The sequence below is a fragment of the Lissotriton helveticus genome, chromosome 12 (assembly GCF_964261635.1).
Source record: "Lissotriton helveticus chromosome 12, aLisHel1.1, whole genome shotgun sequence".
In the NCBI taxonomy this organism is placed as follows: Eukaryota; Metazoa; Chordata; class Amphibia; order Caudata; family Salamandridae; genus Lissotriton; species Lissotriton helveticus.
The window spans coordinates 896,904,933-897,032,313 of record NC_136073.1 but is presented as its reverse complement, the minus strand read 5'-3'; the positions used below and the strand labels follow the sequence as shown (position 1 = coordinate 897,032,313).

General features: G+C 44.8%; 1 protein-coding gene across 1 annotated transcript; it reads right to left on the bottom strand.

Moving 5' to 3' along the window:
• Positions 1-18,730: 18,730 nt before the first annotated feature.
• On the bottom strand, positions 18,731-92,841 carry FBXO24 (F-box protein 24). The gene is made up of 9 exons (XM_078669187.1): positions 92,750-92,841; positions 78,793-78,976; positions 73,684-73,922; positions 70,740-70,983; positions 62,198-62,407; positions 61,036-61,157; positions 53,608-53,739; positions 48,440-48,610; positions 18,731-19,323 (listed from the first exon to the last, which is right to left on the bottom strand). The coding sequence occupies exons 1-9, from the start codon at positions 92,819-92,821 to the stop codon at positions 19,000-19,002; spliced, it is 1,698 nt and encodes a 565-aa protein (XP_078525313.1). The 5' UTR covers positions 92,822-92,841; the 3' UTR covers positions 18,731-18,999.
• Between the last annotated feature and the right edge of the window lie 34,540 nt (positions 92,842-127,381).

The window sequence follows — 127,381 nt, the reverse complement described above, 5'->3', positions numbered from 1 at the left end:
GTAACGTGTTTTATGTTATGATATTTGAGATATTCTTCCATGCCTGTTGAATTAAGTTGGACACCATTGTCTGTCACTATGAGTGAGGGACACCCATCCCTTGCAAAAATGTCTTTAAAAAAATCGAAAACCCTATCAGTGGTAGAAACTGAAACAAACTTGATCTCTGGCCATTTTGAATGGTAATTGATTAAAACTAAAGCATACCGTGAATCAGATGGAAGATTTATAAATGGACCTGAAATATCGAAAGCCAATTTCTTCCAAAGATCTTCTGGCCACTCTGTGCTCTTAAGAGAAGGCACATTGAGTTTAAGCATTTTTTCACTGAAAATACATACATCACATTCTCTTACTGTGCGATCCACCATGCGATCCATCCCTGGCCACCAGAAGTAAGATCTTACTAACCGCTTCATAGCAGACATTCCTGGATGAGAATTGTGAGCCAATTTGAGAATTAAATCATGTACACCAAAGGAAAACAATATCTCCTTCTAATTCTAACTCTTATGCAACACTAAACATGGGTATAAGTTCTTCACTGATATCCCTTTTCTTGGGTAAACCCTCTAAAATGTAACTCTTAACAGTTTGCCATGAAATATCTTCCTCTTCACTGGATTTCCATTTCTCCTCTGCAATTTCTGCAAACGCTCCAACAATGACATCCTGAATAGTAGTAACAATTTCTGAATCACAACCCTTTTCATCCTGATGTACTTCACATGGATGACGTGACATAACATCTGCTGTAACATTTTTTTTTGCTTGGATTGAACTCAGTTTTAAAACAGTATTCTTGTAACCTTGAAGTTAATCTAGCAATTCTCGCAGTGGAATTCCATCCACCCCCAGGCGACAGTATATTGACTAGAGGTGTGTGATCCGTCCTTAATGTAAATTTGCTTCCCCATACATAATTTCTGTAGTGTTCAATTGCCCACACACATGCAAGTAACTCCTTTTCAATGACGGCATACTTCTTCTCTGTTTCATTTAAGGTTCTTGAAGCAAAACACACATTCCATTCCTCATTACCACATTTCTGTGACAAAACACCCCCTGTGCCATATAAACTGGCATCCACAGTTATAATACAGTGTTTGTTAAATACAAAACGGCCTTGAAGTGGGAGCATTCAGAATCTCTTCTTTGATGATTTTAAATGCCTCTTGCTGCTTTATGTCTTAAAAGTTTTCTTAACAGCTCAATTTTTGTGGCAACATTAGTTACAAATTTGCTATAATACTCACACATGCCTGTAAAGGACAACAAGTGTTCCTTGTTACTTGGAGAAGGAGCATTTAAAATGCCATCGACATTTGACTTTTTTGGTACTACCCCATCTCCTGTAAGAGAGTGACCCAAAAACTCAACACTTTTCTTAAACATTTTGCATTTATGTGCCTTAAGTGTCAAAACATTCTGTTTTAATCTAAAATAAACCTCTGTCAGATGCTTAAGATGTTCCTTCTCATTGGCTGAAAAAATAAAATATCATCTTGAAAACACTTGACGAAAGTATCTACATCCCTGAAAATATTGAACATGACTCTGTGAAACACAGAGGCCGCTGAAGCCAGCCCAAAAGGCATTCTGGTATATCGGTGTTGGACCCGGCCTCGTGGCGTGGTCCTACCCCTCCCGCATGGCGGGCCCCGGACGACATCGGCCCTCCATCCAGCCCGGGTCGCCCTCGGGCACACCTCTGCACGCCCTCCAAACCACCAGATCCGCCACCCGGCGGCCCACGACCACCGACACGGCCCCCTCGGGCCACCCCAGCAATACCGGTCCGGTGCCCACCCCGGACCCTCATTCCAGGCCCGACGCCATCTTGGGCCCATCACGTCACAGACACGTGGTCCCGGACCAGCCGTGGCCACGGCCCCAGCGAGCCCGCCATCGAGGCACCAAGAACCCTCCGGGTGGTAGAGTGGCCACTCCACCAGAGACAAGGAGAGGGGAGTTTCGATGGCTCTCCAACCATCCCCGGATGCCTGGTTTCGATCACCCTCCGGCCTCCCTGGGCTCCGGCTCCACCCCCTGCTGGGTGTCTGGACACCATCATCCCGGCCCCTCTGACCCCCAGGCGAGAGGGTCCGGACATCAAAGGACTCCAGACCTATATCTGGGCCAGCCCCGGAGTAGGACGGCAGTTGTATCCCGGAGTCGAGAAGCCCTGCTGACGCTGTCGCGGCTGACCCTGAGACGAACTCCCCTTGCTGCTCTACCTGGAACCTGCTGGCGCTGCCGCGGTCCATCTTCGCCGTAACCACCTTGGAGCCTGCTGGCGCTGCCGCGGTCCACACTCGCTGAACCATCTCGGAACCTGCTGGCGCTGCCGCGGTCCACACTGCCTGAACCATCTCGGAAACTGCTGGCGCTGCCGCGGTCCACACTCGCTGAACCATCTCGGAACCTGCTGGCGCTGCCGCGGTCCACACTCGCTGAACCATCTCGGAACCTGCTGGCGCTGCCGCGGTCCACACTCGCTGAGCCATCTTGGAACCTGCTGGCGCTGCAGCGGTCCACACTCGCTGAACCATCTCGGAACCTGCTGGCGCTGCCGCGGTCCACACTCGCTGAGCTATCTTGGGACCTGCTGGCGCTGCCGCGGTCCACACTCGCTGAACCATCTCGGAACCTGCTGGCGCTGCCGCGGTCCACACTCGCTGAACCATCTTGGAACCTGCTGGCGCTGCCGCGGTCCACACTCGCTGAACCATCTTGGAACCTGCTGGCGCTGCCGCGGTCCACGCTCGCTGAACCATCTGGGAACCTGCTGGCGCTGCCGCGGCCCAACCTTCCGAAACCCCCCAGCTCGAGGATTGAGAGCTGTGCGTAGGGTCTCATTGCAACCGACCATCTATAAGACTGTCCCGATACCTTGCCCCTTGCCACGAGACTTTCCAGATCTCTGGATCTGCTGTATATATTGAACCGATACTTATTGCCCGATAAAGATTAAAAACTCTATCTACGTGTGGTGTATATTTGTAGTGGTGTGGTTACTCTGCTGTACGATCCTAGGAGAGGGCCCTCCCGTCGGAGGCCTCTCGACATCGCTCGGTCCCTTCTCGGAAAGAGGGGTAGACCTAGGGGTGGTCAGTCAGACACCTTCTGCCTCCCCCGGGTTCGCCTTTCTAACATTGGTGGCAGGCGCTGCGATCCGAGCCAACGCAAAATCGTACAGAGAGTGATCTACCTGCTACGACGGAAAAACACACAGAGACCATGACGACCCAAGGAACCAACCTACCTGCCGAATTCCAGAAAGAGAAGATAGGAGAATACAGCCACAAAGAACTGAAACAATTCTGTAAAGACATGGGTATCGCTACCACTGGCCTGAGCACAAAAGAGGACTTCAAATCAGCTCTACAAGCCTGGGTGGAAACCCGAGACAGACCACCCCAAGAGGAGAATGGCCCAAACGGGCAACAGGAAACCAGCGCACCCCCGACGGGGTAAAGAACCGCAACACTAAACGCGGACCTCATCTATGAAGACGCTCGAGAACGAGCGCAACCGGCTACACGAAGTGGAACTTGCACGACTCCGGCTAGACGGAGAACTCCAGCTAGCGGAGAAAAAGATAGCCCTCGAGCAACTACGGCTGGAGGGGGATCTAGAAGAGAAACGGAGACAACGTGACCTCGAAGAAAAACGGCTAGCCTATGAACACGAACGAGGCCTGAGAGAACTAGAAATCAAGGCCAAGATCAACGAAGATAGCGCGGCCGGGGCCAAGACCGCGGCCCCTCCCGTGGACACCAAGGTTCACCTACCAAAAGATGTAGTCAAAGAATACTACAAGGACGATGATATCCAACAATGGTTCAAAGCCTACGAGGTGGCCATGACCGCCCATCGGGTACCCCTGAAGGATTGGGGCGCCGGCCTGTGGGGAAAGTTCGTCAACGAAGGGAGGGACGCCCTGCTGGAACTCCCTGACACCGAAATGACCTGCTATGAACACATGAAAACGGCCCTACTCACGTGCTACGGACTCACCCCCGAAATGTACCGGCAGAGGTTCTGAGACTGTAAAAAAATCCCCGGTACCACTTGGGTAGAATATGTGAACTTTTTTAGCAGAGCCTTCGAGGGGTGGATCAAAGGCAGTCAGGTCACTACCTACCAGCAGTTGGTCGACCTGATGTTATGGGAGCACCTCTCCAACAACTGCTTCATTGAACTACGACAGCACCTCCTCGACAGCAAGTTGACCGAGCCGCGGAAGCTAGCGGTCGAAGCAGATCGGTGGGCGAGCAACCGCGTCCACCGGAACACCACAGGAGAATACGGACGAGGGTCCCCGGGGAACCACCGGCCACGAGGCGGCTGGTCTGGCACCAGCCGAGGTCGAGACCTCCCGCCGGGGTCTTCGCCCGCCTCCGCTACACCGGCCTCCAGCCCGAGGGGGGCCCATCCAGCCCGACCGGGGCCACGCCCCAACGTGACGTGCCACAGATGCCAGCGGCTGGGTCACTATGCCAATGATCCTCTCTGCCCCATGTACCAGCGGCCCGGCACCACCGGGCCCCCCGGTCGTCAAATCACCGCAGCGGCTCTGAGCGCAGAAAAGGACGAAGAAGAAGAGGTCCCTATGGAACCAGAAGAATGGGAGTCCGCGGCCATGTGCCTCACCTCCCTGGGTGACAAAGACATGATCCCCCGAGACCAGATTCCGATCAACATCCAGAAGTACCGCCAGTGGGTCACCATCAATGGACGCCGGGCCGAGGCTCTCCGTGACACGGGGGCCAGCATAACAGCCGTCCGCTGCCATCTGGTGACCCCAGAACAAATCTTGCCCCAAGTCCTGTGCCCTGTCCGGTCAGCGGACAATTCCGAGAGCCTGTGCCAGATGGCCCGCATCCCCTTCGAGTGGGGAGGAGTGTCCGGCCTGCTGAAAGTCACCGTCCGAGACGATGCCCCGGTGGACTGCCTCCTAGGGAACGACCTGGAAAGTTCCCCCTGGGCACAGATCGAGCGAAGAGAGCATCTGGGGATGCTAGGCCTTCCTGAATGGGTTTGCGTAATGACCCGATCCATGTCCACTCAGGACGCCGTCCCAACTGAAGACAAACTGCCCGAAGAACCTGAATGGCCGGCACCTCCGCCCCCCGCCACTGCCACGGCCGAACCCGAACTGGGGCTGCAGGGCCCCAGCCATAAAGAACTTCCCGAGCTCGGGCCCCTTCCCGAACTAGCCCAGTGGCGCCAAGAAGGGGGCCCCACCCGTGAGCAGTTCCGTCGAGAACAAAAGACATGTCCTTCCCTTGAGGGACTCCGACAACAAGCCGCCACGCAAGCCACAGGGGACTCCTCGGGGTCCCACTGGGTCTATTGGGACCAGGACCTCCTGTACAGTGAACAAAAGATCGCCGAGCTGGGGGCCGGCCGAGTGCTAGTCGTCCCCCTCCACTTCAGAGACTTTCTCTTAAACCTGGCACATGATGTGCCCCTCGCCGGGCACCTGGGGCAGGACAAAACATACAGCCGCCTGGTGACCCACTTTTATTGGCCGAAGATGCGCCGCGATGTGTGCAACCACTGCCGAACCTGTCCGACCTGCCAAGCCAGCGGAAAGAGTGGGGGGAAAATCAAGGACCCACTCCAACCGTTTCCCATGGTGACCACTCCCTTCGAGCGAGTAGGGATCGACATCGTGGGGCCCCTGGACCCTCCAACCTCCCAGGGGCACCGCTTCATCCTCGTCCTGGTGGACCATGCCACCCGCTACCCAGAAGCTATCCCCCTCCGGACTATCACAGCCCCCGTATTGGGTCGGGCGCTAATGGGGATCTTCTCCCGAGTCGGCTTCCCCTGAGAGGTTGTCAGTGATCGGGGCACAAACTTTATATCGAAATATATGCGGTCCCTGTGGCAACAGTGCGGGGTCGCGTATAAGTTCACCACCCCGTATCACCCTCAAGGGAATGGACTAGTGGAGCGATTTAATAGGACCCTGAAAGGAATGATCAAGGGCCTAGAAGAGCCCCTCCGGCACAAATGGGACGTTCTGCTGCCATGCCTCCTGTTCGCCTACCGGGAGGTACCCCAGAAGTCCCTGGGGTTCAGCCCCTTTGAACTGTTATATGGACACCCGGTGCGAGGCCCCCTCAGCCTGGTCAAGGAAGGCTGGGAGCTGGCCGCCTCCGATACTCCGCCCGATGTTTTCCGATACCTCTTGACTCTCCGCAACCAGACTCGGAAGTTCCGGGAACTGGCCGAAACCAACCTGAAGGCCAGTCAAGAGGAGATGAAGCGCTGGTATGATGAAAATGCCTCGTCCATTGAATTCAAGTCGGGCCAGCAGGTCTGGGTCATGTCCCCGGTCGACCCCGGCGCCCTCCAGGACAGATGGACGGGGCCCTTCAAAGTGGTGGAGCGCAAGAGCCCCGTCACCTACCTAGTGGACATGGAGTCCCCTCGGAACCCCCTCCGGGTCCTACACGCCAACCGGCTCAAGCCCCACTTTGTCCGCACCGAACTGAGCCTGTTGTTGGCTACCGATGACGGAGCAGAGGACGACTCCGAGCCTCTACCAGACCTCCTGAGCACCTCTGAGAAAGATGGCTCCGTCAAGGGAGTCTCCCTCTCTCCCGTGCTGACACCCAAACAGCGCCAGGACTGTCAAGAACTGCTGGGTCAATTTGCGAACTTATTTTCCCTCACCCCCGGAGTCACCCAGTGGTGTGTTCACGACGTCGACACTGGGGACAGTCCACCCGTGCGGCACCGAGCCTACCGAGTCCCCGACCGAGTCCGGCCCTGCATCCAAGCCGAAGTTTCCAAGATGCTAGCCCTAGGGGTAGTCGAACCTTCAGACAGTCCATGGGCCAGTCCCGTCGTCCTGGTCCCTAAGGCCGCCGCCCCTGGGGTGCCCCCGGAGCTGCGGTTCTGTGTCGACTACCGGGGACTGAATGCCGTCACCAGGACCGACGCCCATCCCATTCCCCGAGCGGATGAACTGATCGATCGCCTGGGAGCCGCCAGGTACCTCAGCACCTTCGACCTCACGGCCGGATACTGGCAAATCGGCCTCACGCCCGGGGCACAAGAACGATCCGCTTTCTCGACCCCCGATGGCCACTTCCACTTCAACGTGATGCCCTTCGGCATGAAGAATGCTCCGGCCACCTTCCAGAGACTAGTGAATCGGGTGCTAGCAGGGCTGGAAGAGTTCAGTGCCGCCTAGCTGGACGATATTGCGGTGTACAGCCTCTGTTGGGACGAGCACCTGACCCACCTCTGGAAGGTCCTGACGGCCCTCCAACGGGCCGGACTAACAATCAAAGCCAGCAAGTGTCAGATCGGTCAAGGGTCCGTGACCTATCTGGGACACCAAGTGGGGAGCGGCCAAGTGGCTCCCCTTCAACCCAAGATCGACGCCATCCAGGCCTGGGAGCCCCCCGTCACCCAGACCGCCGTCCGAGCCTTCCTGGGGCTCACTGGATACTATCGGCGGTTCATAAAGGACTATGGGAGCATTGTGGGGCCCCTCACAGAACTAACCTCCAAGAGACTACCCCCGAAGGTGCACTGGACCCCCGAGTGCCAAGTAGCCTTTGAGACACTAAAGACTGCCATGTGCACCGCCCGGTGCTCCAGGCCCCCGACTACAGCCGAGAGTTCATCGTCCAAACTGACGCCTCGGAACACCGCATTGGGGCCGTACTGTCCCAAATGAACTCTGACGGAGTTGACCTTCCTGTGGCCTTCATCAGCCGGCGCCTGCTGGCCCGAGAACAACGATGGAGCACCATCGAGAGGGAAGCATTCGCCGTCGTATGGGCCCTAAAGAAGCTCCGGCCCTACCTCTTCGGCACCCACTTCCGAGTACAGACCGACCACCGGCCCCTGCGGTGGTTGATGCAGATGCGGGGCGAGAACCCGAAGTTGCTACGTTGGTCCATCTCCCTCGAAGGGATGAACTTCACCGTGGAACATCGCCCTGGCAACGACCACGCCAACGCTGACGGCCTCTCCAGATTCTTCCGCCTTGGCGAGGAGAATCCCCAAGAAGATGGGTGACTCTCCCCTGCCTTCAGCTGGGGGGGACGCGTGTTGGACCCGGCCTCGTGGCGTGGTCCTACCCCTCCCGCATGGCAGGCCCCGGACGACATCGGCCCTCCATCCAGCCCGGGTCGCCCTCGGGCACACCTCTGCACGCCCTCCAAACCACCAGATCCGCCACCCGGCGGCCCACGACCACCGACACGGCCCCCTCGGGCCGCCCCAGCAATACCGGTCCGGTGCCCACCCCGGACCCTCATTCCAGGCTGGACGCCATCTTGGGCCCATCATGTCACAGACACGTGGTCCCGGACCAGCCGCGGCCACAGCCCCAGCGAGCCCGCCATCGAGGCACCAAGAACCCTCCGGGTGGTAGAGTGGCCACTCCACCAGAGACAAGGAGAGGGGAGTTTCGATGGCTCTCCAACCATCCCCGGATGCCTGGTTTCGATCACCCTCCGGCCTCCCTGGGCTCCGGCTCCACCCCCCTGCTGGGTGTCTGGACACCATCACTGGACGACCCAGGCGAGAGGGTCCGGATATCAAAGGACTCCAGACCTATATCTGGGCCAGCCCCGGAGTAGGACGGCAGTTGTATCCCGGAGTCGAGAAGCCCTGCTGACGCTGTCGCGGCTGACCCTGAGACGAACTCCCCTTGCTGCTCTACCTGGAACCTGCTGGCGCTGCCGCGGTCCATCTTCGCCGTAACCACCTTGGAGCCTGCTGGCGCTGCCGCGGTCCACACTCGCTGAACCATCTCGGAACCTGCTGGCGCTGCCGCGGTCCACACTCGCTGAACAATCTCGGAACCTGCTGGCGCTGCCGCGGTCCACACTCGCTGAACCATCTCGGAACCTGCTGGCGCTGCCGCGGTCCACACTCGCTGAGCCATCGTGGAACCTGCTGGCGCTGCCGCTGTCCACACTCGCTGAACCATCTCGGAACCTGCTGGCGCTGCCGCGGTCCACACTCGCTGAGCCATCTTGGAAACTGCTGGCGCTGCCGCGGTCCACTCTCGCTGAACCATCTCGGAACCTGCTGGCGCTGCCGCGGTCCACACTCGCTGAACCATCTCGGAACCTGCTGGCGCTGCCGCGGTCCACACTCGCTGAACCATCTTGGAACCTGCTGGCACTGCCGCGGTCCACGCTCGCTGAACCATCTGGGAACCTGCTGGCGCTGCCGCGGCCCAACCTTCCGAAACCCCCCAGCTCGAGGATTGAGAGCTGTGCGTAGGGTCCCATTGCAACCGACCATCTATAAGACTGTCCCGATACCTTGCCCCTTGCCACGAGACTTTCCAGATCTCTGGATCTGCTGTATATATTGAACCGATAGTTATTGCCCGATAAAGATTGAAAACTCTATCTACGTGTGGTGTATATTTGTAGTGGTGTGGTTACTCTGCTGTACGATCCAAGGAGAGGGCCCTCCCGTCTGAGGCCTCTCGACATCGCTCGGTCCCTTCTCGGAAGGAGGGGTAGACCTAGGGGTGGTCAGTCAGACACCTTCTGCCTCCCCCGGCTTCGCCTTTCTAACAATTGGTATAAACCCTGTGGAGTAAAAAAAGCAGTTAACATTTTTGATTCTTCGGTAAGAGGAACTTGATGGTACGCTAACCTCAAATCAAAAGTTTAAAATACCTTGGCACGCTTTAACATGGAAACTACCTGATTAATGTTGGGCAGCGGATGGCAATCCACAACAATTCCTGAATTAAGTGCTCTCAAGTCAACACACAATCTCAATTTGTTGTCAGATTTGCGAACTAGATCAATGGGTGAAACTCATTCAGAGGAGTCAATCGGTTCAATGAACCCCTCTGAAACAAGTTCAGCTAACATGTTCCTTAACTCCTCCCTAATATTAATAGGTACTGGTCTAATCTTTTGCCTGACAGGAGTAACATTACTCTTGAGTTTAATATGATGCGAGTACTCCTTGAGTTTTCCTAAAGAATCAGAAAAAACGTCTCTGTAACTGTCTTTTATGAAACTCTCCATGTCTTGACAACCTGTAATTGAAATGTTATTAAAACGTACTGTTTCATCCAATATGACTGGTTCTTTTAACCTAAGATTTAACATTATTCCAAGTTTCATTGGTCCCTCCAACCAAGTACATTTATCCCTTTTACCGAGATATATAATTTTATATTTGCTTCTCTGCATTTGAACCGTAGCTCAGTGTTAAAATATCCTACCATATCAATTCTTGACCCATCATAGCTTTCTGGTGTAATATCAGGTGGAACTATCTTATTTAGATCAAAAACCGAGTTAAGTTTTTCAAGAAAATATGCCTTAGAAATAATAGTCCATGGAGAACCAGAATCAGCCATGAGACTTAATTCAACTTTTGATAGCTCAACTTCACACATGGGAGGACTCCTAACAGGCATCTCTTCACTGTCTTTAACATTTGCTACACTTTCCACTAATGATACAACAAAGCCCTTGTTTTGGAAAGAACTAAAAGCCTCCAATTTGTGTGTCACATCTCCAGATCCCTCTAATGTACAAGAAAATGCTGCTCCTTTTTTGAGGAGTAAACCTTCTTTGATCTCTACACATATTGGAAAAGTGTCCTAACCTCCCACACTTCCTACATTCTCTGTTGATAGCTGGGCACCCTCCAAATAAAGCCATATGAGATTTACTGCCACACCTATAACAAACAAAATTCTTGTCATTTTTATAAAATCTCCTAAAATTATAATAATTAGGGTTGTGAGAAGCATTAACATTTGAGTTAGAAGTGTCATTCTTAACATCATCCTGATGTTTGACTGCACAGACTTCTTCAGACTTGTCAGACTTATTATTCACATTCCGTACAGTATTCATCCATATTTCTGACTGTTCGAAAGCTTTGGCAGTGGAAATAGCTTCTGATAGTTTAGGATCGCCCATTACCCATAACTGTTCTTGAGTTTTTTTACACTTTACATGGACGATAATTTGGTCCCTAAACATTTCGTCACAAATGTTTCCGAAGTTACATTGTACACTTAAAGTGCGCAAAGATATTAAAAGGTCATCAAATGATTCATTTTCTTCTTGTATCTTCGTATAAAATTTTAATCTATTCAAAGCTATATTGCTTGTGGGTTTACACTTTATTTCCACCCTGAGTAAGGACTCATTGTAAACATTAGTTGCTTCTCCACTTTCTGTAATATCAATTTGAGGTAATGCCCTGAATATCATTTGCCCCTCTGAGCCTAAGCAATGCAAAAACATTTTTTCTTTTCTTTCCGCACCCATTCTTTCACCGTCAATACCCTTCATATAATTAATGAATTCCTCCTTCCATCTTGACCATGTCACTGGAGGATCACCTTTAGTTTGTAGAAATTTTGCTGGAGGTTCAAATTGCATATTTGTAGTAAAAATAATAATCCTAGTAAAAGTGTAAATGTACTTTCTCTTCTCTCTAAAAATGTATATAGTCTTATTCCTCCAAAGTATTCTCTCACTCTCCTGTAATTCAAATAATTTCCACTTACTTAAAATACAACTGCGATGCAGGTACTTGCTAATTAACTTTAAACTCAGTGTTGTTGACAAATCAATATATTTCCTTTTTTTAACTCGGTACGTACTGGTAGCTATGCACGTTGTCAAGTACACTTAGCTATGAATGACTTGGCGCATACTGGTTGCTATGCGCGTTGTCAAGGAGTCTTAAGATGGCCACCACGTTGCGTGTATCACGTCTCTTCGTCGCACGTTCCTTGTTAGTGACGTTGCGTGAACACATACTTGCGACAGCAAAGCACTCCGGTGACAATGCCAGACCAGCGTGCTTCCATGCAATCCCAATGCTCGCGACTGTAAGACTCAGCGCGCCCGCACCAGGTGATTATTTTTTAAATATGCGCTCGCACACCAGCAAAATGCTTACCCAGTCTCGAAATCGCCAAACCTTCCAAAAATCGCCAGAGCAAAGCAGTTTGGCACACACTGATGCGATCTTCCTTTTTGTTGAATAAAGAGCTTCCTCTTTCAATTCGTAGTGGAAACTCCTTGTAAATCTTTAAATACTTATTTTTGGGTTCAGGAACACAGCGTTTCTGTGCTGCAGCTCCTTGTTGAGTGAAGTGTTCCTCGTCGCCAATTATTGAAAGTATTAAATCCAGGTTGAATTATTAATATATTAAAGTAAATTGCAGCACAGCAACACTGAGCGGTCTGATCATCTTTAAGGCTCAGTGCAACTGACCTTTCAGATAAAAACAGTTCTTAACAAGAATTCTAAGTAGAATCAGAATGTGAAACATACAATAACATGTTATGCAGGTTACAGGGAAAAGATGGAATGTAACAGTATCCCTGTCCCCATGGAAGGGAGCAATAAACAGAAATATGGATATCACCCCATAAACATCACAGGCAATATCATTCTGTGCCTCCAAGCACCCCTTTCATAATGCACCCAAACACCCCTTTTAACAGTGCTCCCCCAAATGTGATCACCTCGCACAACCCAGAGAGTGAGGTGGCAGTGGAAAAAGATGGGGGTCCCCACCAGGATCCCATCCTATGTAATAACCCCATCTGTGTGCTGGGGCGGGCACAGTTTGACCACCAGTATTTGGCCCCACTATGCTCCTCCTATGACCCCCCACTTTCCACCCACTCCTGCTCTCTCCCCAATACTCCCTCTACCACTGTGACCCCTTCTCCTCTAACTCCCTGGCCCCTCTTTACCTATGTGACACCAACCAAGCTATCCTCCTAGGCTCCTCCTACCTACAACCTCTCTCTGTCTGCCATTCTAGCTCGCCCAAACCTCACTCAACACTCTGTGCCCCCTAACTAAAAGTGACTAACAGCACAAAGCACAATAAAAGTTGTCAGATACATCAAAGGCCCAATGGAAGAGAGGGATGAGAGAAACAACCGAGAACCATGCCCATGAAAGATATTTTGTTAAAGACAACCTTAAACTGGGATTTTTTTAGCAATTTGTAGGTCGAGCCTGGGCAGCGCATGCACTGTTCTGCAAGGCATGCTGTATTCAAGTATGGAGTTGAAGCTCCGCCCACTCTCCACCCATGTTTTTCATTGGCTTGTGTCATTGTCCTTCATAAATGCTGGCTTCTGATTTGTTAATAGGCTTGTTAGTCCCTCCTAATACTGCCTGGTCTTCATTTGTAACCTCCCATGAGGACTGGCCCTTTAAGTTCTGCTTTTTATACTGCAAGCATGGCATTCTTTCCTGCAACATCTAGTGCACAATGCTCACTTTCACTTTCCAAGCAGCCGGGACAGTGGCGGTTGCTTCTTTGAATTGAAATAGGTCTCGCATTTACAAGAGTTTTTACCTATTGGCATTGTAAATGACAATGTATTTTATTTATGTGTTAATTATCAAAACAGATAAATAAAAGGCATTGTCATTTACAATGCCAATAGGTTAAACTCTTGCAAATGCAACACCTATTGCATTGCAAATGCTTGTTGTAACAGAATCTTCACAGGTATTTCTCTCCCAGAGAGGGGCTGGCGTGGGCTTCCTCACATGAATGTTAAATGGTGCCAAGTGGTGGGGTGGGGGGAGGGGTAATTACAAAGGCGTGATATTTAAATGTGTTTGTCTTTAGGGAGGCCTTATAGGAGCAGCAGAGAACTGTTCTCCACATGGTTTAAGTGAAGTGAATATTTTGGCCCATTCAGCCCCGAATGCTGCTGTTCACATTGCTGTCCCTTTCGATGCTGTTTAATTCCAACTGAGTAACTGGGGTCATATTACCAAGGCAGGAGATATGAGATTATCGCCGCTTTAGCTGTCGTTTTTGGCCGCTAAGCTGCGATAATTTTATCGCCCTAATAGCAAGCGGTCGCTAACAGCAGTTAGCGACAGCTTGTAGGCGATAGCGAGCGGTTTGGGGCCCGCTTTGCATGTCAGCGATATTTATCGCTAATGACATGCAAAGTGGGAGTACCCAACCTGTTAGCGACTGAAAGCAGTCGCTAACATCGCTATCACCTATTATGAACGCAGGCGTAGCGATGGAAATATTCGTGCTAAGCGCGAATATCTCCAAAACCTAACGCCTGCTCAGACCACTTCTTAGCCTGTATATCCAATGGGAGGTGGATATTCAGGCTAAGTCCCTATTAGCGATAATGCCTGAATATCGCTGAATTTCCAGCGATATTCACGTATTTCGCCGCTATCACCAGAAATTTGATCGCTGTAGAGATAAACGTTGCTAATAGCACGTTATCTCTGCGATAAAATCCGGCGATGCGCGCCGATAAAAAAAATTCGCTAAGCTTATTTAGCGATAAATATCGCTAGTTGTTGATAATATGCCCCCAGGTTCTCCCCTATGTACCAAATGTAGTGACAGGGAGACACCAAGCTGCCGCTTTATTCAAATCCAGTTTGTCAAATAATGTATTGCTTATGGCCCAGGATAAGGGTTCTATACAAACTGTTAAAAAAATATCTTGTTTGCTTTTGGTTCTTTATTGTCAAGTTTTATGTATGCGTTTGTCAGGCACAGGGTTGTTTCACATCCAACAGACCCCATTCTTAGTACATTGTCACGGCCTCATGTGAAGTTTTCTTACACATGTTTCTCCGGCCACTGCCCTTTTAGATGTCCCTATCTTTTCCACTCCACTGGTAGCTCTGACATACCATAATATGCCATTTTGGTAACATTCCCAAAACATTTACTCTTCCTAACATGTCACCTATCGCGCTCCAATTTCGTTTCAACATGGCGTCTGCGCTCTTCGCTAACATCAAATACTGCGGAGACTGGCGACATTGTGAGGTGTTTTTTGTCTCTTCCTTCTTGGCTCCAGTTGGCGTTAAGATCTACTCCTAGTAAAGCAATTTATCACATTAAATGTCCTTCAGAATTTGTACTCATAAATGTGTCTACAGTTAAGCATACACCTCTAAACAACTTTCAATTCTTACACCACAACTCTTGCTAGGGTTCATGAAATTCCTATTTCTTTGATTAAGTTTTTATAAGTTTGGCTTTTTTTGTCTGACATATTGTTTGTGCAATTTCATTGACCGGGTGTCTTATGACTTTACGAAATGATCTTTAGTTATTGTTTGCTTACTACAGTAACTGAGAACATAAGTAGATAAATTGTGATTGTTTCATAATTAAAAAGCTTAGTGGTTGAAACAGGTCAGCTGAATTAATGATAATTTAGCAATACTGATAAAATATTTATGGAAAGTTTGATAACGAACACCAGATTCGTAAATATTTGTTTTATTATATTATTTAGCTATTCTAAGTTGTTTTGCAGGTGTGCTTCCTTTGCTTTGAACGATTATATTTAGTTTTTAGTGATATTGTGAAAGTCCGGGTGTGTCGCCTCGCTTCCTTCAGCCACATGGGCGGGTTCTACTTTCTAACCCTATCACGGCTCGTCATAGACAACAGGTGGGGCAAGAGGTGCACTCACCCACATAACCCTCTCTGAAGCTTCCCCACAGACACCCTTTCTCTGTTTCTCCACAAACGTCATGAAGTTTGCTTTAAAAAATTGCAAGAATTAGCAAGAAAGCAATTTCACCAAAGTAGGTTTTGTTGCAACACTTCTCAGGAAGAAGTTACTTTTGGGTGAGAGTTCTAAGGCAACAAATGCTTTTGAAAGAAAATAATTCATTGAGCCAAGTTCATAAAACTTTATTACCTTTACTACGCTCCATTCTTTCCTTATTGGGTGGTTTTGCGGAGGGAGACATGGGGTATTTTAATCTGGTCTGGGACACCTCTCTAGACACTACCCACTCTCAAAGGTCACAAGCGGCATTTTTCCTAATGTGATAAAATCCGCTGTTCATCGATTGGAGTTATTGGACACATGGAGAATGCTCAACCCTACTACACAAGACTATACCTTCTTCTCACACTCGCGTAGATCCTACTCAAGGATAGATTATATGTTTTTAAGTCAACGACTACTCTACACTTTACAGAAGGCAGAGATCCCTTCCCTAGTCATCTCGGATCATGTCCCATTGGAGAGTGTTTGTGATTGGCCAGAACCAGCCCCCAACATTCGTAGATGGTTCTTCCCTAATGCACTCTCACGAGACAGGCTCTTTCTGGATGAACTACTGAAAACGATAAAAGAGTTTTTTTAAGTTAAATGATCACAGTAATACTTCCCACTCTAACACCTGGGATGCCTTTAAGGCAGTTATACGAGGCAAATTTATCTCGCTCATTTCCACTCACAGAAAACAAAAAGCAGTAGAACGACAGGCCCTGGAAGGCAGAGGTGACACATAAGGCCAACCCTGTTCTTATTCTACAGAGGAAGGTAGCAGCGCTGAAAGGGAAGACCCAGGCGATCTATACTAATAGTGCTGAAACCACAATCTTACACCTAAAGGCGTTGGCTTATAAGTGTGGCAATACGATAGGCCCCATGCTTGCAAACAGATGAGACTTAAACAGCAAAACAACTATATTAAATAAATTAAGGAGGGGGTAGGACTGAGACATATGACTGAGAAAGGGAAAGCCCAGGTGTTTCAAGACTTTTATAAACATATATATTCTGCCGACTCCTTGGCTCCGAGAGCCCACTTGACATTTTTGGATGCTGCTGCACTGCCACGAACACCCCCAGGAATTAACAAATAGTTAAATAGTCCTATCACAAGAGAAGAAGTGCTGCCTGCCATAGAATCCCTTAAACTTCATAAAGCTCCAGGTCTTGATGGTCTCAACACTCATTTTTATAAAATTGTTTAGTTCAGACCTTTCTCCTCATTTGACTGACCTTTTCAATCAAATAGCCGTATCTCAGAAAGTACCCCAGTCGATGAGTAAAGCAATGATCATGGTCATTCCTAAACCGGGGAGAGACACATAGTTTTGCTCTTCGTATAGCCCAATGGGATTGGTCAACCTGGATGCTAAATTATATACTAAGATACAGGCCACGGGACTGGATGAAGTACACCTTGAATTGATACATCACGACCAGTCAGGATTTATTACGGGTCTTCAGATGACACTTTAAGACTCGTGACTCACCTAATAGACAAAGTAAACAAGAAGCGGATCCCCTCGGTCTTGTTGGCATTAGATGTCGAGAAGGTTTTCAACTGCGTAGATTGATCTTTTTTGATGAACACGCTTCATCAGTTTGGATTAGGGGACAGGTTTATAAACATCGTGAAGCCTAAATATCTCGAGTCTTAGTTAATGGCACAGTATCTGAGTTTTTTGGACCTGACAAAGGGGACGAGACAGGGGTGTCCCCTATCCCCCATTCTTTTCGCCCTCTGTAGAACCTCTAGCAGCAAGGATATGAGCGAATTGCAATATCCGGGGAATCCCATTTGATCCAGATGAACATAAAATATTGCTATTCGTGGATGGAATGCTCCTTCCCGTTACCTCTCTTCGCACTTCCCTACCGGCCTTACAGCAGGAACTCCAAGCTTTCGAAAGAGTCTCCAGATTCTGAGTTAATCTTTCCAAATTCTTTCTTTTAAATTTGACAATTCTCCCAAGACCTTGCAGCTATTTTCCCATTTTAGTGGGCTAGGAAGGAAATACTTGGGGGTCAAGATTACATCTAAAACCAATGATTTATATAGAGCAATCTTCCTGCCTATACTATGCTATGCCTATGCTACCCCAACTTAAGGTAGATTTTGAAAGATGGGCCTCATCATATTTTACTTGGATAGGCTGCCTAAATGTAATCAAGATGATGGTCATCCCTCCCATACTTATTCCAGGGACTACCCATTGAGGTTTCTAGGGATTTTTTTCCTGAACTACGCATAATGTTTACTAACTTTGTTTGGAGTGGCCGACGAGCTAGAATTTCTTACAAAGTCCTAACTCAGCCAAAAGAGATGGTGAGATGGAGTTCCTCCCTCTCTCTGATGTGTTAACCTACTCTAGAGCTGCACAACTCATGGTTATGACCGAGTGGTCCCTTAGAGGCTCAGATAAGCATTAGTTCTTTACGGACAGCTATAGTGGGAAGATCTATTTGGGATGTTCTATGGAAGCCTAAACCAGATTACCCCAAAACACGTATTTGAGCATACCCACATCCACCATGCTCAAAGTGTGAGATACTGTAGTTAAATCCCATGAGCTGACGACTTTTCCATCCCCATATACCCCTATCCATTATAATCCAGCATTCCCTCCTACACTGTCTCCAGGTCCCTTTGACAAATGGCGCGAAGGGGGATGTCTAACCATTTCCGACCTATTCCATGGTGAGAATGTTCTTACCTTTGAGCATTGTTGCCGTGACTTTCTATTGCCTCCCTCTGAAAGATTCCATTATATCCAATTGAACCATTAGGTCCCACAGCCCCATTCAAAAATGGCTGCCACCAGGGACCTTCTCCCTATAGAGCGACTTGTGCGGAGCACGGGGACAACCCGGGGTTGTACATCCTATTTGGTTAAGCTATTAATGACTACCAAACACACACCCTCTCCTCGCCATGTTCTATTTTGGGAAAATACTTTAGGTTCCATGTGTACTTCAAGACCACCCTTGCTTCTGATGTGTCTGATGAAAGTCAACATGAGGTTCAAATCACAGACCCCTCACAATTTCCCCTCTTTGCAGAGTTTCTCAGGTGAGACCTGGTCTTCAGAAACCACATTCCTTGCATGCACCCTTCAAAATACTCTGCCAAAAGTCTGTCACTTTTTATGGGTTCATTTATTTGCTTTATTTTTTTTTCCAGTTATATAATTGGTGGGCGGTAGTAAACAAGATTTTTCTCCATTCTTAATCAGTAATAGCATGATCAGGTCTTCGTGCAGCGTGCAGGCCGGGCACCGCCTCCCAGCCTCCGGATTCAGGAGATGAAGACATCCAAAGTCGGTGATGTCTCCATATCCTCCACTGGTTCCCTTGTTCCCCCATAATGTGTTTCTAATATCCCTGGTCCTCCTCTTTCTCATCCTTCTGTCTCTGTAGCGCCAAGCTAGTTGAGGACCTGTTTTTGCTGGGCTTGGCGCTGCATCATGCTCAGGGCTTCCCAGAAGAAGTCCTTCTGGAAGCCGAAGAGTGACATGTGTCCCACGATCTCGCGCATCTTGGCCATCTGCTCTTCCAGGCTGGCACACTTGTGGAGCTGGCCGAGGTACTCCTCGCAGGCCCGGGCAGCCTCGGCTTCCAGGTCGGTGCCCTGGCACCGGGCCTTGCCGGCGGGCAGCTCGCGGTAGCAGGACAGCTCCTCCACGTCATAGCTGGAGAACATGTAGAGACACTCGCGGGTGGAGCAGAGCTGCTTGGTGCAGAGCGGCACCTGTGGGACGAGAAGAGGGCATGGCGTTAGACAGAAGACCCTGAGAGCAGCAGACACCACTCAGGGGAGCAGGGGGCTTTGGGGCAGGAGGAGAAGGATGGGTGACTACTAGGATCATTGGAGCTCATGGGATTCAAGTCCTGGTAATTTGGGTTCAAGTGCAGATTAATGATCTGGCCAGTGACGTGGACATTCCATTTCAAAAATAAGAATCCAAAATCACAATGCATGAAAACCTGAACAGTTTTATTTAGAATTGTTGGCCACCCCACTGGTAGCAGAAACTAGAAATAAAATTGCTATAGTAATGATCTGTATAAATGTCATCATCTGTCTGTCTATCCCTATCACCTGTCTGTCTGACTCTATTATTTTTTCACAGTTTTATGTTGGGTAATGTAGACCCACCATAGCATTTTACATAAACAATGAACGTACTGAGGTGGAGCCATAGAAAAAGATATACAGTCAGTCAAATTTGCTTTATTCGAGATAAAAAAACTCATAAAAGCATGATTAATAAAAACATTCATTTGGTACTACAAGGTATTTGCAATTTCCAGTATTTGACATTTTTTATAGTACATTTAAACAAAGTACATTTATCAAAGATAATAATAAAAAAAGTATTTTGACATCACTATTAAAAAGAAGATAAACAGGGAAAGGCAATCAGAATTCATGTATTCATGGGATAATACTAATGGACGCCCTATAAAAGCAATCCCAGCAGACATTTTTTTCTAATTGCCCACGTCCACCCCGGGTATCTGGCAACCGCAACTGTAATAACCGGCAAAGTGCTGGTGCAGATTAATCTTAATGCTACCTTGCTATCCCTAGTGCCTAACAATTTGCACATTGCCTTTAACGAAATACGCCTGGGGGTTATATGAGCCCTACAAACAAAGAGAAGATGGGCGGTGGTCTCTTTATCATTTTTACAAGCCGGGCACGTATTAGAACCACCATCAGCCCATCTACCGGTTAGTGATCTTATAGGGAGTGACCCTGCTCTAAGCTGAAAGTAGAGCTTCCTGTCTCCGGGTTTTGTGATATCATCCCAATAGGGCTCTAAACAGGGCAAAGATTTGACTTCCAAAAAACGACCCTCCATAGTAGCGGGATCAGCGCCATTCCATGTCTGGTATGCGACCATTTCCCGGTACTTTTCTTTTAGGGTGTTTTTGGATGGAAACAGAGCTACCTCAGGGTTCTCCCACAACCCCTGCATGCCCATACCCACCAAGGCTTTGCAGAGCTCCTTCAACCAAATTGTCTTGTGGAAATCATCACTTTTGATTACGTCCAGGAATCCCTGGGCGTAGTGGGCGAGTTCAGGAGTGACCTAGATACGACGCCAGTATAGTACAGGGCGTAATCTAGCCATATCCACTAGGGCCTTCCTACCTAGATCATATCGCAATGGTTTCATTGGTGTACTCTTAGGGAGACCAACAAGATTGCGCAAAAATTTGTTTTCGGCAAGTATTAGTGATATTAAATTGTCATAGCCCCATATCTCAGCACCGTAAAGTGCCGATCTAAGGGCTTTCGCCTCATACACTTGAAGTGCTGGCTGGATTGGCTTTGTCAGGGATTTTTTGTGCTCTATACTTATCGCTCCCGCATTTTGGCGCAATTTTAGAGCCGCCATTTCTATATGTTTCTTCCACTTAACACCTTTTATCACATGAATGCCCAGATAGGTCAAATGCGACACCATTTCCACCTTTTGCCTGTTCATGAAGAAATTCCCTTTGAAACTTCGGTGTGGGTTGAACGCCATGAGCTTTGTTTTTGCTACATTAACTTCCAGTCCACGATCTTCACAAAATTCCTCAAAAATCTTCAGGGCTCGTTGAAGGCCACTAAGGGTTTTGGATATTATAAGCATATCATCGGCGAATAATAAAATAGGAGTTTTCACTCCAGCCAAAGTAGGAGCATCTACACATCCCAGAAGCATACGTTCTACTACACCGTTGATATACAAAGAAAAAAGCGTGGGGGCCATAGCGCAGCCTTGGCGCACCCCACGCTCTACTGGGAATTCAGGAGTAACTTGCCCATGTCCCCCCCACTGGATTTATGCGTAATTAGACTCATGCAGCCTCATCACTAGCGTTAAAATTTCTGGTGGCGTGCCCATCTTCCTTAACACGCTCCACAGCTGAAACCGTGGGACCAGGTCAAATGCTGCACGTAAATCAATAAAAGCAGCGTAGATGCAGCCTTTTCCTAATACTACAGTCTTCCAATGAAGAAGGGTAAAACGGAATATCTGGTCAGTGGTGCTAGTTAATTTGCGAAAACCAGCCTGGAAGGGGGAAAGAATGTTTTCACCTTCGACCCAATCTGATATTTTCTCTAGGGTCATTTTTCCAATCACCTTTTGTACTGTGTCGATCAGGCTAATAGGCCTGTAATTTCCAGGCTGTGTTTTATCGCCTTTCTTTTGTATAGGGATTATTACGGCCCCTTGCCACGGCTTTGGTACTGGCGCCCCTAAAGCAACGGCATTGGCCAGCTTCATTATGTACAAGACCCAGCGTGTTTTAATGTGTAGAAAGACGTCCGCTGGAACCCCGTCAGGTCCTGGAGCTTTTCCCCTTGCGACAGATTTAAGGGCCACTGCTACATCATTGATATTAAAGGGTGGGATATACAGTAATTGTAATTGTATTTAGGTGGCACTTTCTACCCCTGATGAGGTGTTGAAGCACTTTTTGGAGAGAAGCACACTAGCTACTCTGGAACCAACAAATGATGAGTGGTGGATTAGTATCAGGAAATATGAGTTAATTCAAGCAGTGGACATGCAAGTCTGTTAGTTGGATTAAATAGGATAATGGAGGGATAGAAGAGGGAATAGTCTAGAAGGTGTTATTTGGGAGATCATAGACGTAAGATGAGACTTGGTATGAGGAGGAAAGCAGCTTAGTGCCTCAATCATGAGTTCTGACACAGAGGTGTTTGGAATTTATTGGGTGCAAACATTTTCATCTATCCGGAGTTTTTTCCCTGAAAATGGAGATGAACAAATGGATGTTGATGCTTTTTGCACCCAAATCGTATGTCTCAGTATTTTCTTGTTCTTTCTCACTCTCTAAATTCTTGGAGCTTTGACACAACAAAATTTAACAAGGGTTGAAGACTGTGTCACCTCTGTTAATTTCTGGGTGTGATAAACTTTGCACTGCTTATAATTGCGATCCTTGAGTAAACAGATGTTTTCAGGCCACTTTTAATCAAGCCCTTAGAGTCTTGTGCTAAGAAGAGGTTCATAGGGAATGTTTCCTAGAGATCTGAGGCTCACACTTATGGGGTAAAATCAGTATGTTTAAACTTAGGTCCCAGCCAGCCCACCAGGAAACTGAGATCCGGATCCCTCGCTCTAGCTGCCACCCATCACATTCGCCTGACAACCAGTGGAGGATGCTCCTTCTCCCATCTGGCGGCCAAGACCTGGAACAAACTCCCCCTACACCTCGGAGCCTCACCATCACTCCAGCAATTCAGGAAAAACCTCAGAGACTTGGATGTTCAACCAATAAGAGAACAGGCAAAACTATCTAACAGCACTTTGAGACCCTCACGGGTGAAGCAGCCGCGCTCTACAAATTCTGATTGATTGAGTCTGAAAGTTTTTACAAGATCTTCCAAAACATGACCTCATTTTGGTGGCTGGTTTGTGGCAGGACATTGCTGTAAGCCACGCTATAAAAGCATGACTTTAAGCTCCTTCTTGAAAATGTGAGTTCTTTCTCGATAATCACATACGAGGGGGGTGATTCTTAAAGCCAGGGAGAATGGAGTTCCAAACTTTGGGAATCCTCCCTGAGAAGGTTTGTTTTAGGGTTCTTGGACTCTTGAAGGATGGAGTTTCAAGATGTTAAAAGTACTTTGAAGTGAAGACAGAGGTTTAGATACTCTAATCTCACCATTCAGCAATGGGGCCAGTCTACCTAGCAAGCTGGCAACCATAACAGAGAAAGAATGTATACCCTCCCATACAGACGGATCAACCAGAACTGTTAGGAACATGATTTTCTTCGTACAATGGAGACCCCCCTTATGAATGAGGCCGTCTCTGATGTGTTACCGATGAGGTGAGCTTGCCCTGAAGCGGGAGTTATGTTATGTTATGATGGTGGTTTATATAGCGCACGGCTACTCGGGCAGAGTGTCCTGGCGCTGTACAGATCTGTAGAGGCAGTCAGAACACACCAGAACACACTAAAGGCCAAAAAGCCAGGTCTTAAGGCTTTTCCTGAATGACAGGAGATTGTCTGTTCTTCTCAATAAAAGGGGGAGTTTGTTCCAAAGCTGCGGAGCACGAGCCCTGTAAGAGCGACCTCCAATACGTGCATGCTTTACAGCTGGGACGACAGCCAGGGCTTGTGTGGCCGAGCGTAGAGATCTAGAAGGATGATAGAACTGAACATGCTTCCTAAGGTAGACTGCACCAGTACCATGCAAGGATTTGAAAGTCATGGTCAGGGTCTTAAATATGATACGCTTCCTCACCGGGAGCCAGTGGAGTGATTCAAGGAGGGTCGAAGAATGGGACCTGCGGCTCAGGCCAAAAATGGCCCTCGCGGCAGAGTTCTGTACGGTCTGTAGGCGGGCCAGGAGGTACTCTGGGAGACCTAAATAGAGCACATTGGCGTAATCGAGTCTGGATCCGATCATTGCTTGCACAGTGATTCTCCTATGACAGTGCAACAGTAGTGGAAGAAATTTCCTGAGTGTGCGTAGTAGACCAAAACATTGGCCGACTAAAGTAAGGATCTGGGGTTTGAAGGTAAGACCATTGTCAATTTTGACACCCAGATTCTTGGCGACCGCAGTAGGTGACGAAGGAGGATGCATATCTGCCGGCCACCAGGATTTCCATTGAGTATCAGGAGAGCAGCCAAAAAATAGAATTTCAGACTTGTCTGAATTACATTTGAGCTGGTTCTGCTGAAACCAGGAGAAGACCGCATCCAGGCAGCTTTTGATGGAATCACCTGCAAAATCGGAATACTTATCGCAGGTGAAAAGCAGCTGCGTCTCCACTAGTTCAGCCAAAGGGGAAAGATAAACATTAAATAAGGTAGGGCTTAAAACTGATCCCTGTGGCACTCCCACATCCAGTGATGGAACGGTAGCTGAAAAAGGTGGTGACCAGATCATTTGTTGACGCTCGGAGAGGAAGGACTCAAGCCAATTGAACACCGTCCCTCTGATTCCGATCTCATGGAGTCTTGAAAGGAGTCGGTTGTGAGGGACGATGTCAAATGCCGCTGAGAGATCCAGTAATACCAGCATAGCCTTCCCACCGCGATCTGTCACTTCCTTTATGGACTCAGTTACCTCCAACAGTGCAGTTTCTGTACTAAGGTTGGATCGAAACCCTGACTGTGTCTGATGCAGAATGTCATGAGCTTCTAAGAAGTTAGACAAGATGGAATGCACATGTTTTTCTGCAAGTTTGGCAAGAGCAGGAAGCAGAGATATAGGCCTATAATTGGAGTGCTCTAAGGGATTCAAATTAGGTTTTTTATGAGAAGGATGACACAAGCCTTTTTCCAAGCCTTCGGAACCTCGCCAGAGGAAAAGGAGGCATTGAGAAGAGGGTTGATCAGAGGATTAAGAACATGGGCCATTTTGGAAAGGATTTTAGCGGGGCACGGATCGGAAGGAGAACCAGATTTCAATTTTTGTAACAAATTAAGCGAGGCCTGAAAGGACAGGGGTGGAAAATCTGTGAGAATATCAGTGTCTTGAGAGATGTTCATTGCAGATGTAAGGGTACCTAGATCTATGGTAGAGGCAATGGGCGGAAAAGACGCCTGGATGTTAAGAATTTTATTGAAGAAAAAGCTGGCCAGCTGATTGACCCAAGATTCTGAGGGAGAGAATTTAGGGCTTGAAGCAGGGGGAGAAGTGAATTCCCTGACGATTTTGAAAATTTCCTTGCTGATGTTACAGGCCGATTCAATTCTTTTAGCAAAGAAAGCCTTCTTCGCCATTATAATTGCTTTATGATAGATCTTAGTAAGATGTTTTAACCTTATTTTCAGGGGGGCTTCATAGTTTTTTCGCCACATTCGTTCAGCTTTCTTGCAGTTTTTCCTAATCCCGTGGAGTTCGGTGGTAAACCAAGGGGCTGAGGTACGTTGGGATATTTTAGATCTGGCAGGAATGGGTGCTAATTCGTCGAAGCGTTGAACGAGCCAGGACTGAAAGCTAGATAAATCCTGCTCAAGATTGCCGGTCAGTGGATAAGGGTGGGATGCAAGGGACTGCTCCAGCATGATGGTAGTAACACGGTGGAAGGGACGAAAAACCATAGGTTGAGGGCCATTCTCAGTACTAGAGGGTTTAGACGGACCCAGGATATCAAAGTTTAGCAGGCAATGGTCTGACCAGACCACGGGAAGTGGAGGATAGGATTGAATAGGCATAGAAGAGAAGACTTGATCTAACAAATGACCTTTATTATGGGTTGCTGCGGAGAAATAAGGAAGGAGATCAAACGTACTGGTAACATCACTTAATTTAACAGAGCCAACTGACACAGGTTCGTCCATATGGATGTTAAAATCTCCAAGAAGTAAGAGATGCTTATATTTCATTGCGAGAGGAGACAAGGCCTGATGGAGTTTGTCACAAAAAGGGCCCAGATGGCCAGGTGGTCGATAGACCAATAAGCCGGCACAAGAGTGATGTGGAGAAACAGACAAGCAGAAGCCAAGTAATTCAGCCCCAGGAATAGTGTCAATTTCAAGAACTGAGCAGGTATATCGCTTATCCACCACTATGGCCACTCCTCCTCCTCTTCCTAACTCTCGGTCCTTCCTCACAATGTAATAGTTAGGGGGGAGGGCAGTGGAAATATCAGGACTGGAGGAGTCACATAGCCAGGTCTCCGTAAGAAAGAGACATGACGGCTTTTGCTCTGAGAGTAGATTGAAGAGGTCAAGGGCATGCTTATTAAATGACCGAGTGTTTATAAGCATGCAAGGATGATCGTGGGCCTTCGCGGAGGTCACCCCAGCAGTAATGATTGAGCCGGAGGTGTCTTGTATTAGAGACGTAGTAGTAGACGACCATCCACAAACCTCACAGATATGACCGACATTAGCGGGGTCACATAGATGTTTAACACACCCACGGCTAGTAATAGTCCTAAGCCTGAAAAGAGTGGCGCGGTCGTAGTTAATTGCCCTCTCTGCAGCACGACCTAAGTGGACCAGGTCTACTGCAGGGCCGGGTGCCTCCGGGACGCGGACGGGCGCAGACGCGCCCGCTGCACTCGTCCGCTGCACGTCCTCGGAGGCATGCTGGTCATATAGGGCAGAGGCAGGTCACCTGACGCCAAACACTAGCGTGCCAACCTACTTCCCCCAATATGGCGGCCGCGCTAGAAGCAGCGTCCAAAATCCAGCGTGGAGTCAGGTAAGGCAAACAATTACTCACACACGCTGTAAGATCTCCTTTTGACACACGCTGTGGTAACAGTGCCCAAAGTCGGCTGAGGCAAGAGCATAAACACACAAGCCCCCAAGTTAAAAATGCAATAGTAGTTGTAAATCACACTGATTGCAGACATACAAGATTTCGAGCATAAGTTTTAAAAAGTTTAAAAAGATATGTGCGTGTGTGCAAGTTCCCGGCTGAGCCTCAGGAGTTGACCAACACTGAAATCTAAATAGACGCAACATCACAAATTTTGTGAAGCTCTTTATGTTGTTGTGAAATGTGATTCATGTTGCACGTCTGTCACTATTTATGTCACCATTTCTGTTTGTCTAAAAACGCTTTCTCAATATTTTCTGTTTTGAATTTGATTGTATTGGGATTGTAATGGGATTTTGGTCTACCGTCCGCCCGGGCCAAGAGCAGACTTTAGCCTAAAACTGCTTCAACTCTTGGAGCCCTATTTTGGTCGGAAGAATCTTACGATTCTGGGTGACTTCAATTTTCACCTTGAGCTATTGGAATCACATGATACTTCCGTGCTGCTGGAAGCACTGTCAGCATGTGGACTCACCCAATTGGTGAAAGGACCCACCCACCGAGCTGGACACACGCTCGATGGGATTTTCTCTAACGACCAGAGACTCTTAGTTACTGACCCCTTCTCCCTCTCCTGGTCAGACCACCTGGCAGTTCCTTTTAACATGTCTTTCCCTAGCCAAGAAATTCTTAGGAAAGTTCCGAGTACTTTTGAAGTACGCAGGAATCTCAAAAACATCGGGGAACACTCTTTTGACCCATGGATTCCTAGTCTGTCTCCTATTTGGGAGATGGATCCTGCTTTGGCGGTCCCGCATTATGACAATACTCTCACAGAGGCCTTGGACGAATTGGCGCCGGCTCGGACCTGCCATTCAGCCAGGAAAAGACCATCAGCTCCCTGGTTTTCGGAACACCTTAGAGTCCTGAGGCAGGAAGTCAGGAGGCAGGAACGGCGATGGCATGCAAGCTGGGATTTCAAAGACAGGGAAGCTCATAAAGCCCTGCTCAAGAGATACAAGTCGGAAGTCATTGGGACCAAACAAGACTACTTTGTGACCCTGACTTCCTCCCTTTCATCTCCCAAAGAGCTCTTCAGGATCGTGGACTCCCTTACATCTTTTCAGGTCCCCGATCCTGTTATTCCATCTCAGGAGCTCTGCAATGACGTTGCCCTCTTCTTCCAGTCCAAAATATCGGACATCTATACTTCTCTGGAGTCACAGAGACTCTTAACGGCTGAGCCTCCGGCCATTGTAGTCCCGGATGTTTCCGTGGCGGAGCCCCCCGTGGCCGACTTCTTGGAATCTTTTCCTCCGCTCTCCCTACAAGACCTTGACATGCTGCTTGAGAAAACTAAGTCAGGGTCCCCATTAGATGCCTGCCCTCTTAAGATCATGAAGCAGTGTAGAGGATCTCTTTTACCCCCGTTACTTGAGATCATGAATGGGGTTATGAGGGAGGGTGTTTTTCCACAGCAGTGGAAAAATGCTGTGGTAAAACCTCTCCTTAAGAAACCCTCCCTAGATCCCGGGGTATTAAAAAACTTTCACCCCATCTCATTGCTCCCGGCCCCTGCAAAGATGCTTGAGTCCCATTTAAATGGGCATCTAGCTGCCTTTGTGGAGATGTCGGGCTGTTTGGACCCTTCCCAGCATGGTTTCAGGAGGGAACACAGCACCGAGTCCGCCCTCACTTTGGTCCTCGACTCTATCCGTATGAGTGTGGACGAGGGTCGGACATCCCTCCTGATCCTCCTGGACCTCACGGCTGCCTTCGATACCCTATCTCCCCGGGTTTTAACATCTCGTCTGGGTGAGATTGGGGTCCGGGGGGCAGCCCTGGGTCTGCTCTCCTCCTTTTTACATCATAGGGAGCAGAGAGTAATGCTGGGAAAATTTCTATCTCCATCCCTGTCTGTGCATTGTGGGGTCCCTCAAGGGTCGGCGCTTAGTCCCACCCTTTTTAACATCTATGTGACCCCCCTTGCCAGACTTATTAGATCCTTTGGGATGGAGGTAGTCTCCTACGCGGACGACACTCAGATCCTCGTGTCTCTCTCCCAGTCAACAGAGCTGACGGCCTCCAGATTTAGATCTTGCATGGAGGCCGTCGGCCAGTGGATGATTTACAACTCACTGAAGTTGAATGGGGAGAAGACCGAGGTGATGGTGTTCGGCGGAAGGGAAGACATCTGGTCCACGGAGTGGTGGCCTGACTCGTTCGGTTCCTGCCCTAAGCCCACCTCCTCGGCTAGAAATCTCGGGGTGATGATTGACCCTATGCTTGATATGCGTCTACAGGTCAGCAGGACGGTATCTACCTGCTGGGGTATAATCCATGTTCTCAGGAAAATCAGGAACTACCTTTCCCTGCAGGCAAGAAGGCAACTGGCTGTCGCCCTTTTGGGGTCCCGTCTGGACTACTGCAATGCGTTGTATGCTGGACTGAATAAGAGTCAGCTGCAGCGCTTGCAGGTGGTCCAGAACGCGGCAGCCAGATTTGTTCTTGACCTTCCCCTACGCTCTTCGGCAACGAAAGCAGCTCCACTGGCTGCCGATAAAGGAGCGGATTGTCTTTAAGTCCATGTGCATGGTCTATAAGGCCTTGGCAAAAAGTAGCCCTACAGGCATTAGATCCATCTTGACCTACCATAACCCTGGCAGGAACCTTCGCTCCTCCAACCATTTTCTTCTTCATATCCCTCGCATTCGGAAAGCCAGATAGGGTGGTAGGGCTTTCTCCATCTTGGCTCCAAAATGGTGGAATGACCTCCCTTTGGAGCTCAGGTCCCTCCCCTCCCTGCAAACTTTTAGAGCCGCTCTCAAAACTCGCCTCTTTGTCCAAGCGTACGATTTAAGCGCATGAGTGCCAGCCTTATGACTTTTTTGTTAGGCGCCTTGACACCTTCGGGTTTTAGTTTGCGCGGTACAAGATGCAAAATAAATAAATAAATAAATAAATAAATATTGCAGCCATATTTATGATAATATGTTCATATCATATATACATGTTTTTATAAGTATACCGTGTGGTGTATCTTGGATTCATTTTCCCTACTGAAATTGAATATGAATTACTATTGTTACAAAGCAATTATGAGACCCAACAGAACCAATTGTAGCATGCATCCAGGCAGGTTCAGCATTTCTAGCATTCACTGTTGGGTCCCAGTCAGACCACAATGTATTCTGGCACATGCAGTGGTTCACATCTGCTTTAGCCTCTTCCTATGATTTCCATTGTGTGCCCTGTTGACAGCATCACAACAGCAGTGAGAGGTGTAAACAGTCCAAACTCAAGATGGGAAATGGTGCACATCAGGTGGGAAGATGGCTGGCGTTCTTCTATTCTCTGGTTAGAACCCTTCCTGACCTAGGGCCGGAGGCGTGTCCCCACTGATGTACCCACCTGCGAGAGACTGACACAGGGGCATCTCCTCACTGGTCAGGAAATGGAAAAGGCTCTCATGAGCAGCTGCCAACTGCCCGCTTGTGAGATTCCCATTTGATTGTGAGATGCCACATCTGCCCTTCTGCCGGTGGGGATGATCTATCCACAAATCTGATACCTAGTGAAGCCTTCATTTGGGTTCCCAAGCTCCCTGAGCTCTTCTTCTTGCCCACATATAGGTGTAAACCACAAGGGATGGCAAATGAAAGCTATTGTGCTTATTCAATAGATATTTGTTACAGCTAAGGTAACCGTGAGATCCTCGTATTCAAGCCAATGGCGTTGCTTCTCACCAGTACTTTGGAAAGACTAGGGTGCAGAGAAGGAGTAATGACTGAGCGGGTGCTCGCTAAGGGAGGAGACTACTTTGGTACTTTCTTAGGAGCCTCTAAGTGCAGTTGTTATACTACTTGCTGTATGTACTATGCAGCTCATCACTAGTCTTGTCCATTTCATCCTTATCTCCTTCTTCCTTCTCATTTTCCCTGTTGGCTTACTCTCTCCCTAAGGTTTCTATCTCAAATTCATTTAGGTGAAGAGGAACTTGGCTATCTCGAGAAGGTGGGAACAAGACACTGGCAATTACTAGGGGAAGATACTGGGTGAGGAACCTAGTCTGTAGGTCTAGAGGTGAGGGGATACTAGTATGCGGCACTGAAACACAAAGGTGATGGGTGGGATGCTCGCAAAATTTACTGCTAATAGCAGTTGCCTCGAACAACATTCCAGTCACTGTTTTTTGCAGATTTCCCAGCTCCACACAGTAACCTGCCATATACAAATCAGAACTGGCACGGCTCCAGTAGGTAGAGTCCAGCTCATGGCTACTGCTGAAGTACCCTTCTCCTCATGCTGGAGAGCTAGGTGTAGTCGTTCAGTGGCATAATCACCTTTTCTTGCACAACTGGCAGGCTATAACTTCACACCAACAGGTGCTGCAGCTCGTTCAACAAGGTCACATCCTCCCCTTCCAGTTGCCCTGTTTTCCACCTGGTTTTTTTTAATCAGACTTCAATGTTATGTTATGTTATTCGGACTTATATAGCGCACAGCTGCCCCAGCAAAGGGGCGTCCCGGTGCTACCAGCATCAGAAAACGGACCTTAACACCAGGAAAGTAACACGCCAAAGAATAGAAAAGGGGGCCAAGACGACTAAATAGATCATGCTTCCATCCTTGTGCAGGAAGATTGATCACTATTGGCCAAATGAGCATAGAGAGGATTCCAGAGATGGAGAAGGGCAGAGTGTGGTACTCCCATTATTTTTGGTCCCTCAAAAAGATGGAGGACTCATGTCGATTCTGGACCTTTGACTTCTGAACAACTCCTGAGGAAGGACAAGATCAGAATGTTGACCTCGGCCCAGGTTGCTTCCACCTTCAATCCAGGGAAGTGGGTGGTGTCCTAGGGATGCTTCTTGCCATTCTGTGGTGGGGTCAGAGCACTTCCAGTTTGCTGTTCTACCCTTCAGCATCACATCTGCCCCTCATGTTTTTACAGAGGTGATGGTCGCATCTCATTTTTGCAGGTTAGAGTTACACTGGCTACTGAAATCAGTTATTCGGGGACCTCCTGTAGACAGTGGTCACCTTTCAGTCAGCCGACGTCGCCCTCATCAAAATCAAATGGCTGGACCTTCAAGGGATCTTCCTAATGTTTTGAGGACCATTGGGCCCATTTCAACTGAGTCAAGGGTGCAGCAACAGTGTTGGCAAGAGGAGTTCTGGTGTTGTACATCTGCCAGGCTGCTACCTGGGTGCCGAAACATACTTTTATCAGGCATTACTTTCTAGACAATCAAGTCCACAGGGAAGGCCATTTAGGCCGCTCGGTCCTGCAGGACTTTCTGAATGTCCACTTCTTAGACCCTCTACCATTGGGGGAACGTGCTTTGGTATCTATTCAAAAGGTGAGGAATCTACAGTTAGAAGTATCCAACAGAACAGGTTATACACCGTTGATACCTTTCTGATGATGGGGGTTCTCTGTAACTACAGATTCCTCACCACCCTCCTTCCTTCCTTTTTTGTACCAGGGACTATCAGGGTTCTATAAAGGTTTCAAGTTACATTTCACACATTGTTATTCTTCCCATGTGACACAGGTAAAAAATGAACAAGGCTTCACAGAAATTAGTATCTTGAGTTCTCAGTTATTGTTTGAGCTGCAAGCTATATTTCACAGAATAACTCGAAGAAAGCATAGGTGTGGTTCATTATTAATTGTTTATTTTGAAAATGTTCAATCAGAGTATATAAACTGGAATGAAGCATTATTAAATATAGAAGAACTTCAATCCAAGTACTAGAGAGGAACCTGTATCCAGGGACAGGAGGCTGAGGGCCATCCAATACACATGAACAATTTTCCTTTTTGAAACAATTGAAAAAGCACCTGCCCCCACATTCATCATTGAGACATTTTGCACTTCTTAATTTGCGAAAAATAAGGAATCGCAAATTAAGAAGTGCAAAATGGTATGCATCATTATTTTCGGTATTCATTTGTGATTCGGTAAAAATCGCAATTTTTACCGAATCCCAAATAAATACCGAATTCTTAAGTTAATGTTCGCAATTCCCATTGATTCCTATGGGCCAAAAGGCCCATAGGAGTCAATGGGAAGGCATTAGCAAATTGCGAGTGGCACTTTGAAAATTTCATGGGTGCAGGGGGGGGTCCAAAGGACCCCCCCCTGCACCCCTGAAATGTATTTTTCGCATCATGTTTCACACACACATGTCCTAAGGACATGTGTGTGTGAAACATGAATGTTGAAAAAAAAACATTTTCAGCATTTGAAACACTTTTTGCCAAATTTACCGAGTGGTTCAACCACTCGGTAAATTTGGCACCCTAATTGCGAATTTACACTTTGAAAAGTAATGATGCATTGCTTTTAAGAAATCGCACATCTGCGACTTCTTAAAAGCACCCGCAATTTTAGAACTCGCAAAAATGTTACGAATTCTAAAATTGCTTCATGCATCCCAAAAAGCACTTTTGCAATCGCAAACGGACGATTTTAAGGAATCGCACCGTTTGCGACTACAAAAATGCTTGATGCATGTGGGGGATAGAGTCCTCGTAGCTTCTTATCTGCAAGTTCGACAACAACATAACCACTTAGACAAGAACTGAAGCTGTTGTTACTTTATTGAACATTGCTTCTATTGTTCAGAAAAGGTGTGTGGGTGCAGACCATCTATGAAACTCAAGAAGGCCCCTTTTTAGTGCTAGGTTTAGCTTAGTCTAGGGATAGGAGGGTTTCAGGTTGTTGAGGTAAAGAAGTCCTGAAAACACCATCATAACATTACAAAAGTTTTCTTTTTCCACTGTCTGATCAATATCATTGTGACTATGTTTCTTTTTTATAATTGTTACTATTCATATGGTGTGCACCGGGGTAGGATTTTAATTTTAATCACTCTTGAACAAATATTCCTAGTTTCCTAGTGTTCTTGAGTGTGTCTATTCATGATGAAAGAGGGTCTGGTTTCCATGAACAATGCCCGTGAAGTCTTACAGTACCTAAAACACACCTTACTAGTATTGCTCAGTGGCTTATGGGAGGTTGTAGTCCACCGGGTTTTCTGCATCATATCCTTATATTGACTAAGTCCTTGTGCCAAAGGTTTAGAAAACTAATCCCTGTGCCATTTTCTGGAGAGAAGTCCTGAAAATGAATCATACCTTGTTCATCCAGTCAGTGGTGTTGGAAAAAATGGAATGTAACACAGAACTTGAAAAGTGTAGCTGTTAAAAATGGTCCCAGCAGAAAAGCCATTAGATTCACTGCTAGATTCATCAAAGAGCCGTTTTGCGAGTCTTTAATAGTGATTCATAAGGAATCGCTATTAAGGACTTGCAAAACGGGATTCATGTAGGAATTGCAAAAAATATTGCGATTCCTACATGTTCCTTATTTGTGATTAGCAAATTGCTAATCGCAAATAAGGATGCGATTTCAAGGGTGCAGGGGTGTCCAAAGGACACCCTGTAGCACCCCTGAAATGTGAATTTACACTGATGTTGTGCACACACATGTCCAAAGGACATGTGTGTGTGTAACATGCAACTTAGAAAAATGCATTAAAATGCATTTTTCTAAGTTTTCGCTATTTACCACGAGGTTTGACTTCGTGGTAAATAGCGGTCCTAAATTGCGAATTGGCAATTTTTAAATGTTTCATGAATGGCATTTAAGGAATCTCTAATAGAGATTCCTTAAATGCTAATCCGTGCATATTAGCGAATTCTTTATTAGCGATTTTTGCATTTGGGATGATGAATCCCAAATGCAAAAATTGCACTCGCAAAGGGCCAGATTCTCAGAATCTGGCCCTTTTGCGAGCGCATTTCGCTTGATGAATCTGGCTGATAGTCTTTTGTGCCGCTGAGATATGACTCCACAAAGGATTGCATCTCTTACAAAACTAAAGCAGCAGTAATGAGTTCATCTTTTGGGAAATGTATGATATATGTGTTATGGGTTATTTAGCATGGATTCCACCCTAACTGGTTTCAGAGTGCTGATGACTAATCAAGGATAGACTAATGCCAGTCTACCAGTAATAATAACAGTAAAGCAACAAGAATCTAAAGATACAGTGAGGCGGGTGAACAGGTTCAGCAGTCTTAGATGAACAACTGCACTAAGATTATTGCAGAAAGGTAAAATAAGAAATAGAAAACTGAACAGGGAATGATACTTTAATAAGAGGTAATGTTGGGATGGGCATAATAAGACACTAATATAGTTTCATTGGTGAGCATTCAGACAAGATGGGTTACCAGTGCTAGACAGTAAATATAACAAATTGCTGAAAGGAAATATTACATATGTGTCTGGGGGCAGAAATCTAGGAATACTATGTAAAGACAACAGCAGGGAGTAAAGCCTATAGTGTGACAAAGCAAAAATCACAGCCTAGGACTGTAGTGGGGCAAAGCAGTGCAGAGAAACTTAGGAACAGAAAAAAAGAGAGCTATGTCCTATTGAGGGAAAGAGAACATCTCAAACTGATGGTTTAAGGGGGCATAGATGTTAGAAAAGTACTGGAGGTACACTTGAAACACATTTTTTATCCACTGGCAGAGAATTCACTACTTTCTCGACAAATCAGAAGCTCTTCTTTTGAGGTTCCGTGATTTCTGGACCCATGTCATAAACATCATCGTATCGCGACGATTTTGGTATTAGCAGACCGAAAATGGCGAGTATAATATATACGAGTGTTTTCGTCATGTTCGAGTGACGTGATCACCATGAAATCAGAGATTCCGTTCTGAACCCTTGGATTCCATTTTGTGCACGGCAGCCATTTTATGGTTGCCCTCACATAGGCCGATGAGTAAGGCCGAACGAGTCTTAGGGACACGTTCACTTTCTGCTGACTTCTGTGTGACCTGGGCATGCTGACTCCACTGCACGAAGCCAAACCTGTTCGGCCGGTTCCTTTCCCAGTGGCCGATCGAGATTAGGGATCAAGGCACAGCATACCATAAACCCTTCATTGCACCCAACTATGTCTAATCTTACACACACCTGTCTCTGATCCGTTCTTTATGACCTGTTTTACGATGAGGAGGTGCCCGTTTTTATTAGGGGTCCAGCCGATTTATCTGATGAAGATTGTTGGGTCTTGCCGGGTAATCGATAGTGGGCTGGACGATGAAATGTGGGTTTGTCATACAATGCTTTTATTGTACACATGGGATTGGTTTACTGTAAATAAGGAATGTTTGCCTGAAGCATAATATTTTGTATAAAAAGGGTTGACTGACTTTGTAAGATTAAGCAGTCTCCTGAGAATATACACAGTGTTGTACCTCTAGGATACCTGTTACTGGCTGCAGCCAATAAATTTGGTCTTTGACGTCACCAAGAAGTCTCTGCGTTTCTGTAGTCTGAGACAGGAGAATCCGAAGTCTTTGGGTGTGTCCCCTGGCACCGCCGGGTTCTAAATAACCCGGTACTTCATTTGGCGCCCAACGTAGGGCGATTTCAGCGGTACCGGTCCAAGCCTGAGGTTCGTGAGGAGCTTCGTGTGAAATTCTGGAGGAAGGCCAACCACTTCATCGACCCCTGTATGTCGGCGTGGTCCGAAAGTCTTTGCTGCGAGGTTCCCCGCTTTCCGACGGCTACGAAGGACTGCTGCCCTGACTATCGCCCTGTCTTGGACCCTTTGATGATTTGTAGAGCGAGACGATAGACAAGTATTCTGGTGATGCCATCGATACCTCAGTTAAGTATGAGTGGAGCGTCTCCCAGTCCTTAGTTTTTGGGTATCCCCTTGGGATCTTTGATTTGGAACTTGCAAGTACCAAAGCCGAGGGACTCGTGTATTCACGAGACTATCGTTTTTGATAATCCTATGAAGTTTGAAGCTAGACTAGTGAGCGAAGATGCCTGGTCTTAGCAGACTTGGAAATTTGTTTTGTTGTGGTCGAAATAGGGATTCCCGATTGGAGGACTCGTGTCCGGTTCCTCCGATTGGAACTCCAACCTATGAGCTCTATGTGAAGCATGGCGTGGGCCCTATCACGTATAATGAAGTATGGGTTAGGTACACTAGGAAGGATGGTGTTCTAAAGTGGCCCCAATATTGCAGTTTTGACACGGAAATCTTAGATAATCTGGAGGTTAGACTTTTTAAGAAAAAAGCCCGGCCGGCGATGTTTGACTCTTTCCGCCTATGGCGAAAGGAAGCCAAACAGAAAGAAATTAAATTAGCAAAGAGAAATAAAAGAGAAAAGGGTATCTCGATAATGCAAGCTGCTATACAGTTTAAAGATAACGAGGAAGAACAAGCGAGTGAGCAGTTGCACAGGCAACGTAAAATGGCGATTGATAAATGCTATCCAGTTTTGCCGCCTCTCCAGCAAGATGCAGCAAAGGAACTCGAGAAAGATCCTTTAATGTCACATTTGTTGAGTTCGCCACCCCCCTATGCGCAGAGTGCTACAGCACCTCCGCAACCTTTAGTTGTGCAACCTCCGGTTGTTTTGCCTCAGGTTCTTCCACAGCCGCCAGCCCCTCTTCAGTTGGCTCCTACTGCTATGGCGCAGCCTCCTCAAGGGCCGCCGACTTTGCTACCTACTCCGCCTTTACTTCCTACAACTTTGCCTCCTGCATTGACTACCTTTTAAGATATTCCTTCTGATACTGCCTCTGCGTCTGCTTTGTCTCATTCTGTTTTTCCTCCTGTTCTTTTGTCGACTTCTCCTTCTGTTCGACAGAGAAAGACTGATACTGTTGCTAGTCTTCTATCTCCTTTCTTTGGGCCATCAAGTATGACCCTTGTTTCAACGCGTAAACAGTTGCGTAGTCAGTTGCCTGATTCTAGAGAGCGGGAAATATTGGATCATTTGGCGCATAAATGGGTCACTGACCCCACAAGATATGAGTTAGAGTCTGTTATGGATGTCTTCCGTCAATGGGAAGCACCGAAGCAGAGATATGTTTTTGACAAAATGTGTGCTTTTCTTTGTGAAGAATTGGAGGATAATGATTTGGAATCCAATCCGCCTGAGTTGTGCCGTGTACGGTTTGAGTTTGCGAAGGGCACGATTGTGTGTTCCGATGTTGAGAGAGCAGTTGCGACACTGTTGTCATTTAGGAGTGAGGTTATTTCTCAGTCGTTGTTTGAGCCTGACCCTTCTGTTAGGAGGAAGGTGAGACAGTACCCAATGAGAGAAGTCCCTCCTGTATGGAAGGAAGCAGTTCAGGCTGATGCCGCTCATAACATCAATGCTGTACCGAATAATTTTCAACGTGTTTGGGTACATGTTCCGTGGAAACGTGTTGAAGTTTTGGCTCTTAAACAGACTTTGCCTGACCCTCGTAAAAATCCTGCAGGGTACTATAAGGAGTTATCACAGACCGCAGACTCATGTATTATGAATTTAGCTGATATAGACATGTTGTTTGGGAATGTTGTTCCGCAGCCTTTATGGGGTTTGATTCGTCACACGGATCATGCGCAAGAGTTAGGCGACACATGGGCTAATATTAGTGTTGCGAATGACAGACAAGTAGGCGGTGCTAAACCTGAGCCTTTAGTAGCAGAACTCCCTGGTAAGATCGTTACTTACATGAAGACTTTAATGCCTGCGATGCGTGTAAATTGGGATAAATTGTCTGCATGTAAGCAGAAGAAAGAGGAAACCGTATCTGACTTCTTCACTAGGTTTGAAGAGACGTTTATCGACCACAGTGGTCAAGACATGAGTACTGAAGGAGGTCAACGGTTGTTCGTTGACAAGTTTGTGCACAATTTGCTTCCCGAGTTGTGTAAGAAGTTGAAAGATTCAGAGAGTTCTTGGGCTGTTTCCTCTTCAGCACAAATATTGGCTACTGCACTGTACTACGAAAATAGAGATAAGGACGAGAAGGATAGAGCAGACAGGAAAACTAAAGAATTGAAGACGAAGGTTCTTTTACAGCAGGCGTTATCCGCCTCGTAGTGGTCAGCGTGATTACCAGCAACCCCAGCAGTTTCAGAGGAACTCGCAAAGGTTCGAGTTTTCTCAACCACGTTTTCCTGTAGGTCCTAATCAGTGTGCATATTGCAAAGAAGAGGGTCATTTTAAAAGTAGCTGCCCTGTTTTGTTACAGCGTATGAATGGTGTTTCTAGCGCATGAGGTCGAGGTGTTCCACAAGCTCCTAGAGGTAAGGACGTGGAAATTTCCCCCAGAACGCACGTTCCTTTCCTCCTCAAAATTCAATGAATAGTTTTGATCAACAGAATAACACGTCTGGTAGGACGACTCAGTACTATGCTGATGACTACTATGCAGAAGGTGAGAATATGGAAGGTGATGATTGCTAGGACAGGCATAGACAAAGAGAGGGAGTTGTTTCAGTTCCAGTAGATCAGAGTGGACCTTATGTTGAGGTGATTACATCAGGTGTGTCAGAGCCTTTTCTGTTGGATACTGGTGCTACGAAGAGTTCTATTATACACTCTAAACTCCCTGGCGCACCTTTGTCTGGCGAGATGAATGTTTCAGTAGGTTTTTCTGGCGCCCCGGTTAGGAACCCGATTTCTAGTTCTATGTCCCTTTCTGTTGGACCTTGTGAATTCGAAGCACCCCTTATTCTGACGACAGGTTGTGGTGAGAACTTGTTGGGATTGGATCTGTTGAAAAGATTGCATGCAACATTGTATTGTTCTCCTTCGGGAGTACAACTTACACTGGGTAAGAAAGTGGTCTCCTCAATGTATTTGTCGAAGGATAAACTTCCAACAGAATTGTCATCTCTTACTTATTCTATTTGGGCTACTGGTCCTAATGACGTGGGTCTTTTGGAAATACCGCCATATGCCGTGAAAGCGAATGTTAAAATGCCGCGCATTCCCCAATACAAGATCTCTAATGAAGGTGAAAAGGCATTGTTAGCGATCATTTATGATTTGATTGAAAAGGATGTGATTGAAGAAACAAGAGGTAATGTTTGCAATAGCCCTGTTTTGCCTGTCTTAAAACGAACTGACTCTTCTCAGCCACCCGTTTACAGGTTTGTGATCGATCTTAGAGAGGTGAATAAAATCGTTGTGCCACAATTTCCTGTTGTTCCTGATATCACTGCCTTACTAACTATGATTCCAGCTTCAGCCACTTGGTTCTCGGTGATTGACTTGAAGAATGCTTTCTTCAGCATCCCGATTGCCGAGGAGAGCAGGGATATTTTCGGCTTCTGTGTAGGAGGTTGAAGCTTCCGGTTCAAACGCGCTCCTCAAGGCTATTGTGAGAGTCCATCAATATATAGTCAAGCTTTGAAAACACAGCTTGATACGATTGTTTTACCTGATGGTGCTGCACTTATTCAGTACGTCGACGATTTGCTAGTCGCTGCAGATACTGAGGAGATTTGTAAAGAAACCACCTTGTCATTGTTGCGTCATTTGTCTGATTTGCATCACAAAGTGTCTCTCTCGAAATTGCATAATTGTCGACAAGAAGTGACCTACTTAGGTCATCTCTTATCGAAGGAGGGAAGAAGACTGACCCCAGAAAGAATTCGGGCAATTGCAAAATTGAGTGTGCCAATTCCACAGAGAGAAGTGCGTGCTTTCTTGGGTATCACGTCATATTGCAGACAATGGATACTGAATTTTTCCCTACTGGCCAAACCTTTGGTGGAATTAACTTGTAAAGATACACCAAATCCCCTCCCGTGGTCCGATGATTGTCAGAAACGTTTTTTGGAATTGCGTGATGCATTGTGCTCGGCTCCTGTGTTGGGTACCCCCGACTACAGTAAGCCCTTTACACTGTATGTCCATGAGAAAGAAGGTTGTGCGTTGTCAGTGCTGACACAGTCTTTTGGGGACAAGCAGCGTCCATGTGCGTATTTTTCGTCAACTTTGGATCCAGTGGCTAGAGCGTTGCCGAGTTGCTTGAGAGCGGCGGCGGCAGCAGCTGTTTCTATTCAACAGTCTGCTGGTTTGGTGATGAATAATACATTGATTGTAATGGTTCCACATGCAGTGGACACTTTGCTAAACAGGACCAAGACACAGCACTTAACTAGTGCTCGATTGTCAGGTTATGAACTGACACTTTTAGCAAGTCATGTGCACATAAAGAGATGCAATACGTTGAATCCAGCTACATGGCTGCCGATTTCAGTGGAGACAGATGCTTCTGAACAGCATGATTGCCTTTTTAGTACAGTAGAAGAAACGAAAGGGAGAGTAGACCTTAGGGACACTCCTCTTGTGAAATGTGATGGTACCCTATGGGTGGATGGTTCATGCTTCAAGCTTCCGAATGGTGATACGACTGCAGCATATGCTGTTACGACTTTGCATACGATTGTTGAAGCTGCACGCATCCCACATAATTCAGCTCAAGCAGCAGAGTTGATTGCACTTACGAGAGCGTGTGTATTATCAAAAGGAATGAAAGTGACCATATATACTGACAGCCAGTATGCGTTTGGTGTGGCTCATAGTTTTGGACGATTGTGGAAAGAGCGTGGGTTTCTGACTTCACATGGAGCCAAGATACAGCATGGACAGTTGGTGAATGAGCTTCTTGAGTCACTTACTTTGCCGTTGCAAGTCGCGATTGTGAAATGCAGTGCACATAAGAAGGTTACTGGCGACGTTGGTCGCGGTAATGCGCTTGCTGATGAAGTTGCAAAAGAAACGGCAAGAGATGTCATGAATCGAATGCATGACGCGGGCCCTGCAAGATGGATTGGTGACGTTGGAATGTGTGAAGATACGATACAGAGTGTGAAGTCTATTCAAGCTGAAGCGATTCATAAAAGGGGGTGGTGATGGACAGAGTATCTGAATTAAGCAGAACACTCCTACCCATGTCAAAAGATCAGGGCTTGATCCATCACCGTTTTTTAGCTCACTGCACCATCCCAGCTCAGAACCTGGCTACATGCAAATTAATCTGACCCTGGCCCAGTGCATCATGGGAACAGGGCAGACCAAACTACCAAGCCAATTCTTTACTGGAAAGGAAACAAGCTTCCGGGGACCGGTTTCTGGCATTGCAGCCGTCTTCGGCCCGGCTTGCTTGAATCCTGATGGTGCAGTGAGCAAGGGACTCACATCTGAGTATACCCTACCACACTTATGGTGGCCAAAAACGATTCATAAAAGGGGGTGGTGATGGACAGAGTATCTGAATTAAGCAGAACACTCCTACCCATGTCAAAAGATCAGGGCTTGATCCATCACCGTTTTTTAGCTCACTGCACCATCCCAGCTCAGAACCTGGCTACATGCAAATTAGTCTGACCCTGGCCCAGTGCATCATGGGAACAGGGCAGACCAACCTACCAAGCCAATTCTTTACTAGAAAGGAAACAAGCTTCCGGGGACCGGTTTCTGGCATTGCAGCCGTCTTCGGCCCGGCCAGGTTCTGAACTGGGATGATGCAGTGAGCTAAAAAACGGTGATGGATCAAGCCCCGATCTTTTGACTGGGTATGAGTGTTCTGTTTAACTCAGATGCTCTGTCCATCACCACCCCCTTTTCTGAATCGTTTTGGCCACTATAGGAGTGGCAGGGTATGCTCAGACATGAGTCCCTTGCTCACTGCACCATCAGGATTCAAGCAAGCCGGGCCGAAGACGGCTGCAATGCCAGAAACCGGTCCCCGGAAGCTTGTTTCCTTTCCAGTAAAGAATTGGCTTGGTAGTTTGGTCTGCCCTGTTCCCATGATGCACTGGGCCAGGGACAGACTAATTTGCATGTAGCCAGGTTCTGAACTGGGATGGTGCAGTGAGCTAAAAAACGGTGATGGATCAAGCCCTGATCTTTTGACTGGGTATGAGTGTTCTGTTTAACTCAGATGCTCTGTCCATCACCACCCCCTTTTCTGAATTATTCAAGCTGAAGCTACAGAGAAAGAGTTGAGTGTGTGGAGAGAGAGTACGGGTAAATTAGACTCGAATGGTTGTTGGGTTGAATTGTCAGAGCATCAGCGATCGTTGCTACCCGATGCATACGTGCTTGCAGTGGTTACAATGGCGCATGGAATGGCTCACATCAGTGTGAAAGGGATCTGTAAGTTGTTGGCCCCAGTATGGCAAAATGCTGGAATTCCTAAGTGTGCAGAGAATATGGTCAAGAATTGTATAGTTTGTCTGAAATACAACCCTGGTAGGGGAACTCCAACTCCAGCTGGTCATTTTGCACCTCCAACGTATCCGTTCGAGGTTTTGCAGCTAGATTTCATCCACATGGAGAGGTGCAACAACTTGAAATACGTACTTGTTGTAGTTTGTGCCTTTTCGAGATGGGTAGAAGCATATCCCCTGAAAGATAATACTGCCTTATCCACAGCTAAAGCCCTTGTCAAAGAATTTTTTCCCAGGTTTGGTTTGCCGAGAATGGTCTGGAGTGATAATGGGAGTGAATTTGTGGGTCGAGTGATGAAGAGAGTATGTGAAGGGCTAGGTATACGCCAAAAGTTTCACGCTGCAAATCACCCCCAATCAGCTGGACTAGTAGAGTGCTACAATGGCACTCTAAAACTTAAACTTGCCAAGATACAAGCGAGCTCTGGTCTTAAATGGCCTGATGCATTGCCATTAGCACTTTTATCGACAAGAATGACTGTGCATTCACGAGTGGGACTTAGTCCGTATGAAATCGTGTTTGGTCGCCCGGCCAACATATGGGGTGTGCCAAAACTGACAAAATTCAGCGAGATTGAACACCTTGTACTGCTTGATTACTTATATGATTTGACGGCTAAATTGTTTTACACCAACAGGTTCACGATACCTTGCCTCAGGTTTCTGAAGATCCAGGACACGTCATCGATCCTGGATCGTGGGTCCTAATTAAGAATTTCCAGCGGACAAAGAATGATCAACCCCGTTGGATCGGCCCCTAATTAGTCCTTTTATCAACGAGATCCGCAGTACGAGTACAAGGAAAGAAGAACTGGATCCACGGCGTACACTGTAAGAGGGTCCCTTTGCCTCTGCCGTACGACCCGTGGGTCCAGGAGGGTTTTGAAGATTCGGAAACTGAGACTGTGCCTCGTTTTCTGCCTTTTAGCGATGCACGTTTAATTGGAACAAATTCTGAACGCGAAAGCGACGATCTTCTGCAAGAAGCCATGCCATCTTCAGTTCGACTGGACACTACTGAGCCTGACCTATTGTTTCGTGATCAGACATTACCAGGGAAAAGCCGTTATAATCTAAGGCCGAGAACTATGGACAAATAAAATTCCTTTTCTTTGCTATTTTTGAAAGTGCAGCTCTCTCATCTGAGAAACTTTTTTGATTTTTGTTTTTCGAACCACCATCCGGGTTCAGCTGTAGGGTCGCGGCGTCAAGTCTTTGGAGTGCAAGCCGAAGACACAAGGTCGACGGTTCTGGTTGGTGCTTGGGAGTTCCCTGGGCTGACAGGCGCATTCCTTAGCACGGAACACCCTACCCCCGCAAGCAGCAAGGTTAGAGGATGGAGTTTTTCGAGATGGAGAGACCTGCCAAAGAGATGAACTTTAAAACCAAAATGTGTATGATGATGGGTAGAAAACGTTTTCTGATATTATGCATTTTCATGTTGCTCAGTGTAATGATGTTTTTAATAGGATATGTTTTATTTTATTTTCGAGTGACATTTGCACCCACTACACAGCCCATACCTCCTTCTACTGTTTCCTCGCATTCTTTTCACCCTCTACCTGAACATGAGTCCGTTAGAAGATTAGAGTTTGTCAATAACTCCTTCGTTCAGCTTTTGCACCAACACCAATTAGTAGTGAACACAACTAACTGTTGGGTGTGTGGTCTTATGCCTCATACTACTGATAAAGGTATCCCTTATCTGGTCCTACCATTCAGCTACAATGGTTCTATATGGGCATACAGAACAATGTTCATCTATGCCCGTGAAGTCCACAACCCTACGTTCTGTGAAAGACAACCCAAAGAATAGTGCTCTAGTCAAGGGAATAGTCGATATGATTAAGGGAGCCAGTTCTTACGAGACTATCCCGAAAGATGAGACACTATCGTATATTGGATGGAACGTGACTGGATAAAGAGCGAGTCTGAGTGAGAACCAGCGAGCAAAAAGATCCACTCCGATTTGGATTGTACCCCATCAGGGTCATCTATGTCTGCAAGGTAATGGCAAGAATCCCAGAGCTCAGTTAGGGAAGAGTACCTGCACTGAGACGTATGTGTTTGCGTCCCAGACTTCCCCATCGTTCCTAGCAGCTAAGGGTACCTATTTCATCTGTTATGATAGAGCATACACATGGTTGCCCCCTGATTTCTCGGGCAAATGTTTTGTTTCGTTCCTGTTGCCTCCCACCTACACAGCTGCGGCAGATTACCACAAGACAAGGGTAGTTAGAGGTGTCTTCAGTAAGGAAGACACTGCAGGACAAGAATTGGGAGACTTCTTGAAGGGTTTTCTGCCGTTTTGGGGACCTATGGTTAACAGCAGGAACATAAGGCAATTAACGAGGGTGGTTGAGTCCACCGTAGTTGAAACTGCCGGTGCCCTTAGTAACTTGACTGCTGAGCTCCAGTCGGATCGTCTTATGACTCTTCAAAATAGAGTTGCGTTAGATGTCATACTTGCAGACCGAGGTGGGGTATGTAAAGTGATCCAATCCAGTTGCTGTGTTTTCATTCCAGATAATGCTCCGACAGTGTACCAGAAAACACAGTTGATGGACAGAATGTAGAACAATGTCATACATTCATCCCAGTACAAGGATCTGGGCCTAAATCCATCGTGGAAGCAAGCTAGCCGGGCTGATGAGAGGTGTTACCTCGAAACCGGGCCGGTCCTCGGATGCTTGTTTCCGTTCTGGGAAGGACATGGCTTTTGTAGTTCGGACTGGACTGTTCCCATGGGGCACAGGGTCAGCGCTGATTTGCATATCGCCATTGTCTAACCCAGGGTGGTGTGGAGTGGAAAAACGATGGATTTGGGCCCAGATCTTTTGACTGGGGTGAATGTGTGACATTGATCCACATTCTGTCCATCATTGTTGTTTTTGCAGTAACCGCTCTAAGTGTACTGGGGATGCTCAGACGTGAGTCCCAGGCACTCCACACCACTGGAAGCAAGCTAGCCGGGCTGATGAGAGGTGTTACCTCGAAACCGGGCCGGTCCTCGGATGCTTGTTTCCGTTCTGGGAAGGACATGGCTTTTGTAGTTCGGACTGGACTGTTCCCATGGGGCACAGGGTCAGCGCTGATTTGCATATCGCCATTGTCTAACCCAGGGTGGTGTGGAGTGGAAAAACGATGGATTTGGGCCCAGATCTTTTGACTGGGGTGAATGTGTGACATTGATCCACATTCTGTCCATCATTGTTGTTTTTGCAGTAACCGCTCTAAGTGTACTGGGGATGCTCAGACGTGAGTCCCAGGCACTCCACACCACTGGAAGCAAGCTAGCCGGGCTGATGAGAGGTGTTACCTCGAAACCGGGCCGGTCCTCGGATGCTTGTTTCCGTTCTGGGAAGGACATGGCTTTTGTAGTTCGGACTGGACTGTTCCCATGGGGCACAGGGTCAGCGCTGATTTGCATATCGCCATTGTCTAACCCAGGGTGGTTTGGAGTGGAAAAACGATGGATTTGGGCCCAGATCTTTTGACTGGGGTGAATGTGTGACATTGATCCACATTCTGTCCATCATTGTTGTTTTTGCAGTAACCGCTCTAAGTGTACTGGGGATGCTCAGACGTGAGTCCCAGGCACTCCACACCACTGGAAGCAAGCTAGCCGGGCTGATGAGAGGTGTTACCTCGAAACCGGGCCGGTCCTCGGATGCTTTGTTCCGGTCTGGGAAGGACATGGCTTTTGTAGTTCGGACTGGACTGTTCCCATGGGGCACAGGGTCAGCGCTGATTTGCATATCGCCATTGTCTAACCCAGGGTGGTGTGGAGTGGAAAAACGATGGATTTGGGCCCAGATCTTTTGACTGGGGTGAATGTGTGACATTGATCCACATTCTGTCCATCATTGTTGTTTTTGCAGTAACCGCTCTAAGTGTACTGGGGATGCTCAGACGTGAGTCCCAGGCACTCCACACCACTGGAAGCAAGCTAGCCGGGCTGATGAGAGGTGTTACCTCGAAACCGGGCCGGTCCTTGGATGCTTGTTTCCGTTCTGGGAAGGACATGGCTTTTGTAGTTCGGACTGGACTGTTCCCATGGGGCACAAGGTCAGCGCTGATTTGCATATCGCCATTGTCTAACCCAGGGTGGTGTGGAGTGAAAAAACGATGGATTTGGGCCCAGATCTTTTGACTGGGGTGAATGTGTGACATTGATCCACATTCTGTCCATCATTGTTGTTTTTGCAGTAACCGACAGTGTACCAGGTCATTTCCAAACTGCACAAAATCTCCGAGTCTATACATGTGGACAAAGGAGATTGGTCGTTGATGGGATGGTTTTGGGAACTGATATCCGCCTGGGGATGGAAAATTCTGATGGTCATTGGGATGATCTTAGCCATTCTTTTCCTGTTTTGTCTTGGTGTACAGTGTGCTCGAGCTATATGTGGCCTCTGTGCTACATCATGTGTAAGGAAACCTGTATCGAGAGACAAGCTAAGTAATAGGATGATGCTACAGCAACATCTCAATGACTTTATGAATATAGACCTAGACTCAGATTAGCGTGAGTGTAGGTTATTGCCTATGTAAGGGCAAAAGGAGGTCTGAGGTTCCGTGAATTCTGGACCCATGTCATAAACATCATCGTATCACGGCGATTTTGGTTTCAGCAGACCGAAAATGGCGAGTATAATATATACGAGTGTTTTCGTCATGTTCGAGTGACGTGATCACCATGAAATCAGAGATTCCGTTCTGAACCCTCGGATTCCATTTTGTGCACGGCAGCCATTTTATGGTTGCCCTCACATAGGCCGATGACTAAGGCCGAACGAGTCTCAGGGACATGTTCACTTTCTGCTGACTTCTGTGTGACCTGGGCAAGCTGACTCCACTGCCCGAAGCCAAACCTGTTCGGCCGGTTCCTTTCCCAGTGGCCGATCGAGATTAGGGATCAAGGCACAGCATACCATAAACCCTTCATTGCACACAACTATGTCTAATCTTACACACACCTGTCTCCGATCCGTTCTTTATGACCTGTTTTACGATGAGGAGGTGCCCGTTTTTATTAGGGGTCCAGCCAATTTATCTGATGAAGAGTGTTGGGTCTTGCCGGGTAATCGATAGTGGGCTGGACGATGAAATGTGGGTTTGTCATACAATGCTTTTATTGTACACATGGGATTGGTTTACTGTAAATAAGGAATGTTTGCCTGAAGCATAATATTTTGTATAAAAAGAGTTGACTGACTTTGTAAGATTGAGCAGTCTCCTGAGAATATACACCGTGTTGTACTTCTAGGATACCTGTTACTGGCTGCAGCCAATAAATTTGATCTTTGACGTCACCAAGAAGTCTCTGCATTTCTGTAGTCTGAGACAGGAGAATCCGAAGTCTTTGGGTGTGTCCCCTGGCACCACTGGGTTCTAAATAACCCGGTACTTCATTTTGACCACCCACCTCCAAATCAGGCCACTTGTCTACTAGTAGGAACTGAGATGAGGCCAGCTCAGCCTCCCTGTCTTCTCCAAGGTGCCTCCCCTTCCCATGGGTACCTGAGCACTCACTTACCTTGACATGCAGCTTGACAAATGAGGCGCTGCCCTTCAGCCAGCCCGGCAGCCTCCCGCCTGCACCGCATCCGCTACCGTGCACCTCCTTGCTGAAGTCTGCCCCTTGGGTGAGGACCAGGGAGTGGTTCAAGCCGCACCAGATGTCGATGGGCCGCTTCAGGTAGCGCACCTACAGAGAGAGAGAGAGGCGGCAGTGCCCAGGTGCACACGTGGCAGCTTTCGAAGTGATTATGATCTTAGCTTTATGTTAGGAGAAGGTTTTCTTAAGTGCTAAATGAACCAGTGACATCTCAGTACTCTACAACACATGAAAACAATATAAAACAATATAACTGATCCTTTAAGTCCTAATAGATGTACCCTGAGATTGCTCTCAATCTCTCAAGAACACTCCAAACATGGAACATTACCTCAGCTGGCCCAAAAAGAGGCCCACTAGGAGATTTTTCAAGCATGTCGGTATTGTCCTTCATCCATCCATCCATCCATCCATCCACCCATTCAACTAAGGGGAAATATCAAAAGTTATTGGTAGGTCAGTAAACAAATTATGTCCTTGTTTGTAAGTGGTCCGCAGAGCAGAATCTTCCACAAAATATACGATTTGTGTCTACCTCTCCGGCGGTGGAACCGTACGGTTTACTACTCTTTGATGACAGATGTGTCCCGACAGAGACCTCCAGCTGGGCTAGCAGCTCCCCCAAAGTTCAAAGCTAGCTCCCCCAACCTGGTGGCAGATCACAAACCTGAACTGCAGCAGCCATTTTAGTGGAGTTAACTGTACGAATGGACACCATGGGAAGAGAGGCATATATATATGCTGATGTTAAATATATAAATCGGCAGCTGTTTCTTCGCGAGGGCAGGGGAGCGTCGACCCCTGCCTATTGCGGGCAGCACAGGAAAATATAAAAGGGCAATGAGAAAATGTCATTGCCATTTTATTTTTTACAGACATGCGCACTGCAGCAGCCAGCCTACCTCGAGCCCAGAGACATGCCACCCGTGTCCTCTGCTGCCAAATGGCAGAATGGAGGACGGAAGCAGTGGCTGGCTAGACACTTCAAAGGGTGCATGTCACTTTGGCCAGCTGCCTTGTGCCAGCCAAAGTGATATGCGCACTTTGAAGCTCTCCACCCAGCTGTCTTAGACAGCTGGGTGGAGACCAAGCACAGGCCTCCAGGGCCTGAAGGAGAGAACCAGCCAGCCCGCTCCATCCAATCCAGGCACTTCTCGCATGCTGGTTAATAGCATGAGAGCAGCATCTGGATTGGTTAGGGGAGGTTGATCTCCACAGCAGACAGCAGATTCAGAAGTGGAACACAGCGGAGCAGCCGTGGTTCGTGCAAATAACAGCGGTGGGCGGTGTAAGAGGGGATTCCGAGGGACGATGCTGAGGCAATATTAAATAAATAATACATTTTCGCTCTGCATCGTCCCTCTGAATCTCCCCTTACACGGCCCCACCGCACGACAGTTGTTACCTGCATGGACCGCGGCTGCAGAGGAGTACGTACAGCTGTGGGTAAGTACCATTTATTTAATTTATCTAAAATGTTATTGTAGTTGGTTTCTTCAGCTTTTGGAGGGAAGGGTTGTTTTACTTTGGGCTTTTGGAGGAAGGAGGTATTTTATTTGGGGCTTTTGGAGGGAGGGGTGTTTTACTTTTGGGTTTTGGAAGAGGGGGCGTTTTATTTAGTTTTACACACCTATATATATATATTCACTGAAAAAAACATAGGTTTCAGGGGTGTTATAGTTAGCTGGACACTTCACTCATGCAAAACCATAGAAATTCCTCTGTTATAGTTAGTTCTGCTAACTATAACTCGCGCACCCGCAATGCACTGCTGATGACGTCACATATTACATCACTCATGACATGGTCAGTGACATCACTGAAGACATCACTGATGACATCTCAAATGACATCACTGATAACATCACTGATGACATCATCAATGTGATAAATTGATGCATCTTCTCGCACCCTAATATAACCTTTGATACACCCACTCTAAATTACAGACTGCCATTCTCAAAACCATAGACAATCCAACAGCAATAACTACATACACACTCACTGATTCTTAGGTTTGCCCACACATCCACTCACTCACCCGTACAGCCACTCATACTTATGGTCACTCAGTACAGGACTATCATATGCACTCATACACCTATGTAAACACTCACACACCACCACTCATCCATAGAGGTACTCACACACCTAGTCAGTCATGCAAGTAAATAATCACACTGCCATTTAGTCACCTATACAGTTATACACACAGCAGCTCAATCACTCATACAAATACTAGCACATTCTAACGCTCTTATACAATCACTCATACAAGCACACACTCATCCGTACAGCCACGCTCAGAATCACACACTCTCACTTATAGCCATTTACATACTCCAACACACATATATACTGCCTTTCACATATGTAGTTACTCAGACATGTGCCACTGAGATATACATTCACTCACTAACACACCAATACACACACTCACCCACCCATACAGTTCATCACAGATGTAGTCTTGAAACCATGCACCCAGTGAATCACTCACTCGCACATCTATGCACAGAGTCACACACACCCCACCAACATAAACACTCAGGCACTCATACAGATACTCAGACAACCAATCACAAACACATATAGACACTCATGTAGCTATTCACAAACTCATTTAGCCGGTTACACACCAACAGACAGATGGATACAGACAGTCACACAGTTTAGTCACTAACCCATGCGTTCAGTAAGATACGTTTAATCACTCACGTATAGAGTCAGTCACGCATCTACTAAATCATCCATTCAGACACTTATACACCCACTCATTCTTCAATACCCCTTTCCCTATATATATTAATCATATTTAAACGTTACAGAAACACACAGTCACTGGATGATGTCATCAGTGATGTCATTTGAGATGTCATTTGAGATGTCATCAGTGATGTCATCCGTGATGTCACTGACCATGTCATGAGTGATGTAATATGTGACATTATTAGCAGTGCATTGCGGGGGCGCTAGTTATAGTTAGCAGAACTAACTATAACAGAGGAATTTCTATGGTTTTGTACGAGTGAAATGTCCAGCTAACTATAACACCCCTGAAACATATGTTTTATTTCAGTGAATTTTTAAGGTTTTTTGAAAGCTAGTTTCTAACTATAATGTGCCTGAAACCTATGTTTTTTAAAGTGAATTTCAAAGGTTTTTCAAATGCTAGTTTCTAACTATGCCCAGAGAGGTAGGACATGTGAAGAAAGAAGTAACAACCCTTGGTCTTGCACAAAAAGAAGCAAAGGTAATGCAGAAAGAAGCAACAGAAGTCCACAAAGACAAAGAAAAGTGCAGGAAGAAGCAAGACATGTGCAGAAAGAACCAACAGAGGAGCAGAAAGAGGTCTTGTTCCAAAATCATCCTGTGCCCACAACTTTTTCAGACGGGTACTGGTGGTAACTGACTTTGACTAACCAGGCCTAGAGCCGGTGCTATGCTAAAAGCCACTTAGAATGCAGTGAAAACACCTACATACACTAGGGAACACTATGCGTTGGGGTACCCCTGTGATTAGCATGACCTCCTCTGTAAGGCCCTAGTACATAATAGGGCAGGGGGATTAAAACGACCTCTTAAAACGCGCCACGGGGCTAATTTGCACAGTGGTGAGGGAGGGAGGGGCTGAGGTGACATGTGTGCAAATACACCCTGTGGCCGTTTTAGGTTGGGAGATTAAGTCCCTTGAATCCTGACGGTCCCAGGGGTCCAACTAGCCAATCAGGTACCTCCAGTAAGTGCCACAGAGCTGCGTTGCAGAGAGGTGTGAAAGGGGCATGGCCTGGCCCACCTCTCTGCAACGCCGCTCTGTGGCGCTTACTGGAGGTACCTGGTGGGGCTGTTGGCCCCCAGGGACCCTCAGAATTGAAGTGGAATTAATTCCCCAACTTAAAACGCACCACAGGCGTGTTTTCACACATGTCACCTCAGGCCCCACCCCCCTCCCTTCACCACTGTGTAAACGCGCCCCATGGCGCGTTTTAAGTTGGGCGATTAAGTCACCTTAAATCCTGAGGGTCCCTGGGATCCAACTAGCCCACGAGGTACCCTTGGTCTTGCTTCACGCAGCATTATTTAACCTAGGTCTTGCTATGTCTTCGGTGCACACAGTAGTTCTTCGTACCTGCACCCTAGGTCTTGCTTCAAGCGGGACTATATAACCTACGCCTTACAACTTGGGCTCACATCAGCCTGGCTGATGAAGGGTGTTACCCCGAAACCGGTCCCAAGATGCTGGTTTCCGGTCCAGGAAAGACCTGGCTTGGAAGTTCAGGCTGGACTGTTCCCATGAGGCACAGGGTCAAGACTGATTTGCATATGGCTGGGTCTGAACTGAGATGGCGAAGTGAGCTAAAGAACGATGATGGATTCAACCCAGATCTAGTAGTGACTGGGGTGAGTGTCTGGAAAGTTTAAGTGCTCCGTCCATCATCTCCTTGTGTTTGCCCTAAGTTGGCAGGGTATGCCCAGACATGGGTCCCTTGCTTACTTAGCCACTGGATTCAAGCTAGCCTGGCTGATGAATGGTGTTACCGGTCCCAGGATGCTTGTTTCTAGTTCAGAGAAGACCTGACTTGGCAGTTCGGGGTAGACTGTTCCCATTGGAGCAGGGTCACAACTGATTTGCATATGGCAGGGTCCAAACTGAGGTGGCGAAGTGTTCAGAAGAACAATGATGGATTCAACCCAGACCTGTGACTGGGGTTGAGTGTCTGAAAAGTTTCAGCGCTCAGTCCATCATCTTATTTTGTTTGCAGTGTACATTCTATGCCCTGCTCCTGTCTTTGCTTTATCACTTCACTATCAATAGCCTCCTGTTGACTTCTTTGCAATGTGTATTTTTCTGCTTCACCTAATGGGCTCCTGGTTCTTTCTTCTCCTTGTAGCATCTCCCTGGGCTTACTTTAACCTGCTGCATACACACTGGGCCTCCATACCTGAAGATGCGCCTTTTCGAACCGTATCATTCTCCCTCTCCACTCTGACCAGTCCAGCACCCCCTCCCAAAGACCACCCCTTGTCCCCCACCCCCACTCAGAAGAACGCGGCGCAGGAGGGGACGCGCCGCTCCTGTGTCTCACCTGTGTGGGTTCACCGCGGTCAATTTTATCTCCTGTTCCCAGCTGCCCATACCTGTTGTTTCCTTGCATAAAAATCCGCCCATACTCGTCAACCAGGCCCAGGTGATTGTATCCGAGAGAGCAGTAGATTATCTGTAAGAGAAAAGGACTAGTTGTGGTTCACTGGTGGAAGGATGGCACAGCCTCATGATGTGGACAAAAGGGTACCAAAGGAGGAGGGGCGACTACAGATGATTCAATGTGCAAGCGACCCTCCAGTGCATGGGAAGTCTTCTGAAGTCAGGGCCCATCCGTATTGTTTATGTTTCACCAGGTTGGTTTCTTGTTTTTAACAGTTTGGAGCCTATTAGGATGGCACCCTAGCGGTGCTCGGACCGCCCGCCAGTGGTGCGGCGGTCCTGCACCGGCAATTAGGATGCCACCGCCACAGTGGCTGTGGCATCCCCCATGCACAACATTGTGGTGGGCGGTTCTCACAGCACCGCACGCCACAATGCTGTGGATGCACTGTGAGCTTTGTAGGCACAACGTGGCAGGCACCGCACGGTGGCTGCCACATTGTGCATGCAAATGCTGGGGGGTACCATAGGTACCCCCTATGTGTCCCCCCCAACACCCCAACATCCTGAGGACCTGCTACGGGCCCCCAACTCAGGAAGCCGCTGCTTCCTGCTCTCATGGTAATATAGCTGGCGGTGTCTAGCAGACACAGCTACCAAATGCAACCCTTTTACGCCTGGTCGACCCGTCGACCGGGCGGAAAAGCAGCGGCTGGTCTTCCCGTCTGACGCGGTCCCTCCCTTCATCATAATATGGCGGGGGTAAATGGGAGGCGGGCGGTGGATGATGTAGGGCGGATCTCCACCGCCATGCGGGCGGTGGCGATCTGCCCTACATCATAATAGACCCCTTTCTGTTCATTCCAGAACCAGGAAGTGCGATTAGCTTTGGTTTGCGGCCAGATTAAAGAACTCTTTTAAAGTCTTTTGGGGGCAGGGGGTGATGTTGGACAGACCAGAGTGCCATGGGCCCTAAAGAACTCTCTGGGGGGGGGGGGGTGATGTTGGACTGACCAGAGTGCCATGGCCCTGCAGAGCACTCCAGGTGTTTCCAATCTATCAGATGTTTGCAATAGTACTGGTACACAGACAGCATTTACAAATATGATTGCACCTCACCTACACGGAGACCACGCCTCCAAGTGCCATGGCTCTCACTTTTCATTGGTTCTTTGTTATTGCTCTTCAAGGCTATTGGCTTATTGGTATTACCAGGCATTCACCTTCCATTTAAAATGTTTTCCCTGCTGGTTACACAAGCATGGACGCAAACTCATGCTATACCAAAATATACATTATAAGCATCGTATCTAATAGGGAACTATAAATCAAGTCAGAGAGAAGGAGCTGGAAGTCTACAAAGTACAGCTCACAGCATAGCTGTGGCATCAAGATGCTAAAGTTCAGATTCCTTCAACTAGGCTGGCATCTCATGGGCTATCTGGGAATTATTCAACCATGTGAATCTATGAAAGATCCAATGCTGGAGAATCATATAATGATGTAGTTATTGGATGCGGCCACCTTGTAGCATAAAATGGAAGCACAGCTTTTACTGACTCTGAGAAACTGCAAGACAACCAGTAGGTGTCGTGTTAGATGGTACTCACTGCATGATCAGCAGCTAGAGGTGTGGGCACAGTCGGGTCCCGATCGTGGAGGAAGGTGAGAGGCCGGCTACCGACACATTGCGAATCCTTCCTCTGGTGGTGAGCAAAGGACAGAGACAAAGGCCATCCCTAGGCTGCAACGGTCTCTCGGGAGGTATGAAGAGGAGCGATCTGCAGCAAAACATAAAGGAACAGAGGAGAGCAGGTGACCAAGGTGGAAAAACCCGAGAGCAATGTTTGGGGTATCCGTAACAAATCCAACGGCATTCCTCCGGAGCAAAGGGAGTTAAAGAGTCGAGAAACCTGAGGGGGCAGGCAGACACTACTGGCTGAGGGGGTTCAATGGGGTAGTAGGATGTGCAGTTTATGCACAAATAGACACCGCAGTCGATTCAACAACCATCTTATCAGCTTCACAATCGAAGAAAGAGTGGAGATATCATCAAATACCAACTCCTAAAACCTCAAACAATTCTTTTTCAGACTAAGAGCCAACATAGGTAGGAAAGAAAGAAGGTAGGATGAAGCCGACATGTTAAAAACTAAGCAAAGGACGTGCCTTCAAAGATTAAACACTGAACACCAACATTTAATCCATTTTCAAAGGAATGAGAGCAGACGGCTGGGCGAAAGAAGCACAGCAACGTCTGTTTATGGAAAGAGTTACGTAATGATAAACTTTGATCCAACAGTGGAAGACAGAACTATTATAGCACAAGTATTAGAACATGAAGTAACTATGAAAAATAGATAATTCATCTCGCAATTTCTTTTCACAAACAAGATCCTGCTATGTATCCAGTTGTTTAACTAAAATTCATGAAGGTGTACTGAATTCTCCAGGCTGACCCTTCTTGCTGCTAGAAGATCATTACTGCAACCTTTTCTGTCTGTATTGTTAACTTTCTACTGTCTGTGGTAAGGGAGATGGACACGGGTCATTTACTAGGGCTGTTGAATTTACTAACATTTAGTAAAGAATTGATTCTGTTTTATGGGGATACCCAAACCTAATCAAATATACAAACTGAACCGGGGGTCTAAAAAGGTGGAACCGGACACAAAAGTGAAAAAATGGAGTACCATATAATCCCTTTGAGCAATTGAAAAGAGAACGAAGATTAGAAAGATTCTTAATGAGAAATTGGATTCCTATCAATTACCTTGGTGATCAGTATCATCATCTGGGTATCCTTCCAACCAACTAATGTACCTCTTGATCATAGAGGTTATCTCCTTAGAATAAATCTTAAGTAGGTCAAAGAGAGGAACCAGATAAAAGAACCAATGAGATCCCTTGATATGCAAGGATAATGATCACAGATGGTTTCTCAAAGAAACATGAAAAAAGTGCAGTGCAAAAGAGTGAGTGCAGGGTTAAAAAATAATTGATAAGAGAAAAACAATCTTTATTTTAGATATCTCTTACCATTCTCAATAAAAATAGTGCAAAAGCAGTTTTCGAAAATAGCTGCTTTCTATGAAGGTCGATATGTTTCAGCCAATTGGGTAAGGTCACCCGCGGCTTTCTTCAGGACCTTTCTCTATTAATAGTTTGCTCCTGCATAAGAAGGAGGTGACTAAATTGTGCACACTAATAAACAAAAACAACTTTAGAATTTTAGAGGTTGGAATGAATACAACCTTATATAGATCCTCCGCTTCAAGAGATGCAGATGGCACCTGTCTTGAACTAGGAATGGACCTCACCTCGCCTGGTAACAACTCAGGTCTACGAGGCCCGCTCTGCCCGTCATTGCCTCCAGTTGTGCCTGAGTCGGGAGTGGAGGACCTGAGGTCCATTCCTCATTCAAGATGGGTTCCATCTGCATCTCTTGAAGCGGAGGATCTATATAAGGTTGTATTCATTCCAACCTCTAAAATTCCACTCCAGGCTTTTGTCAATTCGCAGCTCAGCATGGATGGCACTGTGCTAGTCCTATGCTTAAAGACTTTGATAGAAAGCCAGACATTTGAGGTGAGCAGGTCTAGAGTGTCGCTGGTGTTGAGGGTGCTCTATACAGTAGTTGCTTTCCACAGACACACACACACACACACACACACACGCACACTCACACACACACACACACACGCATATAGTTATATGTATATATATATGTGTGTGTGTGTGTGTGTGTGTGTTTAATATATATATTGCATATATATATATATATATTTATTTTTTATGTTAAAAATATATGTATATATGTATGAATTAGTCATGGTATAAAGTTAGAATTTAATAGTAAACACATTTAAAAATACAATTAAATCCAACTTTTGTCAAAAAAATAAAGTAATTTAAATTACAGCTTATAAAAAAAACTTAATGCAGTTTAAATAAAAAGAAACCTATTCCAGTGGTGGGAGAATTGCTTCAAATAATTCTTCAATAATATAAATTAAATAAACATATTTTAATTAATGAATAATTTCAAACACATTTAATGCAATGAGTTAATGTGCTGTAACTATTTATTTTATCACTTCTATGTGTACAATAACTATTTTAAATGGCTTTACATTCACAATGTATATTAAAATATGTGTAATAATGTAAAAAAAAATCATTTAAAGAGTCATCAACTTCTATAATTTGCCCTATGCTTTTCCAAAGGGAAATGGAGATCTCCACCTATGTGTGAAAACTTTCTAGGAGTAAATTTACACTCATAAATCCTGTTGTAGGAGGCTGCTTCAGGAGGTTGTGACATGCAAATCTACAATCTGAAATGGTGAATAACAAAAAATGCAGATTTACACCCAGGTGAAGTAATGACCTCCTGCAGTGTGCACCTTGAACAACACTGCCATCAATGTCTCTTTATCAGTCAACACCTGTGAAAGATCTGAAAACCTAGCTATCTATCGGTTAAACAGCAGCTGTAATTCTGTTCTGTGACCGCCTTCCCCAAGAGCTGATTGCTCTGGGCCAAGCATTGTGTAGTCACAAATGAACTGTTATAAGTTATGGAAGTTATTCCATTATATATGTAATTTATGTATTACTGGTGAGTAGCGGTGACAGAACTAGAATAGGAACATTAAAGACAGTCAGTCAGTCAAGACTGACTGACTGACAGTTTTTTATCCAGTTAATTCCGTCTTTAACCAGAAGTTTGTATGTAAGAAGACATGCACCATACTGTGAACCCAAGATGTCTGAAGGATCTTCAGGATTTTGCATCATAAGTGCTTCTCTGGACAAAAAATGATGTACTGTGAATGCCCTCACTGTTATTTGCGTACATGGAACTGAATTATGGATAACATATTATATCAAATGTTGGTAGTGCAATTAGTGTGTACTACTTCATTTGTTTGATGTTTTCCTTTGCCTTGTTTTACTCAGTCAGCAATTTGGATACTTTTGTCAGAATGTAGAGAGAAATGCATGCAGCAAAAAAGTGAGTTAACTGCTATATTCTGATAAAAAGGAGTTCTTGTGATATGAATACATTGATTGGTAACTCATTAAGTTGATCGACTTAAAAATGAAAGTAAACAGTGCGAAAATGTGGCTGAATAAGACTTGCATTTGCCTACATATTAGTATTGCATTTAATTTTGTGTTGTTCTTCACTTGTTAAATTTTTAATTTACGTTGATTTAGATTCAATATTTTAGTTATTGTGTTCATAGCCATGGAGTCATACACATTTGAAACTTTGTCTCAAGCGTTGTTAGATCCAATGCTTGTGTGCCAGATGTACACAGCGTACTAGGCCACAGCAGGGGATTATGGTGTGTTTCCTTATCCACCCTTACCTACTAACCCTTGCAAATAAAGCACCGCATTCACATCTTCAGCATTTTCCTCTCACTGGTCGATGTGGGTGAGCAGTGCAAGGATATCTGGAAGAGGTTGTGTGGGGTTAGGGACTTACGTTCATCACAGCTACAAGGAAAATATTTTATGAAAGTGATTGTATGCTTGAATGGCTTTCCAAGCAGCATAGTCTCAGATCGAGAACCCCAGTTTACTTCATGTTTCTGAGAAACCTTAAAGGCATTGATCAGAGAACAAACATATAAAGCCAGCAGATACCACCATCCTCATTCTGACAGACAAACCAAATGAGTTAACAGATTAGTAAACAATGCCAATGTTTTCTAAGGCAATACCAGGATGACTGGATTCACTAGGCTCCATTGGCAAAATTCATGTATACCAAACAATTCATTGGATGGCTCTATTGACTGGCCTGTGTTCTATTGCACCAATGGTTTCTATGTAAATATGCCTCCAATAGACATTTCTTCCAGTTCTGTTATCTCAGTCAATGCCTTAGATATGGCCCAGACCTTACACTTCCCGCAGGATTCCATGTACCGCTTGGGACTTGTTTTCTAATACACAGAAAAGGAGCCCCAAGTGCTGTGATGTGGCTACTATGAAACATGCCAGTACAAACAAATGTAATAAAATGGAAGCGATTATGCATAGCAATTGCCTGAGCACTGAGGTAAATATTTCCATACATTTGTGGGACAAAGCTGAGAGTGCACATTGACCATACCCCAGCATAATAACTTAAAGCAGAGGGTTGGTCACACAGCACATTCGTAGGAAGAACTTCATTTCTGTGCTAAAACTTCCAGTCTAATGTGTAGAGACCTCGAAACCCACCCTTAATGCTGGGTTTCTTTTCTCCCTTTACCGCCAGCAGACAGCGGGGATTTAAGCTTCAGATGGGTTAATCGAAAAGACGGGGTAATAATGCCCCGTACCTGGATACCGATTATTTTTTATGTTGATCACTTTAATTGTATATTTTTTGTGATAAACACATTTTTCACTAAGATGTGTGCATTTCTTTTTTTAATGTTTTATTTTCAATGTTATTTGATGCAGATTTAAAAAAAAAATGACATTGAACTAATAAATGACTCCCGCTATAGTTTTGCAGTGAAGCATAATTGTGTAAACTTCATAAGAAAACAATTATAAAATTCACATGGAACTTGCACTATGCAATATAGTGATTCTTTGAGTCTCCCCTTTAATGAGAAAATGTTATTTGAGGAACTGAAGAAGGTAATAATAGTCAAAGAAACAGACCTGTTACCCCACATGGATAGACCCACCCATATGTAGCCAAGACCTTTAAACATAAAATAAGTATTTGTAAAGCGCACGTTCACTCCAGCAACAGGGCATCTCGGCGCTGAAATAACAGATGAATATTAATACCCAACTCAATGGTACTCATTTTTTCAACCTCAAATGGATGAAAGGCTGAGTGGACCCACCGGGATTTGAACCTGTGACCATGAGGTCGAACACAGGCCCCTGTAGTGGATGCATTAGTCCACTGAGCCACCAGACCCAGCTCGAGTCTGGCACATTAGAGCCAGGCAGACATACAGAAAGATGAACTTGCCTAAAGTCGCACCTGAAAAATACCCTGGACAGCAACTCTTAGAAGCTAATCAGCTCCAAGGTTGACTAATTGAGCTAAACTAAGGACAGATCCTCTTCCACAGACCTTGATATGTCTGTCACTGTTGTACTGTGCAAGGCTCTGCGTTTGAGTCCAATAGAGGTGTACTTATACATTTGGCAAAATGCCTGGCCACTTTCTTACCAAGTCCCAAAAGTCATTAAAAACCATGATTATAACTCCTGACCCAAAAAAAACTTTCCTCTGCCCTAGAATATCCACCTTCTGAGACCAGGCTATTGGGAAGGTTTTTTTTTAACCAGTGTTCAAATTGTCTTTTTGTGGTTCAGAAGACCACTTTCTTTCTGATCTTACCTTGGATGTTAAAGACAGCGCCAGTGGCATCTGCAAGTCCAGGGGGTCGAAGGCATGAAGCGTTCCAAAGAGGTCACGATACACTCCTGCTGCGTGGACCTCAAAGTACACGGCTCCCAAATCTAAAGAGGCAGGAGGGGAAATGTTAGGTGAACCCCGTACACTCCCGCTGTGAATGCATCAAATTATATAGAGGCCACGTGTACGTAGCTATCTCTCGGTTGCAAACATTCCAATTCACAGAACTGGGCCGTTTGCGACTGGTAAAGCTGGGAAAGCTTTTTTCTATGTACCAAACCTTATTTTGCAATTCATTAACCTATTACCAGATCGCAAAATAGTTTAGAAATTCAGTATTAGGAATGGGCGTGTTAAGGGCATCCATACCTAATACCAAATTGCAGTGGTATGTATGAATGTTTTCTGATCCTTCCCGTTTGTGAAGGGTTGCAAAAATATTTTTACGAGCAGGCAGTGGTCCCCCCCAAAAAACTTTTCATTTTTGTTTTTGAAACACATTCCATTTTCCTTTAAAGAATACAGGCTGCAATTTATTTTTTGAACATTGCTTAATTTTAAAACAAGCACAAACATGGTGGTCTGCTATCCTCAGCAGGCCACCATCCATGTGTTTTTAGCAATTCCCAATGGGTTGCAAATTGCAACCTACCTTATGAATATTAATGAAAAATTTCAATTGTGACCCCATTAGGAATCACTAAATGTGTCAAAGACACATTAATACATACATGTTTGATATTTCCTAATAGCGAATTGCAAAGATTCACTATTAGGAAATAACAAAATGAAACCTACATACATGTGGCCCATAGTTTCCAAATCTGGGTAAGAAGGAGAAAGTTTAGATTATCTGTGTGCATCCACACAGCAAACATTTCCAAGTATGGTTCCCCTAGCCTAAAGAGGCACACTAGAGTTGGCATGATGCACACACGTGGTGTGCTCCAGCAGACAGCATGTTTTGAGTGCTTTTTTCTGTGACATCCAGAAAGCATTCTTCTTGTGGTCTCATGCCAGCAGTCTACATGTTGCTCCCTCTCTATGTGCTTCATGCAAACAGGTGTTGTGCATATTTAGTGCTTGTTGAGCAGTCTTACATGACATCATGCCAGCAGCATGCTTGTTGATCACTCTATGATACCAGGCAGATGGCAAGCTTGATGTGTGCATGCATGTAATGTGTATAATTTACCTGTGACATAGATCACACTGCTCTGGTTGGAGTAGATGTGATTCACCACAATATGAGAGAGGCACTTGGAGATCTTCCGCAGGGAAAGCTGGACGGTGTAGGATCGCGGCTGGTCTAGTTGGGTCTCGTTCACGATAAGACTGTAAACTTTGCCTTCCTCTAAGGACAAAAGAGATGAGACGAGGCCAACCTGAGACAGTGAACTTTCTAGATGACTTTGTGCATTTAACTAATTATACAGTAATATCTGGCCATAGCAGGTTCACCTTTTCTTGTATCATAAGCTACCACCTCCCTGTTAGTTACCCTGTTTCCTTTCACTCTTCTCCCAAAAGGCCAGGATGGGTGTTGAGGGGCAACCTACCTATCAAAGATCACACCAGGAGAGTGGCAGTAGCAGAGCGACCGCATGGTAGCCCTCTCTCGATTCCCTACTTAGCCCACAGTAGCGGTTTGCAATGAGCAGGAAATGAGTGACCTGCATCTTTCTCTTGGACAGGCTGTCTTCAGTCCCTCGTTTGAAAGGATGGTCCCACCAGCCTAAGACCATTTTAATAATCAAGAACAAGTGATGACTGGATCATAAGGCTGGGAGAAGGACCCCACACCAGGCAGCCAGGTGTAGGATGGAATGCAGTCGGTTAACCCTTATTATAAATGTGTCCTTCTGTACTAGCGAATAAACCCTTCTCTATAAATGCATCCCCTCTTTCTTTCAGTCTGGCTTTAATGGTTTTCGAGCAATGAGCAGTCAGCAAGCAACTCTCATCTTTAAGACGGCTCCCATTTAAGACATATGAAATTGAAATGGGAGGGCTGAATGGTGTGTCTGATTGGCACCTTGAAAGTGGCTGTTTGTGTTGAACCAAACCAAGGACATCATTCCCTTTGACACCTGCAGAGACAAGCCTCACCTCACTCCATGTCAACACTCCCTGCGATGCACGCTCCATCAAGGTACAACAAAGCACTATTACTGGTGCAAAGCTCACCACAAAAGCAGAGCCCATCTTGCCAATGAGCTCCAAGTCTCTCATTGGCCACCAGGTTCACATGACAGTCATATCAGTGATCATGTGACTTGCATCCAATGCATTGTTCTCCACAACAGTGTTTTCCTGTCCAGATTTTCTGCCACCGAAAGCCCTCAAAATCCCAACTTCAGCACAGCCTCTGAAAAAATCCCCCTCAAGGACAGCACAGTAGAAGCCTTCTTGCAAGTGACCTTCAATTATCCCATTGGCTGACCAGGATCATTTAACACGTACATCAGTGGTCATGCGCCATAGCCTCTCCCATGTAAAACAACCAACCATAGTTAGGCTATTCTGTTTTAGGTTTTTAGGTTTAAACCTATAATAACTGCTAAAACCCCAAAGAAACGGAAACAGCCACCACTGATAAACACCTTCACAAACACAAAATGAGTGCCATTTAAAAAAAGGTAAAGGAGAGTGAAAGAGTTATTCCTATTTCTTCCTGAAGGGGCCAATACAATGTAACTTTGTTATACACAGTAGCAGCAAGAAGAACAGGGCTAACATGTTTATGCTTGAGCTTTGTTGTTTAGGGATGTCACTAAGATATTGTTTCTTCTTGCTTTTGCTTTTTTCAGTTTTGCGGTCTTTGGTCTAAAACTGCAGGATTTAGAAGCATGTTTTAGGTCTTATTTAATTACTTTATAAACTGTAGAGAATCAGGAAATATCAAAAGTATATTTGATACTTTGGCTACATTTGATTTGTTCGCTATGTAAAATGGCTGGTTTGATAAGAATCTTTCCCAATATGTACCATCACGTTTACCCACAGACAGAGAATCAGTGAAACATCAGCCTCCTTTTCTAGCGAGTCAGTATTGATAGTAGGTGAATTGCCAAACACCCCAGGCTTTAAACATTCAATGCAAGGTGTAGTGATAGGTATATGTGAAAAGAGTGCTGTCACCAAGAATCTGGGATAGAGGTGAAAACATAACACCAGACTTGGAAAACATGGAAAGCAGAGTCACTTGGAATGCTGCTGCATAAAGTTCTTACCAAATTCAACAAAGATTGGAGTTATATTGTTCGCATTTTCAGTGATTCAACTACGTACATAAAAAAGTTTTGTGATGACCTGTCAAAATCTATACCTGAGCTGAAGTGTTTTCCTGTTAGAGATCCTTGCTAGATGGTATGCTGAAAGCATCTTTACAATCTTCAGAGTTAATTAAGAATGATATCGACTTTGTAATCTATTCTGGTGCACAGTTTCGTTATGCGCGGAAACTAAAATGCAAGTATTATTTATTATTTTATTTGTGTATTTTGTAAAGCGCGCCGCTACCCCAACGGGGTGTCCCGGCGCTGATATCCGTGTGGCAAATGTTTACAGAATGTTTGCTTAGTAATGATGCCAAAGGCAAGAAATGTGAGGATCTTTGGTCAGATATTGATAGTGATGTGAAAAAAGTACAGTCTACTACATTCTTAGATTTTTACAGTAAAACATGACTGCTGTAGTGGACATAATAAAAAGGTTAGAGTCTGAAAACACTCTTGTCTACCAAGTATTCAGCGCAATTGGTGCCGATCTTGAGAGCAGGCTGGCAACCTTTAGTGACTTTGGCACTGCAACATGTTCCATGTTAGAATTCTTGCCACTAGGTAAGCAAAGAAATGTTGAAGAACAATCCAGGAAATGTTATTTTAAGATGCATGAGAAATGGCTTGCAATGATGCATAGAAATATCCCTTCACCAACCATGGCATTTGAAGTCAATGAAGCCGCACTGTTGTGCTCTCCACAAGTTCTAGATCCCTTCCGTAAAGGGGAATTTTCTCAGGACTTTGAAAAGGACTGCTTCATTTTTTAACGTTTCAATAACTTTGAGGGCATATGTTCCCAGTTCAACGCATATGTTGCAGAACCTGTCCCATAGAATCGTAATCTTCAGGTGCACCAGTATTGGCATTGAAAGCTATGTCAGTGGCCAGAGTTAGCAAACGGGGCACTGGCTGTTTTGGCTTTGCCCGTCTCAAGTGCCAATGTTGAGAAGGCCTTTTCACAGAGAAAAGTTTCCACGAGAACAAAAGAGCAAGAGCGCATGGCCAAAGACTCACTGAAGTAGTATTGTATGGTATACTATAATAAGTTTGATTTGTAAAAATGTATTTCGGACCTCATACACAATGTACGTACACTGGCTATATACCATGCACTAACAGTGCCGAAAGCAAGCAATAATAAGAGCAAAGCGTTCCATAAACACCAGAATAACACTGTTTATGTTGCTTTTAATGGCTCAAAAATTTGGAACCACTGATAATCACTGTTTTTTTAAAAAGTACTGAAACCACTGGAAAACACTGATATAACCCCACCAGAATTGACCAAAAATAGAAACTGAAAACAAGAAAGCCTAACTATACTGTTTCCTCGTCTTTGCCTCTGAATGGTAGAAGACACTTAGGATGACTCCTGTGGTGACTCCTGTTTGAGCGTGGAATGGTCTAGGTTTACAATCTCTGCCATCAACACCTGGGATAAGCTTCTTTGATGTGCTAGATTCCCAGCATTCCTTCCAAAGTTGCCACATACCCCTCCTCCTCACACACAATCAAACAAACCAAACTAAGCTTGCACCTCAAACACCAGTAACGTCACATCATATACATCCCGATCACCACCAACAACAGACCATTCTCTGAGCCAACACTGCAAGTTAAACTCATAAATACACACTCTTCAATAAGTAAAATTTGCATATATTGCAGAAGCCAACCTCACAACATGCTCAACACAAACATCATTACAGAGACCTCACCACCCCTTCTCCTGAGACATCTTCACTCCCAGAGGTTACACCATACAATGACCACACACAGTAGACCAGAGGGCGGATCAATTAATAGCAAGCCTCTTTGCTTCATACTCTGCAGAAAGCTATGGCTAAGCTCCCTTCTCCGCTTACCAAGCATCCATCATTAATCTTGATGGATAGAGTACCTGGAAATGTTAAGAGTTCAAGTGAGGAATTCTTCGCCTCATCACCACAACCTCCTTCAACCACTCTGATAATGTCTTTCTTGAACACTTCAACCTCTCAGCAGACTCATCCAACTGATACTTTAAGAGATACCCTTCATCCTCCCTAACTGGATGACCCTCATGCCGTACTCCTCTGACGTAGCCCACTTCAAAGGAACGACCATGGACATGGTCTTCACCTAAGTGCCATCTTTTTAATGTCACTCTCTAATGCCAATGAACAGACCACTTCGATATCCTGATACTTATCGACCATGCACCGACCACTCTCCATGGGCAACTTAATCTCTCTCAGCAGCAACACTGCTCCCTTAATGGCTTCTGCAGTAAAAACCACAAACTTGACCTAAGGAGTGTGGCGGCCACAATCTAATCAACATTCAAGGTCAACACCATTAAGGACTCTCAGTACCTGAAGGTCACATCACTCTTAAGCTGCTCTCTACCACTCCCAAGCCCTCTTTGAGTGACCACCCACTTACTAGTTCTTTCCCGTCTAAAGGGTGGAAGGGCACTTCTTGGCAGCATCTCTGACTCCCTTCTAGCTGCAGAGAAAAGGCTGCTTTGCATCTCATCGAAGGACTCATGGAGAAAAAGTTCCTTGCTCGAAGCCAAGCCCATCTACATTGCTGCTCCTGGTGGCTCACCTCATCTCCAGACCTGTTGCATCACTGACAAGGAGGTAACATCCAGTGCAATGCTTTACCATCTCCAGAGAGAACTCAACACAATAATCACATCATCACCAGACTTGAAAAAGAGAGGTACAGAAAGGAAAAGACCAGAAAACAAATTAGGAACTCAAGGGTCTAAAACCCCTCAATATATCAAACTTTTCTCATCCCTTGTGTATTCCAAAAGCAAGAAACACATCTCTTCAGTACAGTTGAAGTACTTCTGAGGGGCCAACAGTGTGAGACTTCTCATCCATGAGACACTAATGTCCTTGATCTTCTGTCATTCCCAGGCCCTAATATAAAGCACAGTGCTCTGTTAGCATTCTACAAGTACCAATGAAACTAAGAGACCTTCAAGAACCAGGAATCTTGCACAGTAGTGGAGTGTTTCCCAGGGTAGGATGTGGCCTAACCAAGTTGGTTGAGGATGGATGTAGTGGGCAGGACTGTCACAGAGGGTATCAGGGTCCAAAGATCATAAAGGATGAATAAAATACGAAGAAAGCGGGATTATACAAGTCAATAAAAATAACTTGAGAACAATCTCTTGTCAACTGAGCTCTGTAGGACTTGCTGCTCCAGAACATGACTTCCATGATCCCAGTGTCAGACCAAAGGGGAGGATGGTGTTGACAAACTGAACCTGTTTAAATTTGCAGTGTAGGTACCAGCCCTTCTACTTCACTTAGTCTTTTCCTTTTGTAATTTAGTCACAAGCATGTGAGTGTGGCTATTGAATATATGTTTCAAAATGGATCTTTTGTCTGGGAAACCCACAAAATGCTAAATGAAGCCAACTATGGGCTTGCGTGCGATGTGCGACTTCAGCCAGGTGTATCGTGGACACATCTTCCAGGGGTTGAGATTTTGGGATAGGAATCGGTGGAGGTAGGTTAGACTCCTGCGAGGATCATCTACTCACACATTGGTGTTGGCAAATGCAGTCTTCGTAGAGTTCGCTCATACGCAAAGCCTGGAGAATCGAAGAAAGTTCTAGAATTCATGGCACAGAAAAGTGCAGGATGGAAACAGGAGGGAATTTAGTGAGGAGGAGCTTAAACTTGGAGAATAGGAAACAAAACATGCCGGAGTACCACAAAGAGCTTACTAGAGGAAATTGTTGCCTATGCGTCTCGGGCACCGCTCCTCTAGCCCTCATCCCTTTCATCCGGATGGTCTCAACAGCTCTACGTATGTTACTGAGCTGAGGCACAGTGTGTGGGGCATGGAGAAAAGTTATGAATAGTGCAAACATGAGGTATGGAGTCCAAAGCATGAAGACAGCTTTGCATGGGTTCTTAACTTTGACCTGCACTTAGTAACCAGCCAAATGTGAAGCTTGCAGTTGGAGAATCTCTGCACTGGTAAGTAAGGAAACAAGATGTTCACAGCTTCTCCAATAGTCTGATAAGTGTTCACACTGAATATAATTTGAGACTGGAAGCTCTGCACTGGATTCCCTATTCACACTGGTTCAGTTGCTTTATTATCCCATTGCTAACTTTCAATGGTGAGGTCTCTCTGTCAGTCAATGGGGACCCCATAAGAAGCTTGACTCTCAGTGAAGTTTCCACACTGGCAAAGTAGATAGGTCCACACTAATAGTGGGTGAATTCACCCACAAGGAATACCAGTACTGTTTGTTGTCTCACCTCTGGTCCAACAGCAAGGTTTGCAGAGCTGGAGTCACAGTGATCCAACAGGCGACCATGCACCGGCCAAGGCTCCTTCGCAGGACCGACACTTGACAAATGCGCCAATTATGGTGACCACACTAAATTATTTTGTAATGCTTTCACACACTATTCCCATTTGTCTAGGGCTGTCACTGTGGTGCCAACACTAGCTGGTGAATCTAGCATAGGAAGGACAAAACTGAGTTCTTGGCTAGGGAGTAATTCTTCATTGTCATTTTGACTGGATGCTTTCTGAAATTAAATAGAGCCATGACTCAAAATGCAGGTTTGTGCAAGTTTTCAGAATGCTCCTAAATTTGCCAATACCCCATTCTGAAGAGCCTTTACAGCTTGAGTGGTAACTCTCAGATGTACCCCTTCTCAAGCAGACTGACTTCTCTCTTCTGCAGTGATTGCAGTCTCAAGGAAGGCATGCTAACTGGTCAGAGTACAGAAACAAATGCAGAGGAACAGTCAGAAGTGTAGGTCAATTGAGAGGTGTCCGCGGGTGGGGTGGAGAAAAAAGATACCCACCCGTCAGGTGCAGCTCCCAATACAAGATAGTAATTTCACTCCAGGTATTGTTAAAGGGCAGGCGGGCAATAGTTGGGAACTTCAGACGGTGTGATGTGGACGGACAAAGTTCCAGACATCTATATGAGATTGTTGTGGAATCTGCAACAATTAAGAAGGTGTGTTTGAAAATGAATGTACGCTGTCATGTCAGCGGTGAACCCAGATAGATTACCCTGTGTGGTTGCATGTGGGTTAATAGGATTTTACCCCTTGCTGTCTTCTAAGGTCCCTCTTATGAGTTTAAGTGTAATTCACTCACTGCACCAGGACAGGGCCTATGCCTTGGCCCACAAGTGCATGCCACTTCTTTCAAGGAGCTGGAATTTACTCTGTATGAAAGGGGTAGATACATTCCTGCCACAAACCCACATTCCTACCTGTGTGCAGGGCCTAGTATGCTATCATGAATGTCAAGAATCAGAGTTCACAAGTCAACTTCTGGTGTCCATCCTGATCTTGGTTATGAGAAATACTAGCCGTCTCCTAACATCGTCTTCATAGTTCTCCTCCCTGAAGTCCTCTGACCCGCACAAGTGCACTTCCAACTCTGAGCATTGGGCTGGACCAGCTCGCACCAGGCATCCTCAAAGATACAATCCAGGTATAACCCTTTCTGTGTACAGCGCAGAGACCATACAATCCTCCCCTACCACCCCAAGCTACAGAATCAACTCACTTCTGCTCCAGCTATCCAACTTTTTTAATGGGTCGTCTAGTTAACAATATTAAAATCTATCTCAAAACCCAACAAGATCTCATCCTGCAGAGGGGTGCTCTGGAATGTCCATTAATGGGTTAAGAGACTTGAATTTGTACTTAGCACTGTGTTGTCCCTTTAATAGAGCTCTGCATTTTCCAGGATTTTGGACTGTATCTATTGTGTGTAAGCTTCTAAAGCAAACACAAGGAGATGATGGACGGAACGCTGAAACTTCTCAGACACTCACCCCCAATCACAGATCTGGGTTTAATCTATCATCGTTCTTTAGCTCACTTCACCACCCCAGTTCAGACCCAGCCATGTGCAAATCATTATTGACCTTGTTCCATATGGGAACAGTCCAGCCTGAACTGCCAAGCCATGTCTTTTCTCGACCGGAAATAAAATTGTAAAAATATAAGCATCCTTGGACCAGTTTCAGGTCTGAACTGTGGTGGCGAAGTGAGCTAAAGAACGATGATGGCTTCAACCCGGATCTGTGACTTGGGATGACTGTCTGAAAAGTTTCAGCGCTCCCTCCATCATCTCCTTGTGTACGTTTCTAAAACATACTCTGAATTGCTAGGCACAGCAGCTTCATCGGCCTTCATTCGGAACCATCGTCAATCGCTAGGGAAGACGGTTGTCTAACCAAGACATACACGAGTGACTATCTCTAGTAGGCCATGCTGTTGTCTCCTAAATTCTACAGTATCTTACAGATTTTGATTGTTCTGACCTTTTCTTGTGTCCGTGGAAGCCCACCTCTCACAGCCCCCAGCACACTCAATGCCCTCTAAAGACTTTAAGGATCGCTGTACCTTTATATACCTGTCAATAGCAGCAGCGACCGCTCCGTCTCCTGACCCACCAGCAGGATCTGCTTAAACTTCATGGATGAGTGGAAGGTCATCTTGAACACCCGCTGCCCGCTGGACTGCAGATAAACTTCCACGCAGTCGCAGGCCTGGTGGGGGCTGTGGGTATCTCGAGACACGATGGGAGCCTGCTCCCGGGTGGCCAGCACGTAGAGGTATTTCCGGTAGATGGTGTCGTTCCTGGGGTCACTGGCAAACTAGGGAAAGGGAAAAAGGCAACTTTCAAGGACAGTCCAAGAGGCGACCAGAGAAGGATCACACCGCGGGACCACTGCTAATACGGATTTACCCGAGGACCACCCAGGACTTTTTTTTAGTTGGATGCCCAGTTTGAAATTGTATTGAAATGTCTATCATCGCGACTTGAGCGTAAGGCCATTGAACCTGTTTAGCCTTGAGAAAGCCCTGGCTCCATCTGCCACATAGGGTGAAACACGTGTCGGCTGTCCTTTCCCTTTTCAATAAAAACTTACAATCAAATCAAGAGTGAAATGGATTAATCAAGTGGTGAATGAACACAAAAGGAATAACGGTGTTTCAACAGAAAAACATTCGGACAATAAGGATTTGTCCTTGTTTATCAATTATTTGTCTGAAAGGAAGGAGCATAGGCTCATATATATAACCCCACTTGGTCTGGTGAAGCCCCCATGGTCCAGACCTTTGAGCACAGCTCCTTCAATATTCTAGGACTCAATATCTAGACCCAGGATCCCTGGACCTGCTTGCTTTTGTTGGAACACACGCAACCAGAGAAGGTGGCGGCTGTAGAGGGAATCAAACCAACCAGTCAACACAGGCTCCCAACCAAACTTTGGCTATGTTGAGGATAGCAGCTCCAACCGGAAATACCGCCACGGCCTGAGTAATTCAAGGAATTGTCAATACTGACAACTTCAGCTTCTACTGCCCTTGCCTATTTAACTAAGAGAAGAAGCACTCTATCCATGGCCTAAGTCTGTGAGTTAAATTGTGCTCCTACTCACGTTGATAGGTGAACCGGCATCTCCAGCCGTTTGACCTGTGTACCTTACCAAGAGTTCTTGCGCAATCTCAAAATCACCGTTTTGACATTTTCCGAGGAGCTTCACCAGAGTTGCAATGTCAAGGTTGTTACATTTGCTGGGAAAATGTTAATTTTTTAGATTCCAAATGACACTTTATACCCAGTGAGTTAACACATGCTCACATCCACAGCCAGGATTAGGTAATGGTTAAGATCACAGTTCACATATACTTATGAAAGCGGGTTGGTGTATACTCACGGTTCGTGATGTTGACATAAAGTGCATCTCTCTAAACCACAGGTAAACTGCTAGGGCAACCAACCCAGCGAGTTAAAATAGACTCTTGTCCAAACTAAAGCCCTGATGACAGACCAGAGCTTATAAAGAAATATGAGAAATATGAGAGTAACTCAAGGATCTCAACATTCTGGCAACCTTTGCTACTTCCATCCCTAGATGTGTTTAGGCCTGTAAGGAAACATAATGCCAGTTAATCAACTGATGAGTCAACAGTGTTGGCATCCAGGACAAAATGAAATTTGTTGACATGGCGGGCCACACGGCTCGATCAACGCGACCAAAGAGTTAACAGGCCTGAATGAGCGTCAACTATCCAGGTGGAGGGCACAGAGTGCCAAGATAGCATGCAGAGCCAATAAACTCTCCACATGCAACCAGTACCATGCTGAAGGATACAGCCTCCAAGCAGACTCTACCCACCCACCTAATATACACCCTCCACCAATAACAAATTGATTCCACTTCTCAAACTCTACTCATAGTTTCTCATGGATACATCTTCCTGCCTACTCCTCACCTTAAGAATATTCTCCCAGGTGTCAGGATGGTCCAGAAAAGCTTTTTCCCAGCAGTAGCTTTCCAGGTAGTGCCATGACTCTGCCCACTGGACATGATGTCACTGACATAAAACAGGCAGAAGCCTGTCTTCTGACATCACAACCTATTTTCTGTGCTTCGTCGACACAGTCTGTAGGTCTCTCTCTGTATTTCACCAACAAAATTTTCCTTAGTTTCAGCAGCGACTAAGTCAAATGTCTCCTCTGAAGGTTTCATGGTTCAAGCACTGCCGTAAGTGTGGCAAGCAGATGTCTTTATAGCTCCTCGCCGCATCTGCATATGATGTCCATGGATTGCGATACACCGGATGGTCATCAGGGCATGGGAGACCAAGTTATACTCCGCAAGGCCAGTAGGGGCATGCCACAGAGTACTCTGACAGGAAAGTCCCTAAGAGGGAACTATTTCCCAAAAGGTCTTGCCATAAAACAAAAACACAAAAAGTGCTGCATAAAAGAAAACTACTCCTCTTCCCTGTTCCCAGACTCTGGAATCATTCTCTGAGCAGATTCCAAGACTGCAGTACTTTTACGCCAGGCTGTAGCGGACATCTGTAGGACCGCTCTGGGACCCTCTGACCACTCCTCAAGGATGAACCTTCTTCTTGGTGCTGGGCGACTCGGTTGACACAGACACCTCCCAGCTCTGCACCTCAAAAGGTTCTGGCCGTAGGATACAAAAATAACTATTACTGTGTAATGATGCTCTCTCTCAGTTCCTCGAAGCATGCCTTACTGGGAAGCTGATGTCGGAGCACAGGTTGGCACCTATTACATGCCAATGACGTCACGCCCAGCAGGCAGGAGAGCGGCCGGAGTCCACACTGGGGAACTACAACAAAGGAGAAGCTATTGGGACCAGTGTTACACCTGGGGAATATTCTTGAGGTGAGGAACTTGCAGGAAGATTATGTATCCAGCAGAAACATCATTACTGTAAATAGGTAACTTCTACTTTAACGACCCACCCAATACTTTGCCCAAACTGCTGCTAAATAGGGAAAGAAGACTGAAAGTGGTAAGTGAACCTCACATCCTTGGCATGACGGCATAGCACCACATAGCGGCAGGCCCGCTTCCACTGGATCTGCCCCAGGGTGGAGGAGACCAGAGCGTTCTTCAGGAAGAAGAGGGTTCCCGTGTAGTCCATGATGAAGACGTGGTCCTTGGTGGCCAGGAAGCGGCGGTAGCCATGGGAGAGGTGCGGGGCCACCGTCTTGCTGAGGATTCGCCTTCGGCCCCCAAAGGTTTGGAAGTACAGGCCCTTAGTAGCTGCAGGAAATACAAAGTTGACAAAAGAGAAAAAGTTAATAAGTGTGGAGGGGAAAGGGGCTGAGGAAGAGAGCACACTAACACAAATGGAATATTATTTAAAAAGCTGCCAGGTTCAGTTCAGTTTCCTCTGGTTTGCAATCCATTATTAAGGGCTGGAGTATCTCCTTGGTTAGCACCACATGCCCTGAAGCTCTAGACGCCCAGCTGCCCCTGACCGGCGGCACGGCCGGGAGGGGCTGGAATCAGAAGTATAGGTGACTACCCTTTGCTGATCTGCACTCATAAGGGTCATAATGACACCACGGTTGGACTAAGATAATACTTTTTTGTAGGTTTAATTTTTTTTCATTGATTTTACAAAGAAAATAAATTACAGTTCATTAACTTGTCCCATCCCCCCTCCCGCCACCCCCTGAATGAGGAGAGAGATGTGAGTCACACCATGTGTAAAAACATATATATCCACACCTGGCGTTGGATCACTCGAAAAGCAGAATTGACATCATTAGACTTAGGTAATACTTGTGACGTGGGATTCCCTGTCACACTGCTCAACAGGATTTGAAAGTTATAAACCAGGGAGGGTTGATGGTTTGCTCACAAGAAGAGGAAATGTACCCAAATGATTCCTTTCCATAAAGCCCACTTTTGGCTCCCAGGGAAACAGAGGGTCAGATTTACAAGCCCCTTGCGACACCATTGCATCACTCCTTTGACGCAGCGTACGTGTAAATCATGCGCCACATTGTGACTTATTTACAACGTGACACATCTAGGCAGATGCGTCACATTGTAAAGCACTGCGCCACATGAAACCTGTATCAGGTCACATGTGGGCATTCCGTTGCAGGAAAGCCTCGTAAAAGTGACGCAGTGAAATCTACAAGATTTCACGGAGTCAGTTTTACGACGCCGCTGCTTGAAGCAACCGTAAGGAGTGACGCACCTCGTTACGTATGGGCGGCCCCTGAGCATTGCTTGAGTTGCGTCATGCTTGCAACACAAATCCAGCAATGCGCTGCACATACGCCACAAGATGCGACACACATCTGCCTATCCTTGCGCCACGGTGCGCCGCATTGTAAATGTGGTACAAAAGGGGGTGGTGATGGGTGTGAGTGTTTGATTGGTTCAGATGCTCCGTCCATCACCACCCCCTTTTGTACTGCTTTGTTCGCCATAAGTGTGGCAGGGTATGCTCAGACGTGAGTCCCTTGCTCACTTTGCCACTGGATTCAAGCAAGCCGGGCTGAAGGCGGCTGTAATGCCAGAAACTGGTCCTCGGAAGCTTGTTTCCGATCCAGGGAAGGCATGGCTTGGCAGTTCGGGCTGGACTGTTTCCATGAGGCACAGGGTCAGACTGATTTGCATATAGCCATGTCTGAACTGGGGTGGCAGAGTGGGCTAAAGAACGGTGATGGATTAAACCCAGATCTGTTGACTGGGTGCGAGTGTTTGATTGGTTCAGATGCTCCGTCCATCACCACCCCCTTTTGTACTGCATTGTAAATGTGACGCATCCGTGGTGGAGCAAGGGGAGAATTGCTTGTTGCATCTATTCTGGCGCATCCCTGCTGATTTGCAGAGATGCGCCAGTCCTTGTAAATTTGCCCCAGTGAGTTGAGACAAAGATTTTAAAAGACACTACTGGAGAAAAGAGAGTTGAGCTGTTAGGATCAGAAGGAGCTTTTTCAGCCAAGATATCACCGAGCTCGGAGGGGCGATCCTGGGGTCTCACGGGGCTTCATTTTACAAGTCCTTTTCAGATGGATACCTCTAACCACAGGTTCCTCACCTTTACCATATTCCCAGATGCTACACTGGATCCAGAGATGTTTTCCAGCAATGCTCCCCACACACCAGTAGGTGACTTGACCCCACCCTGGAAGTGATTTAGGGAAGCCACATATAAATGAAACCCCGGCGGGCTGGCGTCGTTAAGTTTGTCAGTTTTCCGACAACTGAAAGATTATCCAGGCAGTGTGCCAGGGAAGACATTTTCCCCCCAAAAAAACAAGATAAATGGTGTCTGGAAGAAACAGCTCTTGGATCAGAGTGAACAGAGCATATGTATGTGAGCTCCTTGAAGGTTGATTTGTTTTTGGCATTATTTGGGGTTTCTGCATTAAATAAAATAAATATTTTCAATCAATAGGTCTCTTGTTCCTTTCTGGATACACCCTTGTTGCCTGATTGATCTGTGTGTAAATGTCTCAATTTAATGAACCGCTATCTGGGCCCGATTCACAAAAGTAATCGGAGACAAAATCCTAACTTTATGACTTTCGGTATTCACAAAAGGCATTTAGGAGTACTAAAGTTAGGAATCCTAACTTTACTGCTCCTAAATGCCATTTGTGAATACCGAAAGTGAAATGAAATGATTAGATTACGCACTTGTATAGCGCACGACTACCCGTAGGCATCTCGGCGCTTGTACTCATACCACTGAGGAACCCTTCCTGGCCTTTCCCTGTGAGGTGTCCACTCCTGGGCACCCCCAAGGTGGAGGCCAGGCATCCTTAGCGTTGTGGGGGCCGTTGTGGAGATTAAGCAGCTATTGCCCAGAGTCGGAGTGGGACCCATGATTAGACTAGGCAAGAATTATCCGGTCCGGGGAAATTGAGCCCAAGACCCGCCGAGGCGGGAATTGAACCCTGGTCCCAGCCAGACCTCTGCATCAGGGTCTGCCGCTCTAACCATTGAGCCACACTTCTCATAAAGTTAGGATTTTGTCTCAGTTAAACTTGAGCTTTGGTCTTAAGTTAACTTAAGTTTAACTGAGACAGAATCCTGACTTTAAATTTTTATGTTCACGAAGAGCATTTAGGAGTTCTTTACTACTCCAAAATGCCCTTTGTGAATACCAAAAGTCGTAAAGTTAGGATTTTGTCTCAGATTACTTTTGTGAATCGGGCCCTCTGTTCTTTGCAAGTTCTCCATCTTAGTTCACCTTCCTTCCTTCTGCTGTACTCGTTTCCTCCCTTTAGCCTCCTCCAGTGCATAGCAGCCATTTATGCATGTGGTATTTCTGGCTATAGACAGCGGAACTCTCTACAGACCAGGAAATCTGAAAATGTTTGTAATAATGAAGAGGGGCAGAAGACAGGGCATGGGAGGAGGTGCTAAGACTCCAGGGGGCTCATTTATGAGGCCATGCGTCCACTTTTACGCCGCCTGTGCGTCACTTTTTGTGACGCACCAATGGCGTAAAAAATGTGCTTTGTTGCGCCATATTTACAAAGTGACGCATCTAGGTAGATGCGTCACTTTGTAAACCCCTGCACCACATTATACCTGCACCAGGTATAATGTATGCAAGGGGGCGTTTTGACGCAAGAAAGGGTCATGGAAGTGACGCAGTGAAATCTATGTGATTTCACTGCGCCACTTCTAGGACACAAATGCGTCAATTTCTTACGCTTGCCTCACAGCAGGCGTAAGACTGACACAGGCCCTTTCACATGGGGCTTGCCCCATGTGAAAGGACACATTGTTGGAGTTGCGTCACTTTTGTGACACACTCCAGCAATGCGTCACTTTTTGTGACGCACCAGTGGCGTAAAAAATGCACCTTGTTGCGCCATATTTACAAAGTGACTCATCTAGGTAGATGCGTCACTTTGTAAACCCCTGCACCACATTATACCAGCGCTAAGTATAATGTATGCAAGGGGGGCGTTTTGGCGCAAGAAAGGGTCATGGAAGTGACGCAGTGAAATCTATGTGATTTCACTGCGCCACTTCTAGGACACAAATGCGTCAATTTCTTACGCTTGCCTCACAGCAGGCGTAAGACTGACGCAGGCCCTTTCACATGGGGCTTGCCCCATGTGAAAGGATACATTGCTGGAGTTGCGTCACTTTTGTGACACACTCCAGCAATGCGTCACTTTTGCGCCATACAGATGCGTCAGAAATACTGACGTATCTGTAACTTTTTGCGCCATGATGCGTCATACTGTAAATATGACGCATCATTGGTTTCGCAAGGAGGGCGCAGTGAAAAGTGACGCATCGCTGTTTACATGCAGCGATGCGTCACTTTTCATAAACGAGGCCCCAGGATTCCTCAGATTGAGAAGCAGTTTGGATTGAGACACCATTGGCCTTATTATACAAAGTGCCCTGGGGGCGCAACGAGCATGTGCGCTAACTTTGAAACGCTGTTTCAAACCTGCACTGACAGAAACTCCTCAGATATAAAAGCACATACAAATATAATTTTTCAATAAAAAAGGATGGGTTGACTCTGCTATTGCTCAACCCTTGATGAAAGAAATGTAATGATTGCATGAGTTCAGGAATGCCTTTATCAAGCGGTGCAGATGAGAGCAAGGTAAACATCATGGATAACTTTTTTTGCTGTTTGCGGTCATATGTTACCTGCAGCCTACCACAGGAGAAGACCTATCGATGCATAATATGAAAAGTTATAAGAAAGTGACTTAAAGAACTATTGGCTTGAGATGGATTCTGAAGACACTCACCGTTCAAAGTGGCTGTTAGAGATACCCGCCATTCAACATGGCTGACAGAGACACTCACCATTCAAAATGGCAACTAGAGACACTCACCATTCAAAATGGCTGCCAGAGACACTCACCGTTCAAAATGGCAGCCAGAGACACTCAGCATTCAAAATGGCTGCCAGAGACACTCACTGTTCAAAATGGAAGCCAGAGATACTCAGCATTCAAAATGGCTGCCAGGGACACTCACCATTCAAAATGGCTGCCAGAGACACTCGCCATTCAAAATGGCTGCCAGAGACACACACAATTCAAAATGGCTGCCAAAGACACTTACCATTCAAAATGGCTGCCAGAGACACTCACCATTCAGAATGGCTGCCAGAGACACTCACCATTCAGAATGGCTGCCCTCCTCCAGGATCGCACGTAGTTCCATTCTTCCTTGAGTCGAGGGGAGAGGCGCTTGCAGATCTTCCTCCAGATACCCTCGCTGTTGCTGACCTCGTGGAAGTAGCGGCAGGTCTCTCCCAAAGCCACCACATCCCTCACGGACAGGAAAGAGATGATGTGTTCCAGCTGTTCACAGTGAAAGATTTACAACATGTGCTATTCATGGGGGTTGAAGGCAAAGAATAACAAATCCACTGCACCGGCCCCAGATGGTTACTGACGATTGGCTGACTACTTTCGGGTGTGGGTATGCTGAATATCCACACTCTGGATTCATGCTACATTTCGAAAAAGTATTTTGAGTTGTCCCAACCCACAGAAACACCTTTGGGACCCTTCCGGTGCTCAGAATGCCTTGAGAGCTAATATTCCCAGTAGACAACCCCAGGGTGGTATTACCTGCCCCTCTCAGCACAGGAGATTCTCACAGTGATTCTGACATTTCTTCTATTGATAGAGGTTTCCTATCTCAAGAAGATATATGCAGATGTGCAAACATCTGCCTTCTTATATTATAGGTCATCACAATAACTAGAAGCAGAAAGCAACTAAAAACCTGGCTATTCGATAAATAATGCACCTACCCCCCTCAAGCGCCTTGAGACCCTCTGGGTGAGAAGTGCGCTATACAAATTCATGAACTTGAACATGAACTTGAAGCAGCAGGAAGGAACCTGGAGATCTATTGATCTTCTAGCCTGAGTAGATCTTTTGATTTTAGTGGTCCAAGGAGCAAAGGGTCAACCATGGATCGCGGTTAGTGGTATAAATATTGTCCCATGAGGTTCATGCATATCAACGCCATCCATGCCCAAGGACTAACCTTAAAATCCTGAGATTTATTTTAAACTATACGTACCAGGGCAGAAATATAACCTTAAAATGCTGGATCTCTTTTGCTTAAACTCTGGATTATCCCATGCATGTATGTGATTTTCGTATAGCGCAAACTTGGCCAAAATGCAGCAAATCGTTTCCAATGCTAACGGCCAGCATTGCCGCGTGGATGCGTTGTTTGCCCTTATTGGCACATTGGTAGACAGTGCAGCTGTGGCCACCATAGCCTGATGGATAAACTAAACCAGCCCTGGCACAAGGCTTCCATCAGCCTCACTTTGCTCTCTTGGAGTGAGTGCAGCAAGCAAGCTTGACCCTCTCCATTAAGTTTAGTCGAGACAAACGTATTCCACTCTCGAGCAATCTATTAGAAAAATGGATTCAAACAGTGAAAACTTTAGCCCAAATTTGGCATTTAAATATTGGCCATGTATTTGTCAGAGCTGCATCATGACAGCTCTTCAAACCCTAAGAGCAGTCCCCTTACTTGCAACAACTGGGAAAAACAATGCTCAAAAGACAGGACGGCCAAGGGGGGTCACCTAAAAGCAAGCAGATGTTTTGTGTGTTGGCTGAAAGAACTTACCTAAGACAGTTACTGGTAAGGGTGCTTAGAATTACAGTCAGGAGGCACTGGTAGAGAGGAATTGCAAACCAAGGGCGTGCCTTCGCTCCGCCCGCCCTTCATCGTTTACCTCCGAAACCAAGGAATGGACCTGCGGAGTCCCACAGGGATCAACGTTATCCCTTAGGGATGATAAGGATGAACTATTTCCTGGATTTTCAATGACGACAAGGTAAGTCTCACACTTCTTCTTCTCCAGTGCTTCAGTGTTTATTTGGTCAGAATTTGCCGTTTAACCCTGATACGGGGTGCAATAGAACACTCAACATTGTTAAGTCCTCTTTTATACCATCGTCTTGTGCCAAGTTCACAAATGACTTAAATAAATGTTCCCTTATCAGTAGGTCTTTCCCCAAACAAGTTTTTGATATATTCAGCTTTATTGACTGTAATAATAATCCTTTGTTGAATATAGGCTTAAGGACCAAGCAACCGGATTTGAAGAGGGAATGTTTGCCCATAACAGTCAACAGAGGTCACTGAGACGGGAAGATACTGACCGACGACAGGGTAGATTCAAGATGAGGAGAGCCGCGGTGTGTAGGACACCCTGGAGATGAAGCGGAAGGTATTGTCAGGAATAGCAACAAACATGTACGTAAAGTTATGAGCGGTACAAACTTCCAAGATCAGTCTCACCGGTTTCATGCCTCGTACAAAGTCAGATTGGGTCTAGAAGGGAAACTGCAGAAGAAGGCTTGGAAAGTGGTGTAGGACAACATAAGGTGTAACTTCCTGGTTTAGAGTGGAGGTTTCAGGGCAACGGGGGCTGCACCAGCATTTAAGAAGCTTACAGACATGCCTGGCAAGATTCCTGGGTGTCCTCAGCCTCCAGCTCTGGGCCTGTATACTGGTAAGACAGGGGCTGGTTACAGTTCTCCTTCAGATATTACATTTCATGAGCTTGTTCATCAGAATGATTTCTGTTTGTCTTGTATTGCTTTGTGTTGAAAGATTACCAAGTGGTGGTTCTGTGAAGAGCTGATGCTGCTGTTGGTGCCATTCCAAACCAGTGTCTCTGCTGCCTCCCTCTCCCCCTGTTTTCCCCTGGGCTCTGGTATTCGGACAAAATATCGGAAACAGGAATATCGAGTCAAAAGTATTGAGTACCAGAATATCGTGATGGCCATTTTCTATGGGTAAGTAAAGTTGTACTGTATAGAACTCCACATACATGACCCGTGACGACATATATTGCTTCAAGGGATCTAGATCTGAAGTTAAGTATAGTAAATCGATATCTATTTGCACTTACCTACTCGATATTCTTGTCCTCGATATTTTTGACACAATATTCTGCCCATACTATATTCTTGTTTCCGATATTCTATCACTGATCCGATGAATGATTTGGGGATGGTTTCATTATTTGGTGGGTGGCCCAGGGGACATAAGCTTAAGACACTGAGGGGCCTATTAGCAAGAAATAGCAATATTTATCACTAAACGTGGTTAGCAAGTTTTTTTTCATCGCTGCCTATCACTGGATATTTTAGCGGAGAAAACATGCTATTAGCAACGTTTTTCTCCATTGTGCTAAACTATCCAGCGATAGCGGTGAAACGCGAGAATATCGCTGGAAATCCAGCGATATTCTCGTATTAACGCCAATGGGGGCTTAATCTGATAATCCACCCCCCATTGACTATACAGGTAAGTCAACTTTTTAGCAGGCGTTAGTTTATAGCGATAATCGTGCTTAGCGCGATTTTGTTTATTGCTTCGCCTGCCTTGCCAATAGGGGATAGCTGTTTTACCGACTGTTTTCAGTCGCTAACAGGTTGGGTACGCCCACTTTGCATGTCATTAGCGATAAATATCGCTGACATGCAAAGCGGGCCCCAAACCTGTAGCTATCGCCTAAAAGCTGTCACTAACTGCTGTTAGCGACAGCTTGCTAATAGGGCGATGAAAATATCGCCGCTTTAGCGGGCAAAAGTCCCGCTAAAAGGGCGATATTGCCCTTTCTAATATGCCCCTGAATGCATTGAGTAGAGTCACAAACAGGGTGAGCAACGTTCTCAAGATGGAACTTCTCAAAGTTGGCAAACACTAGTATTCGTAGAGCCAAGTGGGCCACAAGAATTGTACTAAAAGTAGCTCTTGTGACAGGAGGACATCTGAGCCCCTGAGGAGGGGAATTGGAGATGAGGCTAAGAGGAAAGATCATGTATTCTTTTTTCCCTAATGTTCATGTGTCAGTAAGCAAGCAGGTGAGGTCGTGAGCCCACCCCCAGGGCCTTGGGGTTGGCCACCTCAGGTAGAAGAGTACCCCATGGACACAGGCACAGAGGACTCCTCTGACAAGCTTCTATCAGTACCAACGGGTCAGCATTATGACAGTCAATAAAGTTGAATATATCCAAAGCTTGTTTGGGGAAAGATCTACTGACAAAGAAGCATTTATTTAAGTCAACAATCAAATCAAAGAATCTTTATTTCGCTATCATTTCTATAGCATATAAAGTACATAGAATATATAAACATCAATTATTAAAATAGTTTAAAATACAAACAGGACTAAAAAAATTATCAGAATTTAAAAATGTTAAAACGAAAACTCTGTCTTAAGAATTCATCCCAAACAGTGTTATAATATAACAATAAAATTAATTATATCAATAACTCATAAACCAACACAGTTTTTGCATGTCAGGTTGTGTTCTCCTACTCTTCAGTGAAGACCATGAACATGAATCCATGGAGTAACATACGAAAGGATCTGCTAACTGTTGGATGAAATACATAATGACCCGGCATAGTCTGGAATTATGTCTACGCAGGGGAAGAAAAATGAGGAAAAAATAATGTCTTCCTCTGGATATGATAAGAACTGCAGAAGAATAACATATATAAGATTGTTTGGGGTGACAGACTATCACAGGGACAATATTTAGGCAATTTATTCACATGCTGTGTAGAGCGCATGGCTACCCGCGACAGGCTTCCCAGTGCTATCGGTCCTAGCTGGAGCGAAGATATTCAGGGATATTTAGGGATAGAGGTAGGTTTTCACTTGTTTTCTGAAGCTCATTAAGTTGCCAATTATGAGCTTGTCACAGGAGCTGGTGTAAAAGAGGACTTTACAATGTTCAGTGTTCTATTACACCATGTACTAGTGTTAAACTGCAAATGCTGACCCAAATAAACACTGGGGCACTGGAGAAGAATAAGTATGAGACTTACCTTGCTGTCCTTGAAAATCAAATATAGCCATTGAGTATATAGCCAAGGTGGAGTAGCGCCTCTTAGGAGAACCATGGGTCCTGGTTCTGGGTACGGTCCGGGTGCAGAAAGGCGTGGACGGACTTGTGTTTGGTGTGAAAATGCAGCAACGTCCCTGAAACAGGCCGCCATGTAGGAAGGAGGCAAGGCCAATTGGACAACTAGACCCACACACAGGGCCCGATTCACAGAACTAACTTAAGACAAAATCCTAAATTTACTACCATTTTGGTATTCACAGAAGGCACTTACTCATTTTGGTATTCACAGAAGTTAGGAGTCCTAACTTTTCTACTCCTAAATTGAGAAAAATCCTAACTTTAAGACTTTCGGTATTCACAGAAGGCATTTATTACTCCTAACTTCTGTGAATACCGAAATGAGTAAGTGCCTTCTGTGAATACCGAAATGAGTAAGTGCCTTCTGTGAATACCGAAATGAGTAAGTGCCTTCTGTGAATACCAAAATGAGTAAGTGCCTTCTGCGAATACCAAAATGAGTAAGTGCCTTCTGCGAATACTGAAATGAGTAAGTGCCTTCTGCGAATACCGAAATGAGTAAGTGCCTTCTGTGAATACCGAAATGAGTAAGTGCCTTCTGTGAATACTAAAATGAGTAACTGCCTTCTGAGAATACTAAAATGAGTAAGTGCCTTCTGTGAATACTAAAATGAGTAAGTGCCTTCTGCGAATACCGAAATGAGTAAGTGCCTTCTGTGAATACTAAAATGAGTAAGTGCCTTCTGAGAATACTAAAATGAGTAAGGGCCTTCTGCGAATACTAAAATGAGTAAGTGCCTTCTGTGAATACTAAAATGAGTAAGTGCCTTCTGTGAATACCACAATGAAAGTAAGTTTAGGATTTTGTCTTCAGTTAGTTCTGTCAATCAGGCCCACGGAGCGTGTTACGTTTTAAAATAAGTGGAGAAAAAAGATAATAAAGACAGAGGGGGCAGTTCCTCAGGCAAGGGACAGTACAGGCCCTAATAGATTGAACAAGAGGTCCGACCGGCCGGATCGCGGGGGGATCCAAACGACCAGTTCAAAGTGCCCTCACACACCTGGCAGGGTGTCGTGCTTTATCAGTGTGCTCCCCTCGTTGGGCTGGCGGTGCAATGCCTGAGGGACCCTCAATGGGGGCTATTTGGCGGAGATCTTCTGATCGACAAGCCGTATGATGAGTGCAAGTGAGGGGGTGATATAGGGTAGGGAGAAGGTGATTTGAAAGAGTCTAAGGGAACCGCGAGACCTTTATGGAAGTGGTGGTCCCTTGACACACTAAGATCATAAAAGCTTTCTAAGGTGACAATGTACCCTAATAGCTACGGTGTGTGTGTGGTAAGGTCAACATTCTGTTTTCCTTCTACGCACACTGCATAAAACTTTGCATCCTCTTCTTTTTTTTTTTTTTTTTAAAACCTTTATTAACATCAAAAGGAGAGACAAGTCGAGGCCTACAACCAAGCCGGCCGGCCGCAATGTGCAAAGCAATCAGAGGTCTCAAGGCAAATATTACAGAATCAGTCAGCACAAAGCAGAGGCCGTACAATCGTAAAAGGGGAGAAGAGACGTAGGAACCAAAGGGCTAGGACACAGGAGTAAATAGGGCTTAATTTTATAATATGGGGAAAAGGCGTATGACAGGCTCACTTTCAATATGGAGACATCCGATATCCCGTAACCAACCTCCGCATTAATAAGGGGGCATGGGGCCGCAATATAGGGGGGACAATACAATGCACTCAAGAAAATCAGGATATGTGAGATTGCATCCTCTTCTTATTCTTTTGAAATATCTCCAGTGGTTGTTAGTGGAAAACATGTCAGCCGAAGCGTGGCTCTTCAGGGTTCCTACACGTAATAATACTTAACATAATGTGGAATACAATGAATGCATTTAGTTGCCTCCCTTCCTTAATATTCCATGCTCAGGATGTGTAGAGTAGAGGTGGGCAGAACTTGCATAATTTGCTGTAGCATAATTATTCAAAATTACAGCAAAACGAAGCAAGAACCCGCAAAATTACGCGGGGAGCGCTATGCACCTTTGGATCCAAAATGCACCTGAGGATGCTTTTTATGTTAGTAAAATAGCGTTAAATGCAACAGAACATGAACAAAAGCAGTCGCCCGCTCTCTCTCTCTCGCCAAGTGCATTGTTCCTGTGCTCCTTCCGCAGGATTTTTGTGCCAAATTACTAATAATTATGCCAACTGGCCTAATGTCACTGCATTAGTATTGAGAAATTACCGAAAGCACTTCGACTCTGGATGGTGTCCAGGCCTGGCAGAAAGGCCTTCTTATGTGAGCAAGAAAGCTCGTCTGTTGTTCTTTGGGCGCCATATTGGTAAAGGTGAGCTCACTGTTTATCGAACCCGAGGTAACTCGCTGAACAGCATGGCTCATCTGTTTCACAGGAAACACAGGTCTCGAGGGGGCATATATTGGGTGACCAGTGGCCCAGACTGGTGTGCTTGGCAGTGACCTCCACAGATCCCAGGCCCTCAGGGGTGTCTCCTGTCCTGCATTCGAGTGGAGGAGCGTTGCCCCACAAACAAAAGCCCCAGGACAGAGCTGAAAAATAGAATGGCATTAAAGTTTATTTATTACCGTTTTACTTTTCAGCAATCGACCAGTCCCAAACTAAGCAGCAGGACAGGGCGGGGCCATTGCTGTTGAGTGGCAGCAGAGCGCTTTGTGCTCTTGAATTTAAAATGTGCATGTCTCTTTGGCCAGCCAGGCATTTGCATTTTAAAGCTCTCTAACTCAGCTGTCTTATGACAGCTTAATTAGAGAAAGCAAATGCCTCCAGTGCTCTTGTGAGCGCTGATAGAGGCCGCTCCCACCAATCCTAGCCCTGTTCTCATGCAGCATGAGAGCAGCGCCAGGATTGGCTTGGGAGTCGGGAGCCTGCCTGCCTCAAGGAGAGAAGGATCAAGAAGGAGTCAAGCTCATAGAAATGGTAAGTGCGTTTTATTTTATTTATGTGCCCCCCAGCTCCACCAACATCGGGACCTGCCAGCTGCTGGTAAACAGACATGATATCAAGTTGTTTATGTCGACTTGCACTAATATCGAGTGCACAATATCGTGATACAAAAATATAGACTGTCAGAATACTGTGCTCAAGAATATCGACTCTAAGGTAAGTAATATTGTTTTTAAAAATATTGAAGCCATTAATAGCATTTGCAAAAATATTGTTGTTAAAAATCTTGGTGTTTTAGCTAGTGTTAAGTATTTTAATATGTTTTTTAAATGTATGTGTTCTATTTCTTTGTCCAAGTATTGCATTTGTTTTTTAATATATGTGTTACATTTTGAAAAGTAAAAAAAAAAAATGTTGGTAAATTTTGCGTTTTAGTTCTGTAGCGGGTTGTGGGTTTATAGGAGAATAGGGTGTAAAGTAATTGAATTATTATCAATCAATATTTATGTATTTAATATTTTATATTGTTAACTAGCAGCCCGTCCCGACCTTATCCGGGAGCAATCAGGCTTCAGGGCACCCGCCCGCCCCGGCACCCGCCCGCCCGACATTGTCCATGGGTCCCCTGGAGTAGCAGCCCGTCCCGACCTTGGCTTCAGGGCCCCCGCCCGCACCGACATTGTCCGTGGGTCTCCCGGAGTAGCAGCCCGTCCCCACCTTGGCTTCAGGGCCCCCGCCCACACCGACATTGTCCGTGGGTCCCCCGGAGTAGCAGCCCGTCCCGACCTTGGCTTCAGGGCCCCTGCTCGCACCGACATTGTCCGTGGGTCCCCCGGAGCCTTACCTCACCCTCCGCACCTCCCCGCGCTCCTGAGTTCACCGGTCCGCCGCTAGCAATCAGGCTTCAGGGCCCGAGCCCGCCCCGGCCCCCGCCCGCCACGACATTGTCCGTGGGTCCCCCAGAGTAGCAGCCCGTCCCGACCTTGGCTTTAGGGCCCCCGCCCGCCCCAACATTGTCCATGGGTCCCCCGGAGCCTTACCTCATCCGCCGCACCTCCCCGCGCTCCTGAGTTCAAGGATCCGCCGCTCCTCCCCATCTGTCCGCCGCTCCTCTCCGCCCAGCCTGTCCGCAGCTCCTCACCGCTCCTCCCCGCCTGTCCGCTGCTTCTCCCCGCGCTCATGTTCGCCGCTCCTCCTCGCGCTCCTGGACGCCGCTCCTCCCCGCGCTCCTGATGTCAGCACGCACGTCGCAGCCGGCGCTACTTCCATGGGACTACTTTTTTTTTCTCGTAAATGTTTTAAACAACTTATATTTTTTTAATTTATATAGCCTATCTCCATCTGCACACCCTGACAATTACAACGATGTATCGGGTGTGTGGATTGGCGCTGTGGTTCCCGAGTTTACCCGCCTCAAAGGTTCAAAGTTCTTCCTTTATAATAGTGTAGTATAGTATAGTATAGATTGTGGTAATTAATGTATTATTAATTAGTTATTAATTGTTAATTATTAATAATTAATGGGTGAATATGTTAGTTGTGTCATTATTTTAGTGGTGGGTTGTGGGTTTATAGGGGAGTAGGGTGGGAAGTAATTTAAGTATAAATAATTAATATGTATTTTTTATTATTAATTAGTTATGTATTTAATATTTTATATTGCTAATTGTGGTAATTAATGTATTATTAATTAGTTAATAATTGGTTATTAATAATTATTAACTAATTGTTAATTATGTTGATTGTGTCATTTTTGTAGGAGTGGGTTGTGAGTTTATAGGGGAGTAGGATGGGAAGCAATTTAATTATAATTAATTAATTTTTTGTATTCAATACAATGTATTGACTACATATTATATATTGTTAATTGTGGAAATTTAATTATTGTTAATTATTTATTCATTGGTTAGTAATACGTATTAATTAATTGTTAATTATGTTGATTGTGTCAATTTGTTTAGGAGCGGATTGTGGATTGATAGGGGAGTAGGGTGGAAAGTAATTTAAATTTAATATATTTTTAAATATGTTTTAGATACTATTTATTTAAAGTTATTTTATAGTGATAATTGTGTGAATTAATTTATTAATAATAGTTATTAATTTGCTTGTTAATTGTTATTAATTAATTAATTGTTAATCAATTATGTTAATTGTGTCATGTTTTACGAGATTGGTGGTGTCATTTATAAGGGAATATGGTGGGATGCAAATCATTTTTAATTAATTATGTGTTAATTAATGTTAATTAATTTGCTGGAGAGGGAATTGTCAATGATTCCCTTCCTCTATCCAACACTTTCCCTAATGTTACACTATCTGGAGTGGGAACATTAATTTGATCCCCTCCGCTATCCAACACTTTCCTTACTGTTGCACTCGCTGGAGTGGGAATAGTAATTTTATTCCCCTCCGCTAATCAACACTTTCCCTAGTATTGCATTAATTGGAGTGACAATAGTAAATTATTCCCCTCCGCTATCCAACACTTTCCCTACTGTTACTATCCCTGGAGTGGGAATAGTAAATTATTCCCCTCCGCTATCCAACATTTTCCCTACTGTTGCACTTGCTGGAGTGGGAATAGTAATTTTTACCCCTCCGCTATCCAACACTTTCCCTACTGTTGCACTCCCTGGAGTGGGAATAGTAAATTATTCCCCTCCGCTATCTAACATTTTCCCTACTGTTGCACTTGCTGGAGTGGGAATAGTAATTTTATCCCCGCCGCTATCCAACATTTTCTCTACTGTTGCCCTTGCTAAAGTTGGAATAGTAAATTATTCCCCTCCGCTATCCAACGCTCTCCCTACTGTTGCCATCCTTGGAGTGGGAATAGTAATTTTTACCCCTACGCTATCCTACACTTTCCCTACCGTTGCACTCCCTGTGGTGGGAATAGTAATTTTTACCCCTTCGCTATACAACACTTTCCTCACTGTTGCACTCCCTGCAGTGGGAATAGTTACTGTATCCCCTACGCTATCCAACACTTTTCCTACTGTTTTATTCATTGGAGTGGTAATAGTAAATTATTCCCCCCCGCTATCCAACACTTTCCCTACTGTTGCACTCATTGGAGAAGGAATAGTAAATTATTCCCCTCCGCTATCCAACAATTTCCCTACTGTTGCTATCCCTGGAGTGGGAATAGTACGTTTTACCCCTATGCTTTCCAACACTTTCCCTACTGTTGAACTTCTTGGAGTGGGAATAGTAAATTATTCCCCATTCCTCTTCGCTATCCAACACTTTTCCTACTGTTGCACTCAATGGAGTGGGAATAGTAAATGTATCCCCTCCGATATCCAACATTTCCCCTATTATTGCAGTTAACGTAGTGTAAAATAAAGTTCTGAATTTTTTTTAAATTTTAATTTATTAAATATATATTTTATCTTTATTTTTATGTTACAGGTGTATATATATATATATATATATATATATATATATGGATATGTATTTATAATTTTCACTATGTTTTTAACATTTTACAATTCATTAAAATAATTATTTAATAATATTAATAAGTAAATATATATTATTTTATATATGTATGTTTACTTTACGTGTACATTATATTCATTACTTATTATTTTTAACATTTTCTAATAACTCTAAATATGTATTTTTTAATTATATGTATACATTATTTTGTATACATTTAAAAAAACGATATTTTTAACAACAATATTTTTAAGAACAATATTTTTTTCTGATATTTTAGTACTTACCATTATAAAGATAGGATGTCGATATTTTTGACAACTATATTTATGTCACAATATTTTGGTACGACAATATTTGTTTAGTCGATATTATGTCAGTGATCCACCAGCTGCCATTGCTTGCAGTGCTGCTGTGCCTGACCCATCCCACACTCTAGGGTGCATGAACTGCTGCTGTGCCTGACCCTTCCCACACTCTGGGGTGCAAGCAGTGCTACTGTGCCTGACCCTTCCCACACTCTGAGGTGCATGCAGTGCTGCTGTGCTTGACCCTTCCCACACTCTGCGGTGCATGCCCTGCTGCTGTGCCTGACCCTTCCCACGCTGTGGGGTGCATGCAGTGCTGCTGTGCCTGACCCTTCCCACTCTGTGGAGTGCATGCACTGCTGCTGTGCCCGACCCTTCCAACACTGTGGCGTGCATGCACAGCTGCTGTGCCTGACCCTTCCCACGCTGTGGTGTGCCTGCACTGCTGCTGTGCCTGACACTTCCCACACTGTGGGGTGCATGCACTGATGCTGTGCCTGACCCTTCCCACGCTGTTGAGTGCATGCACTGCTGCTGTGCCTGACCCTTCCCACGCTGTGGAGTGCATGCACTGCTACTGTGCCTGACCGATCCCACACTGTGGGGTGCATGCAGTGCTGCTGTGCCTGACCCTTCCCACGCTGTGGGGCGCATGCACTGCTGCTGTGCCTGACCCTTCCCACGCTGTGGGGTGCATGCACTGCTGCTGTGCCTGACCCTTCCAACACAGTGGCGTGCATGCCCTGCTGCTGTGCCTGACCCTTCCCACTCTGTGGGGTGCATGCCCTGCTGCTGTGCCCGACCCTTCCAACACTGTGGCGTGCATGCCCTGCTGCTGTGCCTGACCCTTCCACCACTGTGGCGTGCATGCACTGCTGCTGTGCTTGACCCTTCCCATGCTGTGGGGTGCATGCACTGCTGCTGTGCCTGACCCTTCCCACAATATGGGGTGCATGCACTGCTGCTGTGCCTGACCCTTCCCACGCCATGGGGTGCATGCACTGCTGCTGTGCCTGACCCTTCCCACACTGTGTGGTGCATGCACTGCTGCTGTGCCTGACCCATCCCACACTGTGGGGTGCATGCAGTGCTGCTGTGCCTGACCCTTCCCGCCCTGCGGGGTGCATGTAGTGCTGCTGTGCCTGACCCTTCCCACGCTCTGGGGTGCATGCACTGCTGCTGTGCCTGACCCTTCCCATGCTGGGGGGTGCATGCACTGCTGCTGTGCCTGACCCTTCCCACGCTGGGGGGTGCATGCACTGCTGCTGTGCCTGACCCTTCCCACGCTGGGGGGTGCATGCACTGCTGCTGTGCCTGACCCTTCCCACGCTGGGGGGTGCATGCAGTGCTGCTGCGGCTGACCCTTCCACACTGTGGTGTGCATGCACTGCTGCTGTGCCCGACCCTTCCAACACTGTGGCGTGCATGCACAGCTGCTGTGCCTGACCCTTACCACGCTGTGGTGTGCATGCACTGCTGCTGTGCCTGACCCTTCCCACGCTGTGGTGTGCCTGCACTGCTGCTGTGCCCGACCCTTCCCACACTGTGGGGTGCATGCACTGCTGCTATACCTGACCCTTCCCACGCTGTGGAGTGCATGCACTGCTGCTGTGCCTGACCCTTCCCACGCTGTGGAAGTGCATGCACTGCTACTGTGCCTGACCCATCCCACACTGTGGGGTGCATGCAGTGCTGCTGTGCCTGACCCTTCCCACGCTGTTTGGCGCATGCACTGCTGCTGTGCCTGACCCTTCCCACGCTGTGGGGTGCATGCACTGCTGCTGTGCCCGACCCTTCCAACACTGTGGCGTGCATGCCCTGCTGCTGTGCCTGACCCTTCCCACTCTGTGGGGTGCATGCCCTGCTGCTGTGCCCGACCCTTCCAACACTGTGGCGTGCATGCCCTGCTGCTGTGCCTGACCCTTCCACCACTGTGGCGTGCATGCACTGCTGCTGTGCTTGACCCTTCCAATGCTGTGGGGTGCATGCACTGCTGCTGTGCCTGACCCTTCCCACACTCGGGGGTGCATGCACTGCTGCTGTGCTTGACCCTTCCCACACTGCGGGGTGCATGCAGTGCTGCTGTGCCTGACCCATCCCACACTGCGGGGTGCATGCACTGCTGCTGTGCCTGACCCTTCCCACGCTGCGGGGTGCATGCAGTGCTGCTGTGCCTGACCCTTCCCACGCTGCGGGGTGCATGCACTGCTGCTGTGCCTGACCCTTCCCCCGATGTGGGGTGCATGCACTGCTGCTGTGCCTGACCCTTCCCCCGATGTGGGGTGCATGCACTGCTGCTGTGCCTGACCCTTCCCCCGATGTGGGGTGCATGCACTGCTGCTGTGCCTGACCCTTCCCCCGATGTGGGGTGCATGCACTGCTGCTGTGCCTGACCCTTCCCACACTGTGGGGCGCATGCATTGCTCTGACCCTTCCCCCGCTGTGGGGTGCATGCACTGCTCCCGTGCCTGACCCTTCCCACGCTGGGGGGTGCATGTACCGGCCTGAGGTAGTTTCTGCTACTCTTACCAGTTCAGGAGGAAAGGACTGCATGGTGGTGGAGCTCATTCGTCCTTTCTTCCCCCCGCTGATGTCCACCATTGAGGGCGACCGCTTCCGTTTCACCTGCAGAGAAGGAACACACAGGCCCGTCATGAAGCGAAATAGGGGAGGGGACAAATACAGAAAGACACTCAAACTCAGGCCCAGAGAGGACCTCACCTAACCTGTATACCTTTTTGCGAGTACGTCATATATGACTCTAATACCTTTGGCTCCCTGTACTGTACTCATCTCAACTCATAACAGCTTCACAATACGGCACGAGAGAACACACACAACTTCGCCTTGCAAATTTCAGATGTATTCATTAAAAGCTACATTTCAACGCCCACTTTAAATACGGGCTTTCTCTAGGGTTGCCCCCATGGTGTCCCTTCCTGCACAAAAACAGTCCTGCATGCAGCACGGGAACCGTTGCACTTTCGTGCAAGGGTACCTGCAGTGGTGCTCAGCATCACACAGTGTGGCAGTGCTAGGAGAGGACAGAAATGCCCCATACCTTTGTAAATGTTGGGTATTTCTACTCTCTTCCTTTCACACAACACAGAGCAGCAAGTTCCCTTCACGGGCTTCTCTGCCAGAAATAATAATAAATATTCCCAGATTTCTCACAACACTTCAAATATATTCTGTGCTATTTCTGCAAGCTTCAATGTAATCTAGACTCTGTTGTAGGTAATTAATCACTAATTATGACTCATAATTGAGGGATGAGAGAATGGGGTGTGTCCTGTGTTTAATCAGAGCCTCTGAAAGGACTTCAGGCCTTCAGGCTTGTTACAATCCCGCAGAGAGCGTCAGAAGGGGCGGAGGCCTGCACATAAACACTGGACACTCCGCCATACGGCTATGGTCGCCATCTTGTACACTCCTGAGGTAAACATGGACCTATGGAAACAAAAAAAGACGGACTACTGTCGAGAAGGTGCCCCAAGCCTGAGAAACCTTATAGGTTTTTTATTTTTTTTAGGTCGAGCATTCGAGACCTCTTGTATATACTGTAGCATATACTTATATGTGTATGTACTTTGTGGGATCTGGAGATCAGCCCTAGGACTTGTCTGCTTCCGCTTAGGGACTTTTTTTTCTGTTCAGCTGCCTCTATTTAACTTTCCTGATAGAAAGCGACCAGCAGAGGTGAGTAAAATACCAGAATCACTTTATCATTCTCTGGATTCCAGTCCATAGAAATTGTCTTCCACGAGAACCCGTAGACAATAATATTTTTTTCAAATCTTGTATTTTTAGTGATATGACCACCGAAGGCCCTGATTTTATATTAAAAACAGAGTTTTGGCCTACACCATTTCCCGCTGTAAGGCAATATTTCTCTCCATGTGTTCCCATACCTGGCGTGTCACACAGTTTGGTGCTTACTTTCCCTCCATGTTAAAGAACAGTAGATGTTTCAGCTCCCAGGCTAATGTGCTGCATAGCTAAATACATATAAGGTCCCAAAGGCGAGACCAATTGCATTGCAAATTAAATGCTCATGGGAATGGTGCGTCGCCTCCTCCTGTGGCTGAGCATGAGTTATCTGATCAGATTTAATTTAAACAGATATTTGTGTAACTTTACACTGTCGGCTGGTCAGTATATGCCCATCTTGTGTGTTTTCTCTTCAGTGCCAAGCCTCTGAACTGATTAAAGACCTCACTCCGAATATATCTAGACCATGGATGTGATAACTGTTCATCTTTGGAGCTGCCGGCACAGTACCTTTCACAGGGAGCAGGCACTGAATGATGCCATCACTCCGAGACTGAGACTGAGAATGAAAAGTGGGTATGAAAGTATTTCAGACTGAGATTAAAAAGTGAGTTGTTCCAGGGTGAGAATAAATTGTGTTTTCCACAGTGAGAATAAATATATTGTATTTTGGAGTGAGAATAAAACGTGTCTGTTATGGAGTGAGAACAAAACATCAGTGTTCCGAAATGAGAGTAGAACTTCAGTGTTTCGGAATGAGAATAAAACATCAGTGTTCCGGAGTGAGAATAAAACGTGAGTGTTCGAAATGAGAATAAAACGTCAGTGTTCCGGAGTGAGAGTAAAACGTCAGTGTTCTGGCGTGAGAGTAAAACGTCAGTGTTCCGGCGTGAGAGTAAAACGTCAGTGTTTCAGAGTGAGATTAAAACGTCAGTGTTTCGGAGTGAGAATAAAACCTCAGAGTTCCGGAGTGAGAGTAAAAAGTCAGTGTTCCGGAGTGAGAGTAAAACGTCAGTGTTTCGGAGTGAGAGTAAAATGTCAGTGTTCCGAAGTGAGAGTAAAACGTTAGTGTTCCGGAGTGAGAATAAAACGTGAGTGCAGAGGAGTGAGAGAAAACATCAGTGTTCCGGAGTGAGAGTAAAACGTCAGTGTTTCAGAGTGAGAATACGTCAGTGTTTCGGAGTGAGAATAAAACGTCAGTGTTCCGGAGAGAGAGTAAAACGTCAGTGTTCCGGAGTGAGAGTAAAACGTCAGTGTTCCGGCGTGAGAGTAAAACGTCAGTGTTCCGGCGTGAGAGTAAAACATCAGTGTTTCGGAGTGAGAGTAAAACGTCAGTGTTCTGGAGTGAGAGTAAAACGTCAGTGTTCCGGCGTGAGAGTAAAACGTCAGTGTTTCGGAGTGAGAGTAAAACGTCAGTGTTCTGGAGTGAGAGTAAAACGTCAGTGGTCCGGCGTGAGAGTAAAACGTCAGTGTTTCAGAGTGAGAATACGTCAGTGTTTCGGAGTGAGAATAAAACGTCAGTGTTCCGGAGAGAGAGTAAAACGTCAGTGTTCCGGAGTGAGAGTAAAACGTCAGTGTTTCGGAGTGAGAGTAAAACGTCAGTGTTCTGGAGTGAGAGTAAAAAGTCAGTATTCCAGAGTGAGAATAAAACATCAGTGTTCCGGAGTGAGAATAAAACGTGAGTGTTCCGGATTGAGAATGAAATGTGAGTGAACCAGAGTGAGAATAAAACATGAGTGAACCGGAGTGAGAATAAAACGGGAGTGTTCGGAGTGAGAATAAAATGTGAGTGTTTGAGAGTGAGAATGAAAGTGAATGTTCAAGACCGAGAATAAAAAGTGAGTGGTTGAGGGAGAAAACAAGTGAGTGTTCCAGAGTAAGAATAAAGAATTGGGGATGATGTAGGCTGTGGCAGAGGGCACTCTAAGTAAGGGTGCAGAGGATATTACGTCTTCACCCTGACTGTGTACAGTTTGTGATTGAAAAACAAGAAATTCCCACGGTGTGAGGGTCCATATTTCTTTTTACTCTGTGAAATGTACACACAGATAAAATGATAACACACCGTCCACCCTGAATAGGGTGGGTGGTATAAACGCCCTTCTTTCAACAGCACTTACTCCATCGGGCCACTGGAAGAAGCTTTATATCAGTGGAGCCAACAGAGGGTGGAGGACCCAGTCTGCAAAACTCTATATCATCCCAAAGTGTTTAGAATATGAATAAAAAATAAGTGCTTGAAAATGGCAAGCAACAGTGTTTCAGAGTGAGAATAAAAGATGATGGTTGTGGCGCTGTCTAATTTAGTTATGAGCAAAACAACAGCTGTTTATTGATTCACTATACATTAACAATGACTGATACCTGCCACCCAAGCCATTCTTATAGCTTTGGGGCCTGGAATTAGATGCGTTGTCACACTTGTAGGAGTGTGACGTTAGTAGTTGTGTTGGTACTGTCATTGGCAGAGCTCACAGGGGCAATGGATGGTGCAAGCTCGCCTGTCCTCCTGACGAGGGCCCTGCCAACCCATTCTTTTACAAATTAAGCACTGCCAAGACCCCCAAGGCTTTGTCTAAGTAGAAGGCTGGCAGTATGCCTGTTTAAATTAAGCAAAGGATGTTTCCACTGGCGCCATTGCTGATAAGCTGTTCCAGTACTGGGTCCTCCTGCTGCAAATGGCTCACACCTCCTCACCCAGAATCAGGTCACACAGTAGCCAGGTGGCCTCATATCATGAGTGACAGCTCCAGCAAATCCAGACTTTTTAACCAATAGCAATTTGCTAGTGGGGATTTTTGAGCCCATAGTTTAAAAGAAAAACTACACGTCCCAGAATCCAGTGTGCTTGGGACTAGAAGCCAGGCCTGGCTAGTGGAACCACACATGACCCAAGGCCACTTAGCAGCAATACACAGATTTGGGGATGGAACCTGAGTAAGGGAAATGCCCCTTTTTGCTTCAGTATTTCCAAGCAAATGCTCTGTATAATACAGCTTGAAAGCCATAGTTGGTTTCAGCATGGCTGTGCCACAGACACAGACCTCTCAAAGATGTTCAACAATCACCCATGCCTTTCACCTTTTTAGGTCTTGCGACCTATCGATGCGCGCAAGCGCATCGAGCGGAGCGAGAATTCATGTCCTGAAAATCCTCGTGAAACCAAGGGCTTCTTGCGCTGCGGTTTTCTTTAAGTTCACGTGAATCACGTGACAGCAAGCTCCTTTGTGCACGAGCTTGCCTGAGCCTTCTGCCTATCAGCCTGCCAGTTCTCCTCCCCTAATTATTCACTTCACTTGTGACTCCCCACATCAAAGCCTCAGCCTCCCTCCCTTGCCATTTGCTTCCTAACCAGCCTGCCTCGCATAATTGCATCAGACCCGACACTTCAAAGGAATGCGCCCCCGAGAGCCACTTTCACGGCCGTGCATTTCTCTTCCTTCTTTACCTCATGTGAGGAAACAGCGCCACTCGCTGGGCGGCATTGGAACATGTGCCTAGGCTGCAAAATAATGAGGTGGAAGATGTGCTTATAAGGTCCCACAAGCGAGACCTATTGGCTATGCCAATGCTTGTTTGAGACTTATCAGTGTGATGTAGCTTACATACTTAGAGTAAGAGAGAAGATACGGGGGCAAATACCTCCTGTGATAAAGATAGCGAGAAAAAGAAAAAACAGAGAGTAACACTCAGTGTAACTCACAGCACAAAAGGTACATGTTCCAAGAGTGGCCAACAGACAAGTGAATTGTGAGCACATACGTGGTGTTTTCTGAAGAGAATTGGCAAGTCCTCTTTTCAAATGCCGCCTACTGTCCACGCTGGCAGAAGTGCAGAGTGGGTGTTGCAAACTAGGACCTTGTTTAGCCAGAAGTGGCACCATATGGAGTCTCTGAACACGGTGTTGGACGGTTTCTCGCAGATAATCGGGGTTCAAGGTGAGCCCTCAGATTTCGTTACTAGACCGGAGGCTACCATTATGCATATTTCTTTTAATACTAACTCCAAGCAGCCACTTAGAAGCAATACATCATAAAGTGAAACAGATCTAGAATAGAATCTTCCAGATGTGCAATAGCCATGCACATAGGATAGTCTGCCTCTTTTAAATGCGGCTCCAGGCAGATAAGTACTCTTTCTCTTCACTTTCATGTATGACCTGTATCTTCTAGAATGGACAACTACATGTGTATGTATATTTCTCAACTTAATTTTTATACCTTTCTGAATAGACGTGTGCCCTTTTCAACTTAATTTGTATATCTTTCTGAATACACTTGTGCCCTTTTCAGCTTAAAATCTATACCTTTCTGAATAGACTTGTGCCCTTTTCAACTTAATTTGTATAACTTTCTGAATACACTTGTGCCCTTTTCAGCTTAAAATGTATAACTTTCTGAATACACTTGTGCCCTTTTCAGCTTAAAATCTATACCTTTCTGAATAGACTTGTGCCCTTTTCAACTTAATTTGTATAACTTTCTGAATACACTTGTGCCCTTTTCAACTTAATTTGTATAACTTTCTGAATACACGTGTGCCCTTTTCAGCTTAAAATGTATACCTTTCTGAATAGACTTGTGCCCTTTTCAACTTAATTTGTATAACTTTCTGAATACACTTGTGCCCTTTTCAGCTTAAAATCTATACCTTTCTGAATAGACTTGTGCCCTTTTCAACTTAATTTGTATAACTTTCTGAATACACTTGTGCCCTTTTCAACTTAATTTGTATAACTTTCTGAATACACGTGTGCCCTTTTCAGCTTAAAATGTATACCTTTCTGAATAGACTTGTGCCCTTTTCAACTTAATTTGTATATCTTTCTGAATACACTTGTGCCCTTTTCAGCTTAAAATCTATACCTTTCTGAATAGACGTGTGCCCTTTTCAACTTAATTTGTATAACTTTTTGAATACACGTGTGCCCTTTTCAGCTTAAAATGTATACCTTTCTGAATAGACTTGTGCCCTTTTCAACTTCATTTGTATAACCTTCTGAATACACTTGTGCCCTTTTCAGCTTAAAATCTATACCTTTCTGAATAGACTTGTGCCCTTTTCAACATAATTTGTATACCTTTCTGAATAGACATGTGCCCTTTTCAACTTAATTTGTATAACCTTCTGAATACACTTGTGCCCTTTTCAGCTTAAAATGTATACCTTTCTGAATAGACTTGTGCCCTTTTCAACTTAATTTGTATAACTTTCTGAATACACTTGTGCCCTTTTCAGCTTAAAATCTATACCTTTCTGAATAGACGTGTGCCCTTTTCAACTTAATTTGTATACCTTTCTGAATAGACTTGTGCCCTTTTCAACTTAATTTGTATAACTTTCTGAATAAACTTGTGCCCTTTTCAACTTAATTTGTATAACTTTTTGAATACACGTGTGCCCTTTTCAGCTTAAAATGTATACCTTTCTGAATAGACTTGTGCCCTTTTCAACTTAATTTGTATAACTTTCTGAATACACGTGTGCCCTTTTCAGCTTAAAATCTATACCTTTCTGAATAGACTTGTGCCCTTTTCAACTTAATTTGTATACCTTTCTGAATAGACTTGTGCCCTTTTCAACTTAATTTGTATAACCTTCTGAATACACTTGTGCCCTTTTCAGCTTAAAATGTATACCTTTCTGAATAGACTTGTGCCCTTTCCAACTTAATTTGTATAACTTTCTGAATAAACGTGTGCCCTTTTCAACTTAATTTGTATAACTTTCTGAATAGACTTGTGCCATTTTCAACTTAATTTGTATATATTTCTGAATACACTTGTGCCCTTTTCAGCTTAAAATCTATACCTTTCTGAATAGACTTGTGCCCTTTTCAGCTTAATTTGTATACCTTTCTGAACAGACTTGTGCCCTTTTCAGCTTAATTTGTATACCTTTCTGAATAGAATTGTGCCCTTTTCAGCTTAATTTGTATACCTTTCTGAACAGACTTGTGCCCTTTTCAACTTAATTTGTATACCTTTCTGAATAGACTTGTGCCCTTTTCAGCTTAATTTGTATACCTTTCTGAATAGATGTGTGCCCTTTTCAGCTTAATTTGTATAACTTTCTGAATAGACTTGTGCCCTTTTCAGCTTAATTTGTATACCTTTCTGAATAGAATTGTGCCCTTTTCAGCTTAATTTGTATACCTTTCTGAATAGAATTGTGCCCTTTTCAGCTTAATTTGTATACCTTTCTGAACAGACTTGTGCCCTTTTCAACTTAATTTGTATACCTTTCTGAATAGAATTGTGCCCTTTTCAGCTTAATTTGTATACCTTTCTGAACAGACTTGTGCCCTTTTCAGCTTAATTTGTATACCTTTCTGAATAGACTTGTGCCCTTTTCAGCTTAATTTGTATACCTTTCTGAACAGACTTGTGCCCTTTTCAGCTTAATTTGTATACCTTTCTGAACAGACTTGTGCCCTTTTCAGCTTAATTTGTATACCTTTCTGAATAGACCTGTGCCCTTTTCAGCTTAATTTGTATACCTTTCTGAACAGACTTGTGCCCTTTTCAGCTTAATTTGTATACCTTTCTGAATAGAATTGTGCCCTTTTCAGCTTAATTTGTATACCTTTCTGAATAGAATTGTGCCCTTTTCAGCTTAATTTGTATACCTTTCTGAACAGACTTGTGCCCTTTTCAACTTAATTTGTATACCTTTCTGAATAGACTTGTGCCCTTTTCAGCTTAATTTGTATACCTTTCTGAATAGATGTGTGCCCTTTTCAGCTTAATTTGTATACCTTTCTGAATAGACTTGTGCCCTTTTCAGCTTAATTTGTATAACTTTCTGAATAGACCTGTGCCCTTTTCAGCTTAATTTGTATAACTTTCTGAATAGACTTGTGCCCTTTTCAGCTTAATTTGTATACCTTTCTGAAAAGACTTGTGCCTCTTTGATCTCATACTCATCTTAAATCTCGGCTCACACCCAACCGATTTCCAAATTTACAGAAATCTTGCTCCGCCCACCATCCGAGCCTCAGACCTCACCCTGCGTTTCCACCCGAACACGGGCTACCCCAAAATACAGACAAGTCAGAAACTCCAATACCGAAAATCAATAATTAAAATGTAAAAAAAAACCTTTACCCCTGTCACGGGTCAAAGTACTCTCTCTGGTTCAGCAAACTGCATTTAAACGCGTCTCCTCCCGATGCTTCAGCAATGACGCGTCAGGAGGAAACCTGAGGAAAGTACCTCAGCAACAGCTGCACACGCAGCACACGGAGGATGCAGCGGTAAAATCCAATGTAAGCAACACCTCTGGAAGCTGAGAAAAGACCCTCAGCAACGCCCTAATTTCACTCCTGACACGGCCAGAGGAGACTATACCATAAAAGTGTCCCAGGCAGCGCCTCCATAACTATGAGGCTGCCCTGTCCGCTAATTAAATAGTTTCCCAGGCAACCCCCTGTAGTTGAGGGGATGCTTGGGCAACGCAGTAAATCAACAACTGATCACTTGCAAGCATATCTGATGTCGGGAAGTCTTCCAGTTGGACGCGCCCGTGATCAGCTGCTGACTCTGATCGCAAGTACCCAAAAGCTATTTTTACACCAAAAACCTCAGTTTACAGTAAAGGAGCATAATATTTAAAAGACCGGATGTAACAAAGCCTTAATTTACATAAGCTCCTCTAACAAAGCCTTAATTTACTTATGCACCTCTGAACCTTTCTAATAAGGCGGGTTGCCTGCCCTCTAAGCCATCTATATATATTACTAAGTACTACAACCCGTAAAGGAATATAAAATCTAACATTTCTGATGTAGAATCAGATGATATTGAAGTACCTTCCCCTAAGATCCAAAATTTGAAATTGATAAGGCACATAGGATTCCATCTGATTGTAACCCTCATCACACAAAGCCTGGACAAATGATCTTTAGGTTATCCGCCACCATCATTTGGTCTTGATACGAAAAGCAGCACGAGAAATTCCTTTATTGATGGTCAGTGGAAATAAAAAATTTATCCAGCAAGATTTTGCTAAAGAGACTGTTTCAATTCGCAAGGAACTCACTGCTTTTTGTCCTCAGTTAAGAAGTCTTGGATTCAGATAAGGTCTTTTTGACCCATCAACAATGCGCATTTGGAAAGATAATTTCTCTAAATCCTTCCATCGTCCTGAAGAACTGAGACTGTTTCTGGATCAACATTCGCATCACTCACTGGATACTCATGACTCTCCTACTTGAATATTACTGTTACGTATATTTCTGGCAAATTTTTGGTTTATTCTCACATAGGGCTCCAACCGTTCCGGTCATGCTTGTAAAGCGAGTGTGCGTTTCATTCCTCTTATTAATGTTTCTTGTTTGTCGTTTTTCCATGTTTTGTTTGTTTTCTTTTTTACCTTTTCTCTCCTTTTCACTTGATTCCGGAGCTACCATTTTTCACACTCTTTCTTTACTTTTTTCTCCTCATCTTGAACTTTTTTCTTCTTTTTATTATGGCTTATATTCATAATATCAAGATAATCTCTTTAAATGTCAAGTTAAACATACAAAACTTTTAGATTATTTAGGCAGTTGTAAAGCAGATGTTTGATTTATACAAGGAACTCATATTGATGACAAAATCTTAGATGATATGAAAAACGTGGGTTGATAGTATTGTCTCTTCTCCTGCAAATATAAAAAAAATTGGTGGTTCTATCCTTTTTGCAAAAAGACATTGCCGAATTCTGAGTAACATTTCTCATACTGATGGCAGATATGTTATAGCTAAAATTAAAATTCATGATTCAGTCGTGTTTTTACTAAATGTTTATTGTCAACTGCTGATGATCCTATTTTTTGGCCCACTCTAACAACAGAAGTTCTTAAATTGGGTAAAGTTCCTCTTATTGTACACTTTTACTGGACAGTGGACCCATGAAGCAACAGAAAAGGCACAAACCCTAAGCTTGTGCAAACCAACAATTTTTTGACGTTCTGCGTGCCAATTCCAAAATGCCCTCTGTCCAAGAGCACCACCCTGTCAGTAGGGTAAATAGAAATTCTCCTTGAATTTGGAATAGCACCGCTTAAAGAATGAGTCCAAACAGCCAGGTATAACAAATTTAAAGTCCTTATTGACACGCTGAGTCTTGATATATATTTCAATGCTTATTTAATATTCCTTAAAAAAATGAAGACAGCCAGCTGACGCGTTTCGTTCTGTACAACAGAACTTCTTCAGGGCTGTAATATTAAAACACATAAAAAGACAAATTTGTAGCACACAAGACAGTGAGAGTATAAGGCTATTATATATTTACATCTACACATGTAAAGAACAGTCAAACAAATATATATACAATAGACACATAAAAAATATATACAAAATGAACATCCCGGTGTACTGAAAACCTGGTCTATACAATTCCATTTACTAATCATAATGTTTATATCAGTACACCTATGTCCTATTTATATCCTCAAATCACTTTCCAGGTATGAAAAAAACCAAGACTCATTCTAACCACATATATTCGATTTTAGCCAAATGGTATACTGTTCCGTTTGGGATTTCTACGATGATATAAAGCCGAGGAAACAAATCCTCTTTGAAAGATAAAGATACCAGAGTGCATGACATGTAATAAACCATTTTTGATGAAAGTGGAGAGGCAAAGGAACACAATACATATTGTCCCCATAATGGGGATCAAGAGCAAGCAGACAAGTATGTCCAAAAATAGGAGAATATATTTATGTCATCTTGCCCCACTGGCGAGCATGTATTTAGTGTAAAATATAAAAGGCCAAATCACATCTAAATACAAACATAAATATCACGTACCGATGTTAAGTCAAACTCGGTCTTATCCAAAGATCCTTTTGTCAAAAACAGTAAGGCGTACTCCGTATTAAGAGTGAAATGCCAATACAAATCCAAAGCATATACCCGAGTTGCGGTAATTATATTTTCAAAGTCTTCCTGTAATTTTATCCATTAAGCAAGAGTAAACTACAAAGGTAGAGGACAGAAAGAAAGGTTGATAGAGTAGAAACTGATAAAAATGAAGCGGTCCACAAAAAATGTTATCCAATTTGTGTCAGTGCGAATTGTGGGTACAAATTAAGCCCACCTCACCCAAAAATGTGCCCCGGCAAAAGATAAAGCTACTCATATAGCAATATGAGCATTCATGCATTCCTTGAGTCCTAATGTCATATCCTCAAGGAACCGAAATTCGCGTATATTTCCATATATGTATAACAAATAGAAGTAAATAATCCAATTCCAAGTAATAATTTCCGAGGTAATCACCTATATGATAAATTCAAAGATTAATTCTAATAAATGTATGAGATAGAATAGAACTCTGTTGAAACAACTATAACACCATGTTATTTACGTTGTTACCAAATTTCTGAAAGCAAATCAACTTACAGTGTTTCAATACAACATTGGTTAGAGCACCAAAGTACCCGTGTTGTAGCGCGAACAAGAACCAAGGTATTGCGAGTCATATGCTGCATCAGGTTTTACGTTATCAAATTTATGGGCAAAGGTATAAATTCGTCCCATTTTGTAATCATTATCATCACGTTTTATTTTTCTGAGTTTTTTATCCCTCAGATAAATTTGGTGGGTTTCTATCACGCCATCAAAGATTTCATAGTTCTTCTTCACTATTTCTTTGAGGCTGGAACAATCAATCTTGCGTTCTAGGTCTACAATCTCTTGTTTGAGATGTGCAACTTTTTTATCTGAGTGTCGGAGAAGGATACGCATCATTGTGTTGGAGGCCTGTTGTAAATTTTCTTCCAAATCTTTGAGTGCGTCCTCGTCCAAATCTTCAAAAGTTGGAAAGATAAGTATCCGTAAACCACGAGGGATTTTTTGATTATCTAAGTACTTCTGTAGTGTGATACCGTCCCACCAACGAGACATTTCTAGTTTTTTTAATCTTTCCAACTTCTGAAACTTTGCACGCAGACACTCTGCAGTAGATTCCTTCCTAGCATTCGTACTGCCAGGTTGACTAGTACCAAACAACCCCAACGCCATTTCCTCTCTGGTATCATTAAACTTTGACATATTTCAAGTGCAGTTTGATCAAACAACAAATCTTCAAATATATGTACATAAAATAATACAATTAGGCAAAAAAGAACACAATTTTGAACAAATATTTTTGGTCAGGGCTGTGCCCACACACAGTCCCAAAAACTTACTGTACACTTTCACTGGACAGTGGACCCATGAAGCAACAGAAAAGGCAACAACCCTAAGCTTGTGCAAACCAACAATTTTTTGATGTTCTGCGTGCCAATTCTAAAATGCCCTCTGTCCAAGAGCACCACCCTGTCAGTAGGGTAAATAGAAATTCTCCTTGAATTTGGAATAGCACCGCTTAAAGAATGAGTCCAAACAGCCAGGGATAACAAATGTAAAGTCCTTATTGACACGCTGAGTCTTGATATATATTTCAATGCTTATTTAATATTCCTTAGAAAAAAATGAAGACAGCCAGCCGACGCGTTTTGTTCTGTACAACAGAACTTCTTCAGGGCAGTAATATTAAAACACATAAAAAGACAAATTTGTAACACACAAGACAGTGAGAGTATAAGGCTACTATATATTTACATCTAAACATGTAAAGAACAGTCAAACAAATATATATACAATAGACACATAAAAAATATATAGAAAAATATGTACAACATGAACATCCTGGTGTACTGAAAACCTGGTCTATACAATTCCATTTACTAATCACAATGTTTATATCAGTACACCTATGTCCTATTTATATCCTCAATTTGCTTTCCAGGTATGAAAAAAACCAAGACTCATTCTAACCACATATATTCGATTTTAACCAAATGGTATACTATTCCGTTTGGGATTTCTACTAAGCACCATCATACCAATGTGCTCATCAAAAAAATGTGATGATATAAAGCCTAGGAAACAAATCCTCTTTGAAAGATAAAGATACCAGAGTACATGACATGTATTAAACCACTTTTGATGAAGGTGGAGAGGCAAAGGAACACAATACATATTGTACCCATAATGGGGATCAAGAGCAAGCAGACAAGTATATCCAAAAATAAGAGAATATATTTATGTCATCATGCCCCACTGGCGAGCATGTATTTAGTGTAAAATATAAAAGGCCAAATCACATCTAAATACAAACATAAATATCACGTACCGATGTTAAGTCGAACTCGGTCTTATCCAAAGATCCTTTTGTCAAAAACAGTAAGGCGTACTCCGTATTAAGAGTGAAATACCAATACAAATTCAAAGCATATACCCGTGTTGCGGTAATTATATTTTCAAAGTCATCCTGTATTTTTATCCATTAAGCAAGAGTAAACTACAAAGGGAGAGGACAGAAAGAAAGGTTGATAGAGTAGAAACTGATAAAAATGCGGCGGTCCAAAAAAAATGTTATCCAATTTGTGTCAGTGCGAATTGTGGGTACAAATTAAGCCCACCTCACCCAAAAATGTGCCCCGGCAAAAGATAAATCTACTAATATAGCAATATGAGTGTGCATTCATACCTTGAGTCCTAATGTCATATCCTCAAGGAAACGAAATTCGCGTATATTTCCATATATGTATAACAAATAGAAGTAAATAATCCAATTCCAAGTAATAATTTCCGAGGTAATCACCTATATGATAAATTCAAAGATTAATTCTAATAAATGTATGAGATAGAATAGAACTCTGTTGAAACAACTATAACACCATGTTAATTACGTTGTTACCAAATTTCTGAAAGCAAATCAACTTACAGTGTTTCAATACAACATTGGTTAGAGCACCAAAGTACCCGTGTTATAGCGTGAACAAGAACCAAGGTATTGCGAGTCATATGCTGCATCAGGTTTTACGTTATCAAATTTATGGGCAAAGGTATAAATTCGTCCCATTTTGTAATCATTATCATCACGTTTTATTTTTCTGAGTTTTTTATCCCTCAGATAAATTTGGTGAGTTTCTATCACGCCATCAAAGATTTCATAGTTCTTCTTCACTATTTCTTTGAGGCTGGAACAATCAATCTTGCGTTTTAGGTCTACAATCTCTTGTTTGAGATGTGCAACTTTTTTATCTGAGTGTCGGAGAAGGATACGCATCATTGTGTTGGAGGCCTGTTGTAAATTTTCTTCCCAATCTTTGAGTGCGTCCTCGTCCAAATCTTCAAAAGTTGGAAAGATAAGTATCCGTAAACCACGAGGGATTTTTTGATTATCTAAGTACTTCTGTAGTGTGATACCGTCCCACCAACGAGACATTTCTAGTTTTTTTAATCTTTCCAACTTCTGAAACTTTGCAAGCAAACACTCTGCAGTAGATTCCTTCCTAGCGTTCGTACTGCCAGGTTGACTAGTACCAAACAACCCCAACGCCATTTCCTCTCTGGTATCATTAAACTTTGACATATTTCAAGTGCAGTTTGATCAAACAACAAATCTTCAAATATATGTACATAAAATAATACAATTAGGCAAAAAAGAACACAATTTTGAACAAATATTTTTGGTCAGGGTTGTGCCCACACACAGTCCCAAAAACTTATTGTACACTTTCACTGGACAGTGGACCCATGAAGCAACAGAAAAGGCAACAACCCTAAGCTTGTGCAAACCAACAATTTTTTGACGTTCTGCGTGCCAATTCTAAAATGCCCTCTGTCCAAGAGCACCACCCTGTCAGTAGGGTAAATAGAAATTCTCTTTGAATTTGGAATAGCACCGCTTAAAGAATGAGTCCAAACAGCCAGGGATAACAAATGTAAAGTCCTTATTGACACGCTGAGTCTTGATATATATTTCAATGCTTATTTAATATTCCTTAGAAAAAAATGAAGACAGCCAGCCGACGTGTTTCGTTCTGTACAACAGAACTTCTTCAGGGCAGTAATATTAAAACACATAAAAAGACAAATTTGTAACACACAAGACAGTGAGAGTATAAGGCTACTATATATTTACATCTAAACATGTAAAGAACAGTCAAACAAATATATATACAATAGACACATAAAAAATATATACAAAAATATGTACAACATGAACATCCCGGTGTACTGAAAACCTGGTCTATACAATTCCATTTACTAATCACAATGTTTATATCAGTACACCTATGTCCTATTTATATCCTCAATTTGCTTTCCAGGTATGAAAAAAACCAAGACTCATTCTAACCACATATATTCGATTTTAACCAAATGGTATACTATTCCGTTTGGGATTTCTACTAAGCACCATCATACCAATGTGCTCATCAAAAAAATGTGATGATATAAAGCCTAGGAAACAAATCCTCTTTGAAAGATAAAGATACCAGAGTACATGACATGTATTAAACCACTTTTGATGAAGGTGGAGAGGCAAAGGAACACAATACATATTGTACCCATAATGGGGATCAAGAGCAAGCAGACAAGTATATCCAAAAATAAGAGAATATATTTATGTCATCATGCCCCACTGGCGAGCATGTATTTAGTGTAAAATATAAAAGGCCAAATCACATCTAAATACAAACATAAATATCACGTACCGATGTTAAGTCGAACTCGGTCTTATCCAAAGATCCTTTTGTCAAAAACAGTAAGGCGTACTCCGTATAAAGAGTGAAATACCAATACAAATTCAAAGCATATACCTGTGTTGCGGTAATTATATTTTCAAAGTCATCCTGTATTTTTATCCATTAAGCAAGAGTAAACTACAAAGGGAGAGGACAGAAAGAAAGGTTGATAGAGTAGAAACTGATAAAAATGCGGCGGTCCAAAAAAAATGTTATCCAATTTGTGTCAGTGCGAATTGTGGGTACAAATTAAGCCCACCTCACCCAAAAATGTGCCCCGGCAAAAGATAAATCTACTAATATAGCAATATGAGTGTGCATGCATACCTTGAGTCCTAATGTCATATCCTCAAGGAAACGAAATTCGCGTATATTTCCATATATGTATAACAAATAGAAGTAAATAATCCAATTCCAAGTAATAATTTCCGAGGTAATCACCTATATGATAAATTCAAAGATTAATTCTAATAAATGTATGAGATAGAATAGAACTCTGTTGAAACAACTATAACACCATGTTAATTACGTTGTTACCAAATTTCTGAAAGCAAATCAACTTACAGTGTTTCAATACAACATTGGTTAGAGCACCAAAGTACCCGTGTTATAGCGCGAACAAGAACCAAGGTATTGCGAGTCATATGCTGCATCAGGTTTTACGTTATCAAATTTATGGGCAAAGGTATAAATTCGTCCCATTTTGTAATCATTATCATCACGTTTTATTTTTCTGAGTTTTTTATCCCTCAGATAAATTTGGTGGGTTTCTATCACGCCATCAAAGATTTCATAGTTCTTCTTCACTATTTCTTTGAGGCTGGAACAATCAATCTTGCGTTCTAGGTCTACAATCTCTTGTTTGAGATGTGCAACTTTTTTATCTGAGTGTCGGAGAAGGATACGCATCATTGTGTTGGAGGCCTGTTGTAAATTTTCTTCCCAATCTTTGAGTGCGTCCTCGTCCAAATCTTCAAAAGTTGGAAAGATAAGTATCCGTAAACCACAAGGGATTTTTTGATTATCTAAGTACTTCTGTAGTGTGATACCGTCCCACCAACGAGACATTTCTAGTTTTTTTAATCTTTCCAACTTCTGAAACTTTGCACGCAAACACTCTGCAGTAGATTCCTTCCTAGCGTTCGTACTGCCAGGTTGACTAGTACCAAACAACCCCAACGCCATTTTCTCTCTGGTATCATTAAACTTTGACATATTTCAAGTGCAGTTTGATCAAACAACAAATCTTCAAATATATGTACATAAAATAATACAATTAGGCAAAAAAGAACACAATTTTGAACAAATATTTTTGGTCAGGGTTGTGCCCACACACAGTCCCAAAAACTTATTGTACACTTTCACTGGACAGTGGACCCATGAAGCAACAGAAAAGGCAACAACCCTAAGCTTGTGCAAACCAACAATTTTTTGACGTTCTGCGTGCCAATTCTAAAATGCCCTCTGTCCAAGAGCACCACCCTGTCAGTAGGGTAAATAGAAATTCTCCTTGAATTTGGAATAGCACCGCTTAAAGAATGAGTCCAAACAGCCAGGGATAACAAATGTAAAGTCCTTATTGACACGCTGAGTCTTGATATATATTTCAATGCTTATTTAATATTCCTTAGAAAAAAATTAAGACCGCCAGCCGACGCGTTTTGTTCTGTACAACAGAACTTCTTCAGGGCTGTAATATTAAAACACATAAAAAGACAAATTTGTAACACACAAGACAGTGAGAGTATAAGGCTACTATATATTTACATCTAAACATGTAAAGAACAGTCAAACAAATATATATACAATAGACACATAAAAAATATATACAAAAATATGTACAACATGAACATCCCGGTGTACTGAAAACCTGGTCGATACAATTCCATTTACTAATCACAATGTTTATATCAGTACACCTATGTCCTATTTATATCCTCAATTTGCTTTCCAGGTATGAAAAAAACCAAGACTCATTCTAACCACATATATTCGATTTTAACCAAATGGTATACTATTCCGTTTGGGATTTCTACTAAGCACCATCATACCAATGTGCTCATCAAAAAAATGTGATGATATAAAGCCTAGGAAACAAATCCTCTTTGAAAGATAAAGATACCAGAGTACATGACATGTATTAAACCACTTTTGATGAAGGTGGAGAGGCAAAGGAACACAATACATATTGTACCCATAATGGGGATCAAGAGCAAGCAGACAAGTATATCCAAAAATAAGAGAATATATTTATGTCATCATGCCCCACTGGCGAGCATGTATTTAGTGTAAAATATAAAAGGCCAAATCACATCTAAATACAAACATAAATATCACGTACCGATGTTAAGTCGAACTCGGTCTTATCCAAAGATCCTTTTGTCAAAAACAGTAAGGCGTACTCCGTATTAAGAGTGAAATGCCAATACAAATTCAAAGCATATACCCGTGTTGCGGTAATTATATTTTCAAAGTCATCCTGTATTTTTATCCATTAAGCAAGAGTAAACTACAAAGGGAGAGGACAGAAAGAAAGGTTGATAGAGTAGAAACTGATAAAAATGCGGCGGTCCACAAAAAATGTTATCCAATTTGTGTCAGTGCGAATTGTGGGTACAAATTAAGCCCACCTCACCCAAAAATGTGCCCCGGCAAAAGATAAATCTACTAATATAGCAATATGAGTGTGCATGCATACCTTGAGTCCTAATGTCATATCCTCAAGGAAACGAAATTTGCGTATATTTCCATATATGTATAACAAATAGAGGTAAATAATCCAATTCCAAGTAATAATTTCCGAGGTAATCACTTATATGATAAATTCAAAGATGAATTCTAATAAATGTATGAGATAGAATAGAACTCTGTTGAAACAACTATAACACCATGTTAATTACGTTGTAACCAAATTTCTGAAAGCAAATCAACTTACAGTGTTTCAATACAACATTGGTTAGAGCACCAAAGTACCCGTGTTATAGCGCGAACAAGAAAAAATGTATTGTGAGTCATATGCTGCATCAATGGTGAAATAGGGATAGAAAAACGGTATGTGTCTGAGACCGGCATAGTACATAAAAATTGGTTTCAGTAGTGCCATAGGTCTTGTTAAAAACAACATATGTAAAACAGTCATATAATGACATAGCCAAAATACGCTTGTTATCTTGCCTGGAACATATAAATTATGAAAAAGTATCAAAACAAGCTCTAAACCCGTATGAAACAAACGCCGGTGCAAGAATGGTCTTTCGGTCCCATCGCTTGTTAGTGGGACCCAGTTGTTATAAAAACGAGAGATATTAAGTACACATTAAGTAAAGTTCCTCTTAGTTGGAGGAGATTTCAATATTATATCTGATCCCTTATTAGATAGATTATCTCGTACTAAATTTCGATCTCCTAAAGCGCTATTTGTTTTTAAATCATTTCTTCAAACTACAAAGCTAGTTGATATTTGGCGATCACACTTTCCTACAGAAAACATTTTTACATTTTTTTCTAACCACACAACTCTCACTCTAGGCTTGATTACCTTTTAATTTCCAGACAACTAATTAACTCTGCAGTCACTCCTATTATTGGTAATATTGATATATTGGATCATGCCTTTATCTCTTTTATTTTGAAATTGAATTAAAATTTTACAATGCAATCCAGATGGAGAATGAATACTAGTATTGTTCTTAATGAACAAAATAAAACTAAACTCTTAAATGCTATTCATGATTACTTTCTTCTTAATCCAGAAGGCTCTACTTCCATGGTAAACAGATGGGACGCATTTAAAGTCTATATTAGAAGTGCATCTATTTCTCTTCTGGCCCATGAAAATTAATCTTTTAATGCTAATATTTAAAATTTGGATAAACAAATCGCAAAATATGAAAGACTTTTTATTACATCTAATAACCATCAATATAGATTTAAATTGCAAAAACTTTATATGAGTTTAATTCAATCCTTACCTGAAGAGCTGGTATTCAACTCTCAAATTCTAAAGACAAATTTGGTTTTAATGCTAACAGATCTGTAAGACTGTTAGACAATTATTTACGCATTAAAACAGATAAAGCGCAAATAAATTCAATTCATGGCTCTAACAGTAAAATTGCTTTATCCCAAAATGATATTGTTGATGAATTTCTCGATTTTTATACTACTTTATATAATAAACCTAATTTTGACGATACCTCTTTAACCCGTTCCGTGCTCGCGTCGGCCAACGGCCGTCGCGAGCACTACCTCGCTGGTGCTGCGCACGTCCGTTGGCTTGACGCAGCCCCGCCCACTGATTAGAACTCCCGCACTGCGGCGGAATTCGCGCCGCGGTCAAGGAGTTAATTGATTCTTTTTAGCTAGATTTGGATTTCCCAAGATTTCCCAATCTGATTAACTTGAACTTGACTCGCCCATTACATCAAGATGAAATGTTATTAGCCCTAAAATCCCTTAAAAAAATAAATCCTCTGGACCAGATGATATTCCCGCTGAGTTTTATAATGAATTTCAGCTACAGCTTATTCCTCATATATTTCAACTTTTTACCTTTTTTTGGTTCCACAGGAATTACTACTGGTCCTTTTACGGAGTCTTTAATTATTGTTTTACCCAAGCCTAATAAAGACCCTACTCTTGTGTCAAATTTTCGTCCGATCGCTCTAATAAACCTAGATTGTAAGTTGTATGCCAAAAAACTAGCTACTAGATTAACCTCTGTGTTGGAATCAGTTATACAACCGGATCAATTTGGTTTTATGAAGAATAGATATTCTGCCAATAATACAAGAACTTTGCTACATGTTATTGAACAAGGATCCACTTTATCTCTACCATCAGGAATTCTCGCATTAGATGCTGAAAAAGCTTTTGATAAAATTCACTGGCAGTTTTTATTTCGTACTTTATTATCATTTAATTTTGGTGATATGTTTATCCGTATGATTTCTGCTTTATATTCTTCTCCTATTGCTAGTTTATTTATTAATGACCACATTTCAAACCAATTTTCTCTTTTCATAGGTACAAGACAAGGTTGTCCCCTTTCCCCGCTTTTATTTCTTCTCTGTATGGAACCCTTACTTGTTTCCATAAAAAAATGTGACAAAATTACTGGAATCAACATCAAAGAAGTTATTATTACAACTTTAGCTTATGCAGATGACATACTTTTATTTATTAGTGACCCTTTATCCTCTTTACCTTCCTTAATGGATATTATTTTGTTTTATTCCACTGTTTCTGGATACAAATTAAATACCAATAAAATGGAATTATTTTCTATAAATATTTGCTGTACTCCTGATATGCTACCTATGAATGATAATATTTGGCAAAAATATACATTTAAATACCTTGGTATTATGTTCTCTTCATCTATGAAATCAACAATATTGATTAATTGTGACTCCATCTGAAATTATAATAAAGATACAATCTTCAAATGTCTTCACTTCATCTTTCATGGTGGGGCAGAATGGACTCTACAAAGATGACTATTGCACCAAAAACATTTTATACCCTTGCTATGATCCCTACTCAATTTCCTCTAAAGTTTTATAAAACTGTAGAGAAACTGCTCTCCAAATTTCTTTGGAATAACAAGTCATCTCGTATCAGTTATATAAAATTAAAAATGCCCAAATGTAATGGGGGGTTTTGAATACCAGACTTTTTTCTTTATCACAAAGCTTGTGTACGCAGATGACCCAGTAATATTCAGCCAGACAAGCATCTGTCTACAACACACTTTCTACCAGCTAGACTCATACTGCGCAAGCAATCCACTTATCATTACCTACAACAGGTTGAACCTATACATTGCAAATAGGATGTCTAGGAAAAGCTCTTGGTATGTAAACAACAACAACATTAAACAGTGGACTCATATAAATACTTGGGCATTTGGTTCAATAGCAAGGACTCCTTTTAGAGACAAAAGAGGAAACAGAGTCCAAAGAAAGGCACATGTCAGACACCTTTCCGAACCTGGTTGCAAAAAGGGGGGGTTAACCCATTAACGTCACTGGGACCTGGGTAATTAAGGCACTGAGAGAGAGGGGCCCCAGTAAGTACACACAAAATTATTTAATAAACCACAACTGGTAATCTAAATATATAAACAAAGGAGTCAATCTGCTAACATTGTTTTTATTACAATGAAGCTGAGCCAAAGGCTTTGGTAACAATTGATGTAACAGAAATAATAACATCTTTAGATTTCCGTGCCCTGGGAAAGGGGGGAGGGAAGTGTGAAGTGAGTATAGTGGGTATAGGGAGGGGTAAGTGACATATATTGATGTTGGAATGAAGCTTCATTCCAACATTGTGTTATTCATTACACTCATGAAGTCTGTTGTTTTCTAGGCTACAATTGAACCTATGGTCATTTATTTCTAAGTTGAAGTATTTGTGTATATAATATTGTGTGGCATTTTTGGCCCTTGTGTATATGTCACTTACCCCTCCCTATACCCACTATACTCACTTCACACTTCCCTCCCCCCTTTCCCAGGGCACGGAAATCTAAAGATTTTATTATTTCTGTTACATCAATTGTTACCAAAGCCTTTGGCTCAGCTTCATTGTAATAAAAACAATGTTAGCAGATTGACTCCTTTGTTTATATATTTAGATTACCAGTTGTGGTTTATTAAATAATTTTGTGTGTACTTACTGGGGCCCCTCTCTCTCAGTACCTTTCCGAACCTGGCCACAGTTTATCAGGTCCCTTGCTGCAGCCCATGCTTAGTGTAATCCAAGCCACGTTCATCCCACATTCCTACGGCTGCAAAGCATCCCTGCCTCGTCAATTAGACAACTGGACACTGCCCAATGCAGTGTTTTTGATGGCATTGACTCTTCCCCCATCCACTGCTCAGCCACAGATAGGGCTGGAATGTAACTTAATGAGTCAGTCCAACTACCAGGCGGGGCTGCAGGAGGGCCGATGAGGGGGAGTGGGTGTGTGTGTGTGTGTTTGTGGGGGTGGTTCGCTGAGATCTCATTTATGGGCAAAATGACTGACCTGCGAATCAAAAAATATGATATCTCGATAAAATCAATCATAAGAGCACATATGAAAGAGCAGGGGGCGAGACATCACCCTGGCCCCAATTCAAACTATTAGTTAAAAACACCAGCATTCATGCTCTGTTCTCATTCACATCTTAATTCTGCAACACTTTAAACCATTATTTGTTTATCTATTTATTTTTTTAAGAAGTTTTATATAGTGCTAGCTTCACCCGGGAGTATCAGAGCGCTTTACATTTGCATAATATTTTTCAGGGAATACAGTTGTTATGAATGACGCATTCATGCATGGTGAACTAAAAGAGTATATTGATTAATATAGAGTAAGTGTTGAGAAAGGGAAAGAGAGGATAGTTAAAAAAAACTGTAAAATAAATATGTTGTTACAAATTATAATACAGTACACAAAGGGTAGGCTCAGTGGTCAGAATAACGCGGGAGGGGTTGAGTGCATGAGAAGGGTGGGAGGGGAAATGTTAGGATGGGAAAGGAGGGTGGAGAGGGGTCAGGAAGGCGGGGTGTGGGTGAGAGAGGGAGACGGTAGTGCTTTAAGGCGGAGGGAGAGTATAGCAAGTATGGTAAGAGAGGGATTAAGTACCCCAATATTTGTTGAGCAGGTGTATTTTAGGGTCTTTTTTTAAACTGAACCATGGTAACATTGTACTGAACCTGTTCGCCCAAGATTAATGACAACCCTGTCTGACGGAGTCAACATCATTCCAACTAGAACGAGATATGGCAAGAGTAAGACTTGGCATATTCGACCTGGCAAACAGTGACAACAAGCATTGACAAAGCCAATAAGTTTTGCCTATGCAAGAGTTTTGCCTTTGCCAATGTGTTTAAGCCATTTTGTATACCAGCATGGCTGCTGTTCAGCATGGCCAAGCGTTTGTGGCGTCAAGGAGAGTGCCATTGAGTTGAGTAGAGTGGCCTACAGTGAAGTGTCATAGAGTGGCATGGAGAGGAATGGCACACAGAGTGGAGTGGCGTAGAGTGGTGTACAGTGGAGTGGCATACAGAGTGGAGTGGCGTAGAGTGGTGTACAGTGGAGTGGCATACAGAGTGGAGTGGCGTAGAGTGGTGTACAGTGGAGTGGCATACAGAGTGGAGTGGCGTAGAGTGGTGTACAGTGGAGTGGCATACAGAGTGGAGTGGCGTAGAGTGGTGTACAGTGGAGTGGCATACAGAGTGGAGTGGCGTAGAGTGGTGTACAGTGGAGTGGCATACAGAGTGGAGTGGCGTAGAGTGGTGTACAGTGGAGTGGCATACAGAGTGGAGTGGCGTAGAGTGGTGTACAGTGGAGTGGCATACAGAGTGGAGTGGCGTAGAGTGGTGTACAGTGGAGTGGCATACAGAGTGGAGTGGCGTAGAGTGGTGTACAGTGGAGTGGCATACAGAGTGGAGTGGCGTAGAGTGGTGTACAGTGGAGTGGCATACAGAGTGGAGTGGCGTAGAGTGGTGTACAGTGGAGTGGCATACAGAGTGGAGTGGCGTAGAGTGTACAGTGGAGTGGCATACAGAGTGGAGTGGCGTAGAGTGGTGTACAGTGGAGTGGCATACAGAGTGGAGTGGCGTAGAGTGGTGTACAGTGGAGTGGCATACAGAGTGGAGTGGCGTAGAGTGGTGTACAGTGGAGTGGCATACAGAGTGGAGTGGCGTAGAGTGGTGTACAGTGGAGTGGCATACAGAGTGGAGTGGCGTAGAGTGGTGTACAGTGGAGTGGCATACAGAGTGGAGTGGCATAGAGTGGTGTACAGTGGAGTGGCATACAGAGTGGAGTGGCGTAGAGTGGTGTACAGTGGAGTGGCATACAGAGTGGAGTGGCGTAGAGTGGTGTACAGTGGAGTGGCATACAGAGTGGAGTGGCGTAGAGTGGTGTACAGTGGAGTGGCATACAGAGTGGAGTGGCGTAGAGTGGTGTACAGTGGAGTGGCATACAGAGTGGAGTGGCATAGAGTGGTGTACAGTGGAGTGGCATACAGAGTGGAGTGGCATAGAGTGGTGTACAGTGGAGTGGCATACAGAGTGGAGTGGCGTAGAGTGGTGTACAGTGGAGTGGCATACAGAGTGGAGTGGCATAGAGTGGTGTACAGTGGAGTGGCATACAGAGTGGAGTGGCATAGAGTGGTGTACAGTGGAGTGGCATACAGAGTGGAGTGGCGTAGAGTGGTGTACAGTGGAGTGGCATACAGAGTGGAGTGGAATAGAGTGGTGTACAGTGGAGTGGCATACAGAGTGGAGTGGCATAGAGTGGTGTACAGTGGAGTGGCATACAGAGTGGAGTGGCATAGAGTGGTGTACAGTGGAGTGGCATACAGAGTGGAGTGGCGTAGAGTGGTGTACAGTGGAGTGGCATACAGAGTGGAGTGGAATAGAGTGGTGTACAGTGGAGTGGCATACAGAGTGGAGTGGCATAGAGTGGTGTACAGTGGAGTGGCATACAGAGTGGAGTGGCATAGAGTGGTGTACAGTGGAGTGGCATACAGAGTGGAGTGGCATAGAGTGGAGTGGCGTAGAGTTAAAAGCAGGCGATGTAACGTGATACAACCAGTGCAATGACGTCGAGTGTAATGGAGTGTCGCAGAGTGGAGTGTTGCAGAGTGGAGTGTCATGGAGTTAAGTCGAGTGACCTAGATTGAATTGGCATAGAGTGGCATAGAGTGGTGTGGTACAGAGTGGAGTGTTGCAGAGTGGAGTGTCATGGAGTTAAGTCGAGTGACCTAGATTGAAATGGCATAGAGTGGCATAGAGTGGTGTGGTACAGAGTGGAGTGTTGCAGAGTGGAGTGTCATGGAGTTAAGTCGAGTGACCTAGATTGAAATGGCATAGAGTGGTGTGGTATAGAGTGTAGTGAAGTAGAGTGGAGTGTCATAGAGTTAAGTCGAGTGACCTAGATTGAATTAGCATAGAGTGGCGTAGAGTAGTGTGGTAAAGGGTGTAGTGGAGTAGAGGGGAGTGTCCTAGAGTGTTGTTGAGTGGAGTATCATAGAGTGGAGTGGCATTGAATTGAGTGGAATAGAGAGGCGGGGAGTAGAGCAAAGTGGAGTAGGGTGTCAAAGAGTGGAGTACAGTGTAGTGACTTAGAGTGGAGTGACATAGCGTAGAGCGCAGTAAAGTGTTGTAGTGTGTTGTGGAGTCGGGTGTTGCAGAGTGGACTGGCGTAAAGTGTTATAGAGTGGAGTTGAGTAGAGTGGAGTAAGCATGGTATGGTAGCTCGCTGTCATTACAGACAACACATTTTCAGTTGAAATGACCATTACATTTGCACAGAAATACAGTTTGTGGTTTACATAGCAAGGTAGGTACATATAACAAATTTTACAATAGGCAGCAGAAAAGTGTCATGCATTAGATCCCACCACTTTGGTGGTTTATAAAAAACAACTAAATTCAGTCCTTTCATTAAGCTCGAAGGGCTTCATGGCTTGCAGTCGGTATATCCAATTGATTTCTCTTTGGAGTAACGCCTTGTTATTGTCTTTACCCTCTTTCTTTTCCACGATTTCCAAAACCATGAATTTGAGTTGTGCAATGTTGTGTTGTTGTTCAAGAAAATGCATTGCTCTCTTGTACCTACCTTGCTATGTAAACCACTGGTCACATATCATTACATCCCTATTCTAAATACACTAGTCCAAGATGGCTACCACAGTTTATACACGCCTGTACAGCTCGTTCCGCAGCATTGCTCAGCACGTGATGTCACATCCGGGCTCAGAACTCCATCGTTTAACGCGTGCGAGTTTTAAACGTATCACACACCCAAAGCGTTATGCCAATCTTTTGAAACCCGTTCGGATTTAACTTCGTATACCACGAGCAAGTAAGTCAGCGGTTGAACCGCTTATACTGCTGATACCATCATTACTTTTTTATAACGCTAGCCCGTGAGGCCGCTAGTTGTTAACCCCCCCTCACCATCTCTATTTCAGCTGGTGAACCGACTGAGAACCGGCTTATGTAAGCATTGTTTACGGTTAGCGCGATGCATGATACACTTTGTCACATGGGAATAACGGCACACATACCATCGATCAGGCACTAATACTTGTGTAGAATAACGTCTAGCATGTATATATATCAGATCGTTAAAGTTACGTATGTAATGAAAATGTTGATTGTTATGTTTTGTGAACTGTTTAATGATATACATTATGGTCTATTTGCGTTTTTACAGCTCCTTGACAAAGGGCTCAATTAGCCCGAAATGCATTGGAGAGGTTATAATAAGCTCACGGAGAAGGTACAACAGAAAGATGAACGTTTGACAAACACATTTGATATGAATAAATAATATTGAATGAAAGCAAAAACGCTTTTGAACAATTGAAAAATAAATCAATTCTAAACCAAGCATTTTCATTTGGAGTCTTCTATGAAGAACAAAAGGTGTGCCCAATGCAGGAATGCACTCACTTTTGATGTGGGCACTGTTTAGTAGAATTTCATAAACGTATACGGACGGATACGTTACTTGCCGGAGCACCCAATCATCCCTAAAAACTATACTTATATTTGTTCAACCTTTTTTTCTTAAAGTCGTTTAATAAGCGGTGCACCTAGCCTATTTTCTGATTGATTTAACAACAGGATTGTCCCATAAATCCTCTCACTCAGCAGAAGAAAAGTAAATACTAAGCTCCCTCGGAAGACAGACCCTGACATCTGACCTCTGTCTTTGAGTGCACAGCAAATCTGAGAAGACAAGAGCACAATCTAAAGGTCTATTTACAGAAAGTGAGCACTTATGGAAGAATACAAGGAGTGCTGGTAAACAGACAATGCTCCACAGGAAGGACCTGGACATGCTGGACAGCCTAAAACAAATAAAGCCAGCAAATAAAAAACTAGCACATTTTTGTTAACAACCACAAAGCCAATGGTCAGCAACAGACATAATGCATTCACAGGGAAGCTTTCAGAATGTCTGGTAGGCTTAGACCTAAAATGGAAATATACACGCTCTGCTATAAGTTGCCACTTGTTGTGTTACTGTGAGGGATTTTTGACCCATGTAATGTGCTGCTGTCCATGCTTTGCGATCGAACACTCAAGACTATTCCTTCCATCATTCAGATGCCTAAACATTAGACTTTGCTCACAAGTGGCAAAAGAATGTTTTAATCCATCGTTCATGCAGCTGACCGATGGCTTCATGTAAAGTTCTAAAAGTCATTCTTTCCAAACTGGCAGCTCAGGTCCAGATATCAGTTGTAAGGTTGAAAAGAAGTATCTTGCAATGCTGTTTAATGCATTCTTTAAAACGCACATTTACAGCGCATTTTATGTTTCGTAATTAATACCACCTGTACATTGGTTGCTGTTACAATGCGCCAATATACATTTTATTGTTTAATTTATTAAACCTGATCTTAGAATATATATTTTCATTTCAGTAACATAACTAGTTTTATTTTAAACGAAGCATTCCACGATGCAGTCTTCAAACTTTTGGACCATCTGTTCATACACTGTCGTTGCTATTGGAAACAGCAAGCAGAGCTTGCTACGAGTTGCGTTATAACTCTGAGACGTGAGAGGCTGAACTCGCCCATCCCCAGCCCAGACAGACCCCAGCATCATCTTGGACAGCAAGCTATCTATGAAGAAACAGGTAAACCCAGTATCATACACCTGCTTCCACACCCTACGCATGCTCCGCAAGATCGTCAGGTGGCTCCCAGTCAAAACCAGAAGGACCGTCACGCAGGAGGGAGCCTCAGTCACTATGTGGGAACCATTGCTTTAAAGTAGAAAGCATACACCACTCTCTGAGAACCATGACCATACAGAATTTTGCCTCAGTCTCTATGAGAGTAATACAAATACACGCTGAGAGATCCATGACGATACTGGAGGGAACCTCGCTGCTCTATGAGAACCGTGACCATACTGGAGGGAGCCTCGATCACTGTACGAGACCCTTGACCATATTGGAGGAAGCCTTGCTACTCTATGAGCACCATGGCCATACTCGAAGAAGTCTCTCTGCTCGATGAGAACCATGACCAAACTGGAGGGAGCCTCACTGCTCCATGAGAACTATGACCATACTGGAGGGAGACTTGGTCGCTCAGTGAGAACCATGACCATACAGGAGGGAGCCTCAGTCTCTATGAGAACCACGACCATCCTGGATTGACCCTCGCTGCTCTATGAGAACCGTGACCATACTGGATGGACCCTCGCTGCTCTATGAGAACCGTGACCATACTGGAGGGACCCTCGCTGCTCTATGAGAACCGTGACCATACTGGAGGGACCCTCGCTGCTCTATGTGAACCGTGACCATACTGGAGGGACCCTCGCTGCTCTATGTGAACCGTGACCATACTGGAGGGACCCTCGCTGCTCTATGAGAACCATGACCATACTGGAGGGAGCCTCGCTGCTCTATGTGAACCGTGACCATACTGGAGGGACCCTCGCTGCTCTATGAGAACCGTGACCATACTGGAGGGACCCTCGCTGCTCTATGTGAACCGTGACCATACTGGAGGGACCCTCGCTGCTCTATGAGAACCATGACCATACTGGAGGGAGCCTCGCTGCTCTATGAGAACCGTGACCATACTGGAGGGAGCCTCGCTGCTCTATGAGAACCGTGACCATACTGGAGGGAGCCTCGCTGCTCTATGAGAACCGTGACCATACTGGAGGGAGCCTCGCTGCTCTATGAGAACCGTGACCATACTGGAGAGAGCCTCGCTGCTCTGTGAGAACCGTGACCATACTGGAGGGACCCTCGCTGCTCTATGTGAACCGTGACCATACTGGAGAGAGCCTCGCTGCTCTGTGAGAACCGTGACCATACTGGAGGGAGCCTCGCTGCTCTATGAGAACCGTGACCATACTGGAGGGACCCTCGCTGCTCTATGAGAACCGTGACCATACTGGAGGGAGCCTCGCTGCTCTATGTGAACCGTGACCATACTGGAGGGACCCTCGCTGCTCTATGAGAACCATGACCATACTGGAGGGAGCCTCAGTCTCTATGAGAACCACGACCATACTGGATGGACCCTCGCTGCTCTATGAGAACCGTGACCATACTGGAGGGACCCTCGCTGCTCTATGAGAACCGTGACCATACTGGAGGGACCCTCGCTGCTCTATGTGAACCGTGACCATACTGGAGGGACCCTCGCTGCTCTATGAGAACCATGACCATACTGGAGGGAGCCTCGCTGCTCTATGAGAACCGTGACCATACTGGAGGGAGCCTCGCTGCTCTATGAGAACCGTGACCATACTGGAGGGAGCCTCGCTGCTCTATGAGAACCGTGACCATACTGGAGGGAGCCTCGCTGCTCTATGAGAACCGTGACCATACTGGAGAGAGCCTCGCTGCTCTGTGAGAACCGTGACCATACTGGAGGGACCCTCGCTGCTCTATGTGAACCGTGACCATACTGGAGAGAGCCTCGCTGCTCTGTGAGAACCGTGACCATACTGGAGGGAGCCTCGCTGCTCTATGAGAACCGTGACCATACTGGAGAGACCCTCGCTGCTCTATGAGAACCGTGACCATACTGGAGGGAGCCTCGCTGCTCTATGAGAACCGTGACCATACTGGAGGGAGCCTCGCTGCTCTATGAGAACCGTGACCATACTGGAGGGAGCCTCGCTGCTCTATGAGAACCGTGACCATACTGGAGGGACCCTCGCTGCTCTATGAGAACCATGACCATACTGGAGAGAGCCTCGCTGCTCTATGAGAACCATGACCATACTGGAGAGAGCTTCGTTGCTCCATGAGAACCATAACATACTGAAGGAGCCTCAGTCACTCTGTGAGAACCATGAGCACACAGGAGGAAGCCTCAGTCACTCTGTGAGAACCATGAGCATACAGGAGGGAGCCTCAGTCACTCTGTGAGAACCGTGACCATACTGGAGGGACCCTCGCTGCTCTATGAGAACCGTGACCATACTGGAGGGAGCCTCGCTGCTCTATGAGAACCGTGACCATACTGGAGGGAGCCTCGCTGCTCTATGAGAACCGTGACCATACTGGAGGGAGCCTCGCTGCTCTATGAGAACCGTGACCATACTGGAGGGACCCTCGCTGCTCTATGAGAACCATGACCATACTGGAGAGAGCCTCGCTGCTCTATGAGAACCATGACCATACTGGAGAGAGCTTCGTTGCTCCATGAGAACCATAACATACTGAAGGAGCCTCAGTCACTCTGTGAGAACCATGAGCACACAGGAGGGAGCCTCAGTCACTCTGTGAGAACCATGAGCATACAGGAGGGAGCCTCAGTCACTCTGTGAGAACCATGACCATACTGGAGAGAGCCTCGCTGCTCTATGAGAACCCTGACCATACTGGAGGGAGCCTTGGTCGCTCTATGAGAACCATGACAATACTGGAGGGAGCCTAGCTTCTCTATGAGAACCATGATCATAATGGAGGGAGCCTCGTTGCTCCATGAGAACCATAACATACTGAAGGGAGCCTCGTTGCTCCATGAGAACCTTAACATACTGAAGGGGGCCTCAGTCTCTATGAGAACCATGACCATAATGGAGGGTGCCTCACTGCTCCATGAGAACCATGACCATACTGGAGAGAGCCTTGCTGCTCTATGAGAACCGTGACCATACTGGATGGAGCCTCGCTGCTCTATGAGAACCACGACCATACTGGAGAGAGTCTTGCTGCTCTATGAGAATCATGAGCATACTGGAGGGAGCCTCATTCACTCTGTGACAACCATGACCATACTGGAGGGAGCCTCGCTGCTCCATGAGAACCATAACATACTGAAGGGAGCCTCGGTCGCTCTATGAGAACAATGACCATACTGGAGGGATCCTCGCTGCTCTATGAGAACCATGACCATACTGGAGAGAGCCTCGCTGCTCTATGAGAACCATGACCATACTGGAGAGAGTCTTGCTGCTCTGTGGGAAACATGACCATACAGGAGGGAGCCTCACTGCTCTATGAGAACCGTGACCATACTGGAGGGACCCTCGCTGCTCTGTGAGAACCATTACCATACTGGAGGGAGCCTCAGTCACTCTGTGAGAACCATGAGCATACAGGAGGGAGCCTCAGTCACTCTATGAGAACCATGAGCATACAGGAGGGAGCCTCAATCACTCTGTGAGAAACATGACCATACAGGAGGGAGCCTCACTGCTCCATGAGAACTATGACCATACAGGAGGGAGACTCGGTCACTCTATGAGAACCACGACCATACTGGAGGGAGCCTCGGTCACTCTGTTAGAACCATGACCATACAAGAAGGAGCCTCACTGCTCCATAGAAACCATGACCATACTGGAGGGAGCCTCAGTCTCTATGAGAACCACAACCATAGTGGAGGGACCCTTGCTGCTGTATGAGAACTGTGACCATACTGGATGGACAATCGCTGTTATATGAGAACCGTGACCATACGTGAGGGAGCCTCACTGCTCTATGAGAACCGTGACCATACTGGAGGGACCCTCGCTGCTCTATGAGAACCGTGACCATACTGGAGGGAGCCTGGCTGCTCTATGAGAACCGTGACCATACTGGAGGGAGCCTTGCTGCTCTATGAGAACCGTGACCATACTGGAGGGACCCTCGCTGCTCTATGAAAACCGTGACCATACTGGAGGGAGTCTCAGTCACTCTATGTGAACCGTGACCATACTGGAGAGAGCCTCGCTGCTCTGTGAGAACCGTGACCATACTGGAGGGAGCCTCGCTGCTCTATGAGAACCGTGACCATACTGGAGGGAGTCTCAGTCACTCTATGTGAACCGTGACCATACTGGAGAGAGCCTTGCTGATCTGTGAGAACCGTGACCATACTGGAGGGAGCCTCGCTGCTCTATGAGAACCGTGACCATACTGGAGGGAGCCTCGCCCCTCTATGAGAACCGTGACTATACTGGAGGGACCCTCGCTGCTCTGTGAGAACCGTGACAATACTGGAGGGAGCCTCGCTGCTCTATGAGAACCGTGACCATACTGGAGGGAGCCTCAGTCACTCTGTGTGAACCGTGACCATACTGGAGAGAGCCTCGCTGCTCTATGAGAACTGTGACCATACTGGAGCGAGCCTCGCTGCTCTATGAGAACCGTGACCATACTGGAGGGACCCTCGCTGCTCTATGAGATCCGTGACCATACTGGAGGGAGCCTCGCTGCTCTATGAGAACCGTGACCATACTGGAGGGACCCTCGCTGCTCTATGAGAACTGTGACCATACTGGAGGGAGCTTTGCTAATGTATGAGAACTGTGACCATACTGGATGGACCCTCGCTGCTCTATGAGAACCGTGACCAGGTGCACAGACATAATATCGACTCCAAAATATCGTTTGGTCAAAATATCGACAGGACAGAATATCGACAGCCAAAATATCGTTTTTAAGGTAAGTGAAGTAATATTGTTTTTAAGGTAACTGAAGTAATATCGTTTTTATTTTTAGGGTTCAGGGTCAGTTTTGGGTTTTTGGGTAAAGGGGTATTTTTAGGGTTCAGGGTCAGTTTTGGGTTTTTGGGTAAAGGGGTATTTTTGGGGTTCAGGGTCAGTTTGGGGTTTTTCGGTAAAGGGGTATTTTTAGGGTTCAGGGTCAGTTTTCAGTTTTTGGGTAAAGGGGTATTTTTAGAGTTCAGGGTCAGTTTTCAGTTTTTGGGTAAAGGGGTATTTTTAGGGTTCAGGGTCAGTTTTCAGTTTTTGGGTAAAGGGGTATTTTTAGGGTTCAGGGTCAGTTTTCAGTTTTTGGGTATTATTTTATTATATTTTATTACTATATATATATGTTTAATAAATATGAAATAAAAAAATATTTATTTAACTTTCATTAATTATTTAATTATTATAACTTAATTTAAGTAATTTTAAGTATATTTTAGTAATTAATTATTAATATTAATTTAATTTAACACTGTTTTTAGTAAATACGATATTTTTTACAACTATATTTTTGTAAACGATATTTTTAACTCGATATTTTTGTACTTACCTGTTTGTAGATAGAAACTCGATATTTTGACTGTCGATATTTTATCAACTATATTTATGATGGTTGATATTCTGTCCGTCGATATTCTTTCAGTGATCCCCGTGACCATACTGGAGGGAGCTTCGCTGCTCTATGAGAACCGTGACCATGCTGGAGGGAGCCTCGCTGCTCTATGAGAACCGTGACCATACTGTAGGGAGCTTTGCTAATGTATGAGAACCGTGACCATACTGGATGGATCCTCACTGCTCTATGAGAACCGTGACTATACTGGAGGGACCCTCGCTGCTCTATGAGAACCGTGACCATACTGGAGGGACCCTCGCTGCTCTATGAGAACCGTGACCATAATGAAGGGACCCTCGCTGCTCTATGAGAACCGTAACCATCCTGGAGGGAGCCTCACTGCTCTATGAGAACCGTGACCATACTGGAGGGACCCTCGCTGCTCTATGAGAACCGTGACCATACTGGAGGGACCCTCGCTGCTCTGTGAGAACCATGACCATACTGGAGGGAGCCTCAGTCACTCTGTGAGAACCATGAGCATACAGGAGGGAGCCTCAGTCACTCTGTGAGAACCATGACCATACAGGAGGGAGCCTCAGTCTCTATGAGAACCACGACCATACTGGAGGGACCCTTGCTGCTCTATGAGAACCGTGACCATAGTGGAGGGAGCCTCAGTGTCTATGAGAACCACGACCATACTGAAGGGACCCTTGCTGCTGTATTAGAACTGTGACTATACTGGATGGACCCTCGCTGCTCTATGAGAACCGTGACCATACTG

Excerpts from the sequence above, each read along its gene's own strand:
- FBXO24 (XM_078669187.1), bottom strand. The coding sequence starts at position 92,821 with ATGGTGGACATCAGCGGGGGGAAGAAAGGACGAATGAGCTCCACCACC. Across the intron at positions 62,408-70,739 it reads GTCGCTGCTGCTATTGACAG|AGGAAGGCAAAGTTTACAGT; the intron begins GTATATAAAGGT and ends TTTTGTCCTTAG. Across the intron at positions 19,324-48,439 it reads TTGTCAAGCTGCATGTCAAG|GTGCCGCTCTGCACCAAGCA; the intron begins GTAAGTGAGTGC and ends CTCGTCCCACAG.